This window comes from Anomalospiza imberbis, chromosome 4 (genome assembly GCF_031753505.1).
Source record: "Anomalospiza imberbis isolate Cuckoo-Finch-1a 21T00152 chromosome 4, ASM3175350v1, whole genome shotgun sequence".
In the NCBI taxonomy this organism is placed as follows: domain Eukaryota; kingdom Metazoa; phylum Chordata; class Aves; order Passeriformes; family Viduidae; genus Anomalospiza; species Anomalospiza imberbis.
Genome location: NC_089684.1, coordinates 41,260,405 through 41,394,432, shown reverse-complemented (window position 1 = coordinate 41,394,432; position 134,028 = coordinate 41,260,405). Strand labels below are relative to the sequence as shown.

The 134,028-nt window shown below is 38.8% G+C and overlaps 1 protein-coding gene and 1 long non-coding RNA gene across 10 annotated transcripts; one reads left to right on the top strand and one right to left on the bottom strand.

Annotated features, from left to right (window-relative positions):
- The first annotated feature begins 28,451 nt into the window (after positions 1-28,451).
- On the top strand, positions 28,452-125,843 carry GAB1 (GRB2 associated binding protein 1). Of its 9 annotated transcripts, none has more exons than XM_068188009.1 (12): positions 28,452-28,947; positions 86,488-86,782; positions 97,181-97,394; positions 100,474-100,554; positions 104,372-104,973; positions 106,843-106,928; positions 107,135-107,438; positions 118,259-118,348; positions 120,107-120,200; positions 120,539-120,662; positions 122,920-122,995; positions 123,619-123,741. In XM_068188009.1, the coding sequence occupies exons 1-11, from the start codon at positions 28,876-28,878 to the stop codon at positions 122,959-122,961; spliced, it is 2,004 nt and encodes a 667-aa protein (XP_068044110.1). In that variant the 5' UTR covers positions 28,452-28,875; the 3' UTR covers positions 122,962-122,995; positions 123,619-123,741. The 9 variants fall into 9 exon arrangements, with proteins under 9 accessions (XP_068044110.1, XP_068044104.1, XP_068044108.1 ...); XM_068188003.1 differs by lacking the exon at positions 120,539-120,662 and adding an exon at positions 123,953-125,843 and having other exon boundaries at positions 28,453-28,947; XM_068188006.1 differs by lacking the exon at positions 122,920-122,995 and adding an exon at positions 123,953-125,843 and having other exon boundaries at positions 28,456-28,947; positions 107,228-107,438.
- LOC137472692 (uncharacterized) lies at positions 122,929-129,437 on the bottom strand. Its single transcript, XR_010998372.1, has 3 exons — positions 128,501-129,437; positions 126,380-127,912; positions 122,929-122,976 (listed from the first exon to the last, which is right to left on the bottom strand). It is a non-coding gene; the product is annotated as an uncharacterized lncRNA (long non-coding RNA).
- Between the last annotated feature and the right edge of the window lie 4,591 nt (positions 129,438-134,028).

Genomic DNA, 134,028 nt, shown 5'->3' with positions numbered 1-134,028 from the left:
CCGGCCCCTGGAGCTTCCATTACACACAGCAAAGAGGAAATTTTGCTGGGACTCACCATTTGGGGGGGTTCATAGTTCTGTTCTACTTGTTATGCTCTGTGTAACTCAGGCTGTACCTCCTTTTCACCAGCTATAAAATAGCAAAGGTATTTCATGTTACAAGATACTCCATTTTAGGTACTTTTGTAAATGTACAAATGACTGAAGTGTTATAGGTATTTAGAGATATCAGGGTGAAAAATAAGGAAATGCATTACCATAAATCAATGTTTCTTGTATGTACTATGTTCACAGAAATACATCTGGCTAAAATTGATTGTTCTGTTGATCTGAAACTAGAATCTTCTCATTATTAAACCATAGTTCACCAGTTTACAACAGGATTGGTTACATGTTTCTCCTTTGGAGAAGACATCAAATATTTTGCAAAGGCATGTTACCTTGGCTTGTGTGCTATGCACTATGGAGCCTTATGGACAAGGAAGATCCCTTGAGGTTAAAATAAGATGATCCTAAAAACATATGCAACCTTTAAATGCACTTAAAAATGTATTTCTCCTGTCTTCAGAGTCCATAAATAGAATGGAAATCCAAGCAATGAACATTTCTTACCAACAGCATTTGAAGACAGCATGTTCTCTTAAGTAAGCAACATATTTTCAATAAATTGTTTCAAGCTGTATAAATGTGTTTGCCAATTGTCAAAGCAATCATTTGCAGACAGTTTTTTGGATTATAATAAGATTAATGATAAAATAACACTGAAAAAAATTTAAATAACCGTAGAGATTTAATATAAATCCATAAATACAAGGAAATTCTGAGTTAAGACAGCCAGAGTGTATTTAACTTAGTCTTGTTTTGTCCCAGCTGCTATACATAGAATCCCTCATTAAGAGAAAAAGGTCTAAGCACACTTGATAGAAGTACAAATCATGTGTTATTTGCAAGAGCTCTAAGTGCAACAGCACTCAGAGGATGTTGTGTTTATCTTAATTACAAGTGGTTCTGTGTGTTCATCATAACGTCTCAACTGTTTTAAAGAAAATATTGTTTTATTTCCTCTGCTTGTTTTTTAATACTGTGTGATTAATATTACATGTAGTTGTCATCAACTTTTTTCAGTGCCCAAGTTCCCAGTGTAATAGTGATCTCTGTAGCTAGACTTCCAAAATAAAAGGTATTAATTGTTCCATAATACATGCCAATGAAAGGTTTGATCTAATGAAATCATTATTGTCGTTGTATCTATATAACATCTTTGCTATACAAATATCTGCCCTATATACTGTGCAGTGGTTATACTTTTTCAAGATAAGACATACTAATAATTTCATAGTATTTTTTCATACAAACAAACAAGAGAAAATCTCAGAAAGACCAAGATGGTATTGAAATAGGTCTGACAAAGACTTTTTTGGGAAATGAGTATGCCTATTTGCCTCATTTAATCTGGGTGGGTAACTTGATAGAAATACTGTGCTAAAACCATCTTACTGTCAGTCCTTGGTCAAGAAGTCCCTTTCCCATCCTAGCTGCAGTCCTCCATGTAATGCAAGGTCAGATAGGGGCTGTGGGTGATCACTTTTTTTCACCACGGCAGTCTTGCCTTGTACATTCCCTATTCTTTGAATGCCTGACTCTGAGACCTGAAACAGGTTTGCAGGAGTCAGAGAACACACAGCTAAGCTGTGTCAAGCCATGTGCTCAGAAAAATTAAAAAATTAAGCGAAAAATTAAATTTTACTTCTTGGCTGGATGCCCAAAAACCAGCGGATACATTTGGCTTTAAACTTCACATATCTCAGATGCAAATCTGTATAATGGGATAATAATACTCACTTTGCATAGGTTTTATAATGTTGAGTTTTTTTCAAATGAGAGTTTTTGTGCCAAATTTCTTAAGCTTGTGAAAAGTGCACACAAGTAAAATTCAACTGTGTAATTGTACCGACAGCAACAGGATTTATCAGCAGGCTCAAGACTTTAAATCTGCCGCGTACACACACAACCCAATCTGGAGGAACAATTATTCATGGTTTTGGGTTAGAAACCTTCCTGCCACAGAAAACCTTGTGAAGTCAAGAGCGCTCATTGCAGGCAGCATCTCTGAAGAGATATGTTACAACGTTCTGGACAGTCTCTGCTGAACGTGTGCAAACTACTGTTTTTCCAGACTTTTTTGCATCCCTTTTTTGCTTTTGATTTTTGGACAGCAATCCCTTAATTCCCCATGCACCCCAAATTGCTACTCCCTACTCAGAGCCAGCATTTTCCTATGGAAGATTTAGTGTCAGGAAAACAGCATCTCTCTTTTCAGCTGTATTCTTGGAAATTAGCATAGGTTTTGGCAGAAAATTTTATTTAAGGAAATAAATGACTGAAGAAGCCTTGTGGGATGAAAGAAATCTGGTCACGGAGTTAAAACCGCCAAATTACAGACAATACAAAAATGGGGTTTATAACGAGAAGGCTTGGGCCACTAACCTAATAATGATCCTACTATATTAGTCTGTAATTAGATATTTTCCTTCTGAGGTGGCCAAGGAATAAATCCCTGTAAATACAAGATTTTGTGACACCAGTGATGAGATAATATGTCTTGCACAAGTAATTGCCTGAGGTCCAAAGATGTATAGAAATACAAACTGCATTGTGCAAGCACGAAGTGGAGGAGAAGGGCTGGGGATGGAGGAGAGAGCAAATTCTCTTTTTCAGTGGCTGTGAAATTTTGGTTCAGCTTAGGTCATTTGGGAAGCTGTGATTCCTGATCAGAACTAAAGAACAACATTTAGTCAGCTCAGACATATGTGAACACATATCTTCTCAGGGGATGTGGGTAGAGAAATTGGGGCTGATGATGCTTGGCAATTTCTTCTACTTCATCACTTTGACACAGTATGTATGTGGAAAGGATAACCCCCATTGTAAATCTTCTCCTGTTATTAATATACTAGTTCAATTCTGTGTGAGCAGTGCATATCAGAATTCAGCCCTATTCTTTATCCTCACTTGTGACTGGGTCTTCAGACCAAAAAAAAACTCAGAAAATAACATCAAAAAACTAGATCATTAGATGAAATATATTTAGGAAGTACAGAAATGCTCAAAAACTCTTGAAGTTGTTGTGAGCATCCCTAATTTATTCCTCTTGTGTTGTGCGTGTTATAGTACCTTCTTCAGGGGCATGCTCATTATCCTACCTGCAGCTTCCCTTCATGTGAAGGAATCAGAGGTTCTGTGTAGGCTTCAGGTGGGTCACTGGCAAAATTGGGAAGACTAAATATCTTACAGGTATTGAGCTCCCTGAACAGGCGATTCTGGACGAAGTGGCAGACTCAGCTGTAAAAGAATAATTTATATCTTTAAAACTAATGAATTTTCCCCAAAGCCTGCATGGAAGAGGGCTGAACAGCAGTTGTATAGGCAATCTAAGTTTTGCCAATACCAGGGTTTGAGAGAGTTTGATATTTGCTATCTTCATTCTGTGGGTGGGCCCTGCACAGTTGCTTGTGTGTCTTTAACACTGCAGAAATGAATAACCATTCAAAAGGCCTTTCCTATGCATGTTGTTTTCTTTAGTCCATGAGGATTAACTCCTTTCTAGGCACAGCTTCAAAAGCAAAAATTATGTACTATTAAAATAGCTCATTTTAGAGCTTCATATTTTCACTTAGATCTTAATCAAGCTATTATTGTTATTAAAATATTCTGAAGTGAATTCAGATTTCATAAATATGGATTTTTTTTCTTTGAGCTCCTTTTGCATGCAGAGCAAGTTAGAAATGTGCACACAAGCCTCTAAGGGGACTTAGTGGTTCCCATAGTATTTGCTCACAGTTCTTTCAGCGACCCAGCTGGAGACCCCAGTGATCTCTGATGTCTTCGTCACACTTATTTTTCTGACATTTCATAAAGTCCCAATTGCAAAAAGTCTCTTGCGAACTATTCTACATACAATCTTCTCAAGATTGTCCGAAAGGTACATTGAAAATCTGAATTAAATTGATAACGTAAAACGAAATAGCTTGGGATAAAGCTCCTATTGTATGCTTAAGTTTCCTCTTTCTGTGGCTAAGTATTACAACATTCTCTCAAGAGGGGTGAATTGTGCCTTTTAGCATCTTTTTTCCTTTTGTTTTGTTTTGTTAGTTTAAAACCATCTTTCAATGTTTACCTAGCATATCTAGAATTTTTTCATGAAGCTTTATAATAACCCTATGTTCATAAACCCAGAAATCCTCTACTGTGCAAATACAGAAATAGAGAAATCCTATACTGTGCAAAGCTGTGCATACACAGACACATAGCAACCTTTTAACCTTTTAACCTAAGCTAAAATTGAAATAACCATCTCTCCCCTTCCACTCTTAGGCCATCCCTTCTCTTCAGCATTCATTTTGCCCTTGACCCTTCGTTCCATTAAAGCATATTTGTGATGAACGAGCCTGTAGTATCTAATGTATTCAGAACATTATATATCAGGCAATAAACCACAGGAGGAAGCTGCAATCACAGGGTTTTTTCTTTGAGGTGTTCCAGTTGCATTCAGCCACCCAACAGCCTTCCACTACTACAAACCACAGCTGAATATTCTCTCGTGTTTTACCTTTTCTCTGTTTTCGCTGAAGTGCCTTCTCATTTTCTTTCGTTTTTTCTTTTTTTTTTTTAAAGAAATACTACTTCTAGTTAGCATAACAAGTAACAGACTCACAGGATGGGTCAGATTGGAAGGAACCACCCTAAACCCAGTTTCAGTTCCCACTTACACCTTTTGAAACTGAGATAACTGACTCCTGATTTATAGGGATGCAATGGAGAGTGGAAATAAGCCAGTAGCTGAGAGCTCTTCTTGCTGGAGCTGTGACGTGTGACACCAGTTGGCTACAGGATTTCTTTTGGCAGATTCTTTTACAGGTGCAGAGCTGGTGGATATATCCAATTCACTGAAAGAAATCACTAAAAAAAATCACACAACTAGCTCATTGGAATTGCTGTTTAAGCAAAATAATAATGCTAGAATAACTATAAAATACTCATTTTGCTGACTGAATATAAAATGACATTAGGAGATAGTTGAGGAAGATAAGCACTATGGTCATAAAAAGAACCAATATACTGGATTGCTTGGGATGGAGTTAATCTTCTTTGTGGTAACTTGCATAGTGCTGTCTTTTGGATTTGTGACCTAAACAGTGTTGATAATACCCCCAGGTTTTAGCTATCACTGAGCAGAGCTTGCACAGTGTTAAGGGTTTCTGTTTCTCATGCTGCCCCACCAGTGGCTGTGGGGCACTGGGAGCTGGGAGGGGACAAACCTGGAACACATGATGTGCCCAACAATAACACCTAGGAGAAAGGAGGAGCAAGGGAGAACTTTGGGGATAAGGTGTTTGGCTTCTCAAGTAACAATTACCTGTGATGGAGCCCTGCTTTCCCAGTGGTGGCTGCACACCTGCTTGTCCACAGGAAGTGGTAAATGAATTCCATATTTTTGCTTTACTTAACACACACAGCTTTTGTTTTAACTGTTAATTTGTCTTTGTCACAAAACACAGGTTTTCCCACTTTTGCCCTTCCCATTCCACCCTGTCCCACCTGGGGAGAGGTGAGCAAGGGGCTAAGTGGAACTGGTATCTTCAAGGATGGTGACTCCACATGCACCCTGGTCCATCTATAATTCTGCTTGGAAATAGTTAATTAAAAATTTGAGAATACTAGATATAACATACTTGAACATACTTTTCCCCCCAGAAATTTAGGTAACATTGTTCTCTATTTTTCTAAACAAAATTCCAACCTTAATCTTGCTTTCAGTAGATTAAACCTTTTAGACTAATTATGGCTGACTTTGAAAGTATACATTACATGTAAAATGTTGTTTTCTTATTCACTTTCTCTAATCAAGCTGCTCTAGAATATTTTTTTCTTCATTTTCTCTATTTGCTGTCTTTAGTGACCTTGAAAGTATAATGGCCCAAACTCTGTTCTGTCATGCATGATTGATGCCACTAAAAATAGGTCTTTTTTCACTGATCTTCACAGGGGCTTTGGTCCAGTTTCCCAGCAGTGCTGCAGAAGTCACACACCTGCTCCCATCGCTGGTGCATCACAAACTCAGCTATAAATGTTCCATGGAGAGCAAAAATACAGCTATTATTACTTTTTAAATTAAAGCAAAAAAAAAGCATTTCCTCTCTTTGATAGAAAAGTGCCTTCCAGATTAAAATGTGGTTGAAAAACTTTGCTTGTAAAACCAGTAATATGGTAATGGATTATTTTGCCTATGAGCAATGGATTGGAACACATACGTATTAGCCATAAAGTTGATTTTTCTAAATTACACCACTGCAGCACTCCCAACACCCCTTTTATGGTGGGGCTCCTGTTACGCCATCACCAGAGGAAGACGCCTACCCCGCCCCTCCTAAATAATCCCTAGTGCTCTATAAATGAAACAAGCTCAGGAAGGCCCCAGGGGATATAAAATAAAGATTTTAAGCAAGAAATATGGCTTGCCATGGCTCAATAGATTTGGATCCAGATTTTCTACAATTCAGAATTGTTTCAGAGCTGAGCGCTTACCCCACAAGTATTTCTAATTTGGAAATTATTCTCCTGTGTGTTTTTTTCTCCCAATGTTGTCTTAAATATCATTAGTAATTTTAAGCTATGCATTGCCAGCTCTACCAGCAACTTTCCTTTTGCATATATTCCCTTAACAACTTCTACTTAAAGTAATAAAGTAAAAAAAGCAATAATTCAAGCTTTCTTTCTCTCTTTCTCCCACTGTGCAGTCCACTCCCTTGCAAAGAGTTCAGCTCTCAGTCCAGACCACACACATCATGAATGAATGTTCTGATCTTGCCCTCCAACCACCTGGAACTGGATAGCTGCCTTTTAAAATAGACTACACCCTCTTTTACTTCCTAACATCTCAGGTATATTTTTAAGTACTTTAAGCTTTTGCAGACAAGACTAATATCCACTCTGCTCCTGTAATTATTACTACAGTGTATACCACTGGGCGGAAAAAGGAAAAATACGGGATTAAAGCTATCAGCACACACAGAATTTTCACTAAACTCATTATACATTTCTGCACAACATGAAAGTAAAGCTTTTAATAGGGAACGTGAGGAATTAGGCTTGCATACCTTTAATTCCTGCTGTTCTGGAGCCTGCAGAAATTTGGGGGTACATAACCTCTTGGCTCAGAACACTTGGGTGTTACTGGTTGGTGTTTGAGAAGAAACTGATTCCTTCAATCTGCAAAAACATCTTGACTTTTGGTGATTTAGGCCTCAAAAATCTGTTCTGAAGAACTGACATCTCTCAGGGGCTGTTGTCACTCACACCTCTCTTAGATGCTGATCAAGAACCAGCCTTATCATTCTTAGGGCTTCTGCTCTGAGACAGGTAATGCTGAAGGGACTACCCAAGGTTGGCATGAGAGACCTGAGGAGCAGTCTGTCTGTCTCACAAGTCTGTAGCCTGTCTAAATTCCCCACTCCTTGGCATACCCACTGGAGAGCAAGAAGCAAGCCAGAATGATACAACTGTAATACAATTATCAAAAGATACCTAAAAAGTCCATTCCCATCTGCCTAACATCATCAGAGATGAGGACTAGGAAGAAATTTACCATCTGTGCTTTGGGAAACAAAGAACTGTAATCCGTTGGGAGTGGGCCTGGCTTCAGACAGCAAGAAGGGTCCTGCTCAAGGAACTACAAACTCATGAAAAATGGCAGTGATCCATGGAAATACCATTACAAATTTCTACCTAAGAGCCTCCATTCCTAGACACTGTCACAGCATCAGTGACCAGGATCATCTGCCATGTCTCTTTTTCAACCTATGTGTCACAGAGAACACAGCAGATTTTTTTGGAAAGTAGTTTCTTTGGGTGCAGTGCAGAAGAGAGAGAATTAAGGAAAATGAGAAAGTGCTGATAAAGACATCAGATGTGAAATGCTGATCAACACCTTACTACATAAATAAAAGATCATTTATTGTAAAGATGGCCTTGATCTTGGAGTCAAAATTCAGCCACAGTGTAACCTCAATCATTCACCAAAAGGATTTGTTTGGCTTTTGTTTTTTAAATGTTCTCATCTTGTTTCTGGAAAAAAAAGATGTGATAACAGATTTGCAATGCACCTGACCTACATTCTTCAAGTTTATAATGGCCCAGCCTAGTCCACATTCACGTTTCAGTGTCTCCTCCTGGAAAAAGAGGCACCTTCCAGATGTGTTTGATGTACTGATTATACTGCACTGCAAATGCTATGCCAAGGTTTCTTAATCACAAGCATTAGTTTTGATTTAATTTGGGATTTTGCCTTCCAGTAAACTCATCTTTCCACAGTGACAAAGCCACTACAAGGTGCAAAGTGGGAGAAGCCCTTTGAGGTTGGTTCCCTGACAGGATGGGAGGAGTCAGTCTCCATTGCATTTGCATCAGCAGGAGATACGGGCTCAGAGGATTGCAGACCACCATCAGCCAAAGGAAGGGAGGAGTGAGAAACACAAATCTGGAATTTTCCAAAGTATTCCTTCACTGTATCATGTATCTGTTTTGTCTTTCAGGTTAAAAACTCCATTTTTTTTATAATCAGTGTTAAAGGAAAATTCAGCTCCCCTTACAGTCAAGCATTTAGAACATATGTTAGCTATTCATAAGACTAATATTTTTAATTTGTTCCTGTCATTATTCATGCAGGAGGCTAAACAGTATTTAAAAATGGGTTAATACAGTTTTTGCTAATAACTATAAAAACATAACCTATTTTCCCAGACTAGATAGATGCTTATCGCAACACTGCATTTTAAGCTGCATTCCACTGCTTGCAAGAGATATATTTAGTCCTTTGGAAAAGATCTCTTAAGAAGTGAGAAATTAAAAAATGCTGGCCTCATCAATGTTTACAGCCAGAACACTTCCCTTTGCTTAATGGTTGCCAAGAGCTTTTATCCACTAAGAATATAGACACTTACATAGGCTCAGTTTGTTTACACAGATCTGTACATTTTGAGATTCCCCATGGTTACCTGACTACAGAATGACTCTCCTACAAGACCATGCATGTAAATGGAAGCTAACATATTATCAGGCAAACTTTATTAGATGAAGTGGCTACTGAAGGGGGAGGGGGGGGCAGGGAATCAAAACATTTCTAAAGTAATAAAAATTAATTTAGGCTACTGGATGTAAATTTGACAACATATGCTCCCTTCTTCTCTTTATGGTGTGACCCTTGCTTACATGTCAACCTGAGATGAGTCTGGAGATAATATATTGTGAAAATTATGCCTTGAGAGGCTACTTAGAACAGACGCTCGACAGTGTTAAAGGAAAAAAAGAGGTATTTATTCAAAGGCCTTCAAAGGATACACCTTGAGCAGTACAAGAGCCTGGACAAGGCTACACCCAAGATGGACGATGTGTCATGAGTTTTCACACTTTTATAAGTTTTGGTCCATTTCCATACTGGGGTTAATTGTCCAATTACAGCTTCACGTTATGAAATCCCATCCTCCCAGACTGCTGTCCTCAATTTGCTGTTGTTTATACTGTTTTTTGGGCCCTTGGTTCTCAGGCTGGAAAAGGATGGTTTTGCCTAACTTAACTGTGAAGAGAACTTGCCAACACTTTATATGAAGTTCAGAGTTTTATACTAATGCAGTAAAAAATCTGCAAAATATGAAAGCTAAAACTTAAGGCATCAATAACATAGTACCTTCCTTTCTAATAACTGGTAGTTTGTATTCTCTACGTTCACATTCAAATATATTTTCCATAATTGTTTGTTTTTCCTTTCATATCCCTCAGACTTCCCTTATGCCCTTCTGTAGTACTCTGCTATGTCAGCTGCACAAAGATTTCTGGTTATAAGCATTATCAAACAAACTGCTTTCACTTCTCCTCCAGTTGCCCCCTCCCACGTTGCTATGATGATTTTTTTATGGTTGTTTCATATAGTTATTGCCATATCTAAAACAACCAAAGTATATGTCTGTGGCTGCTCAGGTTTGGAAATGGTCTATTTTTTTCTAGCACTGTTGCTAACATTAGTGTTCTTTATTTTACTAACCAGAAGGTATACAAGGATATTTGCCTGCACCACATTTTAGGCTATCCAATTTTCTTCCTTTCAACAGCATTAGCTTCTTGTAATTCACATTCATCAGGCTCTGAGGAAAAAGCCAGCCTTTTGTCAAGGATTTTGAGATGTCACGTTTCTATTTTAATTCTAATTTTTGTAAGGGGAACCAGCTGAACACGTTGTTTTTCCGCAGTTTCTTTGGAACATCATCCTTGGCTGGCCATATATGATTCCAAACCAGCTGAATCTGCTATTGACAGTGGCTTTTTGCTTGCCTTCTACTTTTCTTTTGAATAACTCATTTGAATTTTGGTTTTACTGGGTTCAGAGATGTCTCCTCACTATCTGATTTTATTGACTCAAGTATTTGTCATGTTTTCCAGTGAAAGAAAAAAAAGAGCATGACATTTTATTGTCATAATTTGTCCCCTTGTCAGCTGCTGATAGCGGAGAAGGGATGAGCTCAGGGAGACACCTGGGGATTGTGTTTTCTGAGGACAGTGCTGAACATCCCTTGCTTTAGACCCCTCAGTAGTGCTCCCTGCCCTTTTTTGTGATACATTTGTTGTTCTAAAACAGTCATTTGCTCATACTTAGGGACGGTAGTTTGGGTTCTGTACTTCACTTCACTTCACTTCACTTCACTTCACCTCACCTCATCCTGGGTACAGGTCACTCCGCTGAACAGAAATTCGCATGCAGTATCAAAGAATTCATGCAGTTGTTACAACTCCTCTGCTCATATCTCCTCAGGGAGAGCATCTCCTCTCATCCAGCAGGTTCGCCAGTCCCCAGACACCTACACAGCTGCACAGGTCCAGGAGAGATCAATTTTTTGTTTACTGTTCACAGCAAACTTTCTGGTATGTTCTCTCATCCTGGTGCTTTTCCAGGCTCACTTCTCAGAGGAGAAAATCCTGTTTGGAGGCTCTTGAGGCTGGCTCCAGAGGTGCTCCTGTTGGGGACTGAGCAACCATAAGCTGTCCCTGTGATCCAGTGTGCAGTTTCCATCAGGAAACAGCAGATCAAAGCCCTCACAACTTCACTCCTCCTTCAAGGAACAGGTGTCTGCCCTCCAGATCCAAACTTTTTCTTCTGACTTCCTATATCATGAATGTTTCTGCTGAGGCCATCAAAGTGACATCTCTGCAGCATCTCTAGCTCTCCAATAGGATTTTAACACTAACTGGGTTCTTAGCAGAAATATACTGTGTTTTCCAGTTGGGTGTGACAAAAACAAGCTCTCTTCTCTGCTCTGTTGTTCTTGTAGTGGTCCTCTGCATATCAACTAATTGAGAAGAAGAAAATACCACTATTCCATACAAGTCTTCTGTTCTACATCTGTACATTTATACATAGAACATCCATAAATATAAGCTTCCCACACATAGAAACTTCATATGGGATACTATGGCATTAATTACTTGCTTGCAGAAGTTCAGAATAGTCCATATTTTGATACAGATGTTCCCAAAGTTTCCTTCCCCGTGTGTTTGGTTCAGCACTGTCATAGCACAGCCTGCAGCCTGGCTGTGTGCCTTCCCCAGTACAATTTGTCATGCATTTGTCTTGCAGGGGGAAAGTCTCATCACCCAGTGACACACATAGATTATTTTGTTCTTAGGAGTCTGCTTTGGTTTGTTTTGTCCCAGTGGGGAAAAAATGGACTTTGTAGATCTCACTGTGTTAAGACCCCTTTGCTTCAGCAGTGCATACTCCCACATGAGAGAGAAGGGACAATTCCTTTAGGTAGTCTTCTGCTGGATGCTGCTTGAGGAAGTGTCATCCCCGCAGCATGATAGCCACTTGACTTGACCACTTGAAAAACAGAACAAACCCACATTTCCCTGTTCATTTTTTTCTCTGGAAAACTGACTTTAAAATAGTGTGTAGCCACATATCCATGCAAAACACAGATGTCAGTTTTTAACAGCTTTTTTTGCATGTGCATTATGCTGAGGTTTGCTATTTAAATACAGACCTTATCTGGAATATTGTATCCTTTGAATCATATATGTTTGAAATGCTGACTGTTACTCAGAATCATTAAAAATCTTTCTCTGGCCTGAGTACCATAAACTTATTCTCCAGCCCCAAAGGGAGGAAAAATATGGAGTTTTGCCTTTTTTTGTTGTTTGCCTTTTCTGTAAGAGGTTCAGGGAACATTCTACAATATCCGTTGGTGAAATATTGTCTCTGCCATTTCACTAAGGGACAAGAGTACACGGCTAATCTTTCTTTGCTAGGGAAGGAGATAATTTTGAGGTTAAGGGAGATAGCTACTGGAAAAGAATCCTATTTAATAAAGGAAAAAGCAATTCATTTGGCAGAGCAGATTATAAAGGCCTGACAAAGCAACAATAATAGCATTAACCTCAGGCTGTGTGTGGTCCACTGTTGAAGTGTTTTGAAAGCTATGGTTTTTCTGTCCTCACTGAACAGGGAGAGAGAGAAAAACAACAGAGAGAGAGAAAAACAACTTTGTGCCATTGCTCCCTGTGAATTTTTTGCCTTGTTACAAGAAAGGCAAAGGAAACCATGAGGCCAACTTATTCTCTGCTTGAGACTGAACATCCTATTGTTGCTGTCATGGCAAAAACTGAGCAGTGGTTTGGGCTCATTAGACCCCACCCTAAGTTCTAGATTTCACCAAGAATACCCGTTTAACAAAGAATACATTTAACAAATAATTTGTTCCTTTAATCATTGTTTTCCAAGGGAAATTTGATTTAAAAGATGTATTTATAACCAAGTGAAATCCTAAACTATGCAAACAAAATTATTGTTTGAAATAATTCCCGTCTTGTTGGGACGAGGTCCAGAAATCATATTTTGTCAGAGCCAAGCTACAATGGAGCGACCAGAATTCTCTTCCAAACCTAGTAATCCACAGCTTCAAGGGCCAAATCTTGCCTTCAGCTCCACCACTGAATGTTCAAAGCTTCTCCACTGACTTCACATTTGGCCCTATATATGGAAAATAAGATTTCGCCTCCATGTCATGTTTTGCTCAATTTCTTCTTGGATTTCTCTTTGTCCATTTTGCTCCCAGATTTAATAACAAGGTTGAAAACCAGTCAGTAGATTAACTCAATAAAACAATAAAGAGTCCATATACCATGGGCCAAAAAGCCAGTAGAATTTGGAATGTGCTGGTGCCTGGAACCGAGGTCCAAAGACATAAAGCATCTTTTGCTCTGGGTGATGGGGAGCTGCCTCTTTTTTGTTTTTTTTTTTCCTTTTTTTAAAGGAGGCAGAGAAATGTAGTGTGAGCTATTGCACAAACTAAAATATATTTTAATTCATTTCAGGCATCAGGGCCTGTCAGATTTAAGGATTTCATTTCATCATGTTTTTTGGTAAATTGTTACCATAATTAATTCTGCTTTAGGTGCTAAACCTCGCCCTTATATGTGTGAAGGCAATGAGGAAGAAGGAGTCTCCATTACCAGCCTTTCCACTTGCATGGCTCACACAGAAGTGAGATGAAATATCACTCTGTGCCTTTCTCCCTTTCCTCCTTCCCACCCCAATTATGAAAGAGGAGGCAAAAAAATGTGTAGGAAAATAACTTTGCTAACTTAAAGTATTTTGAAAGGCTGATTGAATGATAAATTATACATCCATATGGAGCTTAGGAGTCATCCTTCTAAACTTTTGTCCACAACCAAGCAATATCAGACCTTTTTAGAGAAGAGTGGAAGTTGGGGCAATCAAATGTCCTCCTGCTGACATGCCTCTGGAAGAACATAGAAGTAAGTATAAGATTAGGCAACAAGCACTGTTTTTCAGCTCCACACTCATTACTGGAACTGGATAGACTTGCATGTGTAGGGAAAGAAATAGAAAATAATTCTGTCCCAGTCATTCCTTTCTTATGCATATGAATTCAGAAACCTATGATGTGATTTATTGTTTCCTTAATGGAAATTAAAACTCAGATGTGTTGTTACAAATATTTCTTTCAGGCAATAATGTTAGAGGTACAGAAGCAACTGCAGAGAATGATCAGCGATCAGCACTGATTGTTCAAGGTAAATAACCTTTGGGAACCACCTAAGCAAAATATGTTTTTTTATGACACATTGCCTCACGGTTCACAGCCTAAATCTGGCTTCTATTGAAAGTGCAGATATGTTTGATCAAAAATTTAGCAAGGCTGCCTTTCCATATCAGAAACATATGAATCCATTAACTGCATTCCCATCTGCTTTTTATTCTGGCCTTGTTCTTTTGTCCTCTAAAGCTTTGGCTTGCTTTATATAATTTCACAGGGTTGTGTGTAAAGGAGTTTCTATTTATTGTTGGTTTTGTCATTACTATTGTGGTTAGGTACACTTTCACAGGGATTGGGGATACTGAGCAGAAGTAAGAGGGTGGGAAGCAAATGACAAAGTAGTTGGTTGCTTTGCAACTCTTCCTACAGCAGAATCTGTCCTGCCTCTTCCCACTTCTAGTCAAGAAATAGGATTCAAAAGTTTTATCAAGTATTCATCTATAAACAGTGATGGGAGAAACAGAAAAAACATTGAGAGAAGAAAACTGCAGCAGACACAGTTTTGTGGTCACTGCAGAATCTCAGGTTGTTTGACTGTAGAAACCTAGTATTATTTTTATTATTACAGTATTTTCTGCTGAGATTTTCTTTGCAACAACATTGCTTCATTGCTTGTCACTGCCATCACTTGCTCTTGTGCACAGAAGACTCAAGAGCCCATTTCTCTGTGCTCTCCTATGCCCTTTTTTCTTCCTGGGGACATTCAGAAGTGCAAGGATGCCTAGGCAGACCCAAGGCTGTTTGACATAAATGCAGCCAGGCTTCAAGTTCACTTGGATGTAGGTGATAGATTGATCTGCTCCTCTTCCCCAGGTAAAAAAAGAGAACATGATTCATTGTGTTTCAGTGAATTTACATTAAAAGAATTTACCTAAAAAGCTCATACAAATCTTGTGCAATTTATGAAGCACAATTTTTAAAGTGAGAGGAGTGGGTTCCTAGCAGAGAAATGCCAGGTAGGGCTTTAAAAGATATCACTGCTTCAGCTCTGTGTTTTAAATACACATAATCAATGAGATTCCTAAATGTGTTGCTGCTAATGAGGTCTCTAGTGATGTTAGATAGTCTCAAATGATCTTCCATCAGGAATATTTGCTAATTACTTTGCATGGTTGTACTAAGCAGAAATTTCCATGTTAAAAGGGCCTGAAAATTAGTCTCCCCCTCACAGTAAATATACTCCCCCAAAGTTTTCTCCAGGGGGTAATAGGAGAAGAAAGGTACTGGGAAGCCCTGAGATCCTGGCTAGTACATTTCAGGAAGAAACAAGACAGCATTATTTTTTCAATTCCAATAGTGGTCTAAAATAAAAATTCAGGATAGAAAATTATACTCCAAACATTCAGTGACATTCCAGCTCAGTTTTCACTCTGTTCAAAGACCATGCCAGAAATTGCTATAGTGCTTGTCAAAAGAAACAGTCATGATCATTTAGGCAAAATAATTGCCTTTGATATTTCCTTTCCCAGTGAATAGTCTTTCATCTGAAGGAAACAGACTTCCTAATGATGGCAGTTCTCCAAAATTGTATAGAAGTGCTTATTCATTATTGATGTGATTATCATTGGAAAATTCGTATTGTGTCAGATTTTTGCTATTACGAGTCAATTCCAAAAAGCCCAGTGCTGACTTTTTCACCTAAAAGAACAGATGACTTGAATGAGAAAAGAAAGAGCAAATCCATCTTAGCAGGGAGCAATGCATCCATTTTGTGGATACAGCACTTAGTGCTTTATTCCTGTTCAAGTCAGGTGCTATCTTGGCCCCTGGATATTCACATGTTTCTGGCATGTTTTACTCACTTCAAAGCTCAGAGGAGAGATTTGCTGCTTCCTGGAGCTGTCTCCTTCTTCAAAAAAGTATTCCTCCTCTGGAATTTTCCCCAGATTTGAGCATTCACTTGTAAAACCCTCCACCACCAGGTGTTTGCAGTGCGTGTGAATGCACTGCCAGTGTGCACTCCAGAGTACACCACTACACCTGGTGGTAATAAGGGTATTAATTTTTAAGCCTTCTGTGGGTGAAACTCTCTCTGATACAGTGGTAATTCTTTTATGGAGAGAATTGTAAAATCACAGAATGATTTGAATGGGAAGGGACCTTAAAGGTCATCATGTTCTAATCCCCCCACCACACCTTACACTTGACCAGTGGAAAGGTAAAAAGGGAACATGATTCATTGTGTTTCAGTGAATTTACATTAAAATAATTTACCTAAAAAGCTCATACAAGTCTTGTGCAATTTATAAAGCGCAATTTTTAAAGTGAGAGGAGGGGGTTCCTAGCAGAGAAATGTCAGGCTGCTTAGTGCCCCATTCAACGAGGCCTTGAATACTTCTAGAGATGGGGCACACACAACTTCCCTGGGCAACCTGTGCCAGTGTCTGAGTTGATACTAAATCAAGAACTATTATGGCATTGTTAAGGCCCATGGTACCACTGTGACATGGCCTCACTGAGATTCAAAGTTCCTGTGAGGGATTGTCTATGAGGGATTGTCTGCCTTTGCTTCCTGTTCTCTTTGGGCTTGGTCAATCCCTCCTGGGATCAACATTTCACCTTCTAGTAAAAGCTATGGCACAAAGCTGCCCTGGAGCTCCTCCAGCTCTGCACAGCCTCTTCAGAAGTCACCTCTCTGTCTTCTTTCATCCATTTGCCTCCTAGGCCCTATATGCCACAGCAGACCTTGGGGTTCAGGGAATTCAGTGGGACCGAAGGCAGAGTCCTGAAAATCTGGATACGAAGGCACCACAACCTGTCTTCACCCTGTATGAGGACAAAGGCTATGTAGTTACCACTGCCTTACTTATGTCGAAAGATCTATAGATGGTGAAAAGCAATGTACAATATCACATAAACCTACCACTGTTAGTACTGATATGCTGCAATAGCACATAATTGTTTGGCTATCATTTGGCATCATGCACAGTTATAATTTTGATTATCCCACAGGAGATCCCCTACCACCAAGGAAATGTGGATTATGTATCATTACATGGATACATACCTGCCCTCCCACAAGCTGCACTGCTGCATCAGCACTAGCAGGTCTCCATGTCCATAACAATACAACCACAAAGGTTTTGTAAACCTTAATTAATTGTTTTAGTGTAGGTAAATGCCAAAAATGAATAATATTGCCTATTTCAGTCTTCTAAGCTCATTATACCTGCGGATATTGAAAAGGCATTTAGGCCCAGGAGATTATACAGGGCAAAGTTCCGTCTGTAATGCTCCAGAAGGTTACAGGAATATAGTTATCAATATACTCACACATGCACCTTAGTGGTGTTCCATGCAATTGCAATGATTTATAAATCAAAGTGATACTCACTCTAGTAGATGTCTTAGAAAGCTGCTGATGTTCTACACCGTGTTGTTTTGCCAAAGTTGTGTTGCTGATTCCCGTAACATATAAGCCTTCCTGATGTGGGAGGTCTGCCTTGGTCAATGATGGTGTAAGAAGCTGTGCTGGAATTATATAATATGTATGCAGAGCCCTGCACTCTGCTTGAAGGCATCCCAAACTACTTGGTGTTTATTGGTTCCCTCTCTACAGGCAAGCTGGGGGACGTGCTCTTCTTACCTTACCAAGCCCACGTTTCTGGAGCTGAAGGTCACAAATTCCGAAAAAGATTGATCACAACATGGTGCAAGCCTGTGTTTGTGTCTGCAAATAGACTCGGGTACACAAAACAGCAGCTGGGAGTCTAAATGGAAGACTGTGATACAAGGCATTTCAACCACATTCTGAAATATTTTTAATGTGTGATCCATCTATCCCAAGCAATTTCACTTCCCCTTCTCTGGTGCTGTCTAGGCACTTTGACCAGGAAACAGCAAACACAGCATCTTTCTTTCTCATTTTGCTGTTTTCCCTCAGAGAAGCTTAGGAAATTCCATTTGTTAGAAGCTGAGTTACAGCTTATTTGGACCAAAAGACCAAACTGCAGTTTTGAGAAACATGTCACGTGCTTTTCCCCCTAGGTTTAGTATAGCGCAAAACTTCAGCTCCCACTAGCTTCAACAACTTGCAGGGCATTTCTTCTTATATGCTGCTATTCTGGCTGGGGCTGTGTGGAAACAGCAGTACAGACAAATGGTCATGTAAGAGCAGATTCATAGTTGTGCATGAACTTTTTAGTGGTTTAAGTTTACAGTCCCCTTGCATTTTGGCTTTTCACAATGTGTTAAGTAGAATAAATATGTATATTTTCAAGTGTATCTCTTCTGGTTGCTTATGCAAATGCAGGACAGAAAGACATTCCTCACCTCAGACAAAAAATCCTATGCACGATTCAAGTACTGCTCTCCTCTTCAGCTTACAGCTCTATTTACTTTCTCCCATCCTTGCTTCTGATTTTTGTATTGTCTTTCTCTTTGCTTGACTAATAACTGCATCCACCTGCCCTAAAAAAAAATACACGTTCCTTACTTGCATGCAATGTGGCTTTGGGAATGCTGGATCTAGGCCATTACAGAATAAAGTTAAAACAAAATCACTGCCAACCATTAATATCAGCAGACTCTTAAATAATTTTCTTTCATGGTTTCATGCTCTGTTTTTATTAGATATTTAAGGCACTGTGTTCTTATTAAGATTACAGGATGTTGCAACTAATGAAAATAAGCCATTGGAACAACTTTGACATTACTAGTCAGGAACAGTTCACATTTCATAAACGTGTTTTATGGGAACCTCTAATTATACATTCATAAGAAAATATGAACTGTACACAGCTTGTATGATCTTCAATTTTCAGCCAGAAGATTTTAGTGTAGAAGCTGGATCATTTTCAAAGGGAAGCATGTACTATATTGGACCAGAGTATGGAAGAGTTCAGTTGTTTATGCAGAACAGAACATCTCCTTGCAAACACAACCGTCATTGAACAAAACACAGTGGTGCAAATTTCAGTGTTTTGCAGTAAAGAGTCTGATTCCTCCATGGAGATGGAGATGTATAATCATGGGCAGACATAAAAGTAATCAAGGTCATAAGATACAGATGAGGTTATGATAATTTTCACCTTATCACATTAAGTGATTTCAAGTCACTTTTAACCTTTGCTTACATCATAATTAGGTCTTTATCAAGGCTGCACGAGTGTTACAAATTAGACTTTAGCTTATTATCACCATTACTCTATCTGCCTTTGCTCAGGTATGTTGGGCACTTCTCAAATGGGATTAAGCACCTCCTTTTTGCTGCTGTAAATGCACCAAGAGCTGGGCCAGGAAGAGAGAAATGGTACCACTGTATGTGACAAGGCACCTCCATCCCACAGCACATGGGAGTAGGGGGATGCTACAGAAGTTGGGAAAGGAACACCAAAGCTGCTCTCTTCCTAGACGAGTCTTGGTGGAATAAAAGTTGTGCGCTCATTGCCAAAAATGAAGGAAAGAAAAAAAAAAAGGAACATTTTTAGTCTCTTGAAGACTGTTTCTGTCCCAAGGTTCTGTCCTTTCTCTCTCCCCAAGCTGTTTCCCTGATGCCTGAAATTTCCACTTGAGTCTTCCTCATTCTCGGCATACAGTCTACTTCTCCTGCTGAATTGGAGGATGCTGCTCCTGAGGATGAAAACTGTCTAAGTCATTCTTGTCTTTATATGTGGGAAGGCAGTTAGTCTGTGAGTTAGTCTACATCACTGAAAAGCCTTCTGCTGCCTCTATGTAGAAAATTCACACATTAGAAATATTAAGAAAAAAAATCAGGAAATTAACAGATTAGAAATACTAAGAAGCAATAAAGTATAAATGTGTTTTCCCATTTTCTGGGGAGGTGAATTAACCACAACTCACCTTCTGTTTGCACCTTTCTCTCTGTTTTGCATAAGGATTTTGTTTGCACCACTGAATTTATCAAAGGCACTGGCAACACATCCAGCTTCTAGAGGAACAGGAAAACCCAGAGGAAAATTTAAGCAATCTAAAAAGACCAGGAAGAAGGAGCATTAAAAAAATTTACAATAACATTTATAGAGAATTCTAGTAGGTGCTACCCTTAAAAAACACTCTTTATTGCTACTTAGTAAACTATTATTTGAATTGCTTTTTTCACACGCTAACTCTAAATGGGTTTTTTTCCTCGGGGGGAAAAAAAAAAACACCAACCCAAAAAAAAAAGAAAAAAAAGAAAAAACCACCAAAAAACAACCAAAACACACTAGAGGAATATTTTGTGAAATATTCATTGAATGTGATGAAAAAAACCTTAATTATATCTGAGGCCTATACCAATGGCCCTAGGATGAACCTCAGAACTGAGTGCCTTTTTTCTATAGCACCTGTGTAATAGCTACTGGGTAGCAGGAATGCCTATGACTGTCTGCCTGCAAGAGCTACTGTTCTGGAACTGGTTCCAGCTCATAGCAGATGAAGCAACTGATTCAAGCTACAGCTATACTTTAAAAGTCCATAAGAAAAAATATTGCATACCTAAAATACCAAATCCTTTGCTAAAGTCTTACATCTCAAAACCCATAAAGAACTTTCTGTGAAAGTCTGCAGCAAACATGGACAGCTTACAGATAAGCACAAGATTTCTATTCTAAACAAAATGGTGACGCTAAATCCTTTAAAATATAGTGTAATAGTCTTCAGTAAAGGTAGATGAATCAATAAGTAGAAAACATTTATTTGGAGGTCAAATGTAGCTCTTACACTAAATCAGAAAATTCCTGTGAACAGTTTAATTCATTTTTTTGCTAATTGTGGCAGTTTTGCTATGAATTGTTCATGTTGGCTATTCACCTATCAATATTGGAGTTGTGTGGCCAATCAAGTAAGCAATATTTTTATTCTCACCTTGGATGACCTTGTGGACAAGGTGATGGCCTGATCAGTGAACTGGGATATTGTTAGTCTTCAGGAAACACTGCTGGATGGAGGGATAGAAATGGGAGATAATTTTAAAGAAATTTAAGTTTTTGCTCATAAATACAAGTAGAACATTCTGTTTATTCACCTGTAATTTATAAGCATTTCCCCTCATCCTTTATGTTAAAATATTTGTTTGTGCTTGGAAAGAAGCAAAGTGTGTGGCATTTCTGTTTCATGACTGAGGAGCTGCAGAAAGGACAAAGACTCCTAGCAGTTCAGCTTCACTCAGAATTGCCAAAGAGGCATCATTTTGTGGCAAGAAGAAAAAAGAAAGAGTTATTATCATAGTGACTTTTAATGAACTCTTCAGGATTCATCTGAATTTTGCAGTGTTGGAAAGAATGAGTTCATACCTGCCTTAAAATTTTCTTCCCACTATTCCTCAGTTTCCTCTCATCCAGTATTACTGAAAACTCTGACTGTCATCCAGAATTACTGGAAATAATGCAAGAGAAAATGAACCCCATCCCTAAATTTTGAACCTGACCACTGATGTCACTTGTCAAGTTACTTGTGATTATCCCTTCCTCCCCTTTTTTCTGGGCTTGGCCTGAGACATCCTGAGGAAACAGCTGTGGCTCCACTGTCCTCCTGCCATCCCATTTCCCTTGTGTTTGTGTTGTCTAGACACTGCGTGACCCTGAGGCCAGGAGTTTCTTCTTCCCTGAGAGTGGCAGCACAAAGATCCAGTCTGATGTTTCCTTTGGGTTTTGAAGATTACGTAAGTGTTTGGAGGATGTATTTGGAACTCAGGCAATATAGGATGTTCCACTCACTTAGCTGAGACAGTCTGCTTTGCTCCGCTATGGTGCATCCCTGATGAGACAATAATTCCTGCCAGGAAAGCTCAGATTTAGCCTGAAAAAAATCAGGTCTACAAAAAGTATTTTTCTGATGGGACCATAGTCCAATGTGAGACATCCTAAAGCGAAACAAAATAATCAAAATTTTGCAAAGAAAAAAAAGTTTTTTCTCCCTATATAGAAAGGCAGAAAAGAAGTACACCCTCCTGTTTTGTACGTTGGGGATTTAAAATGCTATAGTGATCTTAGGTATCAGAGATTGATGAAATAATAATAATGGTAGAAGCACATTTAAATCTCTTTAGCTTCAGGCTCTGGAAACCTCAAGCCAAAGCACTAAAGATTTTATAAATACCTACATAAGAACTACATCTCACCTCTGTGATCTGTCCTGTCTTCAGGCAAAGTGTTTGGCTCTGTCTCTCAGGTCTTTTCATCTAATCTGTATATTTATTATACCTCCCATCCCTGCTATTGATGAAAATTCTCAAAGACACTGAGCTGAGCTGAGCTGAGCTGATAGATAGATAGATAGATCGATCGATCGATCGATCCACATATCCACATTCAGGACTGAAAATATGGTTGTTTTTTTCACTTACACCCTATGATTTTCACCTTCCCTAACTTTACATGTCACAAGCATAGCTGCTTTCCTATGAGCAAGGTGTCTAGACAGTTTTATAGACAATGGGGATAAACAAAAACTTCAAGAACATAATTCAGTTTAGCCATCTGCCTTTGGAAGAAATGTGTCCCAGCTGCCAGTTCCCTGTATCTCTCACTGACTATAAAGGACGTGTAGGTGAGTGGTGCATATGCAAACCCCCACGCTGTAGGTGATACAGGTGGAGGAATCCCAGCCTAGCTGACTGGCATTGCTAGTTGGAATGCTGTGATAAGAATCCCTGTGTCTGAGGCTGCAGGCAAGTGTCAGCGCTATCCCTAAAACTGCCCTCACTCCAGCAGGAAGTTTTACTACCTTGCATTTCTTATTCTTTCAATAAGATATAAGATAAGGAAATGTGTCTGTCTGAGAAGTGGCAGCACAGAATGAGGGTGAAGCATTTTTGATGGAGGCATCCTCAAGTCTGCAGAGAAGGTAATTTGTAGTGGTGCTAATTTCTCTGTGAAGTACCAGATACCTAAGTGTGAGTTTTGGCCCTAATGTGTCCCTGTGTAGCCTGAAAACATGTCAGAAAGGTACTTCCTTGCCGTTGTCCCCATCTTGTGATGGTAGGTCCTTTTTTTGTAGTGTTCAGAGCCATTTGTGTTTTGGTTAGGTGGGCCTCCAGCGAAACCTTTTTTTTTTTTTCTTCTTTACTACCTAATTCCCTTGGTTTTGAATATATGTTCCCACTGGGTATCAAAGTATTCCAAGACATCTGACTCAAATTTGGTTTAGATTATTTTAATAATTGAAATTTGGGAGCACTGCACATTGTTCTTGGATTAATCTCTTAGGGGAAGAGAGGAGCTCTGGCTAAACACCCCTTAACCCTGTCTAGCATTCAGACAAGTTTCCTTCTCCCTTCAGATATTTCTAGGTAATCTTTTGGTTTCCCTACTTTACTTTCAAAATGCCAGTTTTAATGAACTGTTTAAGCACAGAGATTCAGACAAAGAAAAATAAGAAAAAACATAACATCTAGTTGATATAACTTACTATTACACTTGCATTGTAAGGAGAATTATTAAATTGTTGCACTGTATTAAACAGCTCTCTAACCAAAATATTCTCTGATATGAGTCTACTATTTTTAAAGCAGTAACAGAAACCACCAGCCTGCAGTGTTACCATATTTGCTGTCTCTTAGACTTAACTTGTTCCCCAGAATTCTACATTGCAATAAATTTTTATTTTGGGAGGTGTTCAGTACAAATTCCACCTTGTGCTTTTTGAGGACAAACCATGCTCAACCAAAGAGCCTGGCTGATGCCTCCTTTGACTATGTACAGCTTTGGAGTACTGGTCTCTCATGTGACCATACATTACTTTCTTTCCTGGAAACATGATCATGTCTACAATAATTCTTATTTCTGTTACAAGAACAAGCCTAAGGTGGCCTAAGGTGAAGTTTCCATTGTACTGAACTTGTAAAATGCTTCCTATGATAGAAAAAGTCCAGACATTTTCAGTACATAGGTGCAAAGTTATTGTCCTTATGGAGGGAAAATCTTCCGATTAATTTTTTAACAGCATAGACCTGAGGAAGTTTCTGCATGGCTGGCCAACCAGCCAGCCTGCTCCTTCTTCCTTGATTAGCCTAGGAAAAAAGAGGAAATTCCCTTGCACGAAGTAAGGCAGTCAACTGATCCTCTGGCAAAAAAAAACAGAGGACACACATTTACCAGTGAATTTCCACTCCAGAATCAGGAATGAGCATTTTCCACAGAATACACAAAGGAAATCTCAATGTATTACACCTATGCAGAACTGAAAACTGCTCCTTTTTTTGTATGAGTTCTGCAGTATACTCTTGCCTTTATTTGCCAAAAGTAATCATAGAAAAGAGATGAGGTAGCTTAACAACCAGTAAACAGCTCTAAAGTGTGTGGACATACATGTCTTTTAATTATGTCCGTTTTTATTACTTTCCTCAATCTGTTTGCCAAATAATCTAAATAACTACAGTCTGAAAGAAACAGTAAATAATGTCATCCACACACTGACCAAAATAACTACATAGGTTTAATTTACCTAGGAATAATTTTGAAATCAAAATGGAAGTATTTGAGATGAAAAGAAATATATAAGTGCAGATTTTTGCAAATTTAAAAGAATCTTTCCCTTTTTTTCACTGATTCATTTTTACATAAACACCTAAAGATGTTTTGGGATATAGACTGACATGCAAAATTTTTTGTTAAACTAATTTATATTTTTTTAATTGGACCTTTGGTTCTTTTTTTGGCAAAGTACAAATTTTGTGTTCAAATGTAAGCAAGAGGCATAGAGGAGTTTAGGGATCACTATCAGGAGCCGCAGCTGTTTGTGACTGCAAGGTAAAACCACAGAGGAATGCATACGTTTTCATACTAGAAGTATAACACAAAGATGGTGCTGTAGTGAGCACCATCTTATTATGCAAGTCCAGAATTCTTAAGCTATTTGCATGAGAAATTAACATCATTTATATTTTTGAAAGCAAGCCCATATGTATTTAATCTCCTCTTCTATCAGCTCCTGCTTCCTTCGTCCAGGCAACTTGGCAAGCAAACCAGAGACAAATGGATTTCCACATGACCTACTTTATCTGGCAAGATATATAAATAGTCTACTCCAGAATTTTGGAGAACTCATTTAAACACTTTGGAATGCACTTGTGGAAGAACACAAGGTCAGTGGAGGAATCAAGGCATCTTGCACATGCTTCCTGAGCTGGGAGGCAGCACCAGCACCATGACCACATGTGTGTAGTCGTCACATTCCATGTGACCATGGCATCACCTCGCTGGTTAAAGTGCACTTTACTGAGCGCTGTGTGTGCTGCAGGTTGGTCGCAATGTCCAGTCACAGCACAGGGACTGTTTCAGATGGCAATGGCTATGTGGGATCCAGGAATGTCAACATTCCCAACATTCCCAATCCTGTAGCAGGATTTGGCACTGTAGGCAGAGAGGATGGATACCTTCAGAGCTCCCTTCTCAAGCTTCTCTGCTGGCCACATCCTCTTCTTGAAAACCAACAGCTGTCATTTCAACATCCTTGTTAAAAACAGGCAAAATAACCTTTCCTCCAAGAAAAAAGATCCTCTTTCCTTCTCTCTTCTTCTTCAAAGGCCCTGTGCTCAAATACCAAAGATCTCTGTAATGCAAATAATTGAGGTTGAAACATCTTTATCTTCCAGGCTTCCCAAGGAACAGCACAGAAATAACCTGAGGGAACAAAGTGAGGGGAGAGGGTGGTCATGTCCTGACGTGGGGTTACAGTCCTTCAGGCCCTGAAGGGAGTTTGGTTCTTCCAAGTACAAGCTGTATTGCAGAAGAATTTCAAAATGGGGCATGCTTAATATTGCTTAAATTTTCAGGACAGAAGTATAGCTCAAACAGTTCTCGACAGAAGTCTTTGTGACTTTTATCCTTAAGTTCAGGAAATTATGCCCTAGCCTAAGCTGGCTGAGTGTAAAAATTTTTCTACATGGAGGAACTGACTAGTGTAATTATTTCACCACTCTCTTCATAGGCAGTTTTACAGATATAAATATGCAGGTGTTAAGAGTCAGACCTAAATATTGTGCTCTTTAAGCATTTCATTAGCCTTAATTGTTTCAGTTTACCCTACTACAGGGTATCTAAGTTATGAACTGCAGAACACTGCTGGATATGCACAGAAATCCACAAAATTAATATCCTTGGATTTTCTAGCTGTGCACTAACTTGGAAAGAGAGGTACAGCTCTGTGCAGCCCTCTCCTGAGATGGTAAGTGAAGGCATTGGTGGGACTGTGGATGGGTAGCTCAAATGGCTAAGAGCAGAAAAGGAAATCCACTGCCATGACTAGGAAAAGAAGCAGTCCATAAGACAACATCTTAACATTTGGAAATTGTGCTTTGCTGTATTATGTTTTCTTCAATTCCACAATGCAATAAAAACATTTTATGTCCAGTCATGGGGCTTGTGACTAGGCTCAACAACAAAGTACAGTCTAAAAGGCAAGCTTTATTGTTTACTATTCATCACTATGACATTAACTCTTTTTCCCTAGTGTATGTTTTGTCATTACATGACAGGAATTAAACCCCCTCACAAAACTGATAAACAAATACATGAAAACTTAAGCGGAGTCCAGGCTGACACTGGTTTCAGCGTGTTTTAGAACACAAATGTAATGTTTTCAAATTTGACCTCGGGGACAATCTTGTGTCCCTGGACCAGATAACTTGTTTGGTTGGTGCCTCCATGGAGACTGCTTAAGCCAAAACAAGCTTTCTTTGATTGGCCCTCAAGGCATGGGTTAATTAATGGGATTCAAATGAACCATTGGATCACGTCACAATGCCCCAGTGCCAATGGCATTTTTAGTTAGTTCACACTGACTCCACATGTTCTAAATACTAAATTGTCTCCCGTGTTCTAAAGGACACTGGAAAATTTTGTGGTCTTATCTGGCACTTGGATAATGTCAAATGTTGAGATTATTAAACAATGGCATTAGTGGTTTAAACAAAAGAGTTGCACTGAAACCCAGCTTGAAATCTAAACCTAAGAGTACAATTTGAGTTCATTTTTACCAACCAAATCACTTTTTTATTGTTTCCACCAACCCCGCCGAGGAAGCTGAAAAGATGGTGCGCAGAAATTCATGCAAGGATGGTTTGAATGCTTGGATTGGTGTGTTTTGAAAATTGCTAAAGGCTGACATTAACTTATTTTCGTATTTCAAATGCTTTTGGCAAAATATCTTCTTTGACGATCTTCCTTGTAGTGCTTAATAATGCTTCATAATGTCATAATTATCATGAAAAGATTTATGTTGAAATTGATGCACAGATTTTAACACCTCAGCCTTTCTCCTTTATTTTTTCCTGTTATTTCTTTGAATGCTCCTATATGCTACAATCATTGCATTGTAACTTTTTAATACACTAATACCTAGATGAATTGTAGCATCATCGGGCTCCCTTCAGCCAAGGCATTAGGGGGACTATTTCTCTCCAGTGGAAGATCACTGGGGCTAGACAACACAGCAGCGATCCCATTCCAGAACCTGCCATTTAGTAATCTGAAAAAAAAAATTGTTTAAAAATTATAATTATTTTTGTTAAAAGTGTACTATTATTTTTCTTTATTTAATAATATATTATTTATTGATATATATATATTAATTTATTTCTTATTACTTATTTAACCCTTTTCTGACGGAATGGAAAAGACAGCACCCACAACAGAGATGGTGAACGACCTGGACAACTAAAAATTTTTTTTCCTTTTTTTGCTACGGCAGTTTCAGACTTGCTAAGAGGAATTTACTCAGGCCGCGCTATTTTTAATGCAGTTTTAATAGGGATCTTTAGGTTGCGTTTTGTTTGTTTGCTTGCTCGGGGTTTTTGTTTATTTGTTTTCCCCGTGGGGACCGAGCTCGTCCCTCGTCGCCGTCTCCTCAGCTCCCGGCCGCGCCGCCGCAGTTCTCACCGGCCGCCGCCTACAGCTCCCAGAATCCCTCTGGAAGCGCCGGCCGGCCGTCCCTGCTTGCCTGCCACCCTGCTTCCAAGCCCTTGTTGTTTGAAAAGGCTCCGGCGGAGTTTCGGGGGGAGCCGCGGCCCTCGGGGCGGCGCTGGGCGGGGGCAGGCGAGGCTGGCTGGGGCGGCACCGCCGCTCGGCGCCGGGGGCAAGGGGGAAAGGGGGCAAGGGGGGAAAGGGGGCTCGGGGGGGACACGGCGCCGTGAATTCCAGGGCAAAGCCTTCCCTCACTGGCCGGCAGGGAAACGGACGCAACCCCGGGGCCAGACCCCCGCCCCGCCACTCCCCGCGGAAGGGAAGGCGAGGAAGGGAAGGCAGGCGTGCTGCCGATCCCCTCCTCCCGGCGCAGGGGGAGGAGGAAGAAGGAGAAGGAGCGACCGGGGAGTCCCGGCGGCCGGCGCTGAGCTCGGAGGGGCCGGCGGAAGGGAGCGAAGCCCCCCGCGGCCCTGCCCAGCGGGAGGGTCCCGGCGGCTCGGGGGAGGCGCCACCGCCGCGGGGCGGTGGCTGGATCCTGGATCCTGTCCCGGGACGCCGAAGTTGCGGCGGGGCGGCGGCCGCCCCTGTCGTCTCTCTCGATGTCCGTGTAACTCGGCGGCGGCGAGGAGGAGAAGGCAGGGGGGACCCTCCCGCCTGAGCCCCGCTCGCCGCCCCGCTCCCCTCGGGCGGGCTGTTGTGCGAGGCAGACAGACACACAGACCCTACGCCCCGTCCCGCCCCGGAGCCCCGGGAGGCCGGGCCGGGCGCGGTGCTGCCGCCGCCGATCGGGGCTCCCTGTGTCTGCTGCCTGAGGAAGAGAAGGAGCAGGAGGCGGAGGGAGCGCCCCGGCGGGCAGCGGCGCAGCCATGAGCGGCGGGGAGGTGGTCTGCTCGGGCTGGCTCCGAAAGTCCCCGCCGGAGAAGAAGTTGAAACGCTACGTGAGTGCCCTCTCCCACTCGCGGGCAGCGCTCCCCTTTACTCTCTCCCTTCCTCCCTGCCCCGCTTCTCTCCCGCTGGAGCTCCGCGCTCGCCTCCTGCTCCCGCTGGCCCGGCCCGGCCCGGCCTCCCCGCGCGGTCCCTCCCGGCCGGGCCCGGGCGAGCCGCCCTCCCCTCCGCCTCCCCGTTCCAGCCGGGACTTCTGCACGCCACGTCCCTGCCGCTTCCTCAGCGTTTATTTTCCCATTTTTCTTTTTCTTTTCTTTTCTTTTCTTTTCTTTTCTTTTCTTTTCTTTTCTTTTCTTTTCTTTTCTTTTCTTTTCTTTTCTTTTCTTTTCTTTTCTTTTCTTTTCTTTTCTTTTCTTTTCTTTTCTTTTCTCTGCCTAAAAAAGGGGAGCTGAGCGGTCAGATGGTTAAACCCAGCTTTTATCGCCTTTCCGAGGGAGTCGGGAGAGGGAGGGGGCGGAGTTTTCCCCTCTTCCCTCTGGGTCCGGCCTCGGTATATATGTATTTTTAAACGTAAACACTTGCAGTCCCGGGGCTGGTGCCCGATCCCAGGGAGGGTGGGGGCTGCCGCGGTTCCGCGCCGTTCCCGGCGGGATTATACCCGGGCTAAGCCGGGGATGCCTCGGGAGCGCTCTCCCTGGGGCGGGGGGAGCTCTGCTCTGCTCTTGCTCTCCGCACCGGGAAAAAAAGAGGAGGGAGTTGTGAGAGAAGCGCCTGTATCTTTCCCGAAGTTGTTCCCGCTGTTGCTCGGTAGTGGCTGCGCTCGCAGGGGCTCCGGCGAAGCGGACACCGCTCTGCTGGCAAGAAAATGGAGCGCGTTTGCTGAGCGGGCAGATTCCATGGCAGGGCACAGCGGAGCTGCGGGGCCGCCGGGGAGGCTGTCAGGTCACGTAGGAAAGATGGGTGATGCCAGGAGTCATCGCTGCTGGCTGAGCCCTTTCCCAGTGGCACCCGGCTTGTTTCGCGGCATCTGTGTAATTGGGACAAAATGTTGGGCCTTTATTTATTTTTTTTTCTCTTTTCTCTCTTCTCCTTCATTTTTTCCCCTCCAGTGTTTTCCTTTTTTAAGCAGCTAAAGCTTCAGATTTATTTGAGAATCTGAATACAGATCTTAACATGACCATGGTTTTTTTGTCTGTTAGTGATTAGCAGTCTCTTCTTGAACAACTGTTTTGGGTGGGTTTTTTAAATGCCAGGAAATTTGTGAAATGAGTCTCTATTTAAATTAAAAAACAATATTTGGGGTAGCCCGTTCTCTGGTTCCCAATGTCGAAAATCCTCTTTGTGCAAAGGAAAGAGAACATCCTGATGGGCCGTGGCAGGGGTCTGCTTCCCTGCTGAATTGGACATGGACTGTTTTTTTGGCCAATTCTCCACGTCTGTGTGTGTATTCACAGAATACCTCTTTACCAGTGTGGAGGAATTAAGAGCAGTATTCATGTTTTTAAAGACTTTTAAGAAATTTTCCACTCGAACGCTAAATCCTGTGAAGGGTGCTGTGTGTAAATGGACAGAGTTTGCCCTCCTAAATCAATCTCATTAATCAGTCTCTTAATATGCCAAAATTTTCCATGTAGCTGCCCCTTCAGTGTATTTATAGCTCCATTTCTATACTGGAATTACACAAGAACCTTTGAGGGGAAAACCCCGACTACAGCACTGGTCAAGTGCTTCTCTGTCCTAAAGAGGTAATGCCTTAATTTTCATTTGAAAGGGGGATCTGCTTTTTGAGTAGGCAGAGTATCAGGATGATGATATGGCAAGCTTACATTACTGTGATTTGGTTTAACATCACCATACATTGTAGGCCATAAGGTCATGAGTTTAAATCCTACACGTAATTCTTGCTTGTGTAAAAGAAAGACACCACTTAAAGAAGGGCTTAAAGTAAAATTCCTCCTGTTTGTCTGTAGTGCCCGATCTGTTGCAGGCTGAAGGCTGACACTCCCTTTGAAGACCTAAAAGTGACCTTGACATTATGGTAGCCTTCTTCGAGCAAACAAAAAGTTGTTGTACTTAAGACAATGAACTCTAGCTGAGTGCACTGGCTGGAGAGTTGGCTTGTGCTCCCTATAATTCTATGCTTAAGCGAAGGCACAGCAGAAAGCTGCCTTTTCCAAAGCTATGTTTTATGGTGATAGAATTTCAAGGGGCTGCACCAGATGAAAAGATGGGAAAGTGATTTCAATAGGTAACTGCTTTTCTGCAACGCATACTTTTCACAGGTATATATGGAAAATTGTAACTTCACGCTCTATTAAGTTTTTCATGCAAATGTTGGGGCAAACCCAGGTTACCATCTGGGAATGGAGATAAAAGGTCTGATATTGCTGTCAAATATGGTTTAGTTCCTAGAAGGGGTGAAAAGGAGCACTTCGAGGCTAGTACACAGACAGAGGTTTCACAGGGATTTAAATTTTTAGTTTGAAACTGTCGGATGAGGTATTAAAGCTAGCATATACTCATTTTGAGGCTAAAAAAAGTAAAAACCCTCCAACCAACCCTGTCCTGCAGGTGGAATAATCAGATTTCCTTGAGTGTATGTCTTAATGCCATGAATGTCTGTTTCCCCTCTTAGGAGTTCTGTTCTTATGCCTTGTTCATGTGGTTTTGGTATGGAATTAATGTTCTGACAGCCATTGGCACCTGCTGTCAGCTCCCTGAAACTGTTGTTCAGAACAGTTTGAGGTAATAGATTGCTTGTTTCCAGCAGTACATCTCTGAGGAAAGTACAAGTAACTTTTGGTGCTTTTGGGAGGTCAAGATGTGGATTTAGCAGAGGAGAAAGAAAAGGGAGTTGAGGCTAAATCCTGCACAGCTCTCCACAGCCTGTGCTCTGGTTTCACAAGTACATGAAAGAACTTGTTTGAGCAGAGAGATGGAGGATTGCTAAATTTCACAGCTTCTGCTGTTTTCTTGTATGTTTTTTTCTTTCTTCCCTTGTTCCATTGCCTTAAAATTTGCAAACGTTTATGTGCTCACTTCAACTTGCTGTGATTTTTCTGTTCTCTTATTTTTAAAAAATGTTGTTGGAAAGCCCCTTTCTCCCCATCTGTCCTTTAAAATGTGATAGTAAACCTTAGCTTCGTGGTTTTCTGCTGCATTGCAGTTCTGCTGTGTGTGTGCCAGTTAAAATAGTTGATGCTTTGTGGTGGCAGCACAGAGATTTTTTACTGCCATTATGCTAGGAAACCACCAGATATTTACACACAGCTGTCCTTGGTAAAGCGAGAAAGAAAAAGTTGAAGAAATAGGAATAAGTCTTAAATTCTCTCCTAGAATGACTATGCTTTTGTCTGGGGTAGGCTAGTACTCAGTAGGACACCTGGATGTGCTTTAAATTAGAATCTTAGCATTGATGGTTGAAAGTCTACTGATGTAGCATAATAATTGCCAGTATTCTGAGGGAATCTCACCAGCGCATATAAATATCTCAAAGTCTGATGCCAAGAGGTTGTTGGCAGACTCTTTCAGTGCTGCTTAGTGACAAGATGAGGAGTGATGGCCGTAAACTAAAAACACAAGAAGTTTCACCTTAACATGAGGAAGAACTTCTTTGCACTGAGGGTGGCAGAGCACTGGAATAGGCTGCCCATGGAAGTCGTGGACTCTCCCTCTCTGGAGACATTCCGGACCCACCTGGACATGTTCCTGTGTCACCTGCTGCAGGTGACCCTGCCTAGGCAGGGGTTTGGACTGGATGATTTCCAGAGGTCCCTCCCAATCCTAACTGTTCTGTCATTCTAATATGTCCTACTTAGAAATAGATTTTATTGGATAAAAGGTAAAGCTCCATCAAATATACTATGTAGACTAAGCACTTTGGGATAAATTGGTTCAGATTTTACTGTATCTAATAGACTTCCCCATTCTTACATCATTCTTACATCATCTTCTTACAGTTCAGAAGATGATTTTTGAAAGTAAATTAAGAAACCTTAATTTTGATGTAAGTATGGCTAAAAATCCTGTGGTTATTTGACTATTCCTATTGACAGTTAATTTAGTTATTTTAAAGAAATGAGTTTAAAAATGAGAAATGGGCTTGATCTCCCTAGGATGTAAGGGGCACTGATATGATTCAGACAAGGCTACACATAGCATTCTCTTACTTTCTAATCTTTTCAGTTGTAGACAGTGACTAAAGAAGTGCCAGATTATCAAGATGCTTAATTGTTATCGATGTTTAAACTAGAGGCTCAGACAGCATCGGTACAGAAGTGGACTCTTTTGCTGGTTTTTTGTTTGGTAGTTACTCTTTGACACTAGTCACATAGGTGCATCTTCTCTTTTCGGTAATACTTAAATGTGCTAAGATATGTAAGGATTTTAAGAAATGTTATATTCATCAGATTAGTTGTAATTTGGTAAAAGCTGCAGTACCTGACCAAAGCCCTTTCTTCTGGAAGACACCTGTTTGTGTGAAGCTTTTTTTTTTTTTTTTTTGGTGATCTTTCATCAGCATAGTGAGCAAATTTAAGAAGCTGGTTGGTTTGCAGGAAAAAACCAAGCCAAACTAAGATGAGCTTGTCTGACATCATTCAGTGCTGTCCCCATGGAACAGGGTCAAGTTAAGTTAACTCAAGACAGATGGGTGTTATCAAGAAACATTATGTGACATCTTTTGTATTCTGAACTTGATTGTGCTTGTGCTACTCAAGAAGTTGCTGAAGAACTCGCAGAGATTGGTGTTCAGGCAGGAAACCTTCCTTCTGGAAGGAAGTCTGACCCTCCCCTTCTGCTGTGCACTGGTCAGAAAACAGGAGTTTCACTTTTGATCCTTTCAAACATGGGTTAGTAAACCCTAAACGATGAATTTGACGGCATGACTAAACACAGTGTTTTTGTGGATTACAGGAGGAAGTTGCATTGTTTTGTGTGCCAACTGAAGATGCTGATATGATCTTGAGTATGACTTTAGGGCTGTAGCTACATCCTGAGCAAGCTATTGAGGTGTAAGGCTCACTTGAGGAGCATGGAACTCATCATACAAGTATTTGTCATCTTTGATAGCACATCAGCAGCTGGTGTTGACTTTGCTGCCAAAGCTGCAGCACTCTTAGTGACTGACCTGTGGGTGCGTGCTCTGAATGAACTCCCAGAGGATGGTTGCAGAGAGTAAGAGCAGGCACCCGCATATAAAACAGATTAAGAAGTCTAATGTGTGCATAGTAAGATTATCTTTTGCTAGTTATTTTAATTTTTATGTAGTTTATCATACTATTAATTTAAGCATTTCTGAGCTTGGGGGGGTGAGATGGTACTTGAACCACTTGAATGTGCTTTTTCCTTGGTGTAGATAGGAAAATTGGAGACCTAAATAACAGAAATTGTCCTGTTCCTCTTGAAGTGCAGGTGAACTACTGGATATATGAAATAAGGCAGATATTCTAAATATGTTAAATGATGTGAAAAAATTTTCCTAACATCTGTGAAATAATTACTCCTAATTTGAGAACACAGTAGCTGAGAAATGAAGGAACAATCAAATTCTGACTTTTCATGATATTGAAGGTGGTTCTCAATTGGATGTATAGCAACTTATGGATACCTTTTCAGTATTGCTTCTGTGTTTTGATAAGTCTGTTAATGAGATTTGGTGCAGCTAATCACAGGGGATTACAGTTCAGTGAGAAACCAATGGGGAGAGGAAGTGGGAAAATAAATCAGTGTCTGCTACTCTCTTGATGCTGCATAGTGGCTGCTCCTCCATGTGTGCACAGAGTCTTGCAGCATTGAAATTAAGTATAAGTAGCATACGTACTAAGCAGAGGAAATATTGAAATAACATGATTTTAATTTCCAGTTATACACAGATGAGCTTGATTTGCATGCCTTTTAGTCAATCATCAGCCCAGAGCAGCTGTGTGAAATGTCAGTTGGATGAATTGAGAAACTAATGTTTTATTGGACAGTTTAGCTTAAAAAACTATAGATCTTGACTGTCAAAATGAGCATCAATTCTGGAAACCTTTGGTAGAGCAGGTAACTCTTTCAGCTGAGAGGTAATTCTTGGCATTCAACAGTCCCTTATTTAGAGAGAGAAGGAAGTGACACACAGAACTGTTTCTAACGTCATTTTTTCTCCCTCTTTACGTTTTAAAAAGGTTGGAATAATGGTCACTTCTGAGGCATGTTTTATTTCTGTCTATTTTGACATAACTTTTGGATCACATTATTAGAATCAAAGGCACTCTTCCACAGACATTTAGAAAACATTTACTCCCCATTAAATTTTACTGATGACTTTGATAGAACTGTTGGCAAACAAGTGAAAGGAACATCAGTTATTCAAAACGTAGTAAATTTAAGGAAGAGGATAAACCTGTGGGTTGTAGATTACTCTGTTGTAGATTACTCTGTTGTAGATTACTGATTGGGTATGATACTTTTTTAGTCCTTCTTTCATCTTTTCCTAGTCTAAAAGTAGATGCCACTGAACTGTATTGGGTGAAATATTTTCCTAAATCAAGAAGGGGAGTACTACTGATGAGGTGCAAGTTTTGTTTTGACATAGAGCTAAGATTCACCTCCTTATTTTTTTATTCTCACTTTTGCAGTGTTGCAGTGACAGACTTCTGGAGACCTTTTCAAAATTACCTTAATGTTTTCTGTGCTTCAGTGAGTAATCATTTTATTGCCAATAGAAGCAAGTTCAACTGTTGCAATTTCATTGCAGTATTTCATTAGGAGGGACAGACCTTATGTCTTGCAAATTACTTGAGCAAGGCAGGCAGAAAGATCACACAGAAAGGGATAATCTTGTCAAGGCAGGTGAGTATTGTGTACAGGTGAATATTGTACTACAGTTAATTTGCTGCTATTTTAGGGAGTCTAATGTGAATTCAGATCCTTATATGTACAAACAACTAGCTCTAAAGGAGTACTATGTATTTGTTTCTTTTTTCCTTTATTTTTTGTTTTTTTGGAAGGATGGAGGGAGGATTCTGCCATCTCCCAGCTGCAATAATATACTGTTTATTTTCAATTCCCTCTTTATTGATTCTTGATTAGGCTTTTACATTGGTTCTTTTATGAATTCTCTTGCTTGTTTGCTTTAGGAATAGTGTTCAGTGTTGCACAAATAATGTTAGGTTATAAGTATTGTTCAATGCGACATGCTAGTTGTATTTGTGAACTTTTTTTTTTTCCTAAAGAAAAACACCCCTGGCTTCCAGTAAAGGGTTACGTAGTATGTTTTTTGTGCTTGTGTTTGCTACTAGCTGTTGACAAAGGTTTTGTTTCTCATGATGAACTTTTGAAGCTCTTTCAAACATGCCACAGTGCTTTTAGTTGTAAAAAGTACTCTTATGTTATGTAGTATATGACTGTCTCCTTAAGTAGTATCCATCGAGGAAATGTTTACAAGGTAACTTTCTGTGAGATGAAAGAGACTGAATTACCTGTTGAACTCTCTAACCATCTTTTTCTTGATATGTTTTTGATTTTCAACTGAGAAGGAATATATCTAATTGTTTTTTATGCCCAAAATTACAACTCTATGATTAAACTCCCTGAGGTTATGGTGACACATTTTTCTTCCTTTTTTTTTCTTGGTAAATGGCAGTTATTCGGGGTACCTGGCAAATGGCGTATTTGGAGTTGTCTCTCTTGGAACTGGTGGCACAGCAGCATGTAATTAAAAAGGTTGGGCAGCCATGTCCATAGCTTTATAAGGCTTGTGTATTATTAAATATAATATCTCTGCATAATGTAAATAATTCTGTTTAAAAACATACCTGGAGAAAGATACTTCAGCTAGGAAGCTGTGCCAAGATCCGGCCTCTTCCTTCAGACAGCCAAGTTTAGGCTCCACATCAAGAAGTGAATTAAATGAAAAGCTTTTGCTCCTTTTTAATTTGTACAGCAATTTCTCGGCAGACTGATTTAAGAACAATTACTCTTTTTCAGGAGCTGTGCTTGTTCTTTTGTCTGAGAATTTCTAGGAAACCAGAAAAAAGCTTTTCCCTCTCTGTCATTTTTAAAAGGAGGTAATTTTTGCCTTCTGCCACAGGCTGGCTAGCTCGGATGAGAAACCTTGGTGGGGGGTGCTGTGCAGGCCAGTGGCTGTACCTGGTGGCTGAGGATGGTGGCCAGGTGTCGGAACCCAGAATGTCCCTTGGACACTCTTGGATGTTCCGGGCCCAGGTCAGAAGCATTTGAGACCCTGGAATGCAGCCAGAAACCCCTGTGGCTTTGAACCCGATCCATGGAACAATTTACCAACTTTGCAGGAAGAACAAGAAATCACAAAAGTTTAGATATTATAGTAGAAGTAGTCACAAAGTGAAAGGAAGAATTTTTGAGTGCTGTACAGGGGGGTTTTAGGCCTTGTACAGAGGGATCTGAGTTTTGTACATGGGGGTCAGAAGTTCTAAGATGGAGGGACTTGGGTGTGCCCTGTCCTCTTTCTTTCTCCTTCCTAACCTCCATGTTCTTGGTGATGTTGGCACTCACAGATTGGTTTAGAGTAGAAAGTCACTATTCAATATAGGTAATAGGCACTGGAGAAACACCATAAACATCTAACACATAATATATGATATAAAAGAGGGCACCACCCCCTGGGTGTTGGAGTGTGCCTGACTGCTGAACGGACCGCAGCAGCTCAGAGAGAAATCTTTTAGATAACATACAATAAGCTACCTTGAGACGACTGAGTCTTTCTTTGAAGGCACGGGTTGGAGGAGAGACTTTTCCATCTTTCAGGGTTTCCCTAATCTGGGGTGAGCCCTGACAGCCAGGCATTGGGATAATCCTTCCTAGCAGGAGAAAAGCAACTTTGTCCCTTTGCCCGTTCCCCACTCGAGTTTTCCAGCCAGCTCACTGGTGACATGTGGGTTGTTCTGCTGCTTTGTAAGTGAAAACAATGCCAGATAAACCCTTCACAGCAGTGGAGATAGTGGCTGTCGCAAAGTAAATCTGCTTCCCCACCCACTTCCCAGCACAGCCAGCCTTGGGGCAGGGTGATGGCAGATGTGCTCCCTCCTTCCTCCTGGGTAAGCTGTCTCCACCCTGGGAGGAATGCGATGGGTTTCAGTGGAGCAGGCCAGCAGGCTCATCTCTCTGGGGCTGCAGTCACCACCAGGCTCTTCAGTATTTCTGCCTCAAAGGAAAAGGGGGAAAAAGAAAAACAACACAAAATTAGACTTTGGTTTATTTTTCTGTGTTGTCTGGGGTTTGGGATTTAAAAGCAAAATAAACCCTCTGTAGAGGTGTTTATTTCTGACAGTAGGAGTTCACTGGATTAGATTTGGGGTATGGAATAAGAATACAGGAAGCTTTTCAAACACAGTTCAAATAGACCTTTGATGCGATCAACACAGAAGAATTACAGTGCTTTTGGGAGGGGTATTAAAAGGGTTAATACACAAATTATATGAGATGAAAAGTGGATTTTGAGTTTCAAAATGGAATGCTACACATTTCTAAAAAAAAAAAAAGCCGTTCTGAATATTATGTGTCAGTTTGTCATTTTCCCTTTGTATGAAGAATATCTGCACTGAGTCACGTAATGTGTTAGACAAATGTTCCCATTCACACTTAATGCACGTTTCTGTTACAGTTTTCTGATGCTTGTGTTTCCATGTAGATTCTTAAACAGGATCAGATGTAGTGGATAAGCTGCACCTGGTTTTGGGATGGTGCAGGGAGAATTGCTGCTTTATAAGGAAAACTTTTTTAAACCAGTTGTAAGTCCATATACAGAATTTAACAAACATATATGATTTTTAAAAATGCATATACATATCTGTGATCCTTAAAAATAGAGTAAAATACTGACAGCAAGTGTGCCCCTTTGAAGCAAACACTGAAAAGTAAGGAATTTATTAGGAAAGAGATGGTGGGGATAATTTATTTGATACTTCTAATGATTGTTATAAGGATTGATATGTGTTTGTTTCATCAATAAACAACCAAGAAAGAGGATGTCAGAGTAATGTATGAACTTGATATGAATTGACAATTTGTCTTTGCATTGTTTAATTAAAAAAAAAGAGGGGGCAGGGAGAAAGAGAGGAGTGTTTGGAGTGTAGTCTGGAACAGGAGAGGCTGGTGTTTTCCAGGGCAAATGAGGCAGTGGAATGCTCTGCCATGTGTTATCCACACTGGGAATGCATGAGATTCTGGGGAGGCTTTGAGAGAATCCCCCATCTGTAAACATGAACACTTGGAGGTCTGGGCTATGATAAGAGGAAACTTCTAAAATGTCACGTTGTAACTGGTTCCTTTGGTTCACTTGTGTGATCCAGTTTTTTCCTAGTTCTGCTGATGTGCAGGAAGAGTCAGAGGTAGGCTGTGAGTGTGATGCCATCTGGCAGTTCTGCTTTCCTAGAAAGTAGTGATCTATATGAACTTAATTTGAGATTTAAACTACAAACTGACAAAAACTTATTCTTTTTGAATCTATTACTTGTTACATAATTCTATGATTTCTTTTGTTGCTCTTCATTAAAGAAATGTTTTCTTTCAATTACATGTTATACTGGGTGATGTTCTCATGGTGGCATTAGACAAACTTGTTGCTTAGAAAATCCTTCCCAGTTGCTAAGGGAGATAACATTAATAAGTGCAAGAGTAGGGATGTCAATAAGTGTATCTTCCTGAATCTTGCATGTCCTGGTGCATTTCCATTCACTGAAATCCCATTCATATGCAATTATTGCTGAAATTATTAACATCATGCTGTGTGAGCAAGTTTTGCAGTCTAATGGCTTGTTACTCAGTGTGAAATAATGCCCTCAAAGCTAAGGTCATGTCACACTCTTAGTTATGACGTATCTAATGCAGTTGTCTGTGTGCACAAATGAAGGAAAATTGCATAAGCTTCTCAGCACTGTGAAAAATAACTAAAATGACTCTTCACTACCAAAGGTCTGTCAGCAGAGAGGACTCACTTGTATTCATTTAGGAGTCAGTCATTACTAAAATAAAACCTGTTTTTTTCTTTTCTGGAGTTTTGGTGTGGGGAAGGGAGAAATGAGGCAGGGGGAAGATCTAAACTGAAGAGTAGCATACAAGTGACTCATTAGTGTAAACTGGGAAACTTAACCCTGGTTTCATCCCAGGGTAATTTTGTCCAAGGACAAGTAACTACAGTTTTCTGCTATGGTGTGAACTTCAGTGCTAAGTTAATTCAGTCCTTTGAATTTTTCCTTGATCTGATGGCTTTGTTGGTCTGTGAATCTCTGCAGCTCCAGGAAAAAAAAAAAAGAGCAGGAATTTATTGTCTGATTTATAAAGAGAATGACAGGAAGATCTTTACTGATAATATAATGGAGGCACCACTATCATTACATAAATTTGAGGGAATTCTTTGGTGGAGTTTTCTTACAGTACAGCCATAACTCACTGTTATACAAAGCTGCTTGTTTGCTGTTTTAGCCTTGAAATTGGCATGTTAATAATGCAGATTATTGCTGCAGTTTAAGAAACTTTAAACTTCTGCTGGGATCTAACAAACTGTGGATGAGAGGTGCAAAGTCATAAGCGGCACTGCTGAGATTGCTTTCAACAACTGCTGGGAATGCAGTGCTATTCCCATTGGGGTGCATCTCCTGCCTTCTGCTTACAGGAAGAGGTTTTCCTGTCAGTCTCTGCAACCAGCATCAGGCAGCTGGAGAGTGTTCCTAACTGCCTTAGCTGGCTGGAAAATGAGCTCTTTGATCCTTTGCTTCAGGTAGTTTTTGTTTAAAGGGAGGGCAAATGAAATGCTCCCTGAAATCTCAGTCTGCTTAAATAAATTAAGGAATAAGGAAGACTGTCATCTGTCCTTTTCAGTGGGGAGACTGAGCTAGAAAGATGTTTCTTACTCAGTACTGAGGAGGAAAATCCCTGGCTAGGGGCTCTAGAAGGAGGGTTAAAAGGTGAAGGAATCATATGGGGGCCTCCTGCTGCAATGATGGATTCAGCCCTGCACAAGTGGGATCAAAGATACAAAACTTGTGTCTCTTCATCCTTTCCTCCTCCTCCTTCCTCTCATTGCAACTACTTTATGTTTATTTTTCTACTTTTAAATTACATAATTTAGTCCTTCCTGTCACTTCCTAATGTCTGAATTATAGGTAGTTCTTCCTGCCTGCAGTAAACAAACATTTTACTCCTGGCACCTTTCCAAACATTGAGATTATGTTTATGAAGGTGGAGGGGGTCCCTCTGGCAATGTGCTTGGGAAGCTAATTCAGTTGTGTACGGGTTGGGTCAACTGCTTACTGCATGCTTCCATGCCCAGCTGATTTCCTTGTCTTTCCAATCTTCCAAACTGATGGAATTGCTGGGCTAATCAGGGCCAAGCAGGTGAATGGTAACAGATGATAAAAGCAGAGTATAAACAGTGGGCTATGAGCTTCTGCAGATAATGACAGTAGCAAGTAGATTGCCTCGAGTCTTGCTGCTGTTGGTGGTGCCCCTTGGCTCTCTCACACCTTGCATATAGGTACAGTGGTGCGGGTCATCTAACTAGTCACTTGGGAGAAACACTGCTTGATCTAACACTCAGGCTTTGCTCCTTTTTTGGATTCTTTCACTGCAAGGCAAGAAGATAAAACAGCATACTTTGGAGTATGTGTCAGCCTCCATCAGCCTGCTATATATCTTGGACCACATTTGTAAAAGCTGCAAAATAGAAGTGTGTCACCCTCATTTTTCATGTTATTACTCGTCTTTCTTAGCTTTGAAAATCCTTTATTTTATTTTTGAATTGACCGTGACTCCAGAATGATACAGAGAAGATGCAGCTAACACCCATGGCAGCTTCCCACCTCTCCTGTTGCATTTGCACTCTTTTTACTGGTTACTGTCCTTTATGAAGAAAATTCATCTTGGGTCATCATAGACCAGTCTCACTACAGCTCCTGCACTGCATGTGGAGCTATTAAATGGACTTCATTTGGTAAATGGAGACAGCAGGGGAAAGATACAGTCTTTAGTTTGGCAGCTTTGCACTTGTACCTTCCTGCTCATCTGTGCCTCCTCACTTCGATCTCTGGTTCTTACTACTAAGATGCAAGAAGGTGAGAATAAGTTAAATATGTTTAGGATAGATTAGATGAGGAAAGAACACCCTGAATATTAGGTTGACTTAATTGTTCTTTCTTGTAAAAGATAAAGAGATTGCCATTTTCTTAAGTTACAACTTACCCTGACTTTTCTGACAGTGTTGTGTATAGCATAGGAAGCATATTCTCTATACAGATGATCTAAAAAACCTACCAAAACCATTTTGCAGGTTGTGCCAATAAGACAAAGCAACAGAATGTTACTCTACCCTAGTTTTGTACCAGTTTAAGAAAAGACAATTGAAGCAAAAAAGCCCTGCTATTACATGCCACAGGAATGCCTCATGCTCCAGTTTGTTCTGGCTGAGGCTGCATATGCACAGGGACGTGAGGCTTTCCCTTTTGCCATTTTTTCTCATCCAGTCAGTAAATGCATTAATGAAGTTCCTCAGAAAGATAAGTTTGAGACACTTTGAACCTGAGAGCTTGTTTTAGTTGTGGTTGGGTTGGATACCCTTTTTGCCATCATTGCCTACTTGCAGTGTTTGCCTATGTGTAATGAAGGAATTTACATTTTATTTTGCAATAGTGGGAGGAGTTACTTTTTCCTATGGTTGGGGTTGAAATGACTTTTCTGTATGTGGAGTATGCAAGTAATTTTCTTGGGGGTGCAATTTGGGTAATGTACCATTGTACATACTGGGGAATTAGAAAGAAAGCATTGTTATAGAAGACAACACCCTCTTAATAGTAATTTCTAGTCTAAAATCATGGCAACCTCTTTCATAATAATACTGTACCATGTGGAAACAACTACATGAAAATATTTTTATCTGTTTGCTACATGCATTTTGGAAATCTTGAAACTTGACAGTACATATTCAAATAAATGCCATGTTAAATAATGTAGAAGATACTTATGTGTCCTTTCTACAGTGGTGAAAGTGTAGAAAAGTGTCCTTTCTATGTGGTGAAAGTTTTGCTGAATCAGAAACAAAAATGTAAGGGCTGAGTCCTGTAATTATGGTATTATATGGCCTGTCTACTATTGTCTTTCAAGTTCGTAATATAAGATGTTTTTGGTTAAAATGAAGATAACAATGTACATGAAATCAAATTTTGCAAAGTACAATGAAACCAAATTTGCATTACATTGTCTTGTAATGTTCCACGGTACTATTTCATCCGTTCTTGTCAATAAACATCACAGTGGTGTCCAAATCTTTCCATTGGAATTTGAGGTTATTAAATTATACTCTTGTATTTAATTTCAGTGATTGCTTTCTTGTCATTCATCTGAGGCGATGACAGTTTTGACTACTCAAAGGATGTTGGGCTTTTTATTTCTTTAAGAAGACATAAGTGGTATTAAAGTGAAATCTGACGGAGTGATTTTTAGTAACTTGTTAAGCAGTGCTTCTGAGTTTCTTGTGAAATGTCAGTAAGTCTCATTGTAAAGTGCAAATATTTCTCTAAGCAATTGAACTATGCAACCTTAAGTTGCTATTAAACACTTATATAGTATTATGAAAAAAAATCCTGCTAAGCTTTATACCAAAACTTGTGGCTGTGGACAGGTGTAAGCCAAGAAAATGGTTGTGGCTATAGTAGAAATATGCTTTCCCATGAAAATAAAATCCAGGGATGTAGCCACTGTAATTGTGCAATACTTTATCATAAATGTGATGTCATAGTCTCTGCAACTTTCTGAAGGGGTAGTCTGATTTTGAAATCAACCAAGTAGTGAATAACAAGCCTCTGAATTGGCTGATACAACAGCAGACAAGTCTGCATCATTTGGGGAAAGCAGTAATCTCCTTAGTGAATGAAACTATTTCAAAATAGAACTTGTTGACTCAATGTGTTAATCTTGGCTTTTCATGAAGAAATGCAGCATCCAACACTGATTAATTACTTTTTTATAACAGATCCTTAAACTGCAGGCTACACAGTTAAGAAGAGGCTGATTGGAAGAGAGTTCATTGAGGCTATTAAACGCAACTTTTCTGAACTGCTGTTTTTCTCTGGTAGCATTCAAACATTCTTATTCACCTGCAGAAAAAGGTCCCAAGATGCAGATGGGATTGCAGGACTGAGCTTTTGAATTATGAGGACAATTTCACAAGGGTGAAATTACCCAAGGGTGTATTGTGAAGATTAGAACTCAGCAAATCTTTAAGATTTCAATGGCATAATTCAGAAAGTTTGTTTGGGATAATTATTGTATGTGATAACAAGGACATATTGCTTGAACTGTAACTCTGTTAGTCATATGTTATTGTAACTTTAAAAGAAATAGGGTGAGTCCTCCTAAGCTTGTTATGGGTCTTGGTTAAAAATCAAGTATTGTTAATGAAATTATTTGAAAGAACAAGTTGAAATTCAATTGAGTGTGGTAAAACTTACCTCAGTGTCCAAATAAGGATATATTCTAAATGTAATAAAGCACAGTTTATGTTTTTGAGTGATTACCAGAACCTCTTTATTTTTATATATATATATATATATATATATATATATATATATATGTATATATATATATATATATATATATATATATATATGGTAATTGAAGCAGTTGAAACAGCTTAGGAATTAGTGATGTGCCAACAAAATATATCTCTGTGCCTTCCTTGTAAGAAATAGGAGAATCGGAGAATCTTCACAAAGCCTCCATTCCTGTGGTGTTAGGTAAAAACACGGGTAAATAAATAAGTCTTGCAGTGTGCCCAAAAGGTTATCTGTGAGGGGTCAGCTGGAGCAAAATTCGGAGCCAAGAGCCTTCCTAGAAGGTGAAGCCTAGGCTTTAGGCTGGCTCAGTCTTTCCTCAAGACTTTTACAGATGCTTACAGGTGACCTTTTCCAAGCTGATACCCATTCATTCTATTTATTTTTTCCCTTTTCACCTTTATTCACTTTAGAAGCAATCAAAACTCCTTGCTTGAGCTCTTGTACTTAGCCTTGTGGCATAATACCCTGTTACTCTTGTAACTTAATTAATATCTTTCCTAAAAGGTAGTAGTCTTTTATTTTCCTTTTTTTCCTTTTCTTTTTGGTCTCACTTTCCCTTGAAGATCTGCAGCTTCTGTGGCAGCTTGTATCTGTTCATCTTTGCTCTGCCTTGCCATTGATCTGTCTGTGGATGGCTTCTCGTGCTCATTGTATCAGTTTGCATCAATGGCACACACTCAAATCTTTCTGCTCCTAAATGCTGCCTTTTCTCAGACTTGTCTTCTGTATCTTACTACCACTAATGTTCTGCTACCAAATTTAGTGTATTTTCTGTTTTCTTGGAAGTTGTCTTTGCAGCTGACATCTCTGTTCCTTTAATATACACCCAACATTTTCCTGACATTTAAGTCTCTTTGCCGCTAGAATTGCCCATTCCAGGAACTTGTAGATGGCCTTGCCCACATTCATCATTGGCTGGGCATGTAGGCATTTACCAGACAGAGCTCACTGTAGCTGTTATTGTTTTGTTATGGTTTGGTTTGGGTTTTTTTGTTTTGTTTTGGTGGGTTTAATTTTGGTTTTTGTTTGGTTTTTTGTTTGTTTGTTTTTGGTTTTGGGGTGTTTTTTGTTTTTTGGATTTTTTTTTATGTCAGTCCTCCCTGAGCCTCCTTTTTTCCAGGCTACAGAGCTCAAGCTCTTTCAGCTGCTCCTCATAGCACGTGTGCTCCAGACCCTTCCCCAGCTCCATTGTCCTTCTGGACATGCTCCAGAATCTCAACATCTTTCTTTTATGGAGGGGCCCAAACCACAGGATTTGAGGTGTGGCCTCAGCAGTGCTGAACACAGGGGGACAATCACTGTCCTGGTCCTGCTGGCCACACTACTGCTGATCCAGGCCACGATGCCACTGGCCTTCTAGGCCACCTGGGCACAGCTGGGATCATGTTCAGCTGCTGTTGGCCAGCACTCCCAGGCCCTTCTCGGCTGGGCAGTTTTCCAGCCACTCTGCCCCACCCTGTGTTGCTGCCTGGGGTTGTTGCAGCCCAAGAGCAGGTCCCGGCACTTGACCTTGTTGAACCTCCCACCATTGGCCTCGTCCCATTGATCCAGCCTGTCCAGATCCCTCTGCAGAGCCTTCCTGCCCTCCAGCAGATCAACATTCCCAACCAGTTTGTGAATCTGTGAACTTACTGAGGGTGCACTTGAACCCTCATCCGGATCATTGATAAAGATATTACTCAGGACTGGCCTATATGCCTCTAAATGCCACAACTGTTTTTAATTCATAGATTCATAAAATGCAGTCTTCTTGACAATTGTATTTAAAGCCATTCATAACTGCACTATATCTCTATAGAGATTTATATATTATTGTTTTTCCTGAGTGCTCGAGAAGATTTATCTCTGGTTTTAAACTCTGCACTGAGTTTGGGATTAAGTGATAAAACTATTTTCTGAACTATTAGAACTAGAGGGTGTTTTTTGCATTCCATTCTCAATCAGGATGGATTTCTCCTGTTATATGTACCAGGCATCTGTGAGGTTATTCTGTTCACTTGTGTATTTTTGTGAAATGCTTTTATGTCTATACTGAGGGAAGGAACTACATACGAATTTTTCAGAAGACTTCATGGTGGAAAACATCTCTTTCTCTGCTTTGAAAGAATATAGCAGGCTTTACATGTAATTGCTCATTTTAGTCTAATCTGGGCAGATTTAGAAATTCCTTTGTAGTTTGGACTTTGCCCATATGGAAGTCCATGAAGGCCAAAATTGATTGAATTTGTGTGTAGACAGAATTGACAGAATAGAGACTGGTGAGCACGGGAATTATCTCTACTCTTTTGGGAGTGCTGCCAAGATAAGCTGCTGTCCTCTGTATCAGCTGTAAAGTTTCTTTGTGGCCATCCTTCAGTAAAGCCTCAAATAGAGTGCATGGTTCAAATTCCACTGAAATATAAAAGCAAACACAAATATGAAACCTGACCCCTAAAGGAATGCAATTTTAACTATAAAGCCAAATTTCCTTTCATTTAATGATCTCACTACTTTAATAATAAAATAATTAGTTTTTTTTAAATTTTATTTTTAATATAACAAAATCTGAAGGCAATGGAATTCACAACATGCATTCATTCTGTCATCTGAATGAGGTAGAAAGTTTTGGAGTCTTCAGGTGCTTTGACAGCATCAGTCGTGTCTTCCCTGGACTGTGCCTCAATTGGTACATTTTTCCCAAACTGTGTCAGGCAAGTCTGAAGTGATTTGAGGCTGGAAGATACATTTACAGTGGTGACATGGCCACGGGGACTTGGCCACTGCTTTCTGTTTTCACAAGTCTTGAGAAATTCTCTAAGAATGATGTGCGACAAAGCAGAATTAATTACTATGCACAGGAGATAAGCCCTGTATCCTGTGTGCCACCCCTTCCAACTTAGAATATTCTGTGATTTGATGATGTAGTCCAAGCCTGTTGCTGTCCAAGAGGAAATAGTTGCGTGAGCCCCCCTCACCAGGATCCTGCACAGATCCTGCACCTAGTGACACAGATCAAGGCACCGAGGGCTGCTGCTGGTTGAGCTAAAACTGACCAGGCTGCATGTTTTGAGTTTTGCAATGACCCTGATTGGGGGGAAAAAGATAGAGCTGTTTGCATATCGATGGGAAGGCAAACTGGAACTGGTCCAGACTTGTTTGTGCACTCTCCAATTGTTCTGCTGCATCAATCTGTGCAAAGAATTCCTGAAAGGGGAGTCCAGGACGGGGGGTGGAGAAGGTAATGACTCGTTATTTTCTGATCTTGCTAACTAGCAGTGTTCTTAATGGGAATAACTGGAAATGAGGAGGCTACTCAGGTGTAATGAGGTTTAACTAATGTAACCAATGTTTCAACTTGTTCTACTGCATGTTTGCTCTAAGGCTTGTTTACGTATTGTATAAGCCAAACTAGCCTGTCTTGTTGGGTGAGTGTGGTAAAGTCTGCAGAGTTATGCGAATGTACTGTAATATCTTACATAGCATTAACAAAATACGCCCCTGTGCTATGACACACTAATGGCACATGAAATCTCTGTGCTTTTCAGAAATATCTCAGAATGATAATACCAATTTTTTGCAGATTGTGGGAAATCAAGCACACTCAAAAAATACCATAATACCAGCCTTTTGAATTAAAAAAAATAAATCAAGAGACATGAGTTCCTGACAGAGGAAAATGAGAGTTGCAGTTTTTCTTATTGATGGTCTTCTGGATTGTTCTGAAATATAGTGAAAATGTGTTGATGGACAGTTTGTATCAAGTGAGGGGACTTCTTTTTCTTTTTTTTAAACCCCTTTCCCAAGCGCACTGCCTTATTGGTCTTCTTTTGGAGTTCATCACAAGAATATTTTTGATATTTCATATAATATAGCTACTATGAACAGCTTCTTTCACTGAGAAAATCTAGGGTAATAAGAATGTAGCAGTCATTGTCCATAACACTTCCAAAGCTAAGGAAAATTTTCTTTTCCTCTTGGACTAAGCTTCATGAGTTAATATGAAGCAAAATATAGGAAAGAATTTTTCAAGTGAGCCAGTTAATCAGAGCTACTGTAAGTTGATCGCTATTGTGCTGAACAGAAAAACATGAAATTAGTCTGGTTGTGAACCAAGTTCTGCAGTTAATATATGTTTTACCAGTTTTGTTCATGAGAACTGCTTCAGCTATAGAATCAGGTCTGTTGTAAGAATTTGGGGCTTTGATGCCTCGAATTACTTTTTGAATCCCTTTTGAACATTAGTATGTAATACTCATTTGTCTCCAAGAATTTGAAGTTTCTCAGAAGAGTTGATGTTTTCTTCAAGAGAGTTATTCAGAATAGTTATCTAGATGAAGTATCTAATTACAATCCATTGATTTAATGACCTTTGAAGAAAAATGTTTTGATAAAATAGAAATATTTAATTATTATTTCTGTTACAGTAAAAAATAAAATATTTGCATTTTACATGAAAGCAATAATAAAATTTAATCAGAAAACCAAAAATACAGCTCCATTGAAGCGATATATGTTTCCAGATTTTTTTTTCTTCTGCTCTTCCCACTCTCCTAAAAGGTTGGAAGGAAATGTAGCTTCATAATCTTTGATTTTCCTGACTTTTCCTATTTTGAGAGCCTTCCAAATGTGCTTATGATAGGTTGCTTGGAATGGATTGTTCTGAGTTTCTTAGGGTAACTTAAAGTGGAGATAGTGAGCCTATATTTATGTATAGATTACCATGTATCTTGTGTCTCAATATTTCGAAGCAGTTATCTGACCTCCATAATCTGTTACAGGAAGAAGGTTTGTGCAAAATGCTGGTTTTACAACTGGAGAGGCCATGACCAATAGTGATTTTTATCTGGAAATAGTAGCTAGAAAGGAAGATGTTCCCTCATTTGAAACTTCTCAGTTGTCTTGTTGGGTTTTTTCTTTTCATTATTTGAACTTTAATTCCAATCATTTTGTGTGCCATGTAAGAAACTGCTGTTTTCAGACTATAGTGATGTTAGCCCGGTGTGTGGGTACCATAGTGTCGCCGCAGGCCCCCAGCCAGGTAATAATTAGCATTGACTCTATGATTCTCAGAAGGCTGATCAATCACTTTATTATACTATACTTACTAAGAAAACCCATCGCCCTTACCGACAGCCACGATACATGTGGACTCAATTGGTTCTCCAATCCAAACACCATCACCATTGGCTAATTAAGAAACTTCCCTTTGGTAAACAAATCTCAGTAACACATTCCACATGTTCACAACAGGTGCAGCAAGTGAAGATAAGAATTGTTTATCATTCTTTTCTCTGATCTTCTCACAGCCTTCCCCAGGACAATGCTTGGCAAAGTCTGTGCCTGCTCTCTGTAGCCAGAGAGCTGCTGCCACACCATAGAGATGAAAATCTGGCTTTCCTTGGTATTCAGAGGTACTGGTGGAGCCAGCGAGGGGCAAGGAGCACTGTGAAGGTGTTAGACCTCACAATTCTGTATCACACTGACATTCCTGTGTGTTGAGAAACCTACAAGCAGATACTCAGCCTTGAAGTAAAGTAAATTGTGACTGGTAAATTTTAAACTTACTCTGGAGTAGAATAGGTTTATTTAGCAAACTGGAGATAGAAGAATTCCTTGCTGCTCTTATTGCTCTTATCACCTTAAACTGAGAGGATGCAGAGAAGAATTGAGTAATGTGGGCTGCATGCACTGTGGGTGATTGGATGGCCTTGTATATTTACATTTGACTTATTATAGTATAGTCATTCTTCTTCTATAGTATAGTCTTCATCTTCTACAATTAGCAAAGTGCAGCACAATTATAATACTTTCATGCACTGGGATTAGCTTTGCATTTCATTAGTTCATTGGTTCTTGTTTATGCGATGTCAGTTCAGGAAGAAAATGTTAAACTGGAATAACTTGTTTTGAAAGTTCAGTACAAGTGTGTGCTTTCTTCATCTCTAGTTTTGAATCTCCCACCTCTTCTGTTAATGTGAGTGTTTGCCTACCTGTCCTCTCTGCTGAGTTGTAGACACCACTGTGGAACAGCATCAAAGCGGTTTATTTACTTTCAAATACATGCATGCATTTGATGAGAAGTTTTTAGTTGACACCCCACTAAATCCTCCTTTTTTTTTTTTTCCTCCTCCCCCACACAAATATTTTTAGGACAAGATTTACTGATAAAAATAGCAACAAGTTAGAGGCACCTTGCTTTAGCTTGGTTATGCTTCTTGTTAGAGACTGGTGTTTGTGCTTGTCTGTGCAGTGGCCTTTGTCACCTGGAGGGCACCATGCTGCGAGTGCCCACTTCTTTATTCTAAGTCACAGCCTTCAGCAAAAGCGGTTCCTAACTGTCTGGGGAGGAAGTTTGGTCAGAAATGTGAGGGCAGCTTTTCTTCTCTCCCCTCAATCTTTGTTGATGTAGGGCTGGAGGCTGCTCCCTGCACCTCTTCCCGCTGCTGTGGGGCTCTGTCTCACTCCATGCACAGCTTTCCAAGGAGACCACCAAGTGTGTCTGACTGTCCCCAGGGAACCCTCAGGAGTTCCTGCTCCTCTGCCTTAGGCTGGCATCGCTGCTTTGCTTGTGCACCTTGTGGGGTTTCTCTCACCTGGGCTGGGCACTGGTGGGAACGGAGATGGCGGTGTTCCTATGGGAAGTCAGGCTGTCGTGTTTATCTTCCTCGAGCGCCGTTTTAAAGTTGTCTGGCAAGGAGTGCACACTCTTTAAAGATCACAGTCTTGCAGTATTTTTATGAGTACTTTGAAAGGCAAAAGAGCACTCGGCTGGGCTAGAGGGCAGATGAATGGATGTGGCCCTGGGGCCTCACGCACTGCTAGAGTGGTGTGCAAAACGAAGCCTTCAGACAAAACCAGAAGGATGAGGCAGTAGGCAGTCACATTTCTCTTCCTCCTGTGACTTGGTGCAGAGGCTGGAGTGAAAGATGAAACAGTTGCCCTTAGACCAATCTTCAGGGTGCAGCCACATACTTCATCTTGGTGTCCTTTGTCTCAGTTGATGTTAATGGAAATGGCCTTTTTCACCACACATTTTTCTTGCTTGCAGGCTTCTCTGTGACCTTGTAGTGAAGTCATAAAAGCTTGAATCTTTGCTGTCGCAGTCCTTGCCATAGCAACACGCGTCATAGCTGAATAATTATTTATTTAATGGGTTTAATTATGAAAACTGGGAAAGGCACTTATGAAAACTGGATCAGGTAGGGAAAAAAAAAAGCACTAGTTTTAAAGTAAAAACAAAAAGCAGCAACACTTTCATGATACCGGAGACAGGAATAAGTACTGCAGCTTTGGTTTTAACTACTTTACTTTCTTCTCTGTCTGCTTTTTCTTCCTTTTTAATTGTTTTTTCTTGTCCACTGTGCAAAAACCATGCAGCTGCTTCAGTGTTTCTCCCCCTCCCCCATTTTCAAACCTATAAATACACTTCCTTTGTTATGTTGTTCCTTAAAAGCTTCACTTCCAGATAGCTTTGCTATTTAAAATCTTCCATCTTTCAATTTCCTGCTATCGTGTAAAAAATAATTAGGAAACCCAAAATCAAATGCTCTTTTTCAGTCTTCAATTTTTAGATTGTCTACAGCTTTCACTCTGTATATTCAGAAATCAGTGTTTCTATTGACAAACCTTCTCAAAAAGAACAATCTATAGAAATAAAATCTAAAGTATTTAAGAACATACAGACACCAGCACATTTGTAGAGAAGAGAAACTGTGTATTTTTTATAGCACTGACTGCTATGCTCTGGAGGATTTCCTCATTTATTCTTATCAATATATACACCAAAATTTACACAGTCTGCAGCACCTGATGGACTGATCTCTGATCAGTAGTTGTTCTTTTTCCTTCATTCATGAGGCAAGAATGAAATGAGACAAATAGCTTTATTGATTCCATTTCAAATTTAGTGACATGTTGGGAATCTTTGAATTTGAATTGATAGAGAATTCAGTAGCCATAGCAGAAAAATACTGGACTCCTGGCAGAGATGCCCTTTCCTTGTCTCTGCCTTCATGCCACAAATACACCGAAGGCGCATTGCGAAATATGTCTTGGTGACAGAGCAGTGAATTGTTAATCCAGGATGGGACTAGAATTTCAGATTTTTGAACTTTTGGCATGGAGAGAAGGGTGGGGTTTTGGAAGGAAATTCATTTGTTGGATCGTGATATAAAAAGCAATGACTTGACAGAATAGCTCGAAAAATAACTTGGAACAACTTTTCTGTTGAAGTTATTACTGGTGTCAGAAGCCATCACTAGTGAATATTCCAGCTCAGGTCTGATGCGTGGAAGCAGAATTTCCTGGGTTTGTGGTGTGTGTTTGTTTTTGCTGGGATTTTTCTTAGGGGTTTGGGGTTTTTTTTGGGTTTTTTTTCAGTTCTGAAAAGGGAAGCTTTATACGTTGGCTGACCTAAATACTCTTTTGGTAGTCTCTTACTCACTATGTAGGAAAAGGAGACATTCACTTCCTTGCTGCCTGTGAGAGCTTTGTGGGACATAATCTTTCTTATTTTCCTTGTAAAATTACTTTTTTGCAGTTTATTCCACAGATGTGATACAAGACTGTACAGGACTAAGAGGCTGATAACAGTATGTTGGGAGAAAAGTCTTGCCTTAGTAGTTACATTCTTGTTGTATCTTCTCAGCTGCCCACAAAAGTCTGCATTTTGGAATTGCAATGAGGGAGTGCCTTAGACTTGGGAGCTATTTTGTGGCATTGCTCTTCACAGGAGGAATCAGCAAAACCTTTTGGGTTAAAAACAGGAAAGAAAAAAGGAAAAAGTTCTAAAAGCAGACTGTGGGGTGGTGAGTTCTCACTGGTCCAAATGCTGTGTGAGTGACAGATGTATTTTTTAACCTGTGGATGCAAACCACCTGAGGGCAAATAAATTCATGTGCCCCCTGGGCTACAGCAGCAGAGCCTCAGAAGTATGGTTCTGAAGCTTTGTGAGGTTCACAGGTAGACTTGGTGGTGGTCCAACAAAGCATACCTTTATACTTTTAATTAATCTTTACCCTGCATTGAATCCAAGCATAAGTTTAATATTCACAATATTACTTTTTAAGTTTCTCTAGGCCTTCAAAGAAAAAGCCATACCATGTTAAAAGTACTAATGCAAAGGTATGCAGAGGTGTGTACAAACTTGTATCTCTCTCTGCAGCTGTTTTGACTTGAACTGTCTCTCTTAGTCAAGCTTCCAAAATTTGGGGGAAACTTGAAGTGGAAAGTTTTCAATTAAAAATAGAAGGAGATCTCCCATTTAAAATCATGACTCTGTATTGTCAATTTGGATAACCAAGAGCTCTCTGGGGTCATCCACAGCATTTTGTGATAGTGTTGGCTGAGGAACTTGGGGTTTCTTTTTGGTGTCTGGTTTGTGTGTCCAGCAGATGCTACCCTATTAGGGTGAACTTAGTAGGGATCAAAAATTTGTTGTTTGGGTGAAGGGCAGCCTTTGCATTTGGAAAGGCCGGTGAAGTTCTGACAGTGTCCTTTCTTCCTAAGCTACTTCCCTCTCTTCTGGGTCAAAGTGGTCCTTCTACATGTGGGGCAGCACCCAGAGTTGGTAGTTGCTGGAGGGGAATGTGTGTGTATTATTATTTCTGTCTGCAGCAGAAACGTAGCACATCCACAGTGGAGCTCTGCAGTCTCCTTGAGTGACTGTCCTAGTTTAACCCCAGCTGGCAACTGTGTAACAGTTACATGGGATGACCAAACGTTGCTCCTTCCTTCTTTTTCCCTCCTCTTTATATGCTGAGCATGGTGTTATATGGCCTGGAACATCCATCCCTTTGGCCAGTCAGAGTCAGCTGTCCCAGCTGTGTCCCCTCCCAGCTTGTACATCCCCACCCTACTCACTGGTGGTCTGGGGTGAGAGGCAGAAAAGGCCTTGGCTCTGTGTAAGCCCTGCTCAGCAGTAACAAAAAACATCCCCATTATCATCACTGCTTCCAGCACAAATCCAAGTTACCCCATACCAGCTACTATGAAAAAAATTAACTCTAGCCCAGCCAAAAGCAGCACATTGACACTTTCAGGAAAAATGGTGTAGAAGAAGATATGCAGGTGGACTTCTTTCTCTGCTGTTGCTTATCTCTACTGGATTCCTCCTCTCTTGATGTGATGAATGCTTCCTACAGAAACTTTTGTTCTTATCTTGAACTCTGAGTATAGAAAACTGGAGAGTAGCTAGTCTGCAGCAGCCAGGCTGTGCTTCCGAGGAGAGGTGGTTTACTGGGAGCTTTAGAAGTGAGCCTACGCCTGCTGAGAAGGAAGTGGTGGGAATAACCCAAGACAATTGCATCTAAGAATACAAACCAGAAAAGCCAAAAGGAATAGAACTTTGTAATGTTACAGCCTCTTCCATCTTCTTAAAGCAAGGTCATTAAATTCACCCTTTGCTTCCATAAAGCTTTCACTGGGTGTGGGAAGCCATAGACTTATAATCCAGAAACTGTTGACAAAACCCCGTTTCTTCCACTGCAGTTTTTTCATCTTTTTTCCCTGCCAGTATCTTGACAGTGAAACTGTATTTCTTCAGAGGAAGATCAGATGTTCTTTTAACATTGCAGCAAAACTGTACCACTTAACCATGTTTTGACGCATAATGTAATCAGCTTGATTGCTTTTTAAAATGTCATTCAGACCTACAGTTGCTGTCAGCTGGGCTGAAATTGTTCCCTTGGGGAATTTCAGTATTACTTTCTGGTGGATCACAGCACCTAGTGGTAACAGGTTTTTTTTTTTTTTTTCTTAGGTGCAAATCTGTGTCCCCAGGATGACTTTAGAGGGGAGAGCTGAAGCAAGGTGTGAAAAATGTGCTGGGTTCTTGGTATTCCTCTGCTTTTACAGTGGGGAGGGAAGGGCTGAACAGAGTTCAGCCTTTCTGCACAAGTACCAGGTGGCACAGCTGCACTGGTGTATGACAGGCATAAGTGATGCTGGGTACACGCCTTGCAGGTTTTCTCTGGAGGAGAAGCTGAGGAGGATGAAGTGGCAGCCTGTGGCAGCAGCTCTCTGGCCACAGAGAGCAGGCACAGACTTTCTAATCATTTTCCTGGGCAAGGCTGTGAGAAGATCAGCGAAAAGAATGAGAAACAATTATTATCTTCACTTGTTGCACCTGCTGTTGTGCACATGTAGTATGTGTCAAGGAGTTTTGTTTACCAAAGGGTGATTTCTTAATTGGACACTGTGTGGTGTTTGGATGGATTGACCAATTAGGTCAAAGCTGTATCGGACTGGCTGGAAGTCTCTTAAAAGTATAGTATAAGATGATATCATAAAGCAATTGATCAGCCTTCTGCAATCATGGAGTCAATGCTAATTATTACCCGTCCAGGAGCCTGTGGCAACAGCAGACTGGAAACTGTGCTACTTAGAAGTCTTCCTTCTTGGATATTAGTTGTGCATGGCTTATTATGATTTGAGCACTGCAAAACTATTAGTAAATTGTAACAGCTTTAAATGTGTTCTGTTTACTTTGCAAGTCACAGTGCCAGGTTCCATTAAGAGACAGGGTTTTTCTTTTGGAGTGTTCTGCTTTTGAAAGATTTTATTGACACTATGAGGTGTGAAAATAAGACATACATGTGGCTGTGCTTTTTTTTTCTTCCCTGAGTGTTGTAGCATATCATGTTTAATATTAATGCGATCTCACTAAAATACCAGCTGGTTGAATGTGGAACCTCTTCATGTTATGCATTACTGATTAATTGTGAACTAGACAAGTTTGAGTAATTAAGATTCTCAGTTTTCTTATTGGGGTGTGCTGGTTGTAGAAAATATGGGTGCTTTCATTTCTCCTCCATTTAAAGGAAGTATGACAAAACCCCAAACAAATCAAACCCATGTGGACTCATAAGAATAAGTGACATGGGTAAGAAATTACATTTGGCATTTTCATGTGTTTACTTGCTTAAGCATGCCATTATAGCTCTAAGTAGTCAGAGACCTTTCTTTTAACAGCAATGTGCCTAATTTTCTGTGGCGAGGTGCTTGGCTGCAGCTTGAATGAGTTAAAAATGGCAAATAGCTGTTTTATGTATACTGGGCGCAAAAAAAATTGAACATAATGAAGTACTTGTGAAGTGTCCTTAAGAAAGAAAAAGGCCTCTGTGTGGGAGTGTGAGGAAGGATTTAAACTGAGACAGTCGTTAATCCCCCTCGCCTCTTTTTAAAGAAAGAAGGATTTCTAAGGAACACTGGAGAGAATAATATCACTAATTAGAAAGACTTAGAGATACGAGCATATTGGTTAAAACAAGACTAATAACTCACTCCTTCAGGCTGATTCTGCACTGTGAGTGACTTTATCTTGCAGAAAATACAGATACTGGTTTCTTATTTTCATGTCTGCTTCTTTAGTCTTTCCTTCTCCTGTCTTTTCTCTGTAGAAAATTTTTTGGTGAGGCTATTGATGCAAATTTGACCTTTAAGTTTTTGACTGAACAGCTCGTGTATCAGGAAACAGCTTAGAATGTGGAAGATAATTTATTGCAGGAATTTGCTGCACTTTATCACTCTTTGAAACTTCCAAGGCCTTTTAAAATTCCATCTCTCTAATCTTACCCTTTACCATGGGGAGGTTCTGCTTGTCAAGTGTCTGCATGAGGTGCTTGATGGTGAGGCTGAGGAGGTGGTTGCCTTGTAAGTGCCTTGGTGTGTGAACAGTGAACAGCTACCCAGCAGGGAGGGGGAGGTCTGTTTGTCTTTTTTTGTATTGCACCAAACTGTGTCCTGTGTTAGTTGGCACAGCAGGTGCCAGCATGGATAGCACTCCAGAGCTGGTCCCGTGTAACAAGCAGCTCCCTTTCCCATCTCTCTGCCTGCCTGCTGCCAAAGGGGGATTGCTAAGCAGAGAGTGCAACCCCCTCCATTTCCTCTGGCTGTCCTCTGCCTGCTGCTTCTGTCACCACATTAATATGGAGCAGTTGAAGTCACTCAGTTGACTGTGGGCGAGCCTGTGCTGGATGTGCAGCTGGATGTAAAGACCACTCAAACACACAGGCAGGGATGTTAGCCATGGAGAGGGGCAGCACCGAGGGCACAGGTATGTCTGGTCTTTCTGCCCTGCCATCTTCAGTATATCCAAATCCTGCCCTTGTCATTTCCTGGATTCTCCTTACTAGGCTCTCTGTCCCACTGGGATAATTCTACTTTCTCTCTGGGTAGATAGAGTGATGCTGTTTTTAAGCTAATGGTCTGGCTCCATTGAGTCATTAAGCAAGCACACTTCATTGGTGAAAGTTGTGTTCAACAGGCTTGGCTTTTAAGGTCAGTAGATCTCTGTGTAACAAAAGGGCAGGTATGCACCTTTAAGTATGTCATACAAGCCAAGCTTTTAAGAATCACAGCAGGGGTTCTTTGCACATGATAACTACTGGTACAATAAATAGAGCAACTCAGATTATCATCATCATTATCATCTTGAAAGTTTCTGTATTAGCTGTTTCTTTTTTGGAAAAAGTCAAGTATTTTGCCTAAAATAATGTAGAGGTTACTAAATTTGGGTTAAAAAGACATGAAATCTGAAGTCATCTTGACAGGGATTTCATGTCCTAAATTGATAAACCAATTTCACAGGCATAGGACTGGTATTTCTCTTTGCTTGTAATATCAGTGCCTTTTTACTTGGATGTAAAGAGACTATGTGGTGAAACAATAGCCAGATTTACTACAGTAGGTAATATGTTTTTTCTTGAAACAATGTTCATCAACTTCAGAGAAAGCAGTTCCTCATAATCTTTTTATGAGTTCTCCTCAAGAACTGCAAAAATAAATAAAAGGGAGGATGTTTGAAAACATACCACAGAAAGCTAGCAAAACTCAAATGAACTTTGCTTCCTTAGAACATACAGCTTGAAGGAGAAAAAGAAATCCTGATGGGACTTTGCTAACTATCTAGATTCTCAAAACTGCCTGAAAATACCTAATAAACTATTGAAATTCAGTCTTTGCTATTGCAAAGTAGCTTTTTCAAACTTCTGTGTGACTGAAATTATTGGTTTATGTTTAAAACTGTGACTTCTAGTTTACCAAGGTTGTTGCAAAACATTTTGTTTCTTCTTAGTGCAGTAGATCTGGCAAGTGCCTCAGTTCATGCTTTTAAGAAAAACTGTGAAAGGTAAAGAGAAACTGCTTTGGAGATGCCCTGCACACTTTGTCTCTCTCCATGTGAAGAACAGATTTTTCCCTCCTCGTGCATCACCTGTGTTAAAGAAACTTTCATGAAATAATGTATTGTCCAGAGATAACTGGACACCTCAAGTCAGAAAATGTAAAACTAACCTTGGCTGCTGTCATGTTCTGGATACTTATGTTCTCATACTGAAAAGAAACTTAACTCTTGCACTATTTCTGCTTTTAGGAATTTTTGTACTGATTTCATTTTAAGAGAGGAACTCTGACTATGCTTTCAAGTTCACCCAGCAGTAGTAAACACTCACATGAAGGTCTTTATTCTGTGTTTTTGTTTTGGTTTTCTGTTTTGTTTTTGGTTGGTTGGTTGGTTTTTAACTGTACACTTTAGGAAAGGTGCTTATATGACTGATCTGAGATATGAGATATCTGAGATATGAGATATGGGATCTGAGATATGTCTTGATTTTTGTAAATTCTTGTGTCTTATACATGCAATTTTAGCTGTAACTGCCTTTTGTTTTATAAGGCTTGCTCAAGCACTTTCCTCAGCCTGTATTTAACTATCCAGTTAAAAGCATTGGAGAATAATTGGCAAAGTATGTTCTGAATGGCAAATCTCTGTAACAGCCCATATAAAATACAACCAGGATCTCTTACTTAGGTGTCAGGATCTGACAGTAATACAAAATGAGAATATCTGTAGAGAGAAGTGAAATAGTTTCCAGTCACTTATTTCAGTATGACTTTCTGTATGCTTAATTAAAAAAAAAACAAAACAACAACAGAATATTAAATGTCCCAGAGAGGACTAGGGAAATGGCAAGGTTTTCCACCTTTCCAGTATGTCAAACTAGATGACATAGGCATAAAACTGAGTTTGAGCTCTGTTTAGGTTTTAATATTTTTTCTGTGTGCATGCTTCTCCTGCTGTATGTGGTTTTTTTAATACTTCTTAGGAGTATCAAGAATATCACTTGTGCTTTATTACAAATTGTTTATTCATGGCACAAATACCAACCTCTTTGCTTCATCTCAGTATGAACAAGGACTCTGCTCTAATCCATAGCTATTGAAGTAATTATTTGTAGCTCTCAGATTAAAATTTACGGTTAAAATATTTACATAATTTCTGTTGAAGTATTTCTTAGCCTTTCATAATATAAGACAAAAGAAATATGTTGACTGATGGGAGTTGGTGCTTTCTCTTTCCTTTCGGTTGTTTACTCTACAAATTTGGTTTTATTCCACATGAACAGGATTACAGTGACAACATGGGTTACGTCTTTCCTAACATATCCCTAGTAAATAAGATAGATGTGTATTTCCTAGTGATTGACGTGAGTCAATTGCCTAAATACTATGATAGCCGAGAGATGTCAAATACAAGAGTTATTAGTTTGGACTCCATGCATTGCCTTTTGTTGTCAGTTGATATTTTGCACATGTAAACCCGAAGTCAGTGTGGTAACTGGAGTTTCACCTGGTGGGTTTTGTTTTGTTTTGTTTTGTTTTTTTCTTCTTTTTAACTTCTGAAAAGCTGAGACTTGGTTTGCCTTTGGAGCTACTGCTGTTTGTGCTGGGCTGCTAAATGTCTAAAAATGAACTGAAGTTGTGGCGAAAACAGTAGCCTATAACCAAAATTCTTGGAATTTGCAGGTGTGGGCAAGGTCTCTTTGAGATTGCTGTGATACTTTTGAGCCTGCAGGTGATAGCAAAAATAGTCTTGCATTCAGATGGTTCTTCAGAAAAATTCTTGCATGTGACGCGAAAGAGAACTAACAGTGTGTAAAACAGATGCTTGAATGTTTTTGCATATGTGTTGGCCAGTGAAAGACCCTCTACAGTTTACCAAATGTATGAGATTTGTTCAAAATAATAAACCTTCTTTTTTGATAATCCCTTTGTAGAGCTGCTGGTTGTGCTGCACAGAAGGGGAGAGGAAACTCGAATGGCAAAAGAGCCTTTTTTTTCCTTTTTGCTAACACAGTTATTAATCCAACCCATTTTTATCATAATAAGAAATGTTTTCTATGTTTACTAAAAAGGATCCTTGCTTAGTATGTGGCTTAATTTTTGACTCCTTGAGCTATTCTTGGTTTTATCAAGACCAAGATGAGAACTGGAAAAAAGGAATACAATGCTCTACTGTCACTTGTATATACTGTAGTAAGTCTCAGCAGTATTGAATCATCCAGTATAATTCTGATTGTTTCGCTCAGTTCTTCACCATTTTTAGAGGATTCCCCCTGCCTCAAGACTATTTCCCTCATTTAAATTCTTTGTCTGTTATCATTTAGTCTGAGGAAAACAGTCATCCTTATTAACATGAAACTGAGGTCATTTTGATGTCATTCTTCAGAAAGAATTTAAATTTCTTTGTAACAGGACACTGCTGTGAAAACTGACTCTTTAAAATGAACTACTTTATTTGCATTGTCATTTCAGCTGGGCCTTTAATCAAAGGCAATTCAGTTAAGTCTCTACATTGGCTTTAGTCTGTGAAACTTATTATAATTTTTTTCTGAATAGTTGGCAGTGTGATCAGTATTTCCGTGACTTAGTATTCAAATAGTAATGGCAGCAGTGAGGAGATGATGAATTGAGGCAGTTGCCAAAAGTAGCAGTCAGTTTCTTCTCTAAATGACAGTCACAGTGCTAAAATACAGCAAGAGCAGTCACAGTCCAAAAGAAGCACATCAATAACAGTTTAAAATCATAGCATCACATCTTGATGGCATCTTTTGTTTTCTTAATGGAAGAAATATCATCAGTGTGTTATTAGGCCAGTTCTAGTCACCCATTTTTACAAATTGGTAGCAGAAGACTTCTAAGATTCCTTTGTTGGCTCTGAGATGTAGGACACAGCTAATTAGCAAGCTCCTACATTTGAAGCATCTTCATTAAAGATAATGCTTAATCATGGTTAATGACAGTATTTATTATAATAGTGGATAGTCTGGAGCTGCATCAAATAGTGATTTGTTACTCAATGCTGCTGAATAATTAGGTTGTTCCAGTAATTACCCTGTCCCATGGTTATTTTCTTGCAAGAACATCTTGTATTGGAATATTCTGACTGGCTTGCTGTGGTTGCACTGATATATCTTGATCCTTTCTTGAACACGTAAGATTCCCAGATGACACAAGCTGTCACCCTCTTTCCTAACTCCTCCTCACCCATGATTCAACTGTTTATTATTTTCTGCCCCACACCAGGAAATAGGACAGCTCTTAGAGATCAGTTGTTCTGTCTTGCAGGATGCGTAAAGTAGAGACAACATTTTCTTCTTAGTTTTCTTTCAGAGATGATGTAGGTTATCTCCAAGCAAGACTAACCTTAGGCTTTTGAGACGCTGTAATGGTAAAACTCTGCTGTGCAGAATTTAGCCATCTCTTTTTGCTACACATGCCCAGTCATTACTAGTGTTTTGTTTCATTGACACAATTATCTTATGTAGAAAAAATGAGTTACTTTTTATAAGTATAATTTAACAAGCATTTACACAATATGACATGGCTTAGATGACCCTTAATCACTTGTGATTCAACTTGTTGGATGAACAAATTTGCCAGTACTTATTTTATGGAAAACACAGAAACGAAACTTTAAAATTAAACTGTATATAGCACAACTGCATCTCTCAGACAACTGTGTGTCATATTGAGCAATGCTGGGAGGCCAGTTGATTGCAGGAAGTCTAAAAATACTTTGTATAAGTTCATTGCCTCAGACACACTTGAAGTGACTTGAAACTCTAATGCATGCTTGTTAATATCCCACACCTTGTAGTTCCAGGGTTTGGAACAGAGAGTCTCTCTAGAAAAAGCAGTGAAACTCTGAATTTGCATTTAGAATGATGTGCCTAGGCAGTCAACTGTCTCATCCTGTGCCGAGTTACTGCAGTCTCTCTTTCCCTCTGTAAACATCTGGGATTGTGATAATTTTCTAGATTACTGTGGAAATACAACAGGATGTTACACTTGCAGGAAATCAATTGTTGTTCTCCCTGTCCTCCCAAGATACAGGTGTAAAAGTGGGTGTGCACCAATGCACAGCTGCAGGGAGATTCTTGGAGGATGAGCAAGGGTTGTTTTCTTTATGATCTTAAGAGGCACCTCTGATCAAGTATAAATAAATACAACCAGCTTTCCCTTTTAAGTTGGAATCTTGAAGCCAAAGCATCAGAGATGCAGCCACATGCAGTCTGTACAGATATCCTTCCTGCAGATGGCCTTGGATAACTGTGGCCCTAGGAGGAGGTTCAGTGGGTGGTGAGCAGGACAGGGCACAGAGCTGGCCCTGTGTGGGCAGGGCTTTGCTGAAACACACACGGTATATTACTGCTAGCTAATGCTACTTCAACTCGTCAGGTCTTGGGGCTCATTAATCAGTTTTTTCTCTTATTGCAGGTGTGTTTCTTCCATGGTATTTTGCACCTGGAACAGTTTACCTATATGTGCAGCCGTGCCTATATATATGTCTTGTCTCTGATTTCATGTGTGTACTTCAGTGCTTCCCCCTCTTCCATAAAACTCACTGTGCTTTGTGAAACATTACAAGTGTACTTTTAGTGAGTAAAATTAATGAGACTGTTCTGTTTTTCTTTTTGCTTATAAATTTATACCGTAAAATCTCATGTAGTTTTAATTCATATGTTAGTGAATGACTACTTGGTACTCTTGGAACAATGGTTGAAATCACTCTCTTACCACATGTTAGTAATTTATAATTGTAAAATCATGTTGTTTCTGGTGTATGCATACCATATCTCTCTGTGTGTAATAATGTACAACGGAAATTAGGGGCAGGAGGCAGATTCCAAAAAAAAAGATGTTATCCTTTATTTTCAGCTCTGAATCTGCACTACAGAGATGAAAAGATATCACAGGTTGGTCATTAGCAACATCTGGGGTCTAGAGCTCACTCTGCTAAAGCTCTGCTGCCTCTGAAGACTTGTCTAGGCCAGCCTTTTATTTTGACTATTAGTAAGACAACACCCTGGAGCTTCTTACTCTTCAGCTGATCTGTCCCCTGGTAATGGTTGTTCCCTGCTTCCCTGTTCCCTGTCTGAGAGAGCTGGCCAGGGGATAAGATCAGTAGAAGTGGTCAGGGCTCCCTGCTCTGAGCAGTTGGGATACATTGATTTTGTCAGCCTGTGTATAAATGTGTGTGTGTCCCTCGTCTGGTGCTGTTCAGGGAGGGCGTTCGGTGTGCTGAGCAGGAGCTGCGAGGGCAGGCTGAGATATGCCTTGCTACAGACGTGGTCTTGGCGGTGCCATGCAGCAAATATGTTGAGGTTTGTGGTTCTGAACTGCATCCATTGCAAATCCTGTAGGCAAAGTTTGAAAGCATGCTGGCCTGAGGAGTGCCTGCACTTTCCCAGGACAGACTCTTTTAAATATTCAAAAGTACAAAAACACCCAAACAACCCCAATCCTATACGTAATGTGGTCAAATGTCCACCTCCAGAAGCATTTTCTCATCTTTAAAGTTTTCTGTGGGTGTAAGTTCCAGTGCAGCTTCACACTCTGCTTCATCATAATGAAGTCAGACAGAAATTACTGTCAGGTAGGAAGATATTTCTTTCAACATTTCCACCTATTGCAATGCCCTGGTTAGAAGTGTGGAGCAATCTGTATGTTCTCACCAGAAATAGCGTGTTTTTATAAACCAAAATGACTTGTGTGGCATCAAGCATTATTGTGGTCTTGCATACCACGCTTGAGATAATAATTTCCTGATATGTGACAGTAATTGGAATTTTTTAAAAATTATTTTTATCATTGCTGTTCCTATTCCAAAACAAATCCCTATTTTCTACTTGTCCTGCACTGAAAATCCGTTTCTTCCTGTCTTTCATTCTTTTCTATTCACTGTTTGCTTGCATGTTCGTGCAATTTTAAGACACTTTTCTTGCACTAGGAGAAGTATTTTAGAGCTTGGAGATGAACAAGAATAAGCAAATGCAGGAATTTCATGAATCTGTCGCTTGGTTTCTATCAAAAAGAAGGCAATTTCTTAATTTAGTCTTAGTCTATTCTGAATGATAGGTCACCTGTATGCATACCTTCAGTTCATACCTTCTGCTCTCTCCTATCCCTCCTCCTCATTCCAGATCATCCAGAAAAATTAACAGAAAGGTGAACAGTGATTTGATATGTTTGATTTTTTTTTTTCTGGGCAACTTCTTTTCCTCCTTTTTTATCCTCTGAATACTCTTGGTGATTCACTGGTCTTTCACCATAATGAGCTAGTACCTGGGTATCTCTGTGATATGCAGACTGGGTCTAGTCAGCAGCACAGTGTGCTTATTTCTGGCCATGTTGTGCCTTTCTGTTGTGAATAATAAAAATTATTGTGGGAGAAAAATGGTCCCACTGATAAATGAGTGACAGAAAGCCAATAAATTCTGTGCTCTGCTATTAGAAATGATATTAGAAAAATTATTTTAGAAATGAGTTCTCTCATCCTAATGCAGCTCCCCTGGGCTTTATGTGACTCTCCTACCTGAGCTTAGAGTTACTTTAATCTAAATGACATTTTTATAGAGCATCACACAGAGGCATTAAGCAAACTTGGGATGCATGGTAAAACAAACTTAATATAAAATTGATCTCTTGTTGTTTTGTTTGGGGTTCTTTTTGAGAGTGCAACACGCACATTTTTTGACTTTTCATTTAATTAACATTTTGAATCCCTATGAAAACTAACTCAGTAACATCACGAATCTTATTACAGGTAGATTATCAAATGAATTTCAAAGTTTTAGGTTGCCTAACATCTTCCATTATAGTATTGTCTTAGCTAAATCATGTTTTAACTGGTTATGCTAATGACTTTTGGTCCTGGATATCTGTTTTAAGCTCTGTGTGAGAAAAGGAGTAAAAATGAGATAATTACTGGTTTGTTTAAGCAAGATGTCCTTCTTTGTCCTCTACCCCTCTTAACTTTTTTCAGTAGCAAGGCTGAGAGACCTTGGAAGGCATTTCAGTGTTTTTCAACAAGAGTTTTTTAGGGGAGGATGGGAAGGAAAATCTTGGTCTCAGAGGGAAGAGACTTTTGGATTATTGTTCAAAGTCAAAAACAATAGAAAGTTCCTGGATGGGACAGAATTAAATATTTAATTCTATTAACAGCTCAGCATTGTGAAGACAGACACTTTTGCACTGCCAGTGTTCCATGCTTACAGAGACCAGCTAACAGTTGCCTGTTCTTGGTTGATTTCGGTGTTATGCTAGTGGCAGAGTGATAATGCATTTTTAATATCAATATTTGATACTTTAGATGAAATAAAACATTATTAGAGAGTTATATTTTTTCCTTCTTTTTGTAGCCAAGTCACATGCATTTTCCCTCCTCTCCTCTGTCTTGTCTCCTTTTTATCAGCTCAGTTATTTTGTTGAAATAGTGGAAGAAGCATTGTTGATTTTTATCTAGAGTTTTGATTTTGTGCATTTTAAAAATTATATTACAATTTTATATTCTATTCTGAAGGGCTAGTATGTATTTGGGGAGTAAGGGTTAATTATTTGTAAGTCTTTAATTATTTGAACTAGAGCTGTCTGCCTTCACTTTGAGATGTGCAAAGATGATATCCTAAAAATACAACTGCTTGAATTGAGTATGCTTGTGGAAAAGTAGGGCAGAAAATCTAGATATTTTTAAAGATATGTGTCTTGTCTTGAATGTCAAATTCCACGAAGTCACTTTTTGGTATCTTAATGTCTAAAAAAAAATATTGCTCAGCAAAGCAAGAGTCCCAATTCAGATCCTGGCTTCTGTTGGGCCAACTGAGTCAGTAGCTTACTAGGCAGTTAATTTGGGATAACAAGGTCCAAAGCCTTACTGCCCTGACATTGCCATGCTGGTTTTCCCATTTTGCATTTCCATTTTAAGTGAGTATTCCAGCAGTGGAGTGAGATGCATTCAGAGGAGTTTTGGATGCTTGGCCCAGCAAAATGGACTGATAGTCAGGGTTGCAAATGTGATTTTCTCATTACACTCATCTGTCAAATAGAACAAGTTTTATTTGTACATGCCTTGTGTTTCTTTGAGGTTGGATGCTCCTGGCTTTGGTGAATGAAGGGCATTAATTACTGTAGCATTTTTATGTTGGTAACAGTAAAACAGGCAGGGAGCTGTGCTTTGTGAGCTCCACTTGATGGTACCTGGGGAAGAGGATTGTGCTTCAGAAAAGGCAGTTACTGATGTTCTGTGAAGGTATAAGATTTTTCCAATGTGATATTTATTAACTGTAAACATGTAAATTGTTCTATGTAAACTTCATGTTCTCCATGAGATCTTGTCGTATAGAATGCATAGCATATGTATGTAAGATTTAACAATGGAACGTGGCTCATAACCTGCTTGGTAGAAGTGACATTAATTTTAGGCTTGGACCTAGCAGTGTTTTCTCTCCACAATTCCTTTTAACCTGTGAGGTAGAAACTGTGCCTGGTTTTTGTTTGTTTGCATGGCAGTGTGTCTCTGTAGGAGTGATAGCAGAGTAAGCCGATTAGCATGATTGATACTGCGTGTCAGGGGTCTGGCATAATGGGCTACCATTGAGACTGCATAGTGAAACCACACATGGATGAGGTAATCTCATTAGATGATTAAAACCTTCATTGAGTCTACCAGATTGCAGAGCTTTCAGTTGTATTGCTGTTGGGAACTGATGCTAAATAAGTGAAGTGCTCTCCTTGGAGTGATGCTGAAATGGAGATCTTGATGGGTTTTTCTCCAGGATAATAGTTGCAGCAGCTGGAGACTGGTGAAGAGGTTTCTGTCTTTCTGTGTTTAAAAGTAAGATTCTGCATGATGATGTAGTTTTCTCTTAAAATCACTGTCAGCCTTGTCATGCTTTGCTGTTTGTTGTGAAATTCTGTACTATTAATGTTGGGAGGATATGCTTTGTGTAACTTAATATGGAATAATGCAGTGTATGTATCACTGCTCTGTTTTTGTAGTGTCTGTGTTTTTCCTGCAGGTTGGCTTTGCCTTTGTGATGAGGTTTAGCGTGTCACTCCTTATCCTCTTGCATGTCTTGTTTACAAGCAGTGTGTCAGGCACTTCATGTTCATACCAGAGCTGATGGTGTGCAGAAACCCTACCCAACTTCTTCACATGCTACTTGTTTTAAGGAGCCCATTAAAACCACTGAATTTCAAATTAAAAGTAGTATGCTTGATTAGTCCTATACTTGAGCTTTGCTTTTGCTAGCAAGCTACAAAATTTCTAAATCTGGATCTCCAGTGTTAAAATATTTGTATTGCAAGGGTTACTAGAACAGAATTTTGGAAAGTCAGGATTGCTATTGTGAGACTAGTAGTGACCACTGTTGCTGTATATACAGATTTTTCTGTATTAAAAAAATAGCCCAGTTAATTTGTTGGGAGCTTGGGTACAAACAGAAGGAAGATTTGTAGCTTCCATTTTGTGTCCTGAGCAGTTTGTCCATTTCTTTTGCTTACAGAAAGTACCATATGACACTAATAAGCACATCTAGTGAGACAAAAGCACACGTATTCTGTTTTTTGGCAAGGGAACTTGCAGCAATGTGTTATCTTCTGAATTCTGTTGTCAAATGTGGTTTATTTATTTAGCAATTCTGCAAGGAAGTGACCCTTGCCTAGGAGTTATTTTGGATCTGGTGTCAGAAAAAAAAAAAAAAAAAAAAAAAAAAAAAAAGGCTACCACAACAGACTATTCCAGTATGTGAAGAAGTGGGGCAATATACACACTGTGAAGAAAATATTCTTTCATGTGTATTTGACAAAAAATAAAATCACAAACGTGTACAAGTTAGTAACAGGTTACAGACACCAGTATTGTGTGGATTGTGATCTGCGGAACAAATGCACATCAAGTTTTTAGGTTTAATTTTACCAGCTTACTAAAAATGGCATAGTTTGATGATAGGAGGCATCATCTTGTGATTGATTTTAAAATCCAGGGTTATACTGGCTATCAGTGATAGGCAAATTAGAGACAGGACAACAATTTATATGCAAAATCAAATAAAATTTCCTCAAATACCAACTACCTAAGAAAATAAATGAATTGAAAAGTGTTTTAATATTTTGCATTTTGAAAAAAACTTTTGAACTGTTCACAAAGTGTTATTTTACTGTAGTTATCTTTCTGTGTTGTAGACTGAAGTGAATTGACTCTTACAATATCTGGTATATATATTGGGGCAAATATTCTCCATTTCAACTTTAGCTTGCTCTCAGAGACCTTGGTCAAGTCCTGATGCTTCCTGAAATTATTGGGGCTACTCTATTAATGGCAGTACTTTGCAGGTACTTTTTACTGTAAGAGCAAATGTTATGCAGCTGTATTTTGCCAGTGGAGGACCTGTTCCTCTGGACAGAATATAAAATTATGAAGTGTTTCCATGAAACAAGGCAAGTGTTTTGATTATGAGAATAGAAAACCTCCTTTGTTGGTATGAGTGCACCCAACTTACACTTTACAGAGCGTCTCCTGTGAGCAAAGGAGAGAAAATCAAATGAGGGACCTCACAAGACCCTTTCCAAAGGGAATGTGTTACTGGTTTTACTTCTTCATGCAGCTTTCTTCTTTCTGCATGCTTGATGTGCTTAGAAAATGAACTCCAGGGGTGATATCTCAGCCCTGCTGGATTTTGGAACAGATAAGTGACTTTGAGATCACCAAGACAGAATGTAAACTAAGGAGATTAAACCATGATTGTATTTGTAACTCTGTCTTTGTTATTTAAAACTTACAACTCTTTCTCTGCTTATATAGGCTTGTAAAAGGGCTGAAAAATCCATAATCTCTTTTGGGTCAGATATACTTGTTTCAACTCTGTATCTGTAAACTGAGTCCCCTGGAAAACAACTGTAAGTGACGTGTCTCCAAACACCTCTACTGACTGAAGTGAAGGAAAAAAATATTTTTAATGTAATTTCTTAGATAAATGTTGGGTAGAGTGGAGAACTGCAGTCAAGTGTCTGAGCAGTTGCTGACGAGAGGGGGTTAAGACTGAGCCCTTCTCCTTAGAAAATGCAGTGGAAGATCTAGGTTATCCAGAATGTGTGTTTTGTCCTTATTCTTTGTTCTTAAAGAAAACAAATAGGTTTTTTCCACTGGCTAAAATTCTGATGATGGTAATTTGTGCTTTGCCCACCAATTTCCTTTCACCATAAGAAATCTATATCTACTGTTTCTTTGTTTCTTTTGCCTTGGGTTAAGCCAGATGATTTAAACTACTAGATTGTCTGTCTGTATGAAATGTTCAGGAGTTATTTTGCTAAGCATGAACCAGATCTTGAGCCATCTCTGTTTGTTTTTTTTTCCCAGGAAACTTTTGACATTTCTTAAAATAGTGTGTTCACAACATATTTGCTCCACTGTTTTGTGCTGTTTTCTTCCTTCCCACCTCCCATAACAATCTGGTGGGTGAACCTGAGCAGCACCTCATGCTTTACCTCTTTGCTGTTTCTTTTGTAATGTGTTTGCTGAGCTAGCAGGCTTGCCTCCAAAAGTGCATAAGTGTGTTTATACATGCAGCCTAACAATAGTATCATAACACCAATTTGTTTTACCCGGGCTGGAAATAACAATCTAAATATTGTGAATCAAAGAGAAAGCAGTCATTTGTATATGCCTCTCTACCCTGTCTGCTCATTTCTCTTGAGTGTGATAAAGTCACTGAAACTTTTCTTATGTTCTGTGGGAATTTTATCATTTCTGTCAGTATGATGTGATACCTCTTTTAAATGCTAAGAGAAGTTCAGCTGTAGCTTCTCCCCCAAGCTGCATCTGATGCTGCCAGGCAGAAAGTGATTAACTTGTATGTCTAGTTCAGGCAGATGGTATTGCAGAAAATCATCTGTCCACCATGGGGAGGAATTCATAGTATAACAAACCATTAAACTGTGCTTTTATTGTAGTGTTTAAGCAGAGTTGTAAGAGGTAGAAAGCATACAATAAATGCTGGTTATGCTTATTTATTAGTCATGAAGTAACTAACAAAATTGTTCAGCATATTTTGGTTAAGGTGCCAAGATATTAAAATAAGTGCTTTTTTATTGTTACTTTGATTCAGCGACTTTCATCACCAAAATAATTTTCCTCTGAATTGAAACAATTCGGACTGTGTCCATCAGTAGCTGATGTGAGCAGTTCTAGCAGTATTTATACTACTCACATGCCATGGGGCCTCATGTTTTAAAGTTTATGTTTTTGAACTAAACATGCTGGCTATATCATCCCGTTATCCCATCCTCAAAGTCTTCTAGTCTTTACTGAGTGGTGGTGTAATTTTGCTTTAGTAAAATCTGAGTTGACTTGCTCAATCTGCTGGAATATGTCTTACTTTCTGTGAAAAAAATTTAAATGGGAGTGTAAGAATGGATGTTCTGGCCACTCTGACATATCAGCTTGTTATCAAAAGTGAGAATTCCTTTGTTTCCATGTCACTCAGCCTTTGGCCTCTCTGCCTGTCGAGCATAACAAGTGCTCTCAAATCATGTAGTAGCTCCAGTGAAGTGGGACCTGCCTGGCTGGAGCTGACAGCAGCAGTACAAATAAAGTGACATTAGTAGTGTCTTGCCTGCACAGTCAGTGACAGTGAAGACACAGTCACTCTGCATCAGTGATTTCCAAAATTCTGGGTTGACATTGTTATTATTGGTCTTAGTTCATCTCTCATGATTCAAGTTGTGAATAAGCAGCTTCTGCTTTGCAGCTTTCTAGGAGGAAGAGGCTTCCATCAGAGGCAAAACAACATATTCAAATTTCAATCATCAAATCAGTTGTGTGTCTAACTGTATTTATAAGAATAATGTTATATATAGTTTTAAGAGGTGGCAAAATTTGTACAAGATACTGTACAAAATTAATTCTTGCTTCTGATTTTATGCCTCTTGCTCTTGTCTCAAAGCTCTTTCCATTTTAAGAGTTAAAAATGGTCGTTGTGTAGAAATAGACTACACTTTTTCAATGTTATGATACAGATGTTGAAAAACAACCAGTGCTATAGCAAATCATTATTACTTATTACATTGCTATGAGTTATTACTCATAAGTGGCTCCAGAATGAAAAGGGTTAAGAGTTGAGATAAAGTACCTGCTGAATTAAGTTGTTTTGTCCATTTGAGGTTATCCACTATTAAAAATATTTTGAAACTTCTACATGTGTAGCTTATAATTCTGTTGGATGACAAGCAAAATGAAGAAAACATGTTTTTCCCTTTCCACAGTCACATTGTTCCTGAATTGCTGGCAGTGGTAAGAGCTTCCAGTCAGTAAACAAAGTAGATGCTGTTTACGTGTATAAGAAAGACAACAAATAAAGTAACAAGGAGTCCAGTTTTAGACTTTCTTTCCTGCCTGAAAGTTAAAAATTAAACATTTTTATAGCAAATGAAACCAGTTATGAAACTAACAAAAAAAAAAAGTATGAGAAAACAGTTGTATAATGCAGAGTTTGTTTTTCATGCCAAAGAGCAAAATGTAAAAATGTGAAGTACTTTGCAGACCAGATAAGGTAAAGGGTAACACTTGAATATGCTCAAAACCAGAAAAGAAATAATAATAATCTCATGGGGTTTAAATTCTCAGAGCAGTGTTGGTAATTTAATGGTAGATTCGTTTCTTTAAAGTATTTTTAATGTTTTTCTCTATTCCGTGAAGTGATACAAATGAAGAAATGAACAATCTCGCTGTACTGAGCAAACAGCAGGCTAATTGTTCACTTTTTATTGAGTGCACAGAGGAGGAGGGGAATAGTTTGTGGTGAGATCAGAAATTTTTGTTTTCCATGAATCTCTTAGTTACTCATCAGAAGGATGCTATTATTAAAAAGACCAAGAACAGCCTCCACAAGGATAAATGCTTAAAAGAAGATAAATGCCTGAAAGGTGAAGATGAATGGTGATATTTAAAATGTCTTGAGTTTATGGGCATTTCCTAGATTACAAGAATGATCTTACAGGGCCTTTTGCCTCATCTTGTTCTTTATCCAGAGAAATGCCTAGCAGAAGAATGCATTTTTAGTGAATTTAATGTTGAAATGATGCCACTTAAATTATTTATCCTTAGTTTATACTGAAGATGTTTATATTCATCATCTGTCCAGATGCACAAAGCATGACTTCTCTTATGCTCAGATGAAGCCTTAGATGTGGGATGCTTTTAACTGGTCTAAAAGTGAAACACTGAACACTTGTTAAACTAAATGCCCTTTGTCTGGTAGGTGGTGAGATGCAGGGAGCTGTTCAGCTGGAGCTGCAGCACAGCTGTGGTATCTGGCTTTGAAAATGAGGGCTATGAAACAAGTTCCTCCTTTCATAATACAGCTACATAGAGATATTTTTATTTTTCTCTCTTTACTTCCTTTTTGTCATATGATATTTACAGCAAAAGAGTATTAGTCAAAATGACAAGAGCTGTTGAAGAAAGATTTTTCCCAGCAATTGTTGAAGGAAATGCTTTGTTTTTAGAGAAAATGACATAAAGCTTCCTATCTTTTCACTTACTTAAACTTAGCATCCAAACTGAATTCAAGGTGAGTCTGGGAAGAAGCATAATTATATCTGTCACCTTCCAGTTCATTTGTTTTTGCTTTTCCTCTCTCAAACATGCTAACTCCCTGTTTTTTAATTTTCATTTTATTTTTAATGAAGGTTCCATGAACCCTGGGGGTTGGCCAATAATTTTAGGCCATTGTGTGAATGCTAACTACTTAAAAATAGTCATGGAGTCAAGCTTGCTTCCTCTCAGGGTTAATCAGTTGGAAGCATCTTCTTTTTATCCCATGTGTGAGCAAAGACTTCTCTGGATTGACAATTTGATCTATATAATGGAAAATCTAGGCAGGATATCCTTTCTCTGTTATTCCTTGATGTGATGGCATCAGGTTGTGTCTTAAAATGGGGGAAGAGAAGAGGAGGATCCTATTAGCAGAGTGGTATCAAGGGACTCTTAAACTGCAGGCTGGCTGAGGACCTTGTATTTATTTTCCTTGTTGGACTATTTGTGCTTCAAGCTACTCCTCTAACATGCCAGTGGTGGCTTGTGCTGCTGTGCCCAGAAGCTTGCTTGTGTGCTATTTGAATGTTTTGTGTTTGGAAGTTGTTGTTGGATACCGAGGTCTGTGAGGGGCTTCTCTGTAGTTATTTTGAGCTCTAGCAGACCTTAATGAAATGCTGCATTGACAAGGTACATCCAGTCTTATCTTGCAGAAATGCAGTGCCTGAGCTTACCCTGCCAAGAAAAGAATGTTTCTGTTGTAATTCCATTATTAAAATGCCTCTGAAATGGAGTGGTGCCTAATGTGCAATAGAGGTATGCTTGATGAAGTGTGTACATGGGGTAGCAAACATACTCAGAACTATGTTGGAACATTAATAATATTGGAAAATTATTATGACCTTGCATTTCAGCTTGCTTTTAACTATTCCATGTAATACTCATAGCTTGAGATTTTCCTTGGCGTTTGCAAGGCAGAGGACGTTACCAACCTCTTTGATTGTGGGAAGACCTTGGGTTTGGTTCTCCTGTGCTCAGGACCAGGAGCCTGTGTAAAAATGACACTGACTCTTTATCCCACACCTGCCCCTTCCTTTGTACAGAAAACACAGTGTAGCTCTGGTACAAGAGGTGAGTCCCCCTCTGCGTTGGTGCTTCTGTTCTTCTGACTGTGACCTCTGTGTGCTGTGGTGTAATAGCAGAGGAGGAACCTGGGACGTGATTGTGGCTTTGCAAAATAATAATCAGCAGGTACTTGGGGTGCAAAGCAAAAAACATTAAAACTAATAAAAAGAAATGCTGTAATTGCCTGTTTGGACTTCGGAATCTGTAACTGTCCAGTGTTTGTGCCAAGCTATTGGTATAATTAAAAGTACATGAATCTTTTACTGTTAATGAAGATATATATGGGATCATTGCTTGGGCTTTTATGTGAGGAATAAAGATCTTTCCTTCTACATTGCAAAGTGCATCTCAGCTACTTAGAGTTAGCAAAAGTCTGTTAGCAAACTGATCTGTGACTTTCCATCACCGTGGATTAACTGCAGTGTTTAAATGGACATTCTTACAAGAATGTCTTCTAATTTTATGGGACATATACCTATTTTTTATCTAAAAGACCATATAAATAAAAGTTTTTTAAAGAAAGACAAAATGTTCTAAGAAACTTCTACTGCTCTTGCTTAAACTATTAGTAAACTAATTTCATTGTATATAACAGCCTAATGACTATGACATAAACACAAAACCTCAACATATGCAAGCATTTGTACCTCTGTGTCCTTAATAGTGCCTAGGTAAAAGTTTCACAGGTTTTAGCCCCATTCAACCTAGGATTTTGAGCTAATGTTTTAAGTCTATGTAGATAACATGTTTTAAATAGCTGTTGAAAAACCAAAGCAAGGGAAGTTTTTCAAATCTTAAGCCTACCCCTCATGCATTAAATCATTTGAAATCTTACAATTGCTGTTATTTTCAGTCCATTGTGTCTGCTTCCTGTTGGTCAAAGGTTATGAGGATAGGGTGGTGTAGAGTGAGGTGGGAAGCCGGCAGGAAAAAGAAAGCTTTACTTATTTTGGGGTAGACAAAACTACAGAAATGGCCACTACATTGCTTAAATTTTCTGAAGACTTGAAGAGGTAAACTAGTCAAAAACTGTGTTCTTAATGTTGTTTACTTTTCTGCTTTGTAACTTTGGGTATGGGGAGAATGAATTAGAGTGAGTAAACAGGGACTTCCTTAAAGAATGTTATCTTTGTGCTTGAAATTTTTTTTGTTCAAAAAGAGCTTTTGTTTTGATTTACAAGTTAACTCAGTGAATGCTGTTGCCGAAGCAAGAGCCTAAACCTCTCCACCTGTTTGTTTACTCATACCTACTAGCTCTAAAAAAGAAAAACAAGAGAGAGGTTTTGTGCCATGGAGCACAAACAGAAGCTCTGATGTATTGCTTCAGTACGTTGTGGGTGTGTGTTAGGTGTGTTTATACAGCCCTTTAAAAATACAGTTTATCTTAATACTTGTGCTGTTACTGAAGAGCTGTCTGTGATTCCTTGTCTGTTCACACATCTGTGAATTGGTTGTGGTGGTTACGTTCTACAAAGTTGTTCGTCCTAGTAATGTATGGCGCGAGGGTACTGTTACAGTCCAGGAAGAAGTAGAAAATGTTTTATGTGAACCGATGAGAGCTAGGGGAGTGTTTTATAATCTAATCCAAGTAATTATATTGAAGCATCTTAATATTCAAGTATCCTGGTATGTAGTTGAATTTGCTATTGGTATGTAAGATTGCTGGTTCCTGAATTTCTTAACCATTTTGTTACTGCCGGTATCTAAAAGTATTGTTTGCATTGTTGGAAAAACAATATTTTTGCTACAATAGGAACTCAGGGTTAAGGAACATAGTGAAAGGATTCTATATATCGTAATGTCTTGGAAAGAATTTGGACTTTATGCTTGTTTATTTTGAAATTAATTTTTCTCTGGAGTTCTTCTGGTCAGTTCTGCTCAGGAAAAAAACTGCCGGAGCCTAATTGGTAAATAGTTTCAGCCGTGTAAAGTGAGAATGTATTTATCAGACCGAATACTGATTCTTTTTTATCTTAGCTTTTACTTTTCTTAGCAACTCTCTCTGCCATCTCTGCATATGCACATTTCAGATCTGGTGATTTGTAATGGGAAAGTTTATAGTTTGAGTGTTAAAATGTAAATCGCCATTCCTAATTCTTCCCCTTTCTTATATACAGGGGAAAAATTACATGTTCCTTATATACAAACAGGGAATTCCTCGCAATGCCTCACAGTAGAAAGAAACTACTGTGCCAAAGCTGTGCAGCTTTGGCAGAACAATAGGTTTCCTTTAGCTTTCCCTTCACTGTGCCTGAGGAAAAGGGCTTGAGTAAGTGTCAGTCCTTTCATTGCTGGAGCAGTGGCTGACTCATTTGCAAGAGATGCTTTGGTCTGCATATACTTGATTTGCAATGATGTCAGTGACTGTACATCCTTGCTCTTATGAGGAATGGATAAGGATGGAGTGTCAACATGTCCTAAGTTTAATTTGTAGGGACTATTTAAAACATAGTCTGAATTTCCATTGGTGACTAAATTTCCATTGGAGACTGTGTGTTAATGGTTAGGAGCTTCTTAAATACAACTGGTAGGTTAAACTAGGTTAGTTACTTGGGAGACAAATTGTAGAAATTATGGGATATCTTTGTACCATCACCCTTAATCCATTGCTAAATCCCTCTTAATTCATCATTCCCTATTGAAGCTGGAGAAACTGATGCTTCTGTAGTTCAAATCCCCTTTATATTGTAGAGTGTACAAAGCACAGGATTTAAGCCTATAAATATTTTGTTAAAGAAATGATGTACAGAATGCTTGGCCTCCTGTCATCTGTAGAAAACTCTTGTATTATTTGCAAATGAACATGCTTGAGTGATCCAAACATGAAGCAGTGATGCAAGCATATATTGTATGGTCATTGCAACTGCAGTGTCCCAGGATCTGCAGTTAGGAATGGCATGTTTTTACATGCCGTTTAAACCCCTGCTAGGAATGGCATGTTTTTACAAAATTCTAGTGTCTTGTCTTTCTTTTCCTTGCGTATGTATTTCACAGATGATGAAGATAGATACCTACACGGGAAAGCAAGAAGGAAAAAAAAATAAAACTCAGTTTGTACAAAATATTACAGGAAGCATTGGGTTTGTGATCTGGAGAAATGGGAATTTTTCCCCATCATGTTACAAACACTGCTTCAAAACTCCTGTCCTCCTAGGAAATGAGGAATGAATGGATAAAAACATATCGTGAAATAGTTAATCCCCAGCTGTTAGAAGGCAAGCAGCTGTTGGTATCAGTAGAGTGTAGGCTTGACTTCTCAGCTTAGAATTTTTCACATCTTTATAAATACTATTTCTTTTTGGGTATTCCCTCATACAGCCTACACCCATGAGCTCAGGTGGAATCCAAGTTGAACGGCATGGCTGCTGTCTTCTCTGCCTTGTCTTGTTTATGGGATCCTGTGAGCATGGTGATAATCCTTGTGATAAGCAATGAACAGAGACTCCTAAAAACAGGGCAGAGCCTACTACAAATTATTTCCTTTCTTAAATTAAGAGTTGTGGGGAGAAGTGAATTCTAATTAAAAACTGATGAAAAGACTGAAGCAACTTTTAAAAAATAAAAAACCTCAACAAACAAGCCTTTGTCTGGTGAATACACAAAAACATCATTTCTTAAATGAATCCATGTGATGCACGGCCAGATTGAAATTTGGTTGGGTGATCACAAGCACTGTCAAAGAGGCTGATCTTTAGGAGGAATCTGGAGGAAGGAGATGTCTTGCCCTTGCTTATTTGTTCAGGAAGCCTTCAAAAGAAAGATGAGAGGTGCTGGAGAGAAGGAAAAATGATCCAAATCTGGAATCAGTGGTGAAGCTAAAAGCAATAGGGGAAGACTTGCAAGAGGGAGAGAGTCAAGTAAGAACACAAATCTCTCTAAATAGAAAAAGCCTCATGCCCTTGCTTATTTGTTCAGGAAGCCTTCAAAAGAAAGATGAGAGGTGCTGGAGAGAAGGAAAAATGATCCAAATCTGGAATCAGTGGTGAAGCTAAAAGCAATAGGGGAAGACTTGCAAGAGGGAGAGAGTCAAGTAAGAACACAAATCTCTCTAAATAGAAAAAGCCTCAAAATGGGAAGAGGCCCCAAAGTACAATAAAGCAAGTCAATAAATGGAGAACTTTAAAATAGAAGATGATGTAATCAGAATGAGAGAAGGGAGATTCTCCTGGCAGTTTTATTTCAAATAGGATGGATATGGGAAAGACTAGAGAGGGGGATGATCAGACCATGCTCATGATCAGAGAGGAAATAGCCAAATTTTAGAAATATTCTGGGAAACAGGGCAGCAAACCAAAGACCATGTAGGTGTGTGAGTAAGGGACCTGCAGTAGCTGTATTTCTCCTTGTGCCAAGGCAGACCTCATGCTGTGAGTGTTGTGTCTTCATTGCTGACAAAGGAGCGAGATGGAGTAGTGAGAGGAGATGGCAAAGTTCATATCACTGGTGGGGAACATGTTCCCAGCAAATTCCTAGGAGTTATGTCTTGGCTACACAGGATTGATGGTGGAGGAGAAGTGAAAAGGTGGGTTTGCAAGTGATCAGAACCACTGGAACTTTTATAGGCATTTCAATTGGATTAGAGAATGTAGGAATTCTATAGAATTCCTACATAGAATTCCTACGTAGAGAGAGACCATCTGGTCACTGGTCCTGGCTTGGAGACAGTGAAATGGGGGCTCAGGTTCTGGCGCTGCTGCAGGGCTCCTGCTTTATTACTCTGTATAGCTATGAATAAGTTCTCCTTTGGTGAAGAGATGATAATCTCCTTTGGTAATAATTCCCAGGTGTGCAGGAGTAAGTTTGTGCTTGCCATTAGAAAACTTCTGGCATGTTGCAGAAAAGTATGTACTGAAACCAGTTGTAATAAAGATCAGTTTAATGTGAATTAGATGATACAGACCTGGCTGCACTACTGCACATTTGGAATAAGGATAAGGATGTAGAAAAAAAATATGCAAAAGGCAAGAAAATATTAATAATTCCCATGCAAAATTGAGAGAAAAATGAAGATATTCAGTTAGTTTCAGATTCACAAAATAAAGCAGCAGTTTGTGCTACACTGGCTGCATTTTATTTTGTCCCTTTTTTGGTGCTTAAATTAATGCTGGGAAACTAATTCACGTGCTGAAACATCAGTTATGGTACAGAGCTCATGGTATATGTGTGTGGAGGTATTGTTCTGCTGTATTTTCAGTGTTTTGTTTATTTAACAAGCTAAAGTTAGAATCGACAGGACAAGACTAGAAAATAGTGACAATAGTTTGAAAACAGGAAATTTTGGCCTTGTGTGTATTCGGAACAGATGATCAGGATGATGGCCAGGAGAGTGGAAACTTCCACTGAGACTGTTTTTTCCTTATTTTGCTCAGTGAGAAAAGAGGGTGCTTCCTGGAAAACAAGTCTTAAGTATTTAAAGAAAGTCATAACATATTCAGTGTTTTCCTCATACCACATTTGTTTGTGTCCCAGCAATCTGTTTATACTTGTTAGTATCTAGTACTACTAAGAGTAGATATTTGGACTATTGTCAAATTATGGAATTGTAGATTCTGCTGTATAAAATCAAGACACTAAATATGCTTTTTTTTTTGGTTCTTTGTTTAATTGTTATGTCTTAGGTTTCAAAAAATAAAGGGCATAATTTTTAGGGAAGAGGATGTCTCTTGCCAGTTGGTGTTATGACAAGGGTCTCAGAAATAACTAGTAATTACATATTCTTCAGTTCCTGGTGCTCATGATATGGCCTTTAAAAAAGGAACCAGATTAAAAAAACCCACACAACCAACCAACCTTAAAAGGTTTTAAAAGATTTACAGAAAATGCTTTCCTTAAAACACCCCAAAATAAGAAATCTATATAGAAATCCATATGGAAATCTGCAAGTGTTAATTTCTTAGGGAAAACATTTGAAATTTTGCAGTTTCACCATGTTGGAGTTAGTCCTGCAAGTTGGAAGAGCAGCAAGTGGAAAAAGTAAAGTCCTGTACTCGAAGTATTGTTACCTAACGTGACCTCTTTCTGCTACTTCCCAGCAGTCCTTCCAAGTATGTGCCTTGTGGGATGGAGCTCATCAGTTATAGTTGTCACTGGTCTACGCTGACCACAAATAGGATTTAAAAAGAAGCACAGTGTGAAGGAGCACTTTTATTTTTGTTTCATTTGAGCTTCTACTGGGATGCAGAGCACAGGTCTAATGCACAAGTCAGTGAAGCTGTGCCATAGGTGTGTTTGTCTTCTGCAATAGCTGGAATACCTGGACAATGGAAATGTAGAGACAAAAAGGAGCAGAAATACTCAGCTGCTGTTTGGGATCCTTTTCTGGTTGTTTGTCAAAGACATGTACCAATTTCACTGTTATTTAACCTTTGCACTGAGAAAGAGAGGAATAGATTAAATAGATGGGAAAGAGAGGAAAGAGAGAGCTAAGTAGAAAGAGAGGAATAGATTAAATAGATGGGAGCAAAAAAGCATAAAGAAAATTAAATCTTGGACCCAGCAGACAATTGAAAAATGCTCAATAGTAGCTACAGGAATTAAATGTCCACAAGAGCATTACAAAGTCACCTCAGGTTGTGTCTTTTGCTGTTCCTTCTTCTCTCTGGTTCATGTTCTTCCTTCTGTCTTCTGTTTATTTCATAAGTTCTTTTGGAGTAAGGAAATGTCTTGTTGTGCATTTATGAAGCACCAGGTATTTTTTGGAGCCTTCTTTGAGCCCCTGGGCAAGTAATTTCATTCTGCCAGGTCTTCGTTGATGTCTCTGAGAAAGAAGGATGCCAAATTGTGCCCTTTTAAAGTACTTTGTGAGTACAGAGATGAAAACCTAAGCACAAATGTCCACACACTTGAGAGATGGGAAGGAAGGCCTAAGATTTATAATTTTATTCTTGGATTTACTGATCATACATGGAGAAAGATTTATTAGCAGTGTTACTGGGGTGGGGTGTAAGGAACTCTCTTCAACTTAGCCAGTTCTCAGGAGTTTTGAAAGGTTTTTTTGACTGGATGCTACCCAGAAGAAAAATGGCGGCAACTGTGCTAGAAGAGGAAAATCAGCTTTAAGCAGCCTTAGAATGGTGGGTAATAACAGTAGGAAACTACAGAAGGTGTTGGGGAAGATGAAATAGGAAAACCTTATAAATACGATTGCCTGGCAAAAGATTTGGAAAATACAGACATTGAGATGAGAACTAGATTTGAAATAACAAACCTTGACCACTGAATAACTAGAAAACAATAGTATAGCCAGGTTGAAAGCAATCCCCCTTTCTGATTAAACAATGCCCTTTACCTGCAGATAGGTCCAAAGGTCAAATGGAATGCTCTGTCTCGCCCCCAATGTATGGTTCATCCCACACCTGTGACCCTCCCCTGAAGTTACAGGTATCTGTGACCCCATTGGCCCAAGTCCTGTTCCAGCCCACCTTGAAGCCCCCTGATAAGGTGTGCCCGAGGGACCGGACGCTGTCTTGGATCTTCCCCTGGGACCCTCACCTGGAACACCCGCTCCCTCTCTCTCCCTCTCTCCCTGGGCCTGCCACGAGTTGTGCCTGGCAACTCCAAGCAGGGCCTTTCCCCCTTTTAATAAATCACATTTTCTAAGACCTGGCTTCAGAGATCTCTCATCCATCCAAACCGTCCTGGATCCCGCGCTCGCTACAAGAAGGATAACTGATCCGTTTATCAGTAAGCAGTCACTTGGCCATGTGAGAGCTAAATCTGTAAAAAACGGACCACAAAAAGCTTTCATTTAACATCTCTAAGCTTTTATTTTAACATGTCATGTAATCATTTTGGCCTCTTGAGAAACCACTTAAGGGGATCTAAATGGAAGGTTAAATCCTTTGAAAAATATAAATTAACTGCTCTTTCCTGCCCCTTCCTCCTTCCTTTCCCTTTCCATTTACATATGCACCCATACTTCCTACATCTTTGAACTACAGGCAGCAGCTAAATGAAGTACATCTCGAGTGTATATGAGGAGAGAGGAGGGGAAAATAATCCATAAATGTAAAGATTAAGGGATAGCTACAACCTCTTCAACAGGTACACCTCTTGTAAGTAGAATATATTGTAAATTCTGTGTACTGCATACAGTAGTATGCAATAGTTAAAAAAAAAAGGCCAAAAACTGACTAAACCCTAACATGGCTGCATGATGCTTTCTGTCAATTTCTGAGCTCCTTCATTCACATTGAAATCAGCAGTTTGCATATACTTTAATAAAAAAAAAACCTTAATCATAGAAATGTCTTGGTTTTACTTTGTAACCTACACAAAATGCTGTGCAAAAAATACAGAATTCCACTGTTCCTTTGATCATTTGATGCTCTGTGAGTGAGCAGCTTGTCACATTTCAGCTTCTCTCAAAAGCAACAAGCTCCTTTCTATAGTTATGATGGTCCCATAAAGCGATGGTCTCATGACAGAAGCAGGACAATGTTTGGCAGGTGTGGTGGTGTCCTGTGTTAGGCCAGCTGATGTGCTGTGCAGCCCAGAGGAGAAAACAAGTTGAGGCACACAAGGCCTTTCTTAGACTGAAGGGAAAGCAGCAAACCCTGTTTAACTGTGTTTTGTAATAATTTAAGAGCTTACACAGGCTTTTGGTGAACTTGAGAACCATGATTTTTGCCTTACAACACTTATAAAAGGAGCCATTTTTCTTCTGAATTAGGTATTTGCTCTGCAAGCAGTGTTTAGTGACTAAGAGCTAGTATATTTATAAAATGTATTATTAAACCATATTTCTATTAATAACTTATTTTATATATTTGAGTAAATCTTTAATTAAAAAAAATATTTGCTCAAATTTCTTCCCAGAATTAAATAACTACCAAATATTTAAATCGTATTCTGACTATTTTTTCAACTTCTCAAACTAAAAGCAGTTGACTTCTAGCACAGAAAACCAGTATTTGATAATGTATGGCTGATAATAACATCAATTATGTGACAGATAAATAATTGGTACCTTTAATTTTCCTGTGACATAAATTGGTTGTGAGTGATTATAAGAAATAGTTTGAGTGATTTTGAGAAATAGTTTGTAGCATGCACTTCAATAAAAGAAAACACAAAATTTTCAAACAAAAACGCCCAAATGGGTAAAAAAAAAAAAGATAAAACTTGCATAAGTACATATTTGCACGTGTACACTCTCTCTTTTAGAGATTGCTCTTTGGAAAGCTGTTGCTGAAAAAGCTCTTCCTTTTACATTTAACACAAATAGCACAATATTCTGTACTTCAGTGGGGCAGTGCACAGCTTTCTTTGCAGTGACAAATACTGAAATGTTAAAAATAGATCAAGCTTTAAGAATCCCAGATATTTTCAAATAACAAAGGATGATTTATTTGAGCTCATTTTGCACTCTGACGAAGTATAGAGGCGCTTTTGTGCTATGATTAGCAAGGGTGCTGATGTCATTTTGCTTGTCTAGCTTTAAGCTTTATTCTGCTGCTAAATTGTGCTTTGTACTGTAGTCCAGAGAACCTTTGTATCTGCCTTGTTAGTGTGTAGTTTATGGAATTGCTTTTGTTTTTGAATATAATCTGTGCCAGTTTCAGAGTGTGACTCACTGTTGGACTGAAATAAATGTTCGCATATGCACTGTGTGAAAACTTCAGAAATAGTAGCAGGTGCTAGCAGGCTAAATTCAATGTTTTAAATATTTAAGACGTGCTGTTTTGTAGCTTGAAGGATTGAAAGGAAATTCTTTTTAGCTTAATGTTTTTTCTCATTTTTAGTGTCCTATTTACTCATTAATGCTCAACAGAAATTGTCAGGATTGCTGGGAACCTTTCATTCCCTAACACAGTAAATAAATTTTTAGTAGAGGCATGCCTGGTTGATACAGAGTTGATGGAGTTTTTTTTGCATAGCGTTTTGTTGTTGCACGAACTGTGAGACAAAATGCATCATACTTCTCGATTGCTCTTGTTACTCTCCTATCTGTAGTCTCTTTCCTCCTGATTTCTGCTTTGAAAATTTCATCTGAGTGACTGAAGGCTGAGGTTAAAGATAAAGCAGTATCTGAAGCAGTTTGTAGCAGTTATCTGTGATCAGCCTTGCCTGGAGAGAGGCTCATCTACTGGAGTTTTGTGTTATCCCAGCATCTAAGTTGTCACTTGATTTGGAAGCAGGAAACAAACTCTGCTAATGTTTTTGGGTTGCTGTTAAATGCTGCTTATCCAGCTGTGCTGTGAGGATATACTCACATTTGAAATCTAAATTGAAGGGGTTTAATCTATTACATCTTCTACATTTTAACTGTTCACCAGTTAACCTTACTGCTACCATGGAAATAGTTGCTTGAGACTTTGACTTGATTCACAGTTTGCTTACAGTTCAGCATTTAAAAACAGATGCTGTTATTCAGAACTGCAATAAATATAATTGTTTTGTAAAGTATAGACAGTATCTTTAAATCAAAAAACTTTTAGAGGTTTGCTAGTTGGAGAATGGATCACAAGCCTCAATTAAGCTGTCTGTCCTTTTTCTCTTTCTCCTGTTTTCTGTATTATCTTTTCATAGTAGCTTTCTAAGCTTGATACCCCAAACACGCATGCACAGTGGTGGTTTTATGAGTCTTTGGGGCAAAGCCCACAGCACTTGTTCAGAGCAGGGAGATGGCAGTGCAGTCCTTGTCCCTTATGTCCCCCATGCCCCCCTTTCACTAGTTTGTTTGAAGGTAGCACCTACAAAAAATGAAATGAATGCACTCTTGTGCCTCACAAAAATGGCTCTGAATCTTTCCCTAATACACAGTAAGAAAGTCTTGTTTTCAGAGCTGCTATCCCAGTGTTTAAAGGACATCACACATCTTGATGCCTTCTGGGACCATCCTTTCTGATTCCATTCCTTTCTTTGGTTAGCACACAGCCAGGGCTGGCCAAAAGGAAAATGCCTTCACCCTCACCTGTCTTATTTATCCATTTCTTCTGCTGTTTTTTTTTGGTTTTTTTTTTTTTTTTTTTTTTTTTTTAAATCTTTCAAAGGACTTGCTGACAACCTTGTTTGAATATCCTAAAGAAGTTTAAAGTGGGGTGACTTGGGGCATGGTGTGAGTCTGTGGTGTAATGCACAATGTCTTGGCTACTGCACCGATTTACCTTGGTCTCCAACTTTGCTGAAAAGTATAAGAACAAATGGATGTCACAGGGGTGGCTCCCGACTGTGTCTGGGTTCTACTTTCAGATTTTTCAGTGTGAAAGCTGTGCAGCTCTCCTAGTGAGCAATGACAGCGTGTCTGGTTTCTTCTGCTGTGCCCATTATCCTGGCACTGTGTTATAAAAAGAAGCTACTAGCATAGTATTGCTGGTAGAGCTGAGGAACAAAAGTGCAGCCAAGTGGGGCAATAAAGATGCTGTTGGAAGCAGCAGGACAGCTGTATGCTGAGCTTGGTTGTGTGCTTTCAGTTAAGGTCTTTGGTGAGAATTATGGCAGGTGATGGAGGCCCATGGGATGAAAGGCAGCTAAGGATTCGTTAGAGAATACAACATTTTGCATTTGCTTTTCTCTTAGATCAGCTTCTTTCTGCAGCATCAAGAGGGCTGTTATAATAAGCACAGTGTCAGACTATCAAATTGATTTGTTTTGTATCTTCCCCAAAGACTGGGCTTATGTGGTAAAACTAGAACATTTGGTCATCTCTCTAACAGTTTCAAAAAATAATAATGTTGCTCTTTTTCTGTAGGAAGTACTAATGTAGAAATATGATGAGGTTCTGAGTGCAGAGTTCCCCTGGCATCGAGGTGCATGTACAGTGTCTGTTCCTTAAATGCAGGTCACGATCACTGAGTATCAGTGAAAAATTCAGTTAAAATGCATCAGCCTGAAACAACAGATATTGGAAACAAAACACCATGGAACACTTAAAACTGTATTTTATTTTGTCTTTCTCATGCTTTGGCAGCTTCCTTCAGAAGCCCTTTTTGTGTGCTTTTTTGCCCCTTTCCTGATCCCCACCCCACTTTTTTCTTTAGTGTATTCATGCTTTCTCATTTTGTAAACAGTGATTTAATTTATATATATGCACTTATTACAAACAAAGCCAAGATATAAAATTTAAAATACAAATTCACTAATCCTCAAGCCCACTGAGGTAAGAATACCTAAATAGTGTTAAATGTGGATATTTGGTGTGTAATCTCTTAGTATAATAACTGAACTACTTATTAGTACTTGGTTCAACCCCGGCTAGAATCACACATAAAAGGTCCTAAAGTGTGATTTCTTCCTTCTAATTTTTCTTCCTTTTCTCTCTCCCCAATTTCCAGGCATGGAAGAGAAGGTGGTTTGTGCTTCGGAGCGGCCGCTTAACAGGGGATCCAGATGTATTGGAATACTACAAAAATGACCATGCCAAGAAGCCTATCCGAATTATTGACTTAAATTTGTGTCAACAAGTGGATGCTGGATTAACGTTCAACAAAAAGGAGTTTGAAAACAGCTATATATTTGATATCAACACTATAGACCGAGTTTTCTATTTGGTAGCAGACAGCGAGGAGGAGATGAATAAGTGGGTTCGATGTATCTGTGATATCTGTGGGTTCAACCCTACAGATGAGGGTAAGTTCTGTTACTTTTTCTGAAAAAGTGCAGTGCCTATGTGTGAAGAACGTTTCAAAGATCAGATGACTATCTTTAGCTGGCATATGTTTTAAAACTTGTGTGTATTGGCGTCGAAACTTCCTTGTTATCCTCAAAAAAAGTAAGCAGAACAGAGGGAGATATTTAGAATTTGGTACAAATTAAGTGTGCCGTAGAACTTGGATGACGCTCTTCTGTTCTGCGTGATGTTAGATCTTGGGAGTGCAAGAAAAATCTTGAAGTACAATCATGTGCAGCAGTAGATCTTCATAATCATCAAAGGAGTCCCATTTGGTATAAAAACATATGGTTATACAAGCAGGAATAAGTGCAAAATGTCAGGTTTCTAATATTACCATTTCTTCCTCTGCTTTGAGACTCGGGGGAAAAGAAATCCACCCCCATCAGCTAAAACAAACAAAAAATAACCTGTAGCTTTGCACTATCCAACTCAAATCCTACCAAAATAGGAAGGTTGCTTGTAGGAAACTTGATGGTGTGTTTAATTCCTTGCAAATACCTCGTGGCCATTGCTTGTCCTGAATCCATTCTTTTTTATTTACTTATATTCCTGCATTCCTTTTGGAGATTAGTGGGTTACATGACTTGCTGTAGCTGGGTGCACAGTTCCAAGAAAAGATTAAATAGGAGTGGTAAGAAGGTTGTACATAAGGCATGCCTGACTGAAGGGGCTAGAATTAAATCCCTGCTTTTTGTAGGATTGTGGATTGAGGGAAGTGAAGGAGAAAAAGGGGCTTACATCACTTTGCTCCAGCCAAATCTTCAAAAGTGACTGGAAAATACTGTTGCGTTAGGAAGAAGGAGCCCTTTTCTTTCTCCTTATTGCAGTTTTGAACTACAACTTTGTTATGAAAACTTCATCTATGAATTGCCACTCTAATAGCAAATTCAGGGAAAGTTGCTTCTTTAGACGATTCCGGCATGTTTTTGTGGCATCCTGAGCACACCCAGGACCCGCAGCACGTCTCAGAGAGCAACTGCCATGGGATTCAGTGCTCAGCCTGCCAGGCATCCCTGCATTCCAGAGAGGTGTGGGCAGGGGGTAATGCACCAGTGCAGCTGCAGGCAGAAGTCCTTGGTTCTGGGAATACACTAGAAATCTGGGATCTAAGGAGGAAATGTGTTCACCTGGCAGCTCTTTGGCAGAGCACAAAGGAGCACGCGTCCATTGCACGGAAAAGAGAGGTGGGGTCCCCTCAAAACCATCAGACCTTTCCCCTGAGAGCTGGTGTATTGTTAGCCCTTAGTTTTCTGTCATTGAACTGAAGATGAAACCTGCTATGGATGTGGAGAGATGTAACTATGCCCTCACAAACTGAGTTTTTGCTTCAGACAATTGGATCAATAACTTCTCCCCATTGTACTCTCATTGCGTGTTTCATCTTTGGCATTTTAGCTTTGGCTGAATTATTCCAACACCTTTACTTCACATGCCTGAGAGTTGACAGTACTGTCTGTTTTATCAGTTTAGTGATGCCTTGCAATGCATTGAGGAAGAATTTAAAAAAAGGAAAATGGGAAAAGCAGTTGCTGAGTGTTTATTGCCAGGTTCTTCTTTTTCCAAGATGAATCTTCCTACCCCAAAAGAAGAGCAGGTCGTAAATGTACTTTCAAAAATCTGCATTCACCTGCAGCTTATTTTGGGAAGTTAAAGGACGGGTGAAGTTCAGATAGTAAAAACACACTATTATTTTAATCTGGAGCTAAACAAAAGGAGTATGTGGCATAACCAATCTTTCTATTACCGTTTGAAGCAGAAGATAGTTTTCTTTGAAGCTGGAAAAAATGTCTCTTGCAAGACTAATTAAGGGCTGTGTTGTGAGTGTCCTCTTTGGCATCCATTGCTCAGTCAAGAACTAGGAACACCACTGCCCTGTTGCTCCTTCTGGGGTTCATTTGGAAATCCAGGAACATAGCCTCCTTGAATTTATAAAGAAAAAATTTGCAAGACAGCAGTGGCTAGTGCTATTAGAAAACAATTAGGGAGTTGTTCTTTTGGTGTTGAGATGAATGAGGGAGAAAGAGTTGCTTGTAACTGTAGAGAGACCAGAAAAATAATGCTCAGAATAACTCTGAGCTGCTCCTTTCATACATAGCAAAGACTCAGCGATTCATGTAATGTAAACTTTGGTCTTTGTTTTATTTCATTAGAAATTCTTTTGAGTACTCATTTTTACCTAATGCTTTGTTTTGACCTTCCAACTGGAAACTGATTTATGCATGTGAAATCTCTACATTGTGGAGATCTGCAGTGTTACATTTGTATTTGGACAAAGTAGATAATTTATGTTCTTCAATCATATTTACAAGCATTGAGTGTTCACATTTCTGGTTGCATCATAGTCTAGTGTAATCTGTAATGATTGCATGACAATTACAATATATGCAATATTTGGCTTTTTATAGGGACTCTCTTTTAAGAAAGGTTTCTCAACGATTTAGTTATTTTAAAATTAACCAAGACAGAAACAGGAAGGAATTTTTATTTTAAATAAGGTAAATAATTCTTTTACTTTTAAAAATAAAATTCTGGGTAGTTTTTATGTTTTCTTCAGCTAATGCTTCTTGTTTTCAAATAGAAACTGTAAAACATTTCTTTCTATAGCATCTTTCTGTTTAAAACACATGTGCAAAGTTGGGGGGCGCCATGCATGAGCATTGGGTTTGGGTTTGCCATAGAGTTTCATACTGTGCTTTTAGCATTCATATTTTCTCTGTAAGGTCATGATATACTAGATCATCTAGAGATTAAAATGGAACTGTAAGGCAAAAATGTGTCACCAGTATTTCACTGTGAACTGTACTGAGAGACAGTCTGGAATGGAGAAGTTGAATGGACCTGATGGCTATTTTGTGCCTTCTGCTGTAGAGACGTCCTCTGAAATACTTTCAGCAGGATGAGGATAAAATGTTTAAAGAAAGGTCAAGATAGAGGAAATGGGTTTTTTTTAAGTGATTGATAAGAAGAAAGGTTGAAGGATTTTTTTTCCCTGAGAAGAAAATACTGAGGGAAGAACTGACTTTCAAAAAAAAAAAATAGTTGTGATAAGCAGGACATGGATCCATTGTTACCTGAAGAGAGAACTTGTTTTTTCTCTCAATGAGTGATGTAACGATTAAGAAAACCCTTTGAAGGATATCTAGGCACAGGCTGCAAAAGTCCTTCCCTAGAATTTAGTAGGCATCTGTGATGAATATTTTATATGTGATCCAGCTCCATGTTTCTGTAATTTAGTGAACTGTGTTCTTGACAAAGCAGGAAAAGGAGGAAGTTATCTTACTAAATGCAAACATGTCACTTGCATGTATTCATTTGAATAAATATAGCAGTAGCAAAATAAACCAGAAGAAATAACAAGGTAGAGAGGAAGAGGAAAAAAGAGAAGAACAAGACATTGAAATCTACAGTTACATTTACATAAATAATAAAATGTGGTGAAAAAAGTTTCTGTCATCTTAAGGACCATGCACTGGAAGGAGCTGCAGCTTGCTTTACACATAATGCTTTCAAAGTTTCTTTTTAGGCTGCTGCTATCTGGTGTATGCCTTCATACCTTTTTGCCTTTGGAACAATAAAATTTTATATTTGCTTTTTTAAAATGACGTTCTGATAATCCACGTGCTGCAGGTTGATCACGGCTTCGGTGCAATATCAGAGACTCCTTGTCTTTGATAAATAAATAGTGGGTATTGGAGGTATTTAGGGTGCCCTTCCTGCATGAAGGGTCTGCCTGTAAGAAATAAAAGTGCTCTTCTTGGACAGCTTTAACAAGTTCATGACAGGGCCTAGCACACATGGCAAAGCAAAATTGCCATCCCAATAGCATATGTTGAATATTCAACACCTTGGTCATTAAAGGATTCAAAAGTGAGGAGAAATAGCTGAGCTTCTAGATGAAGGAAGGGAGGCTCTGAAAGAGCATAAAGGGAAGTGCAAGGACAAAGTAATAAGTTTAAAAAAAAATTGCAACAAATTTGCACTATGGAGATGATGTTCTTAATGAAGAGTTGAGGCATTTTTGGATCTCTCAGATATGATTAGCTAGAAAGACTTGTTGCCTCAAAAGTGACGTGCCAGAAGGATGAGTGACTGATGACCTGGAGTGCAGTAAAAAATAACAAAAGAACCGAGTAAAACGTTAGGAGAGAAACTCTCAAGAGAAGTGTCATGGGTCTGTTGTCACAGAAGTGAGACAGTAGGTTTAGAAGGAATAGTGGCACAAAGGCATCTGTTTTTTGAAGACTTTTTTGGTTGCTTATTTACTTTGAGTAAGTAAAGTTGGGGGGATAATGGCCACTGAGACATACGAATATGATTTTTTTTTAATGGATGGAATTACTGGGAGGAAGGTGATGATAGACAGTGGAGAATGACATTAGAGCTTTCTAGTAAAATTGCATAGGAATAATCAAGGGTTTGATAGAAATGGTAGCTGGTGGCTTGAGCTGAGATGATCACTGCCTGTTATCCAAAGGAAAAAGAGAAGACAGCAGACAGGACTAAGATGTATTCTACTGTAGTAAAAGAACAGGTAGTTAAGTGAGATGATGATGATGAAGAACAGAGCACAAAATCTGCAGCAGTAGGTCTTCCCTTTCAAGATGTGAGGCAAAAATACATATATTTTAAAAATTATTTACTATTGGGGTATGATCAGAATCTTAATCTTGAGTGTCTGAGGTCATTATCTTAAGCTGACATCTGCATGTAACGGTTGTTCAAATGGAAGGTGATTCTGTTTTTCCTTGAGGAAAAAGAAACAGAATCTATTATGCCTAGGTAATTAACTTAATTTTCTCTTGTTCCTGCTGGACACTTCTTGTGCTGTTAACATTACTGCTGAGTCGCTGGGAGAAGGGTTGGAAAAGTGTTTTGCAGGTTGCTATCCCATGAGTCCTGAGGTGCTGAGAGGCAGCACATGGAATGATGGAAGCCTCTCTGGAACACAAAGATACCTACAGTCCAGGCACCGAGCTGGAGCCCCAGGAGGGGGGAGGCCCCATGTGGTCAAAGCAGCATGCTCTGCCATGGAAAGCTCTGGGCCTTTTTGGTGAAGAAAAATTCCCAAGCTTTTTAGTGTGGTGGGCTGCACTATTTTTCTTCATGAGTACCTACAGAAGTTAGTCTACAACACAACGCCTTGATTATTTTTCCTGTGTCACCCAGCCCATGTGCCATCTGAAGATGGGGAGAACAGGCTACAGATGTTTCCTTATTTCTCCTTTTAAATGAATAGTCTTCAAAACAAAATTTCAGGTGGAGAGGGGGTGTCAATTCCAAGTGCAAATGCTTTTGGTATTTTTAAATTTAAAATGGGTAATGAAAACTGCAGCTTAAAATTACACATGAATTGCAGATAGCAAGAACTAAATTTTAGATGTTAGCTCTGAAAGATGAAAACTTCAGCATGTGATGGAACCTGGAACAGTTGATTGTGTTTCTGGTTCAGATGCAGGAGGCTGGGTTCTCCTGGACATAATGTGTGAATCTGAATTCTTCACCCCTAAATAGGGTATCATGTTTATCTTCAGGAGGAGAGAGATACTGTGAGATTACATTAAACTAAGAAAAGAAACCTATGAAATGCATAGGAAGTTTTTATTACAGCATTTTAAAGGACTTTCTCTAGCTGTAGCAGAAAGGTTCAGTATGGAGCTTTACTGCATAGATTTCATACTGATGCCAAGCTGATCACTTAATACCAGATCCCAAATCCATGCTCATGTGTCTGTGTCCTTTCTGGGCTGGATCTGGCTCTCATCTATTGAGTTAATGTGTGAACAGTGCAAGTGCCCACCAGCATACATGTGCTTGTGCTCTGTGTGCGCACATGTAGTCCTTTGATTCCAGGATCTCTGAAACAAAGTTCTTTTAAGGCTTCAGGTGTAGTTATGAAGTGTTTATTTGGTGTTTTTTTTAAATTATGGCTCTTACTATTGTGTCTGAATTTTTGGGCAAGGTTATTGCTCTGATATTTTGTTGGCCACTGGTTATTTTAATAACACATGCATTGTAGTAAGTGGATGGAACGAAACATCTCAGAAGAATAGAAGAATCATGCCATTGCACATCTGTTGCTGATTCACTGTTGCAATGGAAAAATCCCATTTCTGTTTTCATATTTCTACCTACAATGTGCAAAGAATGCATTTTCTTACTTTGATTGCAATTTTGACATTTAAAGAAATGCGTGCTGTAATGAGGCCTCTGTGTTTTGTTCATTATGAGAACATTTCAAGTTTTTGCATAATTAGAATATTAAGAGACTGTACATCATAGTGTAGAAAACAATCTAATTTTTGCTTTCATTAAAAAACAAACAAACACAAAAATATAAATGCAATCCTAAATAGAAACTCCCACACTCAGATTTTCTAGGTTGTACACAAAGCACAGATATGTAGGAACTTGTGGAATAAAGTAGCTTTATATATTTAAGAAGGAAGAAAGTGAAGCCTTTTGTTACTCTTGTTCAGAGAATGCTCTTTTTACCTCATAAATTTTACAAGATACAAAAGTAGTTATGAAGAAAAAAGTATAAATTCTAGTGAAAATGAAGCCTATAACTACTCATAAGAAGCCAACTGAGAAAAGATAAAACTCTTGCCCTGTTTTGAGAAAACGGATTGTTCTAGCTGGTACTGAATGCAGGAATTATTAAAACAAAATAGGATTCTTGTTAGACTCATTTGCATGTTAAATTTTCTGGCTGTTTTTCCAGCTCCCAGTTATTTCAAAGCAGTCTGAGTGTCTGAGCTCTGGGAACAAACCAAATTACTTACAATGCTCTTTGGTGTGCAGATGACCCCTTCCCTAAAAATCTCCTAGTCCAAAGTGGAGCAAGTTGGTGATTGTACTCTTTGAAATCATAAATGTCTCCTGGGAGAGCAACTTTCCTTCATATCAGCTTCAGGAGTACTTGGCTGAAGAGAATATTTGAGAGGGTGCAGATAGGCAAAGAGCCTTCATTTGCTCAGTGATGAAAGATATCTTTTAACATTACTTCTTCCCCTGTAGTCAAATTTGAAATGGCATCAATGCATAAAGCAGATCTGAAGTGCTTTAGACCAAATTCAGTAGATCTTTCAATCTGGCATTAGCCCACATTATTTAACACATACAAAATGCCTGTATGAGGATGGATTTCAGATCAGAAAGTTGGTATTTTAGTAGTTAGTGCTCTATATGCTGAAAAAAACAAACCAAACAAGCCTCAACCAAACCACACGAACACCAATCTTAAACAAACCCCACACGATCTGTGGGAGGATCAGGGATTTTATCAAGTATTATCTGTGTCAAAATAAATGAGACAACTCATCAGAAGGAAAGTGTCCCTAACAATCCATTAACATTAATGGGCTCCAAATCCTTGGTCAGAGAACAGATCATACAGCTTCCAGACAGCTGGACAGTGTCACCTTGAATATTCAGTAACAATTGAAGGGGAAAGGTTAGGAAAGGAACAGAATGAATCACTGTTATGTCTTTATAAATCAGTGTGTTCCAGACTTTTTTTTTGGTGCTTTGTGTGCAATAGTTAGTTTCTCTTCTCAGGAAAGAAAAAGTATCAGAGCTAGGAAAAGTGAGGGTAAAGGGAAGCCAGATGTGCAATGAAATGGCTTCTGCAGCAGGAAAAACTAAGCAGTACCAACTCAGTAAAAACTACAACAAAGTTGTGTAAAGTTGGGAATGGGAATTATGAACAGGAGGCAATTGTTCACAGTTTCTTTGAAGATGGGAACGGAAATATATCAAGTGAAGCTATCAGGCAGCAGGTTTAAAAGGAAGTGGGTTTTCAATTTGTGTGTAATAAGGTGTGGACCTCACTGCCACAGGATGGTCGTAAAGGTCAAAAATATAAAGGCACTCAAAGAAATAGGAGAAATTCAGAGAATAGTGTGTCAGAGGGTAGGTCAGCAGAGGCTGTGGAAGCAGCCTCTGTCTTGGGATGCCCCAGAAGTTGGAGCAGTACATCAGACTTTGTGGCTACATTGTCCCTCTTTCAAAATTCTTGATTTTATTTTTCCCTGGAAAGTTACCCTTGAGTTTTGCTACTCTTTCTGGGAATGCTAGTGAACCCATCTTCCCTGGAAGCCCCAAGGATATCCTGTTTGATTTCTTTTTTTTTTCACTCTTGTGAACTTGGCATCGAGTAGGTCCAATGACATGAAGGTTTTGCATCGCCAGGCCCAGGAATGGGGTGGGCACTGTGGCAGAGGGAAGCTCTTGAGAAACTCATCTCTAAGTGTGGTCAAAAGATGATGTATTTGGCGGGAAACTTTTTTTCCCCACTCTTACAGGGGCATACATCTACTTGTATTCTTCAGTTCTGTGGGGGACAGGACAGAGAGCTGCTTGTCCTTTCTCCCACTGCCACTTTTCCAGAAAGTACAAAAAGTACATTCCTGGTAGGTGCATTTAGGCACTTCTCTGTTCTTGCTGTTGAACTTCTGCATTAGGGGAATCAAGAAGCATTAGTAGGTGCCTCAAAGAGGCTCCTTCAAGCTCTTGAATTTCCTAAATGATAGAAAATTGTTCTTGTTTTATATTTAAGCATGTAGAAAATAAACTACTTTTTTAGTAGCTTTTGCATCCAAGTACTGTTGTATTTGAAAGGAAAAAAGAAGTTACTCTAGAATACAAATAAATCAGAAGTGCATAGGAATTATAAAGACAAGGGTATTTAAGTCAACATTGGCTATTTTAAAAACAGTTTTCAGGTAACAATTAATGTAATTAATTTTACCTTTTTCCCCCCATTTTTCTAAGCTGTAGGACATGGTTTAGGAATATGTGTTTCAAGAAATGTAATGTATAAAGATTTTATGAATTATAAACATCTCTATACTATTATTTATCTGATCTGGCGGCATCAATTTATTTTTATGTGTGATCCCTCAATACAGTCTGTTTCTTTCCTTTCTTCTGCTGACTAGTTTGATGAATAGGTCAGCCACAACCCTTCATAATAACTTTTTTTAGTCTGTCCTCTATCCTACCTTTTCAGGTAGGTTGAGTTGAGGAATTTTCATACACCTAGACTTCTTTCAACCACATGGGTGTGGTGGGATTTAATTTCTGAGCCTGTTTAGGTGCTTTGGGAGTTCAAAGCAAGTGCTGCTATTTCTATTTCCATGTCTAAATCACTTAAACCTGGTGTACACAGAACTGGAAGCAGGAGGGCTGTGTTCTGGGCTGCTCATCTGTTTTTTCCTAGGATAGTGCTGAGAAGCAGAAGCTGAATAAAGCTACTTTGTAGTACATAGCTGGCCTGTAAGGCTGACAGGAGCAGGAGCATTGGATAATAATATGTTCATTTCAACAATGCTAATAATTAGCATCTATTCTTGGGATGTGCAAATTGGAATGTACAATGAGTTGCAAGTGAGCCTTGATAATTGGGAAATAGTTTGCTTAATTATGCTGTTCTTAGTCAATGTGTCATTAAAACAATGAAAAAGCCAAATGATTGTTTAATGTTTGATGATGTCGATATTTTCTAGTCTCCCAGATAATTTATTAGTCTGGATATTTGTATTTTGGAAGGAAAAAAGAAGTTACTTTAGAATATATGTGGACAGGAAGTAGATAAGTATTATAAAGATAAGGCTATTTAAAAAAAGAAGAAAACCACACTGTAACACCTCTTCTTCCCCCACCCCAAAAGAAATCCACACTGAGCCAAAACAAAACAAGGAAAGGAAACCAAAACCAAACTGAACCACAACTGCTTCATTTATTGCACAACAATAAAAAATTGGGGTATGTAATCAGGGGGCTTAATGGAACATGTTACTTGTTGTACCTTTGCATTATTTTTGTAGTTGAAAAGAATCTTCCATTGCCAAAGCAGCAGTTTTCCTGTTGATTTTCAGTTATTGAGGGTGGCCAGGTCTTGCCTGGTGACTAATCTCAAATGTTAAAGTGACACTGATCAAAAAGGAATGAATACTTGCAAGTGCTGACTCAGGTTGCCATGTTCAAGTAATAACTTACGGACTTTTGCCTGCTCTTGATTAACAGAATAGATTTGTGTTTTTAGCTGTATTACCACAGCTGTCAACATCTTTGTTCTTTCTGTGGCCAGAAAGCAGGTTAAATAAGTCTTTAAATAAGGCAGAACCTCTGTTTTGAAGGCTTACTTAAGAAATTGATTGCAGTTTGAAAAGATAAACATTGATATATAAATGTAAATACACTGAAACAAACATTAACATCCAGATGTTCTTATGTCCAGTTTCACAAATTTGAACTAAAACCTGAGATTTTTTCCATCCTCTGTTAAGAATTTTCTCATTGTTGAAGAACTATTTCTTCACTGTATAAAGAAGTCTTTGCTTCTGTGTTTGCAGATACTGTGAAGCCACCAGTTAGTTCTTTACAACCATCTGCTGAGTTACCCTTGCCCATCAACACTTCACTGCCTTCCACTCAAGCAGAATCCTCTCTTCCTTCTCCTTATCGGCTTATTAACGTCCCCCCTCTGGAGTCTTCCTCTGGTCAAGAAGATCCTCAAGACTACTTACTGCTAATAAACTGTCAAAGTAAAAAACCTGAACCTATGAGGTAAGTGACTTTTGTTTCTTCATAACACTTCTTTGTATTACAGGCCAGGAATGTTTGTGCTGAATGCAGTTTTTTATTGCCAAGACATTTGGAAATTTTGATGCACGTATCTACACGGGAAAGCTGCCTGTAACTTTTCCTTCTTTTCGTTCCATGCATTAAACCTTTTGCTGCAATAGTAAGTTATTTGATCAGTGTTATATTGCATTCTTCAAAAGCGTTGACAGCAATTGCCAACATGAAGTATCACAGTGATGCGGCAATCCAAACATTCCATTGGAGCTTGGAGTGATGCATGGCACAAAGTACCCTTTCTTTAGCCATGGTCTGGTGTGTTTAGTCCAGTTTAGTACTAGAAAAAGCTGGAGGAATTTAGCCTTTCTCCCTCCTGGCATTTGGTTCCCCAGTTTTGCCAGTTAAAGCTTTCATGGAAGGGATTTAGATAACATGCTGATTTTATTATGACCTGTCAGGTTATCACATCACTGAGTACAGTGATCTTTGGTGGCATTTGTTTACTATTACTAGCATGGTTTAGACTCTCAAACAAGAAGAAAACCCAATTATTTTATGATAACTAAGAATGCAGAGGCTGAAACCACTCAGTTTCCATATCCTGAATTTCAGCTTTTTCCAAATAACAGATACTTAAAATGAAACTCAAATAAGCTTTATTTTTTACTGAATAAATAGTGCCTACACACTCAGTTCTCTAGAGAAGTGTGCAGTAGGAAATTTGAAGGAAAATTTTAGAACTTCTACAGAATTAAATCTCTATTTATCTCTCCAGCTGCTACTTCTAACTTAAATAAATCCACAGCACCTCCTGTATAGGAGGATATTATATTCATAGTAGCTACCTGGGAAATATCACTGTGGTTTGCCAGAATGGATCATGGTGGCCTTTCCTAGAGCAGGCTGCCCAGGGACATACTGGAGTCTCTATCCCTTTAAAAAAACTATTTTAGAGAACCAAAAATGAACTTGACTAGACAAGCTCCTGAACAGCCTCACCTGATTTTCAAGGGTTTGCTTAGAGGTATTAGAAAAGCTGAGCAGATAATGTCCAGAGGTCCCTTCCGACCTTGAACATTCTGTAGGAGAACCTTATGAATCCCTCTTGTAAGCTTCTTTTCTGCGGTAATTTCAAATAAAATTTGCTGGGATATTTGCAGAAAACTTAACAAAACATCATATTATTTTTGTGATTACAGACAAGTACATGGAAGATTGAGGAAAGCTTCTTTTGAGAGTGTTTTCATGACTATTTCACATGCATCCTTAGGGCCATTCCTTCTAGTGGCAGTGCCTTCTGCATCAGCACCTTGATGCTGTGCCAGTTTTACCTGTGCCATGTGCTGTGCACTCTCTTGGCATTTTTGTCTTGCTCTGTTGTGCCTGAGGAGTTTCCTGCTCCATTTACTGATGATTATGTGGTAGAAAAGTATCCACCCTTTATAGTCTTCCTTACAAAACAAGGGAATGAGCCTACAGTTCCCCCAGAGTATGGAATGTGCAGGTTACAGGCAGCATGAAATGTCCCAGAACCTCCTGCAGGGGAAGGGGAAACCCAGTGTTGAAGGTTTCAGTGTTTAGTGATGTTTAGAAGCTGATTGTGCAGAAGGGGAATGTCAGTTTTTCTGCCAAAAGCTTTTAAGTTTGGTATCACTTCCAGAACAGCTTGGCAGAGGAATTGACTTGGATTTCAGCAACCCTGGCCTATCAGAAATGTGTCTGAGTGCCTCTTTGCTTCTGAGAGGGACAGGCTCAAAGCAGAGTTTTACCACCACAACATGAAGGTGTTTTTAGGAATTATGAAGGTTGGGATGTGTAATTGACTTTCTGACCTGACTTCCACAGTTATGTGATGTGTGGGTTAAGTAAAGGCTGAGGAGACCATAGAAAGGGCCACAAAATGTGGCAAAGTAGAGAGTCCACGATTAGCCTGCAAAATTTCTCAAGGATGTCACTGGTGACACAGGGGAGAAGGTACTGGGGAAGGCAAAAGGTCCAGTGGCAATAAAATGCCTAGTAAACTGAAAGAACGGAACAAAATCTTTGGGAGTGTAGAGATTGTTTAAATAAATGATGGCTTTGTAGGAATATCTGAAGACATCGACATCATGATCACTTGGATATTACATGAGCTTAACTTATTTTCTGTAACTCAATAGCTGTGTCTTTTCATTAAAAAGGCTGTGATAATGAAAATCCAGAATAACAGTTGTGCTGGACTTTTAGTTCCACCTAAAAGTACTGCCTATGTTTTATGTCTGGTAAAGTAGGTAAACTGCTGGATTTGAGACAGAGTATAGAGCATATCGACATTTTCCTATGGAATGAGAGCTTTGTGTATCTCGGTAGCGCATTACTGTGATTAGTAAGAGTGCACTCTACCCCAATCCGTATCCTTACAGGCAAAGAAAAAAAAATTAAATGGCACCATCATTTTCCTATTTTCCAGGCTTGGAACAATTTATCTGTGTATTTCATACAGACTTAGTGTAAAGTGCAAGGCTTAATAGCTGTAATTAAACAGGCAGGTACTGTTAGTTAAATGTTTTCCCTTTAGACTTAAAAATTACCAATATGCAGAAGGCACATTTTCTGTTCTGATTCTGCATGTTACTTTACAGGTAATCTGGGAACCACTGAACTTTATTTCAAGGCTTTGAGGTTCTTTTCTGGATGAGATGGGTCAATGTGAAACATAGATGTATCTGAGTCACCTCTTTGGGATTTTTGAGAATTCTAGAAAAGAATTATTAAATGTTCCATTACAGTGTCATAGACTGCACCACATGCTGTTGTGAGAATGTCTTGTATGCAGCAATTGCAGCTGTAACTGTCACATGCAGTATGTTTTCTAAAATAGTTTCATACTCTGATCACTGCTGACTTAAGAAAGAGCAATGTTTCACTACAGCATTTAGGGAGATTTTAAGGTTGTATTTGGATCCTAGATAAGAAAATGCAGCCGAACACTGCTTCCAAATCCCTTATTGTTTTGGCTCATTCGATAGGTGCATCGAAATACTAAATACTGTCTTCCTCATCTTTCCTATTGTGTATGAACCAGCCAAGGATCACCTTTTCTCTCAGAAGAAGGGCAGGAATACCTGCTATTAGAAGACTTTGAAAGTAAAAAGATTCCACTGCAGTGAGTGAACAGTAGCCATTCTTGGAACACGTGTGAGAAATTAATCACAGAGCCATTAACTTGCCTGAAGATATTGTTTGTTTGAGATTCATCTTGCATGGTGTTTTGTGAGTTTTAACAGAAAAACTATATAACTTTTGCTTCCATTTTCTGAAAAGAGGTCTGGATGTTATTTATTTTTACGTCTATCCTGTTTTTTCTATGCTTGCTGTTGCTGTCCCAGCTTGCTGGCACACAAGACCAGTTTTGTTGCCATTTTGGTTATAATACTCTGTTTAATCAGTTGTATTGATTCCTGTAGATGGGAAAATAATCAGCTGAAAAAAATGAGTGGTTGAGCCAGCCCAAATACTTTATTTGCAAAAATGAGGTGATTACCCCTCAGACTAAAATGCTTGATAAACCTTTTTCCTGTGCTTCTGTCAACAAGTGGTTTTTAGTACGTGGAGGCTGGCTTTTTACTGGGCTTCCCTTGCTTCACTGCCCCTTCACCTTCTCTCTGTGCATATTAATGCCCAGTCCTTGTAGATTAACAGGCTGGACAGTTTGCTTTTCTTGATATGTGGAAGGAAATGGCCAGTCCTAGCACTGAGTAAGGGGTAGTTTAGCCACTTACCATAATTTGCACATATGTGATGCACACATGTGGTAACACTGAATTCATATCATAGTCATCCTCTGCTAATAAAGTGAGGAGTTATCTTTGTGTTACATCCAGCTTTGCCATTATTTTAAATGGAGGTGTAAAAACCCTTCAATATTTATCATAATAACCGTTTGCTAATGGAATATTTAAGCCAGTTCATTTTTTGTACTAAAGGGAAAAAATATAATTCCTGAAGTACAGAAATCATTAAAAAAAACCAAAAAAACCCACAGGAGTACAGTCTGATCCTGTCAACTATGCAACTATGCACTGTACATTTTCAGAATTATATATGTTGTTCTTATTGTGATCAGTGGTTAATGCTGACTTTTAAAAATAGTTAAAATTCTGAGGCTGAATTCTCTGGCTTCATTTTGGCATAAACTGCTTTCTTTGTTTCACAGTGTCTTCAAACTTTCAGTTGTGCAAAATCAGATTGCTTACAACCCATTCATATTTTGAAAACTATATCAGTAGACTAAGATGTTGATTCCAAAAGGTTACTTTTAAAATTGTGAATTAAATCAGAAATGCCCTCTTGTAATAAGAAATGTAAGCTGTTGCCATCAGCTAAGCAAACGACAGACCTGGCTGCCTCATGTATCATGGTTTTTGAAAGCCTTCTGCTTGCACAAATGCTTGTAGTCAAGAAAGAAGAAGCATCATTCACTTAGACCCAGAAAAACCCCTATATTTAAAAAGGATAGCATTTGTTTCTTGCATTTAATGGGTAATCCTTAGGCTCTGGCATTGTAAATATGCTGTTGTTTCTTTCTGAGCTTTGGTTATATATTCCTGCATGTTTTTGTAAGATAAATGTAGTGTTTATGTTTTACTCCTGTAGTTTTAGATATTTTTTTGCCCTTTGAAGTATATCCTATTTAACTGGAACTAATAACTTTGGTTCTGTAATTGATTTCCAGTGTCCAACTTCTGTAGACTGCCCACTTTATTTTTATAATATAAAAATTAGAGATCCCAATTCTTGCCATATTTGAAAAATGCTTGACTTTTTCTGGGATTTTGGTCTAAATGGATGTCATAGAACTAGGAGAGTACATCTAGAAAGTGAGGAACTCCTGAATAAATCCTTTGAATAAAGAGGAAGGGCTGCAGCAGGGGCTGAGCTCAGTGTTCACAATCTATTATGCACTCTGTAAACTTATGTGCTTCCTTCAGTCCTATGTGCTCTATATTTTGCAAGTGTTTTAAAGTTCTAGTGGTTCATGCATGAAATTTTAAAGTTCTGAGGCAAAGAGCTCTGAGGCAACTGTTAAGAAACAAGAGAAATATATATTCATGATCTGCATCATGAGGAATGTAGGAAGTTTTATGTCCTTGGTTATGTGAAGAACAAATAATGAGAAAACTATCTTCTTTTGGGGGGGGGGTCAATTAAACCAAATGCAGATTAAAGTTGAGAGTTACCTAGAAACCAGTTCTGACCAGTGACAGAACTGAAATCTATGTTTAAGATAGTAACCAGAGCAAAATTACTCTACTTTTTCTAATGGAAAAAGTGCTAAAACTATAAGAATAAGCTGATAGGAAAAGGTGATGAAATCGAAATGAGAACTATCATAAGCCTTGTGTCCTGATGGAAGATTGTATCTTTGCTGTTAAACAGAAAAAAAAGCAGTTGGTGAGGTGAATGACATTTCTCTTGAGTGCAGATATCCATTCCAAGCTGATCATGTTGATTCCCCTGGTAGCTGGCAGAGAGGCATTTCGGGGATGATTCATCAGGTTTAGATGGATATCTACGAAGAACAGATTGTGTTTCACACAGTCTCCATTCCTCTGATGACTGCAGAGGGAACCTAAATTAATAGCTTAACTGGATTCCTTTTTCCTCAGGTTGCCAGAACCCTGGGAGATAAATCCAGCTGACCCTTAAGAAAGTTTTTACAAACTTACTGACAAATGAATTATGAATAATAATTATTGGTTGTGATCGCTTTGAGGTGCAGAGCCTGTTAAATAAGGAGGAAAATGCTTCTTGTGATAGTGGGTATACTTTATGTATTTTATTCCTCAAAACTTTTGGAACTGTGTGGTCCAATTGCTTAATAGAGCTAAGAGTTGTATTGCAGGTATTCATTGATACACATGCATGCTGAAATATTTACATATGCATGTATAAATTAACACAATGGTATGATATTGAGGTAATGAAAACAGGAAATATGGTATGTTTGATCAAAAAGTGTATGGACTTCCTTAACTACACCACTAATATCTCTGGTGTTAGTATTTTGCCACTGTTTTGACTTTCATTTAAGCAAGGAGCCAGACTGATAACAGAATTTCTCTGCCTGGAGCACAGTAAACCTGTGAGAGGTTTAGAAAGGAAATCAATTTATTGTAATGTGGTTACTTTCCATGTAAGTTTACTGGTAGTGGTTAGTACTAGTACTAATGAGTGCTGTTCTCAAAGAAGAATTTCTTAAGAAATCAAAAGTAAACTGCTTTGCAGCTTTATCTAACAACACCACCTTCATTTGCATTCAAGACAAAAGCTCTCTGTTGTACATGCAACCTATGGATTTTTTTCCCCTCAAAGAACATACTATTTTCCTTCTATTTATGATTTTATCTCTTATTTCTCTTTTCCTTACATATTTCAAATGGGTTTTATATGATCAGTATAACTTCAGTCATGCATTTAGGGGGGTTACAAGAAGACATATTTTTTCTCCTAACATTTTTTTCATAATGATTAGAATGAGCAAGTACTCTAAGTCCAAGAATTGAGCATCTTATTTTTACCTTTAACAGTGCCAATAAAGTATTGCTAGTTTGCAGCATGGGTTAAAAAAATTATTAAAAAACCTCCAGCCCCTAAACTTGGCTTCAAACTGGCATCCTGAAAATCACTTGCTTTATGAAACATCAACCTGTTGTGAAACTATTGGTAAAGCTCCACAGTTGTGCTATATATTTCACATGCATGAATTTGTATGAATGTATTAACTTAAGATGCCTAGGTATTCCCGTTTGTTTAATAATTGAGTTCCTGCATCTCATTTTAAAAAAATGAAAATAAAAAAAATTGGAAGACACTGGTAGACTTTTCAGTTGGTTACATGATAAGCATTGTGTTTATGGTTTGCAATGTTTGTTTTTCTCTGTGTGTTCATCAACGTTCTAATCTCACAATCTCACATGTAGATCTCATGCTGACTCTGCAAAATCCAGCTCTTCAGAAACGGACTGCAACGATAACCTGCCCTCCCACAAAAACCCTGCCACATCAGGGAGCAAGCATGCTGTGAACGGCTTCTTCCCGCAGCAGGGCGTCTATGATTCCCCACCTTCCCGCTCTGTGCTGACATTGGCGGACTCCAGCCTCTACAACCTGCCTAGGAGTTACTCCCAGGATGTTTTGCCCAAGGCAGCGTCTCCATCGGGAACTGATGCCGAAGGAGAGCAACATGTTTTCAATACCCTGTCAGCAACGTCATTAGATGCACAGATGAGGCACATCTCCATTAGCTATGACATTCCCCCCACACCTGGAGGTACTTATCAGATCCCACGAACTTTCCCAGAGGGAACATTGCCTCAGACTTCAAAACTGGAGACTATTCCAGACATCCCTCCACCTCGGCCACCCAAACCTCACCAGGCAGCGGATCGATCTCCTGTGGAAACCTGTAGCATCAGTCGCACTGCTTCAGACACTGACAGCAGTTACTGTATTCCTACTGCAGGAGTGCCGCCCTCGCGCAGTAACACCATTTCAACGGGAGATCTGAATGTCTTCCGGAAAGGTGATTATTCCCTGTGTTATCCGGCAGATTTTTTGTCTTGAGTTATGTGATCTGAATGATACAAATGGGCTGAATAACGTGAGAGGCATTTCTAGCCCATAGGAGCAAGTGTGTTTAGCCCCTTACAAAGTGGTCCGTATTCACTATGTTTAAAATATATTAGAAAGAGGAACAGAGATTTTTAAAGGAAACCATCAAAACAGCAAAGCACAGAACACCCATAAGGGATGTATATTGCAGTGTGGCATTCAGCCTTGGCTAAAAATATTTGAAGAGCTAGACTTATTTATTTGGTAATAAGCTCATATAACTGAATGCAATACTACCATTATCAGTCTTTCAGAATTACCAAAGTGAGCTTAGTGAAGTGTAGTGCAATCTACAGAAGCTGAAATTGTTTCATGAAGATAAGTGGGATATGGTGCATACCCAGCGCTTTGAGATCAACCCTGATTTGATGATCATAGCCACCAGCCTTTCTTTCTGTCCATGTGATAGTTATGCTTACTGCAGTCTTTTAGTAAAATTAAAGTTGTTCCTTGCGGGCGCCTAAATGTTGGTACTCCAGATGTGCTGTCATGTGTATTGTCTTGTTAACCACTCTTGGGCTAAGGGTTTCACTCCCTTTCAGATTTCTGAAGCAGGTGGGTATTACAGTGTTGTTTTGAAAGTGAAATTTTTTATTGGTTTAAGTCAATATTTATGTTACGGATTATTTTGAAGAATTGTTTGAAATGAGGGATGAATATAAGGCTTTTAGAGGAGGCAGTATACAGAATGGATGGGATCATACAGATGCTCAGATACTATTGTCATTCATTTTGTAGACTGAGCATAAAAATATTGGTGATTGGTGTTTTAAAATTACAAATGAACACTATGAAAGATCCTTGTTTGCTCTGCTTATTTTCTCTCATGTAGTATTTTCTCCCATGCAAAACCACCACTCATTTTGCTAAGTTTATAGCTGAGTATTCCTGTACTGAATATGAGATTGTCTGCCTCAAGAAAATCAGTCTTTCTGAAAACATTGTTTAAATTTGGTACTTAAGAGCAGAATTGTTTCTCTTTCCTCTGTGGTGAAAATCTTAAAAAACTTCAAAGGTTTTTTTCAGGGCAAGGTGGGGATAAACCCCAGAGTTTGCCCAGTTTCTGTGCTGGCATCATGAGGAGGAGCATCCCTGCCACAGGGCAAGGCAACTTGCTGCATGCTTGGGTGAGCAGCACCTGGGAGCCAGGAGTCTCACTAAGACCCCTGTCCAGCAAAGAACCAGCCACAGAGCTGAGGACCTGCTTAGTGGGGACTGCCAAGAGCCAGGACTCTGAAAAGGGAGAGATCTTTTGTTTTGCAGCAGTCCACTCCAACTGAAAGCTACTGGAGACCACACTGGGAAGCTGAGAGAAGGGGTTCACCTGTTCCTGCAACAGGTGGGATCCTGTTGAATCAGCACTTTCCAAGCAAAGGGAATCAGTCAGAAAACCTTTCTCCAGACGTTAAACTACACCTGTTGTTTGTTTGTTTTAGAATAGGTTGTTCATGAGAGCCCAGATTCTCACTCATTACACTAAGTTCGTACACATGCTCAATTGAAAGATAGACTCTGCTGCTTCTTTAAAAGCAAAAATTGATTTCTCTTCTCTTGCCATGAAAAAATGCCACTGTGAGTGCTTCAAGTTGTGACTGATGAGTGCTAAGGTTGTTTGTGAATGCAGTCCTTTCAAATATAGATAAATCTAGGGGCCACAGCTTCAAGAGGTGTGTTTGTGTACTCTCAGAAGCAGACAGTAAATAACAATAGACTCTGGATGCCTGTGCCAACTGACAGAAACAAGGGTGATAAATAGCCACTTTCTCTTTTGTTTCTTTAGAAATTAGTTCTCAAGACTGTTATGATATTCCACGAATGTTTCCGAATGACAGATCTAATTCATTGGAGGGCTTCCATAACCACTTCGTAAGTATAACTTGATCTGATGAGAGGCAACAGTGAGAGTGCTTGAATGCTCTTTGTTCCTGTGTAAGAAGGCAAGCTATGCAGTGTTTGTGATTTTTCACTTTCAATAGAATACATTAATCTGAGTAGATTAGGTTAAAAGGCTCATATGATTCACAGCTGATTGCATAACTTATTTTGTTAAAGGAAATATATGTTAATTCTAGAAAAACAGAAGCATGTTGACAGTGGGAAGTGTTTCAAGTGAAGAACTAGATGAAAATTATGTCCCAATGAATCCCAACTCTCCTCCACGACAGCATTCCAGCAGCTTCACTGAACCCATCCAGGAAACAAACTATGTACCAATGATACCTGGCACGTTTGATTTTCCATTGTTTGGAAAGCAAGTCCCTCCTCCTGCTCACATGGGTTTCAGGTCCAGCCCAAAGACCCCTCCCAGACGGTCAGTACCTGCTGCAGAATGCGAGCCACCGCCAGTGGACCGGAACCTCAAACCAGACAGAAAAGGTGAGGAAAACCTCCAAGAAAACCTAATTTTTATCATATAGGAAAATAACATAGCTCTCTCAACTTCTGCTTAGAGGAAAATTATCATGTTTTTAGAAATTATTTTAGAAACAATTTTTGTCCTATCAGATAACCAAATCACAGAGAAGCCATAGGATTATTTTTAACATTATTAAAACATCACAATAAAAGTGCCAAATAAAAGCATAGGTTTAGATTTTATTGCCATACTTACTAATGAAAAAAATTACACTGAATTCCTAAGATTCGGAAGTGTGTCCTTGTATATAGAAGACACTTGTGATACAGGAAGAGAACACAAGGCATTGGGTAGAACACAGATTTATAGCCATAACAATGCTTGGTATATGATCAGCACACATACTCATTTTAGAGGCCCCCTTTGAATCTCTCCTAAAAATTAATCTCTTAAATCTGGCACATAATGTGTTTATTTTTCTTTCAAATAAGGGTTATTTGGGTGACCAGAGTTCTTAAGGAACCAAGATGATTGGGTTGCAATGTGTCTATAAGAGATATTTGTATAGAGAATCCCTAATAAATAGCTTGGATTTTCCAGTTTATCTAAAATGTTTTATCAGCCATCTTACTAGAAATACAGGCAAATGCTTAAAGAACTTGTTGCCCTACTAAGTTTTGGACACAAGATAACTAACTTTCTTGTAGAAGACAGAACTAAACAACATTAGGTCAAATGTCTGCCCTATTTTGCATTCGAGTAAGTCCTATTTTTAATCTTATGTACTTGAAAATATTAGTCTTTGCATTGAGAATGGCTGACTTCATTGTAGGAAAGTGTAATGGCTAATATTCAGATGCTCCAAAATATTCACTACCTAAACCTTTAAATTAGTGTTTTTACCACTAAGTGAAAGCTGTCTGTAATTAAGGGAAGTAGAAAGTATCACTGTGATCGATGAGCTGTGTGCAATGGAAAGCACCATGTCACATTCCGACTACCTATCTTCAAAAATTGAGGCACTTTTAAAAACTTTTGGCCCTCTGCTTGTGTCTAATTGTTTCTGTGTTATCAGACAGCAGTTTTGTTTAGTTCTTAAGAAATATTGGACAGGAAGAGATTGGTGAAAGTTGATACTGGAAAATATTCTGAATTCAGTTCAGAATAAACTGAACTGAACCAATTTAAAATAATTTCCCAGACTGGCCAGTTTGTGTTTTTTACTAATAAAATGTTTGACCTTCAAAAGTAATAAACGTATGTGTTGAAAAGCATTTCACTTTTGCTGTTGGCAGCGCAAAACTGCCACACAGATGTTTGCTGGGGCAGCATCATTGTTCTTGGATCTCTCTTTTTGGAACAGAATTAGTGTTTCACATTTAGAAAGTGGCAGGCAAGTGCCTGCTTTGCTCCCATCCTTGAATGCCTTATCGCTAGAAAGATGTAGTTAAGACCAGGGGAAGGACTTTAAGATGTGTTAATATATGTCTTAATGAATGTAGAGTTACTGGATGAAATTTTTGCCTGTAGACTTTTGGAAGACTTTATCACTGTAAAATAATAGGATTGTGTCTTGGTTTGAAAAGACAGGTGTCTGCTAAGGAAGGCAGGAGCCTCCCGTGAAATGGAAAATGTAAACCCCCTCCCTCCAAATAGTTATAATTTTGAAATTAAGGGGCTCTCAGGCAAAGATATGGGAGTAGGAATAGCAGTTCTTTATTAGGGAAGAAAATAAAAATAAAATAAACAATGCAGTATTGCAAAACAACACTGACAGAGTCAGTATTCAGAATATGACCTGACACCTTGTGGGTCAGGGTGTTGGTAGTAGTCCAATTGAAATGTTGGCTGCAGTCCTCTTGCAGTGACAGATGTGGTTCTGTTGAAGCAGTGATCCGGTAGAAGGTCATAGCCTTACTCTGAAGATCTAGCAGTGGTGTAGATGGGCCTGGTCTTCCTCTGGGAATCCAGTGGAAAAGAAAGCTGCTCCTCTGGGATTCCAGTGCAACAGGCTGACTGTGGTCTTCCAGAGCTCTGATGATATCCAGGTTGGAATGCTTGGCTCTTCCCTCTGGGCGGAGCTTCTCCAATGGGATGGTGTACTTTTATCAGTCATGCTGTGGCACTCAATAGTCCATTAACAGGAGATGTCTCCCCAGAGGGAGGATGGGTTATGGAAGAGATACAGAAAACTGCCCAGTTAACAGAAGATAACTGCCCCATCAGATAAGAATAGAATACACCCCCCATTTCCAACCTAAGACAGATCGTTTAATGTAATTTACAAACTGAAGTGATTTTGAAGTAAAACTATCCTTAAAAGTAAATATGGTGTAGTAATTAGGGGCTGATAAAAGTTTTATTAATATCTTGAGGTGCTAAGCATGGTAATGATTCTGTTTTACCACTGAGGGTTTTATCTTAGTAGCACACACACAGAGACTGCCTCACTGTAATTTTATCAAATGCACCATGTAAGTTTTCCATTGTTGTGAAGAATAGATTTGGTGACACATTGAAATGGTGATATATTCCCATTTCAGTAACTGAGATCTCTACACACCTTCAAGAAACACCTTTGGGAAAATAAAACTGTAGGTTTCTTTGAATTAAATTATGTAAAGCCCTTGTTTAAGTGGACCTTTACTTAACTAAAACAATGGTGTGCTTTATATTCTTCTGTGTTGCTTTTTCAGCTTTCAAGTTCTTGTAGCAGCTTCTATTATCAAATTGTTTCTGTTTAGGTAAATGTACTGCAATGCTCTTCCGCTACAAATTAGTGCATAGGAAGTGTCAAGTAGGCCTGTGTGTTCAATAAATCTTTGGCAGACACAGAAGGGGAGGAAATGGAACATAAAATACTTACCTTTGGGCTATTGCTCCTATAAATATTGAGGGGATTTAATATGCCATTGGTTCAAGAACTTCTGTTTAAGACCACTGGTGCTTCTCCAAAATATGGTCTCTAAAATGCTGCAGAGATCAGGTTGTTGGGGGTAAGGTGTTATGAGGGCACATTTCATGTTCTGTCAGAAGAAGCTGCTCTTTTTTTTTTATTGGTTACAGATTGCTGCAAAAACGGTGTTTGCATTTCCTCCAAGCTTTTTGGAAGCTATTAGAAATACCATCAAAACATTTCACATGAGCTTTAGCTTTAGGTCAGTCACATTTCTGTGGGCCAGGGAGGTTTGTTATAGCCAGTGCTAAAAATGCATTTGACAAAGGGATAATGCAGTGAAACCAGCAGATAAAGGAAGGATACACTGTTTTTTTGCTGTTAAGTATCTGTGTTTAGCATCTCTTTTCCTTTATTTTAAGGGCTTGCTGCTTACGACCTTAGACTCTTTGATCTCCCCAGTCTGTTTCTTTTTCCACTGATCTCTAGACCTTTGTTTCAGAAAGTGGGTTAAAAATAATAATGAATAAAAGTATCTATAGCCTTGAGATTACAATACAGATTTGCGCAGTTTCATTTCTCTAGCTCACAGCTGCTTCTGTAAATACGGGGAGCTTCCAGTACTTTCTGGAAGTCTTGAAAGGAATTTCAAAACATGGTGTTGGCTCTCTTCCCCAATAACTTGAATCAAAACACTTTACTTGTTCTTTAGAGAAGAATACCAAAAGGTAAGTGATATATTATTGCTTGGGACAAAATGGAGAGTGTTTGGCAGGTGCTTTTCTGCATTCACCTGTAACTGAATGGCAAAAATAACCTCTTTTTTAATTTTTTTTTTTCAGAATACTGTTTCTTTAGTTATGTAGGACCATTGGATATATTGATTTTTGTATTTCTGCTTTTTGGCTGCTTTAGCTTGCCACAATTGCATATAGCCCTGATGCTAAACTGGAAGTGTGTTTGCTGGTAAAAGGCTTCAAGCGGAAAAAATATTGTATCCACCCATGGAGATGGATCTTGCTCTCTGAATTACTGAAAGACAGTGACTGGTTCTGCCACAGAGCAAAAGTGACATTTGTTGTGATGGTGACATGCCTTCTTCAAAATACTGTTTGTCCAAGAAGAAGCAGTAGAATTAAAGGAGCCCAAATGCTGTGAGGTGAAGGAGGACTCCTAGACAGATTAGGCAGCAAAGAACAACCAGGTTCTCTTTTCAAAGAAAGAGTTTGTGGTCAAAACTAAAATTAAAAATATGTGAATTGTTTTTTATGGGTCAGGAGGAAGCATTTGAGTGGTGCAGCATTTGAGAGATGGGGGTCTCTGTGAACCTCTGGGCATGACAGTGATCCCTTCCTGACCCGGGATTTCTTTCCATGGCTAGGGCAGAAGGGTATCTCATCTTAAAACAAGACTTCAAGATCAAACAACAACAAAAACAGACTTTTTTTTTTTTTTTTTAATTAACAGTCCTTATAGCTGTGTAACATCATCCCATCTGTAAGGCTGAAATCTCTTAAGAAAGATGTGCTTGTCATCTTGACTGATAAAATGCAGTTCTCAATATCTGAATCAAAGTGTAAAGTCAGCAGTGGAATTGGTGATGGTGGAGTTTACTTCCTCAAAATCTCAGCTTGATGCCCAGCTTACATTTAATTGGTAGCTTCTTTTTTCTGTGTTATAGCACATTTCTACCAAAGCGGGCTTTTTGAGATTTTGAAGAGAAATATATGAACAGTAGGTATATGGCTGAACTAACACTAGCCATGATAAAATGAAAGTCAAAAGTTAAATCTTACTCATTTGACTATAGTATATGAATGTAATGTATGAATGAATGAATGAATATAAATGTCATTTTTGTGAAGTTTTTGATCAATAATATTTAAAAGCATTTTCTGAGAGAGTTCCATTTAGCTCAGGTCCTAGTTCCAGGTCATGGGGAGCTGAGATAGAACAATGCCCTCAGGATCACTCAGCAAATTGCTGGTAGAGACAATACAGAATTTAGAATTCCCAGCTTACAACGTGATACTGGACTTTGCTTCATTTGTCTTGAATAGGAACTCTATTTGTCCAAATATTGTTAGGGTTTAATTGCATTCAATATTATTTTGAACAATATTTTAAGTCCTAGTTTTGGATTGGGCAGTACAGATTATTTTGCTGGTAGCAATAATAACCAATAGTTAGTGTGGTGCTTGGGGTCTTTTTTTTTTTCTTCTTCTTGGTGGTTTTTTTGTTTTGTTTTTGTTTGTTTGTTTGTTTTGATGGCTTATATTTCAACATAAATATATCAGCATTTAATCTGAGAGGCTTCCTACAATTTAAGTCCACATGATTGCCTTTAAAAGAGACTGCTGCTTGGCCCTGGTAATTTTCAGCCCAGCATGTGGTAAACTTGGATTTAGAGACAGTGAGTGATGCACACATTTATTTTCATGCCAAGAAAATACCCAGTTGCAGCTTGAAAGCAAGAAAACAACCAAAAGAAACCGAGAGAGAGCAAGAAAATTCTCATGGAGTTGGAAATTGTGATTTTAAATGTTTAATTGTTTAATCATTTTTTAAAATGTTTAAAAATTTAGCTGGTTGCTTTTGTCATAGTTTTTTTCTCATTTAAGATGTTAAAAGACATAATCTGTGTGGTTAATCCACAAATATGTGGATTGTTTCTAAACATGTGGCTGTATCTTTGCCACCATTCATCATAAGCATCTCCCAAATGGATTAACTTCACAGAGAATTCCAGTTTTCTTTATAAAAGAGCCCAGGCCCACTTGGAAAAGGTAATTGTGTACAGAGCGTTCCTGTAGCAGGAAGCACCTGCCACATTCTGGTCCCCATAGGACCCACTGTGATGCTTCTGGATGACTGGAATAATCTTCCATTGCTGCAGTGTAGCATGGTGCTCTACAAATCCCAGGCAAAGTAGGTAGTTGTTAAGTAAATTAAGAACCCTCATTAATCATGAAGGTAGCTATAAATAGCCTGATGAACAATTTCCTTGTTAGACACTCAGACATATAAGTATTTAAGTTGGACACTGCGAACATATTGCATGTCCTGATACAGCAGGAGCACCACACCATCCTTAAACAAAACTTCAGAGAAACACTGACAGCATTTGTGATGATGGGAAGTGACAATTCTTTAAAAATAATAATAATTAGGAACTGGCAACATTTCAGTGTTGATTCTGCTGTTGATCAGTTATTCTACACTATCATCATTGTCTTGCATGTTCTTTAATGAAGGTTCAGTTATGTTCTGAGGCTTTAGGACAAGTAGGCATTGAAAATATGAGAATGGTGATTTCTGTCTGCAGCAAGAACTGAACTAAAAATCTGTTGAAAAAGAAACTGTAACTTTTGTGATGACTTTTCTGAACAGAAGTATTGTTCAGTCCATTTAGGAATTAAAAAAAATAGGATTTTGGGAGATGTTTTAGTGCTTCCTCGGAGTTTGTAAAGCAAGTTGAGTAAAATATTGATTTTTTTTTTCTTCTTTGATCTTCCACAAGCTCCCATTTTTAGCTGAAAATTAGACTTCCTCCATGCCTATACTAAATTACTTGTACAAGTCTAGTTTTCACTTAATGGCTTTGAATAACTCCTTGCTGTGATGTACCAGTCCTGAACTTGCAGCTGTGATTTGTCTTCTAAAACTTTGAAACAACAAATAATTTCAATAAAGATTTCATTTGGATGGCTGCATCACAGCTGCAGAGGAAGCTGCGCTTTGCTGGACACAGTGGTTGTAAATAAATTAAACATGCCAGTTTTCTAAAGACAAACTGCAGTACTTACTCGAATACTGGTGCTGGGGATGATTAAGTTTAGGGATTAGGGTTAGGATTTTTTTTTAGATAATTTTAAACTCCAAAGATATGAGGTAGAGCACGAACAAGAGAACATGGGTAATAATGCCCTATTTTTAATTATCTTCATAAAATTTTTCTCTTCTTTGCTGTGCCCTTATCACTTTTTTCAAAAAAAAACATAGTTTTTGATGCACATATTGTCATGCTATTCCATTACTTTGTAATAGGCTTAATGTTAATCTTTAGTTTTCCAGTGAATCATTTAAATTTTGGGTTTTTTTCTGTGTTTTGTTTTTGAAGTCTTTTGGTCTTCGCGAATCTTAGTGCAGCATTAAACTTCTCATCCATAAACACTCCAGAACCCTATAGTTTGGTTTTAAAACAGTCTTTGTTATTGAATGTTTTCAATTCATCATGCTTTGGGGGCTTTTAAAATACAGACATGTAGAGTTACTCAAATTAGAGTAGTCAAACAGTATTTTGATGATTAATAGCTTTGGTATTCACTGAGTAGTTTTATGACATTTGCCATTCTTTGAGTAGTTTTAAAGCATTTGCCAAATATTTTAGAAATACCAGTGAACGTTAGCTGTCAGATCCAGTTGGACTTATTTTTTTCCAATTCATTCTTAATTTCTGCAGCATTCAAAGTACCAGCTCACTGTAAAAAGTTATTTTGAGGGGATAAAGATGTCTGAGAAGACTGGAGAGCAGCTCTTTATGTAACTGCTTTTTGTATTTCATAACATTGAAGAATAAGTTGATTTCAATTTGTTTTTATTGTCCTAAAGAGACCATAGTTATTAGCATCCATATCTTATCCCCAAATCAGCACAAAGCACATTATTGATATTGCTATTTGTTGGTGGATACTAGTACGGAAATCCATTTGAACGTTGTATAACTAAATACTTGTTTCTAATTACAAGTATCTTGGCAGGAAACAGTCTTACAAAAACAAAGATGAAAAAGCAAATTCAGGATATTTGTAGTGCTCTATGTTGATGACCATGTACTTGGGAATCATTAGTGATTTTTCAGCTCAGAGTGCCCTTGTACAGTCTGATAGAACCTGCAGAAGCTGAGCTTCTGTCTCCTGGCTGTAGCATTTTTCATTTCACAGGTGGTGACTTGATAGAACAGTAAAAACATCTTATTTTCACTTCTTGGTGAAATTTATTTGGTTTTGGTTTTTGTTTTTCCCTATGTAGGTTTGCATCCAGTGGTGTTGCAACATTTATTTCCTTTTCAGTTAGAAAAAAAATTAAATTGCATAAATGAAACTTTTTTTTTTCCTTTACCCAGATTTATCTTTCCCAGAATAGGTGTGTAAGTCAAAAGTATTATCTTTCCTGAGATGAGGTAAATCTGGGCTGTGGGAACCACAGGAAATGTGTTACTCAGTATTGCTGGTGTTGGAATACTGTATGGAGCCAGGCTCTTCATAGAGCCCTACTGTAACTACACTGATTTGAAGAACAGCCCTGTGACACTTTAGTGAGTATTTGTGGATAGAACAGGTGTGGGAGACCAGCCTGCTGTACAGATGGGAGAGACTTTCCCCCCCATATTTTAATCAGTTTGTTGCTTTTCAGAGATACAGGGCTATGCTCCTGAGGAAAATAGTCTTTTGAAAGCAGTAAGGGATATTATTAAGGGCTTTCAGTACCCTGGCTCATGTCACTTTATCTTTTTAAATGAGCAAAAATGAGGTGAAAGAATTCTGCAGTTACACAAATAGGTAACCTCACATTTGTGATTTTGATCCCGCCCTCCTCTTTTCCTTTGCCTGGTGTCAGGTCTTTCCTGTTGCACAGTATAAGCTCCTCAACAGAGATTAGGCTTTGGGTTTTTTGTTTTGTAGGTACGAAAAAGAAAACACTCTGCACAAACATTTTAATTCTCTTTGACACATTAAATGTGAAGAATTGCATTTTCCTGGCTGGTTAGTAGCAGCAAGCTGGTTTGCCACCAAATTTATTGCAATTGAACAGTCTTCCAGCAGCAAGGGATGAAAACTCAGTGAGTTTTTTATGTTCTTGTCCGATGTAGAAGTATTAAATATACCTGTACTTATTTATATAGCTTTTCTGAAAATCTGAGTGGTTGCTAAGTACTAAATTAAGTGTGAAGCAGGCAGTTACATAATATCCACGTTTTACAAATGGGGCTAATCCCAGTTCAGAAAGTTGGTTGTGCTAGACCATGTAGCACCATTAACAGAAGGAGAAATAATGAATTACAGCCTTGAGTTCCTTGAGTTTAGCTCTGTATTATGGGTTTCAGGCACTTCGATCTGTTTGGTTATAAGAGCAGAGGTTATTAAGTGCATGCTGTTTAAATAATTTAATTGACTCTGTTACCTCTGCTAGTTTTCTCTCTGTGCTTACAATCTGTCTTCTATGTCAGTGCATATTAACTTGAGTTGTATTGGGCCAGATTTCTTTTAAATCAGATTATAAAACTGTGAAATACAAAATTATTATGATCAGGTAATGGTATTCAGTATCAAATTGTCATTAATAAAAAGTGTTTGGATTTGAACTTCTACATTTGTTCCATCAGTTTGAAGATCCTGGTCTTTTTAAATAGGCAGGCTTTTATGAGAGAGTTATAGGCAAGGACTTAAGAATATTGGATCAGCTCAGAATTGAGCACACCAACATGCTGGCTCATGCTTTTGACTTGGCTCTCGTCAGAAATACTTAATGTTCTACTTCACAGTCTGTGTCTTTGGTCAGCATTGCCCAACTGTTCACCTGTTTCATCAGCACACTTAGCCATGTAAGGGAGAATCTGATTTTGAAATTGGGAAAGAACTGTCTGTGTAAAAATAATTTCATGTCCTTTTCTTTTTAAGGAGGTTGCTATGCAGCACTACTAATGAATAAATAAATTTTATCTTACCTGCATGGTCTCTCAGAAGCACTGTGTAGAAGTTCAGATACAGTACAAAACCTCTGTGTTTACCTTACTTTGTTGTTACTTGATTATTACCAATACTTCAGTGATAACAGTAATAGAGCACTTCAAATACAAAACCCTTGGGGTAGAGATTTGCAAACTTCTGGTGTCTGTTGCCAAGTTTATTCTTTACAAAGCATTCTCACCCATTGCTGGGAGTACCACACCTGAGTCTGTACCAGTCCTTTTCCATTTTGTGCTGTAGGGCAGCTGTCTAACATAACCAGACTTAAACTTTTCATTTGGTTTATTCATATAGCTTCTTGGTGTACCACTTGAAGGCAGTTGCCTTTTTTAATATTAACACTTTGTCAGATAGACTTTAATGAAAGCTTAGAGCTATTACACGTTATTGATCATGTTTATTTAAAATGGATGGCATGACCTGGAACACTTGCAGTTTGGTCAAGTTGGCTAAAGAACATCCTTGTTTTGGAAGGGGATGTGTGTTACTGTCTGTAGGGAGATGATTGGTATCTTCATTCTAGGGTCATTTCTGGTGGATTGTGCCTTGGTCGGGGGGCAGTATGAAGGCTGGAAACTTGGGAAGAAAATCCTACTCTGTCTGCAGGGTCGAAGTGGTGGGGTTTGGTACACACAGATGGAGACCTCTGGGGAGCAAGTTTAACAAATACACTGTTAAAAAAGATACTTGGGGCATCTCAAGTGGGAGATACACATTGGGTAGAGGACCTCCCAAGAGCACCATAGGAGTGGAGACTCCCAAGAGTCATTATTTCCAAAGAAATTTGGTGACTAAGGAAGATTTAATTTCTCTGAGGGTACTTCAACTTGTATCTGAAACATGACTCTTCTCCTTTCATACTAAATATACCTCAAATATGTATTTTTTTAAATCAACCCAGTTAGTAGTAATGATCAGTTACAATATTTGTTGATGCACTTTTTAGCCTTTTTGTACAGCTTTCACGTTTGCCTCCAATATATTTATTACTTGCATGCAGTGTTTTCTTTGTTTCTGTTTTGGTGCTTAAGCCCCTTAGTGTGAGCCCCAGCTAGACTGTAAAATCTCCTTCAGCAACTTGCTTATGCTTGTGGCATTAACCTTTCTGCAGGGGGTTGTGATGTTTATTTATAAAATTCCAGTTTTCCACTTACAAATAGAATATTATTAAGAGAGTCTTCTTTTTGCCAATTAGGTCAAAGTCCTAAAATTTTAAGACCTAAACCACATGGTTTAGAGCGAACTGATTCACAAACCATAGGTGACTTTACTACAAGAAGAAAGGGTATGTACTTTAGCACTGTATGTATATGGAGCTTTATAAAAATAAGTGAAGCAAAAATTAAGAAAATTGTAATTTTATAATAACTCTGGCATATTCTCTTCTGCTATAGTCTAAGGTCATGGATGCATTTTCCATGCCAAGCAACTAGTTTCCTGTATAAGGAATTAAAGATTTTCTGGCTTGAACAGTGCATGGAAACCTTTCTTTGACATTAATGTGAATGTTCTGATCTCTTAAGTTGTAGCTGTTCATATTTTGTCTGTTTATTTAGCAAGTATATAATAACTTGTAAATTGTACATAATAACTTGTAAGTTACTTGAAACTTTTGTTAGGCAATAACTTGAAATCACAATTCACTTACGTCTCTTGAAATGAAGCAAAATATCGATCTTCTGATCATACACTAGTACAGTCATCTATTTATGCACCTTAAAGAGGATTGCAATTAATTTGATGGGCTTTATTGAAGATGCTGAGTTGGTGCCTTACATAGTCACAAGAAGTAGAGAAAATAATGAACAACATTAAAAATCTCAGAGAAATAGCACTGATTACCTTTGGGTTTTGAAGTCCATTGCAACAGGATGAAGTACTTCTGCTGTTCTTAGTGGACTTTGGACGAAGTCCTGGCTCTGTCTGCTGCAGCAGTACCTTGCCCATTGTTTATTCCTGCCAGGTAGTCTCAGACCTTTACAGAGGACCTGAGCCAAGCTGATCAATTTTTGTGTCAGTCATGCTTTAGTATCATCTTGCCTATGTCACTTTCAGGTCTGTCATTACGTGCCTGACACTTGATCTTAGTGAACCTGTCAAGAGGCAGAAAACTCAATGGTGACAGTGAGCACAAGGAGAGAAAGGGCTGTTTTTATGATGATATTGCATTTTGTTTTCTAAAAACAGCTTTAGGGAGGATAAAGTTGACAGCAGTTTGACTGTGATTTTTTTTTTCCTCAAGCCTTTTTATACCTTGTTATTTTTTTTCTAATGTTTAGGAGGGGTGAGACATATAAGCTGGAGGGAGGGATAATGTGTTTCTTACTAATAGCCTACTCATGGTTCTGTTCTGAAAATGGAATTTTAAAATGGCACTTTTTTTGAGAACAGTGTTATCTGTCATGAGTGGCATATTGCTCTGCTCGCCTGTGGATGAGCTCTGAAGCGAGCCAGGCTCCTTCTGCTATTGGCTCATTTCTCACTTTTAGTCTCACTTTTAGGCATACTTAGTCTTAGCTGCAGGTTCTGCCCACTCGTGGAGCTATGAAACCTCACCAGTAAGGGCACACGTCTACAGCGAGGGCAGAGTTTGCATATTAACAGCTGGCCCTGAGCCAAGAAAAGTCCCCAGAGCTGGCTCTGCTGAAATAGCCCATCAGCCCTGCCCTGGGCTTGCCAGCTCAACAAGTTATCAAGGCAGAATGAGGACAGAACGTGATGTTGCCACTTTCAAAATCTCTTTTCAGAGAAAACAGAAATTGAAAACAGAATTACTACCTACAAGTATATGCTGCAAAATTCTGAAGTTGCAGTGGGTTTTTTTAATTTTATATTTTAATTTTTTAATTGATGTTTCCTCTCATTACCTGAAAAGATTAAAAACATAAGTTAATACATCATATCTTTCTGAAAATTGTCTCCCTTTCTTTACTAGTATTTGCTATTTGAAAGATAGAGATTTTTTTCTATATTTAGGCTGTGAAAAGCTGTTAAATTTGTTTAGGAAAGTCCTGTGCTTTACAATTGTCTGTTTCTTACATAGCAAAACCAGCTCCACTAGAAATAAAACCTCTGCCTGAATGGGAAGAATTACAAGCTCCAGTTAGATCTCCTATCACCAGAAGCTTTGCACGAGAGTAAGTTTCTTGGCTTTTCCTCATTCAGATTAATCAGTTTGGTGACTGGAGTGTTAATAAATGTGTGTACATCTGTATCATATTTTTAGCTTGTTTGTTGCTTGAAGTTTCCCTTGGAAGAGTGTGAGTCTGTGTGTGTATCTGTGCATTGAAATAAAGTGTGTCCTTGCGAAATTTTGTTTTGTGCTATTACATATTAGGGACTGTGTATAACCAAAAAATGTGACACTAGTAAGCTTGAATGAAAATTTCAGCTCTAATATGCTTATTTTTGTTGTTTACCAGGAGGTTTAAGATATTGCAGATGTATTGTTTGTAAAATAATTCCTGGTAATTAGCTCCTCCAGGTTTCCCGTGTCACCCAGACCGGATTCAGTTCATAGCACAACTTCCAGCAGTGACTCGCACGACAGTGAAGAGAATTATGTATCCATGAACCCAAATCAGTCCACTGAAGACCCAGTATGTAAAATCTACATCTTAACTACTCTCTTCCTGTGCAGTCCTTACTTTTAAATCATGCAAACACACATCCTTCACTCAGCATCACTCCCTTTATACTTCTACAGAATCAACAGAATCATAAAAAAATCTCCATAGCAAAGCTGTAATTTTGGTAGGATTTCACTGAAGAAGTTAAGAGCATAAAGAAAATGGTTGATAAACATATCTATTATATAAAACAGTATACAACATGACTTATTTTCTTCTTCTTTCCTAGAATCTGTCCCCTCTTTGTAATTTCTTGTCCTTGGGCTATGCACCAGTTCAGTATTATGACATGAAGGGAAGTAAATTGTCCTAGGACCTCTGAGACATGCTTAAATTGTATTAAAAGGACATCTTCCAGGAAATGTAGAAGGAACAGGGGGGAAAAAATGATTGACACTTGTTGTATACATTCTGTGAAAACTGAACCATGTGTATTTTATTAGGCATCTTTCAAAGAAGAAGATAGAGGGAGTCTTTGTGTATTGAGTGTCTGTATTTTTTCCCCTTTGGTGGAGAATTTTCTCAGATAATGAAGCTTCAAATACTCAGCATGGAGTGCAGCTAGTTAGGAAAAGTTAATGATGCACACTGTGTTTTTTCCTTGATGAGGGGAAGGAGAGAGAGAAAAAGACCCAATAGCAGTAGTTTTAAGGAAGGCAAAAGCAGTAGACCTAGGCCTAAACTAAAATGTGTTTTAGAATATGCATAAAACACTGGAGGAAACCTGTATCTTGAGCTCAGCTTTTCGTCTAGTGTAGAATCATGGAACAGTCTGGATTGAAAAGGATCTTATAGATCATCTTGTTCCAACCTCGCATGCCATGGGCAGGGACAGTCTACTAGACTGGGTTGTTCAAAGCCCCATCCAGTCAGTTCAGTGCACTCATATGTTTGGGTTCTTAGTAGGGAATACAGCAGTATTTTTCATCTTTAAATCACTTATGTATGACCTTCTTGGGGAGGGTCTGTCTAGCACCTTTTTTGTTCTGTTTCTGTGTCTGCCTTCTTATATGGCATGTGCTGGCCCATCTCACTGCCCTTGGACTCTCCTCACGCAACGTTGTTCACATTCCTGTCCCCTGCTGCTCTGGATCCCCTCCCAGTCTCCTCCAGTGTCCCTGCCCTGCAGCTCACCACTGCTGCCTCTGGATGCCACATCCCAGGTCCCCCTCATGCCATTCTCTGTGGGAACTGGTGGGGTGCAGGCTCCAGAGCCTGCGAAGTCCCCCAAGCTGTGCCTTGTGCCATGCCTGTTGTGCTTCCCAGGGGAAAAGCACTGAGCACTGGGGAACTGCTGATGTTAAATCTTAGCTCCTCTCTTGCAAGGGCCATCGGTAAGTAATGGGTGATGTCCCATTTCACAGGTGCAAGAAACATCCCATATTACACCAGAGATTAGCCCCACCCGTGCCCAAAGTTCTCCCTGCATGGAATCACAGTTCAACCCAGGTGTTTCTGTTGATTCTTAAGGCTGTTCCAGGGGCTTAACTTCCATGCCAAGATGGTACAATTAATGCTCCAGCTCATTAATATCTTCTGTTTGCTTGCACCGGTCCTATTTTAAGGTTATTCTACAAATTTCCTTTCTGTTTCATTTGTCTGTATTTAAAGTATCTGTTTTCTAATGCATATGTTCTGCCTGCCTAGTTTGTTTGAAATAAGAGATTATTTTTTTGTTTAATGAGTAACAGCTTTTTAAACTTATGCTGGAAACATTGATACAGAATCTGATTTTTGTACCTTTAATACACAAAAATTTGTTCTGAGAAGTTGAGCAACAAAAATGATCTTCATATCATTTGTTTGTGTTTGTTCTTGTTACCACTTAATGTTAAATGAGTTGGACAGTAGAGATATAATGGATAACTTCAATTTTAAAAGCCCAGCCCATTTGGCTTTAGCCCATAAAATATTTTATTTCCTAATGAACCAGAATATTTCCAGATATCTCACAGACTTTATTTTCAAATTTGACTTTTTGAGAATTTTTACTTGTTCCAACTCTATTTTAGCAAGGAGTCCATATTTCTTAATATTTTTCTGTCATCAGCTTTGAAGTATCTTGTTTGAACATGTCATACTTATGTTTTATTTAATAAAATCAGCAATATTCTGCTTTTTCTTTCAAGTTGCTCTCTGCCTTACGCTTCTGTCTTTCCTTCTGCCTTCCTCTTCATTTTTTGCTGACTGCTGCCCTCTGTCTTCCTGTTTTTTCTTTATCTTTTAGAGAAGAGTCCTTCTATTGTACTGTTCCTATAACACCTGTTAAGAGGGAGGGATCAGGCTGGGAGAGGACAGAGGAGGTGAGGTTGTAAAAGTCTGGGCTAATTGAAATTTAGGTATATACAATGCAACTTCATTTCAGGCAGCCCTACACATATTTTCCAAAGTATTAATATATTAATCTTGTCAATTGAACAATACTCTTTGATTTTCACCTTAATCATGATGACTTTTGAATGAAATGTAAAAGTTTCATTTTTAGCTTTGCCAGTACTGTAAAGCAGAAATTATTGTAGGTATTTAACAACAATTGAGGGAAATAGAAAAGTTTGTGCTTAAGTAATGCTAAATTTGAGATAAAATAACTACATTTAAAAAGAACAAAACATGATCTGTTCTTATTTCATGATATGAAAGGGACATTAAGTGGAAAGCACAGATGGGTTTGGTGGCAGCCTTAAATTTGGGAGGGTGGTTTTCGGGTTTTTTCTTCCCAGTGGGTTTTGACTCTGTCCCATTTTTGACATAGAATGTATTCCCTTGCCACACAGGGTCAATGAAATTTGCATGATTTAAGTAATTGCAAGAGTCTCAGTAATTTCCTTAACCTTTTACATTTTGGCAGTTTATAGTATGCATATTTGATAATGTGGACCACTAGTTTGTACATTTGTAGATGAAGTTGTTTATATTATGATTTCAGAATTTGTTTGGAAGCAATAGCCTTGATGGAGGAAGCAGCCCTATGGTAAAACCTAAAGGAGATAAACAAGTGGAATATTTGGATCTGGACCTAGATTCGGGAAAGTCTACGCCACCTCGTAAGGTAAGCAGATGTTCAGCTCTTGCTGTTCTGCCATCAGGAGTTCAAAATTGCCTTCAGCAAGATCTCTTAATGGTCATTTCTCAAATGATTAGTGGAGAGACAGTGTTGGACCTTTCAGGGAAACCAGTGCTTGTTCTGTGTCTATTTGGGTGGGACACCTACTTGCTTTTTTGTTGTTAATTTACTTGAACTTGTTTCTTACTGTTCCCAGAAGAAGAACAGTGGCTCAGGCAGCAGCGTGGCAGATGAGAGAGTTGATTACGTTGTGGTGGACCAGCAGAAAACGCTGGCCCTGAAGAGCACGCGGGAGGCGTGGACTGATGGCAGGCAGTCTACGGAGTCTGAGACGCCCACGAAAAGTGTGAAGTGAAAACACTGCTTTGTCTTTGAAGAATGGAAAGAAGTGAATTTTGAAGAATCACAGAACCCCAATGGCAGTGTTGTTCATCTGTACAGTACCTGATTCCCTGGGGTGAGAATCAGTTCCTCACCAAATAGGTTGGAAACCAAAAGACACTTTGAATATATCAAAGGAACTTTAAGATCATGAATTGGCTCTGTGGTGTCTGGAAAAATCACAGCCTGTAAATAACCTGTAAAATAATATCACTTAGCTTTCAGAAAATCTTTTGTTCTGTAGTTAACACATTTGTGGTTATTACAGTGTTTATGCACTTTTCAGTTACAATGTTGGTTCAGGTATTCACAGTAAGTGTACCTTAATGTCTAATTCATCTGGAGAATTCTTTTTTCCTTACACTACTATTCTCACAATTTTAGGTTAATTAAGCTACATGTAGATATGGAAATTAATATTTGAACTTCATTTTAACAACTCAAAATTGATTTTGCAGAAATACTTTCACAGTTGAATAATCTACTTGAAATGCCAAGAGACAACCATTAGTTACATACTTGTTTATATTTAATACATATAAGATTAATTGGAAGTCTACAGGTTACCTTCCTAACAAAAAATTGCTGTGAGTTAATAATAATGAACTGTACTGGGTTTAGACCTAAAATCCTGGCTTATATGTTAGTTGTTAGTGGTGGAACTTCTATTGTATTTTATTAATGACAGTGTTCTGTGTTCAATGGGTGAAGATTCTGCAGGGTGGGATCTTACACTTTCATAGACTGAATAATTAAATGTCAAGTAAGCCTGCAAACCACTGATAGCATGCAGTAATATTGTGATCTCACACTTATTAACAAGAAATAACCTTTATATTATTTACAGAAGGTAGAGTATATAAATCAGGTACGTACCAAGCACTGTTGTGCTAATACACTGATCAGGTTTAGACAATGAGCTTTAGTTTTTTACTGTTTAGAAGTTCTTATGTTAGTTTTCAGTGCAAGATTAATGGGACAGTTTGACATTCACTTTTTTTAGTGCTAGCAAAATACTGTGATTTTGAATTAGAAATTAATTCAAATGGAAATACTATGTTTTAACACCATAGTGCCCTTCTTATGAGCTATATTTTACTTTAATCTCCTGCTTGGCCTTATATTTAAATCCCTATGCAACTGATATTTTATATCTGTCTTTTTAAAAATTAGATAATATACCTAAATGATCCCCTTGTAAACCACTTGTTGCTCTTTCCTGGTACAGGATTTTAAACTCTGTATACTGTGATCCTTTATTTTATTATGCCAGTTCCAAATAATAATCTGCCTTGGTTTAGAAACATTTTTTTTGTTATTTGGAAGAAGATAGATTTCTTTAAATACATGAATGAGTTAGGTCTAGATAGAAAACTTACTAACACTTTTGTTTTATACAAATGTCCTCAATTAAGTGGTTGGTTTCATTTTCTTGCCCAATTGGGGTTTTTTTGTCCAGATCATTTAAAAGTTGAGCTTAAAGTTGCATTGTTTTCTGGCATGTTGGCCTTCGTACTGTGCCTAATCTACCATACGTTGTTTCTCTCCCCTCACAGCCACAATCTACAGTTTGTAAATTATCTTATTCTTAACAAAGGTTCTTTTTAAATAAGTAATGTTTTGATGCTTTGATTGTTCATTTTAAAAAAAGAAACTAAACACAGTGCATTTTGAGGTGAATTTTAAATAAATCAAGTTGTTCTGTTTTGGTGTGTAAACTCTGTCCTTTAAAGCAGCAAACGGATGTCAGTGTCTGGGAAAGTGCCTGGATACCAACCACATTTTTTCAGAATTATAGATGTACAGCTAGAACAATTTTTAATTTGGATCTCTGATTTAAACCCTGCACCAAGAAGCCAAATAATGTGAATTCTCACTCTTCTGGGAACCAGGAAAAAAATCAGTCTCCTAAGCCGTCCTCTCTTGCTGAGCTAGTGATAGAAGATGAGTTTGCTCTAAGTTTGCTGATATCAGTCCTTGATTTACAGATTACACTTACTTTTTCTTCATTTAAAATTTGGCAGGATTCACAACATTATTTGTTATTATGATTGAGAATCCACTCTTTTATTTCTAGGCTTTTCCCCTTTCTTTTGCTAAGGAAAACAGGAGTTTCCACACTGTACAGACAGTGTAACATTTTCTAAGTAGCAGTCTACAATTTCTCTTTAATTAGATTTCTAAGCAGTTTTCTCCCCCATATTCCAGTATTACATTTTCCATACTTATTTTCTATACTTACATGCTGTCCATGGTATGTTCAGAATCAGAGGTGTGATATTAACATTTGATGCTTCAGGTGTGATATTAACTTTGGATATTAACCAGTGAAGCTACAGGGGCTTCACAGTGCAGATCTGTCTGAGCTCCTGGATGGTCTAAGGATGTGAATATAAAATTGAAAATGAGGCTCCTGAAGTTGTAGGTGATAGAAAGCAAGTGGAACTGATATTAGCCCTGTGTCACTTCCAGTTGCTGGCTTTGTGAGGACATTCTAGTTGTAGGCAAGCTGGTGGAAACTCGAGTAGATAGTGGTGCAGAAGTAGCTTGTCAATGTTGCTTCTCAAGTGTTCTTTTTTCAAATAGGTAAGTTGTCTCTTGTTTCACTCAAACTCTATGTTACCAGTTGCAGAGATACAGTTTTCATTGCTGTATGTGTCATTATAAATTGCAAATACATATATGCAATATGTCTTTTACAAATACACATCTTGCTTTTGAAAATCAAAAGAAAACTCGGTGCCTTGTACACTAAGATTGACTTGAGAGGTGATTTGGTATCGTTCCATGGTGTGATCTGAACATTTCTTTATCTGCTAAGTACCAACAGCCACACTTTTACACACTGTGATATAATCACTATTACCTCATGAAGTAGAGGTGCAAACACAGCTGCTCTGTTCCACTAGAACTTTGTAATGTGACATGGAAAGAGGTGAAAATGTGGTCAATTAGTCTTTTTTCTTTACTGATATTTGTATTTATGTAAAAAAATAATAACCCATTCATTTGTGACAGTTGTGACATAGTGCCACACCCAGGGAGATCAGACAAATTACAGTATGGCTGTTTTGATTAAGTAATTTAGAATTTAATGCTTCTTGTAGCTAATTAGGGAGTGATGGGCACCTCCGTAGCTTTTACAGTGCACTATAAGCCAAGCAAGATTTTTATCACAGTGAATTTTAAGTTTAGCTATTACTGCAGCAGTAAGTTTTTATGTGTGTGTGTGTGTGTATATTTATATGTGTAGTACTCTTGCAAAAGTACTCTGGAAACTTAGCAGCCCTGGACAGAAGTTCCATTCACTCCTTAGCTATAGAGATTTTGTGTCATGAAAAGTGAATGGACGTTTATTTGCTCAAGGAGAAGGTACTGCCACACAATATCAGTGTGCAATTTGGACAGCAGTAGTGTCACTTCATCTGATGAAATATTTTATACCTGTAGTTCTTAAGAAGCTCAGCACTATCCACAGGTGAACTTAAATTTCGAGATTATCCTCCATATTTCCTAGATCTGCTCTTGATCTCTGTGTATTGCACTGAACTGCTTCTTCAATGTTAATTTCTTGTTGTTTGTTTTATTTCTTGGGGATACTAATATGGCCATGACCACAAAAAAAGGTGCTTTTCTAGTAATTAATGTAATAAGTGTCCCATAAAAATGTTGTGTTGATTGGGTGTAGATGAAACCAAATCCCAAGCAATGATGTTAATTTTCAGTAGTGTAAGTGGGAGGAGAACAGGTATTGGATGCATGACCAGTTGAATGCCTCCGGTACTGTAGCTCTTCCAGGTGGCTGAAAGGAAGGAGGCATGCAGGGTCTGTCACTGAAGTCCAGAGCAGCAGCTGTCTCTTCTTCTACCCTGGGGCACAACCGGTGGCCAAAGGGTGAGGAGTGCAGGGTCTGTTGCTGGAGTCCAGCGCAACAGCTGTCCCTTCTCCTTCCTTGGTGGCAGCACCAGGGCTCTCTGCCTTTTCTGTCTCCACTTGCCCCAGCCCACCCCAGTCTAGTCGCTTAGGTTATGGTGACAGACAAAAGTTGATCATGGGTTGTGTTTCCCTCTTCCTCGGCTAGGGCATTTGTCTATCCCCCCTCTACTGTGTTTAGTTTTTTAATTTAGGGGTGTCTTTACCCCCAGAAAATACTCCCATGATCCCAGGGGGTTTTCTTATTTGCATGTTAGTCCCAGAATGTCAGTGTGGTGGGGGGGAAGGCAGGTTACCTTTGGGTAGTTTAGAGAAAACAAACAGAGCAATTAACTAATTAACATTTCAATATCGGTAGCCAGCAGTCATTCCAGTGTTGCCATGGGAACTAGGAAGGCCCTGCCCTCCTCTCTGGGGAACACCTGGAAACTTTGTTCATAACAGTTGTTAAGTAAACAGAACTAGGCTGTTCTGGTGCCAGTGATTTTTCTTTCTAGATGGTCTAGAAAAGAAAATTTCCATGTTTCATTTGAAAGGGATGATCTGTTTTCTTCAGCTTTTTTATAAGAAGCGGCTTAGCTGAAGTGGACAGTTGTGTAATCTGCTGTGCGCACACACAAAATGTTTAACTTTAATATATGCTAAAATGGAATAGAATAAAATCCAGTACAGTTTAGAACATGAAGCACCAAGTTTGGCAAAATGGAGACTCTCAAAAGTTTTCCTGCAATTATAAAGCCAGCACTTGTAGCAATGATCATTATTTGCTCTTGAAAATTCTCCCAGGATCTCTCATCATTGTCAAGCCTTTTCCTAGAAAGCTGTATCTGCAGTGAAATAAAAAGAAAATGTGTATCACATTTTCAGAAAGGCCAATCCTAATAAGATTTTAATAAATTCTGTTTGAGGTCCTGGGTTTAATGTGTGTGTGGGGCTTGCACAAGGTACCCAGACAGCTTGATTGTTTTAATCAGAAGGCCAGAAGAGGAGGAAAATATAAATATGCCTTATTTTCCCTGAATTCCTACCAGACTTTAAAATATGTAAGTTTTCATATTTTTATGTGCTTTTTAGGGAATATACTTTAGAGAAAAGAATTACTACTTGCTTCTGTGCACTTGTGCTGTTTTTTGCACAATTATAAACTATGCAGACTAGCTGAAGGTTTAAGGTTTTTTTCCTTCTACTTTGTGTTAAGAGGTGAAGGATGTAGGCCTGGGAGTTTGGGAATGCCTCAGACTAGCCTACTGGTGTACCTCAGAGTCTGGAGTTAATTGCATCAAAACAGTGATTCAACCCTCTGCCGAGGTGATCTTCATAGTAATACCTATACATCATGGTGTGTATATTTAATTATTTTTTTAATTAATCATAATTGAAAGCCAAATGTTAGAAACAAACGGTGTTCAGAGTTAAGGTCCTTAATCTCCAGTTAGGCATAGAGCAGCATCTAAAAAGGCATTATGTGTAACAGGGCTCAAATTCCCCAGGCACTCAAATCCTTTTAGGATCTTTTGAGGAGCAGAATTTAATATTCAAGGCACCGCTGTCCTCTTCAAGTAAGTGAAAGTTCCAAGAACTTTTTCAAAATCTAATTTCTGCTCAATTACGTAAATATGTTTAGGATTTGAATTTGAAAAACACACCTTGTGTTATAACTATGCTTTTTTTCCTCCATAAATGAAAGAAGTGATGATTCTTAAGACATTTTTTCTTTTAGTTCTACTCACTGACAGCCCAATATGAGGAAGCACAAAATAGACTTGGCCCTTGAACTTTATAAAAAGAAGGAAAAAAGTAGAGGAGCCACTTAGGACTAGGATTTAGCCTCTGATCTCCTCATACACAATGTGGTCCAGCTGCCCCCCAATTCCAGTGCTCAGTTTAGAAGTTGGGACACAGATCATATGGCCAGTACCAGGGAAGCACCAACAAGCTCTGAAAAAGTGGTTTGCTTAAAAACAATATCAAGAGTTGAAGCAAAAATTTAGTCTTCGAGAGGGTTGGTGGATTTGTTTCCTCTGTGTAAAATGAATAGGATAATATTTAGGATTGTGATGCCAGTATACTCAGTACCACCCTGGGGGAGCTGTGCTGTATCTCACTATGAATACTATTGTTCACCCCAGTTTTTTGGTATCTGTGGTCTGTATTTTTCGTACAGCATTCGTATACCAGGAGAAGGGCTGTCTTTAAAGTGTGGGATCAAGAATCAGAAAACATTGGCTCCCAACAACATTTTAAGGACTATCCACATTTCCAGTGGATAGTTCTAAGATCTTGAGATTTTCCTTTAGTAGGTGCATTGCATACAAGGATGGAAATTTGAAATTAAGCAAGCAGTTATTGTTCTGTAAATGGAATGGTATTCTGCTTAAAAAAAAAAAACCCAAACAATTTTTTTTTTATTAATTAAATTATTTAAAATTATCCATTCTGCACAGAAAATGTCAGACTTTTCTCTTAGTAGTTTTTATCTCCCAGCAGCATAATGATCTGAATAAATGCTGTTACATTTTCTCCAGGACACTTAGTTCTTTGGTGAAGTCTTACTTTGATTTTCTGTGTCTTTCTGACATGAATTTTCCCTCAACTATTCTCTTTAATTAAAGGAGGGTTGAAAACCAATTACTTTTATAAAAGCTGCTCTGTTTTTTGTAAGCGAGCAGAAGGTTTTTTTAATGTAGGAAATCTCTGTTGTGATTCAGAATAATCACTACTGCAGAAAGGAATTCAGACAATGTATACAAAGCACTAACTCCAAAGCAGTGAGTATAGGCTAATACAAAAAGCATATTCATGTCTAAAACCAAAGGCTCAGGAAATATACGTGGCAGAAAACAACCACAGTCCACAGCACACATGAGGGTCCACCATTTTTGCAATAAAAGCTGTGTTGGAAGGCCCTGTATGTCCTATGTATTCTGATACTATCATTACAGATAAGTAGATATTTATCAATGTTAAGTGTCAAGGTGTTTTTTGAAGTCTTTAATGAGTATTTAAGTATCTAAACACTGTGGGGAAAATTGGCCCACATGACAACTGAGGAGAAACATAGCAGCATAAGAAAGGCAAGAAAATCATGAAAATCAGATTAAGATGCCATGGCAGAGGCATCAATGTATGAAATGTGGGTGTAGAGGCAGATAGATACTTGTGTATACGTAGAATCCAACTAGAACTGTTACTGAAGGGATAAAACTGCCCATGTAGTTAAAACAAAAAAATTAAAGTATTGTGTCTTGCTTAAAAAAAAACCTCTTCTTCAGATTTATCCTTATCTTTCACTGAAGGTCTATATCCAACTTCTTAAAGTCCCTTTTTGCTCTAAGGATAACAACAGCAGGAGGAAATACTGATGTTGGAAAAGACCTTTGAGTACTAGTTAATTCTGTGGTTCTGTAAGTCAGAACCTGGCTTAACTGCTGTACCAGTACATGGAGGTAAGTTTTCCAAAAGAGTCTTTTCTTGCCCTGTCTCGCTCTGGTTGCAGTACTGTAAGGTGAGGAGTGAACTTCATGAAAGGAAACGGGGCCAGGACAGAACCTGGTTGCTGAGAGGGAGGAGAAACTGGAGTTTTGAAAAGAGAATGATCTGTGTCTCTGTGTGTGCATTATTTTTTGTACAAAAATGTATTTTATATATTGAAAAAAATATATATGTTTGCCTTTTGGTTGAGCTTTTCAGTCATAGCAGCAAAGAAATAAAATCTAAAAGCATTTTATTAATTCTGGGATTTTTTTCTGTGAGAGTGCTGCTTCTTACAGAATCTCCATTCTTCGAGGATTTCTGTAATGAGTATCAGCATTTGACTCCATATGGGGTCATCTTTTTAGCATGGGTAAATTTTATTGATCAAAGGGATTGTTTTAAACTGGACACAAGCAGAGTCTGACATGCTATCTGCATGCCATGTTGCTGTTACAAAATATTCAGTGGTTTGTGGCTGGGCACAATTTGAAAAACTTTTGGTCTTCACATGTCACTATTTTTGCAGTCTACTTTTTGAAGGTAGACACACAGCAGGCTTACAGTTTGTTTAAGCACAGCAGATGAAGTCTGGGCTGTTTATTTTCTGTGAAAGTTTAATTTTACCAGGATGGCTACACTGTAATTTGAACAATCTCAATGTCATCTTCATGGTACTCATAATATAAAGAGCACAAGGATGAAATTTATACACCTACATATGTTAAACTCTAAAAAGTTTCCATTGCATTAAGGAATCTACTGAAATTAATATATGGTATTGCTTGCATGTGTTGGGGTTTTTTGTGGGGTATGGATTTTTTTAATACTGGAAATCAATGTGTTGACAGTTATGATGAAGCTGATGACAGCGACCTTTGCTGATGGCAGAGTGTTTTGGGGGTTTTGTTTTGTTTTGGGGGTGGTTTTGTGGGGTTTTTTTTGTTTTTTTTTTTAACAGACGTAGCATGATTTTGATGGTTTCTTTGACTGTTGATCGTGTGTGTACACCACCTCTTGCCTGCAGCACTGTTAATCTGAAGCTAGAAGAAAAGTGACAAAGCCATCAGAAGTGATGGCTTTGAAATAAGTCTAATTGTATTTACTATTGATGGGATACTCCAGCTCAACATCAGCCTTGTGAGGAAGTAGAAAAACTGGAAGTATCTCATCTCACGTGGGTAGTATCTTGCTTTGGCATTGTAAACTAAAAAAATTACAATCCCCCCTAAGATCTGAACACAAACCAAGTTCTCACCCCTCTCTTACCTTCTTGAAACCAAATGAAAATCTCATGTAGCAACCACAAACTCTATTTCACTCCTTTTGTTTCCCAAATTTTGGGAAGTTTTACAGTTTTGATACATGTTCAGCAATGCCTATTAGCATAATTGCTGCACAGCTAATAGTATCAGAGTTGCTTTTACTTGTGGTGTTTCAATTTCTTGTTTAACAAGGAGCCATCTAAAGAATATTAATTAAAGTTATGATTTCACAACTAAGCAACAAAATTGAAAGATGTGTCACCCAAGAGATTTGACAAAAATCTGTAATTAAACTGTTCTTTACTAACTTCATAAGCATGTTAATAATTAGTTGTCTCTCCTGTTGGGTACTGGCTGAGAGGGAATTTCTTGCTTTATTGTGTTTTTGACCATTATGTAGGTGTTCAGCACCCTCTGGTTCAGTAGGTTCAGTAACCTCTGTTATGAACTTCTTTATGCCATTGGTTGCTTTCAATTTAAGAACTTCATATCTGGACTCTGTATGGACTGTTATGGTTTTGTGTGTTCATGAACATTTTCATGTTAACTTAGCAAGCCCTCTTTCCTGCTTTGGTTGGGGTGTTTCTTTAGAGGGGGGTGGTTTGGTTGTTTTTTGGGTGGGGTTTTGTTTGAATTTTGGTTTTCTGGGGGTTTTTTGCATAGTCTTCTGCTCTGCTTTAAGGACTTCACAAAATTAAAAAAGAAATTTAGAGCCTTTTGTCTTTTAACTTTTGGCAAGATTTTTTTTTCCAATTATTTTGCCTGTTGAAGTAGAGGTGAACGTTCACCTTTTCTGATAGCAAGCATACAAATATCTCAACACCCCCACACCCTGGCATGGTGCTGTTTTATTTTGCTAGATGGCCAAGGATCAATGAGATTTGGATGGAGGTTGTGCTTTTCTCCCTTTCCCAGATCCTACCTGTCAGTTTTAGTCTAAGAGATGATGTCAGAGGTGCTGAAATATCCTCACCACTGTTCCCAAACACCTGACTTCTTCCAAAGGGCCCATTTTCCTTCACCGGTGATTCTCCATGTGTGGATTTGTTTGTGTGCTTTGCAGGGGAGGCAAAAGATGAAAAATGGGAAAGGGGGAGTGTAGCTCCCTTCCCACCATGACCTACACTTCTCACCACACAGAGAGCACTGCATTATCTGGAGCAGCTCTGGGAGCTGAGGCACAGCAGGTGGACACAAGACTATGCTGGAAGAGTAGAGCTGG

What these genes read in the sequence shown, in the direction of transcription:
- GAB1 (XM_068188002.1), top strand. Translation starts at nt 28,876, where the DNA reads ATGAGCGGCGGGGAGGTGGTCTGCTCGGGCTGGCTCCGAAAGTCCCCG. An exon ending in ACCAGAAGCTTTGCACGAGA is followed by an intron (nt 120,201 to 120,538) that starts GTAAGTTTCTTG and finishes CCTGGTAATTAG; the next exon opens with CTCCTCCAGGTTTCCCGTGT. An exon ending in AGTCTACGCCACCTCGTAAG is followed by an intron (nt 123,742 to 123,952) that starts GTAAGCAGATGT and finishes TACTGTTCCCAG; the next exon opens with AAGAAGAACAGTGGCTCAGG.